Source organism: Podarcis raffonei, chromosome 7 (genome assembly GCF_027172205.1).
Source record: "Podarcis raffonei isolate rPodRaf1 chromosome 7, rPodRaf1.pri, whole genome shotgun sequence".
Classification (NCBI taxonomy): domain Eukaryota; kingdom Metazoa; phylum Chordata; class Lepidosauria; order Squamata; family Lacertidae; genus Podarcis; species Podarcis raffonei.
Window position 1 is genome coordinate 29,566,388 of NC_070608.1, and position 142,229 is coordinate 29,708,616.

The 142,229-nt window shown below is 41.6% G+C and overlaps 7 protein-coding genes and 1 long non-coding RNA gene across 13 annotated transcripts; 6 read left to right on the forward strand and 2 right to left on the reverse strand.

Annotated features, from left to right (window-relative positions):
* The first annotated feature begins 10,710 nt into the window (after nt 1-10,710).
* Nucleotides 10,711-32,824, forward strand: SNX16 (sorting nexin 16). 5 transcript variants are annotated; one of them, XM_053395756.1, is made up of 9 exons: nt 10,711-10,841; nt 14,843-15,295; nt 17,335-17,421; nt 18,500-18,648; nt 25,644-25,713; nt 28,843-28,979; nt 30,683-30,802; nt 31,358-31,436; nt 32,754-32,824. In XM_053395756.1, exons 2-9 carry the CDS (start codon nt 14,924-14,926, stop codon nt 32,805-32,807), a joined length of 1,068 nt encoding a protein of 355 aa, XP_053251731.1. In that variant the 5' UTR covers nt 10,711-10,841; nt 14,843-14,923; the 3' UTR covers nt 32,808-32,824. The 5 variants fall into 5 exon arrangements, with proteins under 5 accessions (XP_053251731.1, XP_053251736.1, XP_053251734.1 ...); XM_053395759.1 differs by lacking the exon at nt 10,711-10,841 and adding an exon at nt 10,851-10,955; XM_053395758.1 differs by lacking the exon at nt 10,711-10,841 and adding an exon at nt 10,962-11,194.
* Nucleotides 32,825-42,386: 9,562 nt separating this feature from the next.
* On the reverse strand, nt 42,387-67,271 carry CHMP4C (charged multivesicular body protein 4C). 2 transcript variants are annotated; one of them, XR_008331431.1, is made up of 6 exons: nt 66,703-67,271; nt 54,635-54,812; nt 46,205-46,313; nt 44,968-45,076; nt 43,373-44,562; nt 42,387-43,145 (listed from the first exon to the last, which is right to left on the reverse strand). XR_008331431.1 is itself a non-coding variant. In XM_053395762.1 (5 exons), the coding sequence occupies exons 1-5, from the start codon at nt 66,896-66,898 to the stop codon at nt 44,498-44,500; spliced, it is 657 nt and encodes a 218-aa protein (XP_053251737.1). In that variant the 5' UTR covers nt 66,899-66,967; the 3' UTR covers nt 43,302-44,497. The 2 variants fall into 2 exon arrangements, 1 of the variants encoding a protein (XP_053251737.1); XM_053395762.1 differs by lacking the exon at nt 42,387-43,145 and having other exon boundaries at nt 43,302-44,562; nt 66,703-66,967.
* Nucleotides 67,272-68,823: 1,552 nt separating this feature from the next.
* On the forward strand, nt 68,824-75,461 carry ZFAND1 (zinc finger AN1-type containing 1). Its single transcript, XM_053395763.1, has 8 exons — nt 68,824-68,954; nt 70,177-70,219; nt 71,172-71,211; nt 72,115-72,242; nt 72,336-72,427; nt 73,345-73,466; nt 74,910-75,065; nt 75,177-75,461. The coding sequence occupies exons 1-8, from the start codon at nt 68,900-68,902 to the stop codon at nt 75,345-75,347; spliced, it is 807 nt and encodes a 268-aa protein (XP_053251738.1). The 5' UTR covers nt 68,824-68,899; the 3' UTR covers nt 75,348-75,461.
* Nucleotides 75,462-77,367: 1,906 nt separating this feature from the next.
* Nucleotides 77,368-86,761, forward strand: IMPA1 (inositol monophosphatase 1). The gene is made up of 9 exons (XM_053395764.1): nt 77,368-77,585; nt 79,032-79,100; nt 79,974-80,107; nt 81,729-81,833; nt 82,414-82,459; nt 82,587-82,695; nt 84,063-84,171; nt 85,851-86,002; nt 86,458-86,761. Exons 2-9 carry the CDS (start codon nt 79,038-79,040, stop codon nt 86,574-86,576), a joined length of 837 nt encoding a protein of 278 aa, XP_053251739.1. The 5' UTR covers nt 77,368-77,585; nt 79,032-79,037; the 3' UTR covers nt 86,577-86,761.
* Nucleotides 86,762-86,765: 4 nt separating this feature from the next.
* Nucleotides 86,766-89,359, forward strand: LOC128417311 (uncharacterized). Its single transcript, XR_008331432.1, has 2 exons — nt 86,766-86,911; nt 87,083-89,359. It is a non-coding gene; the product is annotated as an uncharacterized LOC128417311 (long non-coding RNA).
* A 5,729-nt stretch (nt 89,360-95,088) lies between these two features.
* LOC128417316 (myelin P2 protein-like) lies at nt 95,089-97,282 on the reverse strand. Its single transcript, XM_053395778.1, has 4 exons — nt 97,162-97,282; nt 96,411-96,583; nt 96,121-96,222; nt 95,089-95,256 (listed from the first exon to the last, which is right to left on the reverse strand). The coding sequence occupies exons 1-4, from the start codon at nt 97,232-97,234 to the stop codon at nt 95,206-95,208; spliced, it is 399 nt and encodes a 132-aa protein (XP_053251753.1). The 5' UTR covers nt 97,235-97,282; the 3' UTR covers nt 95,089-95,205.
* A 6,474-nt stretch (nt 97,283-103,756) lies between these two features.
* On the forward strand, nt 103,757-111,700 carry LOC128417315 (fatty acid-binding protein, adipocyte-like). Its single transcript, XM_053395777.1, has 4 exons — nt 103,757-104,588; nt 106,824-106,996; nt 107,596-107,697; nt 111,457-111,700. The coding sequence occupies exons 1-4, from the start codon at nt 104,516-104,518 to the stop codon at nt 111,505-111,507; spliced, it is 399 nt and encodes a 132-aa protein (XP_053251752.1). The 5' UTR covers nt 103,757-104,515; the 3' UTR covers nt 111,508-111,700.
* Nucleotides 111,701-117,390: 5,690 nt separating this feature from the next.
* Nucleotides 117,391-122,227, forward strand: LOC128417313 (myelin P2 protein-like). The gene is made up of 4 exons (XM_053395774.1): nt 117,391-117,561; nt 119,012-119,184; nt 120,809-120,910; nt 121,971-122,227. Exons 1-4 carry the CDS (start codon nt 117,393-117,395, stop codon nt 122,019-122,021), a joined length of 495 nt encoding a protein of 164 aa, XP_053251749.1. The 5' UTR covers nt 117,391-117,392; the 3' UTR covers nt 122,022-122,227.
* The last annotated feature ends 20,002 nt before the right edge of the window (nt 122,228-142,229 follow it).

The following is a 142,229-nucleotide window of genomic DNA, read 5'->3' on the forward strand; positions in this document are numbered from 1 at the left end:
AATAAATTGATAAATGTTGAACTAAGAATTAAATAAATAGCAACTGATAAATTTTGAACTAAGAAATACACGATCTTAATATATACATGCTCTTATAAGGATAATTGTAAAAGTTGATGCATCGATTAAATGATAGTAGAAGCTGAATTTAGAATTTGTTAAGTTAAATTTAGGAATTCACTTTTATATAGAAGAAATGGTGTCTCCTTGTTTATGTCTTTTAGGACTGTTTGGGGATAAAAAAATGAGTAAGTAGCTGCAAGTCTCCTTTATGTTTACATCTCAAAAACCAATGGAACAGTTGAATTAATCTTTATGTAACAGAATTCTCCAAAATGGTATAAAAGCCATGAGTTTGAAAATAGCAGCATCCTAGAACTCTCTTGCTTGTTTGTCTCCTCTTTGGCACTATCATATACAGGGGAATCCCCACTTATGTGAGGGCTCTGTTCCTAGCACATCACTGGGATGATACATGTGTCAGTGGGCACATGTGTGCTAATCATGAACAAGTGCGGAAATGCCTGTACAAGCACTTTTGAGACCTGGACTTATAAAATGATGGATTTCGTTACAAAAGAATAACAACCACCACCACCACTACTATAGAGTATGTATGTTTTATATTTGGATATTTATGTGATACCAGAATGATATGTTTATTAATAAAAATAGAAAATGTACTCAAAGATTCTCCTCTCCTTTATGTATATGCTTTGCTGAAGTGTATTAATTAGCTATTGGTGGTAAATTCCAAAAGGGATTCCTAAAGACTGGCACTGTAAACTGATAACATTAGCAAAGTCTAAATTCATAAGATGTTTTTGCATATTGTCTCTCCTTCCGCTAGCTGACAAATGGCTAGATTTTGATTAATTTTACTAATCAGTCCATTCCAGAGGAACTAATCTAAACAGGGGAAAATATTCTTATCTTACAATATTTTATAGTGTCACATTTTCTATGCCTCACATAATTAGATGCCACCTAAAAACAACCTAGAATAGGCAATATTGACCTTAAGACAACAGTGAAATTGGAATTTTACAGATAAGCAAATAAAATATTATTATTCTAGACTTGGATAGTGTAAGACAGTATGGAATGCTTACAATGACGCATATTTTCGTGCCCATCGAGACACATCCCATTTCCCATGTTGTTCCAATCTTATTTGGACATTGCAAAAGAACAGATATCTGTCGTACAATGGCCAGCTCCCACCAGTCCAGTTTGCTATCCTTCATTGGACCTAAGCATAATGGAATATTTCCAGTCAAATAAATCCGGAATTACACTTCAAATGGTTACAGTCTGACTTCAGTGCACAATAAATGTTTGAGAGAAGCAGCATAAATAATTCCTTCCCTTTTCCTTCTGACACGGAGCTCATCAAATCCCATCCATGCTCCATGCTGAATAATGAAGGTTTTCTTGTCTTTGAAAGCTCTGATCATGCAACAAATTATTACACATCAAAGGAATGAGTTCTGCCTCAAAAGTGATGCTAAAGGTTATGCGTTAGAAAAGAATGAGGGGGGAAATCACACCTTAAAAACATCTGCAGAAATAAGTCAACGGGGATTTTTCACCCATTCCTTTCAAATTACTGAAACAGTCCAATGAGAAATAAAGAAATGTTATACAAATTGCAGGGTTCCATGGCTAGGGCACAAGTTTTGTATAAAAGGTATGGTAGAAAATTAACTGGAAATGAGGTAGCACCACTAGCGGGCAAAACAAGGGAAGGAACTCCAGGTGCTACAAACTTATGTTTACCGTGAGCTGAACACAACTTGAGAGAAAACTTTATTACAGCACATTTTTTGCAACAATTCTGACCCAACAGGAATCCTATAGGAGTTAGATTACCTTAAAAAAACCAGCGTGGTCAAATCAAAACCTGGACTTGCTCTGAGTAATTTTTGCAAAACAAAATATGGTCTACAAGTATAGTATATGAGAAGGGTAGAAATGATGAAATGAGAAAGAAGCAGTTTATCAAACAAAAAATTAGACCCGTTTTGAGGAGGAAGGAAGTCTATTAGAATAGAATAAGAATCGGAAATAGAAAATAGAAAATAGGGTAACATAAGTCCGTGTGTAAGAGCTTTCGGGTTATGGCTATATGCTTGTCATGTGTTTTGTGTTTTCTTTTTAGTTTGTTTCTTAAGTGTCATGTGTTTATGTGTTGTAATAAAAAGTTAATAAAAATCATTATTTAAAAAGGAGTTAGTCCAGTTTTCTCTAGCCTAGAACATTAAAAAAATAATAATCTTGAAAATTAAATGGTCTATCCTTTCCTTTATACTCCTTCACAGTACACCCCCCGCCCCCAGCACACACAAAATTGTTCTCTGTCGCAGGATAACATAGCATGCAGACAGGTAAGGTGGGAAAAGGCCCACCACTTTGTCACCAAGGCAACAGGGCAACCTCCACGGATCTGAGGGCAATGAAACAATCGTTGAGACGGCTAGAGCGCCGGTGGCGGATAACTCATTCCGAATCTGACCGGACACAGGTTAGAGCTCAACGTCGAGCCTACCAAGTGGCAATAGCGACGGCGAAGAAGAATTTCTTCACCGCCTCTATTGCATCTGCAGAAAATAGCAGCAGGAGACTTTTTCAGGTGGTTCACAATTTAGCGGAACCACCTGCAACATCGGGGCCCAGTATGGGCCACATGTTCTCCCGCAATGATTTTGCAAAGTTTTTTGCAGATAAAATCGCTCAGATTCGGGAAGAAGTAGACTCCACCGTGGGAGCAGGGCCGGGGCGGGAGAGTGCTAGAGTTCTGTCTAGTCAAGTTGAGTGGGATCAATTCCAATCTGTTACCTCCGAGGATGTGGACAGGCTGCTTGGACGAGTGAGACCAACCACCTGTCTCCTGGATCCTTGCCCATCCTGGCTTATAAAAGCTAGCCGGGAAGGACTGGGCGATGGGCTTCGTGGGGTGGTGAATGCTTCCCTCCGTGAGGGAGCCTTCCCAGACCCGCTGAAAGAGGCGGTTATTAAACCGCTTCTTAAAAAACCATCTTTAGATGCGGCCACGATGGCCAACTATCGCCCAGTCTCAAATCTTCCATTCTTGGGCAAGGTGATTGAGCGAGCGGTTGCCGAACAACTCCAGGCACGCCTGGAAGAAGCGGACCATTTGGATCCCTTCCAGTCGGGATTCAGGCCTCATCATGGGACTGAAACTGCCTTGGTCGCACTGGTTGATGATCTCCGGCGGGCTAGAGACAAAGGTGAGAGCTGTTTCCTAGTTCTGCTGGATCTCTCAGCGGCGTTTGATACCATCGACCATAACATCCTTCTGGACCGTCTTGAGGGGCTGGGAGCTGGGGGCACTGTCATACAGTGGTTCCGCTCCTTCCTCCTGGGCCGTGTTCAGAAAGTGGTGGTGGGGGATGAGTGTTCAGACCCCTGGGCTCTCACTTGTGGGGTGCCTCAGGGTTCTGTCCTCTCCCCCATGCTTTTCAACATTTACATGCAGCCGCTGGGAGAGATCATCAGGAGGTTTGGGCTGGGTGTTCATCAGTATGCGGATGATACCCAGCTCTACCTCTCTTTTAAATCAGAACCAGTGAGGGCGGTGAAGGTCCTGTGTGAGTGTCTGGAGGCGGTTGGAGGATGGATGGCGGCTAACAGATTGAGGCTGAATCCTGACAAGACAGAAGTACTGTTTTTGGGGGACAGGAGGCGGGCAGGTGTGGAGGATTCCCTGGTCCTGAATGGGGTAACTGTGCCCCTGAAGGACCAGGTGCGCAGCCTGGGAGTCATTTTGGACTCACAGCTGTCCATGGAGGCACAGGTCAAATCTGTGTCCAGGGCAGCTGTTTACCAGCTCCATCTGGTACGTAGGCTGAGACCCTATCTGCCTGCGGACTGTCTCGCCAGAGTGGTGCATGCTCTGGTTATCTCCCGCTTGGATTACTGCAATGCGCTCTACGTGGGGCTACCTTTGAAGGTGACTCGGAAACTACAACTAATCCAGAATGCAGCAGCTAGACTGGTGACTGGGGGCGGCCGCCGAGACCATATAACACCGGTCTTGAAAGACCTACATTGGCTCCCAGTACGTTTCCGAGCACAATTCAAAGTGTTGGTGCTGACCTTTAAAGCCCTAAACGGCCTCGGTCCAGTATACCTGAAGGAGCGTCTCCACCCCCATCATTCTGCCCGGACGCTGAGGTCTAGCGCCGAGGGCCTTCTGGCGGTTCCCTCATTGCGAGAAGCAAAGCTACAGGGAACCAGGCAGAGGGCCTTCTCGGTAGTGGCGCCCGCCCTGTGGAATGCCCTTCCAGCAGATGTCAAAGAGATAAACAACTACCTGACATTCAGAAGACATCTTAAGGCAGCCCTGTTCAGGGAAGTTTTTAACGTGTGATATTTTACTGTATTTTTGGTTTTTATGGAAGCCGCCCAGAGTGGCTGGGGAGGCCCAGCCAGATGGGCGGGGTATAAATAATAAATTATTATTATTATTATTACTCTTTGGACATGTAAATGACATTGCTTAACTGACCAGCCAAAGCTATTATCTTAACAAAGGAACTGGTATGATGGGTTCAGCAGGTTTCCTCCCATACAGTATTACCTCACAGATACAGGATCATAGGCCTGGAAGGAAGCCACAGATATCACCCACATGGACCCTCCCCCAAACCTATAATCATATCATGTCCAGGAAAGAGGTGGATTTGCCCTGCCAGACTTCAAACTCTACTATGAATCAGCAGCATTTTGCTGGTTGAAAGACTGGCTGCTTCTTGAGAACACAGACATTTTGGATCTTGAAGGTTTTAACAATGTATTTGGGTGGCATGCATATTTGTGGTACGACAAGGTGAAAGCACACAAAGCTTTTAAAAATCATATTGTCAGGAGAGCACTGTTTAATGTTTGGACTAGATATAAAGATCTATTGGAAAATAAAACTCCAAGGTGGTTGTCACCAATGGAGGCTAAGGCTCAGAGAAAACTTAACATGGAGGCCAAATGGCCAAAATACTGGGAAATTTTGGAACAAGAAGGAGACAGACTGAAATTGCAGAGTTTTGAGAAACTGAAAGATAAAGTGCGAGATTGGCTTCATTATTACCAGATAATGGAGGTTTACAATTTGGACAAGAAAGTTGGTTTCCAGGTGGAAAAATCTAAATTGGAAACAGAATTGCTAGAATCCAAAACTAAGACTTTGTCAAAAATGTATAACTTGCTGCTGAAATGGAATACTCAGGATGAGACTGTTAAATCTGTAATGATTAAATGGGCACAAGACGTTGGACATAATATCATGTTTGCTGACTGGGAACAGTTGTGGACCACCGGGATTAAATTTACGGCATGTAATGCCTTAAGAGAGAATATTATGAAAATGATATACAGGTGGTACATGACCCCAGTCAAGCTTGCAAAAATCTATCATTTGCCCGACAACAAATGTTGGAAATGTAAGGAAAATGAAGGTACATTCTTTCACCTTTGGTGGACGTGCCCCAGGATTAAGGCTTTCTGGGAAATGATATATAATGAATTGAAAAAGGTATTTAAATATACCTTCTTGAAGAAACCAGAGGCCTTTCTCTTGGGCATGGCTGGCCAAGTGGTGCCAAAGAAGGACAGAACTTTTTTTATGTATGCTACAACAGCAGCAAGAATACTCATCGCAAAGTATTGGAAGACGCAAGATCTACCCACTCTGGAAGAATGGCAGATGAAACTGATTGACTGTATGGGATTGGCAGAAATGACGAGCAGAATCCGTGACCAGGGAGAAGAGTCGGCTGAAGAAGATTGGGAGAAATTTAAGGACTATTTACAGAAATATTGCAAAATTAAGGAAAGTTAAATGGTGTTGGATTGAAATTGAGTGGTTTCTAGCTGTAATGATATAAAGGAATATAGATGGGAAAAAAGTGTTTGAAAAACAAGGTAATATTATAAGCTGTAATGCTTTAAGTGAAGGATTTGCTGAACAAATAATTTTAATTGGGATACGAGGAGGAGAAGTACGAGGAGGTCTGAGAAATTTGTTATTGGAAAGTATGATTTATGAACTGCATGTCTTTTTTAATGTTTTTGTTTGTTCTGTTTTTGTTTGTTTGTTTAAAAAATGGAAAACTTAATAAATATTCTTTAAAAATATATATATAATCATATCATATCCAGGGCCAGCTCACCCATGAGGCATGGTGAAGTGACTGCCTCAGGCAGCAAGATCCATAGAGGCAGCAGATCTTTCTTCCCCCACTTGTTCCTGATCCTCTGTAATCCCTTCTTCCCTGGCAGGGAGGGAGGTGCCATTTTGGGGTCTGCCTCAGGTGCCAAAATGTCTTGAGCTGGCCCTTATCATGCCTTGCTTTTGAGTGTTCCAGAGGTGTCTGGCTTGCTGCTCCCTTTACTTCAGCACCTTCTTTCCCATAGTGGCTAAATGAATGTCTCGAGAAAGCTCAGAGCTTCTAATTAGGCATCATGCCTAGAAACTATGGATATACCTATCCTCTGAGAGTTCATCTTATTTAATCCAGGGATGGGGAGCCTGTGGTCTTCCAGATGTGGTTAGAGAGGACTCCAACTCTCATCAGCCCCAAGAAGCATGACCAATGGTCAGGGAAGAAGGGAGTTATGGTCCAAACACAACTGGTTTAATCCTTTGTTGAGGCTCAATAAAAGTGAGTGTCAGTGAATTCCACATAAATCACGTGCTTTGCAAAGAAGTACTTTTCTTGTTAATACGGAGGTTGCAGTTATCTGCCTCTCACAGATAAGTTCCCACACTACAATCACTGAGCAAACGGTAAGTTATTTACGCTAACCAGGGTGTGTAAAATTGACTCATAAAGACAATTTACCAGCTTGGGGGTACTTTTTTAAATTCACAGTTCCAGAAGTATTGTACTGGAACTAAATTGAATCAATATGAGTGAGAAGATTTTCTTAAGAATTGTTTCACTTTAAAAAAAATCAAAGCAACAGATTACACAACATAAAAAGCAAAACAAATACACAACACAATTCCAGAAAGAGCCAGTCAGATTGTTTAAAGGAACAAGCCTTAAATCCAGTGCCTTACATATAGTGACAGATGTAAAGCAGCTGTCTCAGAGAAGAGGCACAGTTTTAGATTTTTCATTTGAATCCCACATTCTCTGAACTGAAAATTATTTTTCTCAAATTAAAAAAAAAAGATTATTAAGGATTTTACCTGGACAGCATTCCAATAGGACCAATGGATTATTGCATTTTCAGTTTGTAGTCTAATAAAAATATTTGCTTCCTCTGCTTTGCAATTCAGTGTCTCTTGTTTTAATTTACGGTGAATCTCTTCAAACTGTGGAGGTGTTTCTTTTTGCTGTGCACTGTTAATTACCGGCAACTTGATTTCTGCTGACTTCCTTCTTATCTATGCTATTGTCATTTCTATCTCACAATGCAGTCTTAAGTGGAAGAAGAAGAAGAAGAAGAAGAAGAAGAAGAAGAAGACGAAGAAGAGGAGGAGTTTGGATTTGATATCCCGCTTTATCACTACCCGAAGGAGTCTCAAAGCGGCTAACATTCTTCTTTCCCTTCCTCCCCCACAACAAACACTCTGTGAGTTGAGTGGGGCTGAGAGACTTCAAAGAAGTGTGACTAGCCCAAGGTCACCCAGCAGCTGCATGTGGAAGAGAGGAGACGCGAACCCGGTTCCCCAGATTACGAGTCTATCGCTCTTAACCACTACACCACACTGAGGGCATGAAGAAACAGATCGACTGCAAGGTCTAAATCCTGATGGTTCATGCCAGCCAGGTCAAGGACTAGGAGGGGGCAAATTTCATCCTCACCCCCATTATCTGTTTTTAAGCCACAGTGCAGTGGCAGGAATTAACTACTCCAGCTCCAGGCACAGAGCAGGCCTTCCATCAAGGGGCATCTCTTAAGAACATAAGGCTCTTGACCTAATCGGGTGCTGCCATTTTGGTATTCCTGGATGGACAATTATCTACCATAGCATTTGTTGTTGCTTCTTTTTTCTATTGATGCAGAGCATGGGCAGAATGCAAGGTAGCATAGCAAGGATAGCCAACATGATGCCGTCTAGATATTTTCGACTACAACTCCCATAACCTCCAGCCAGCATGGCCAATAGTCAGCTGTGATGGGAGTTGTAGTATAACAATATCTGGAGGGCACTATCTGGGCTACCCTTGTTGTACAGGAACACCAACATTTTTATTTGTGGACAAAGGAATTGAAAAGCTGGAGGTGTTAACAATATACTGACTGTGTTTTGGAAGATGAACAGTAGAGCAATGAAATGCAGAACAAAGAAACAAATTGAACCGAATCAGATTTTGGTAGCTAAGATCATCTGATGAATGTTACCGGGATGGAACCCTGCAAAATCAGATGACAGCTCAAGCATTGCTCATAATAATTGCTAAATGAATGTCATCACCACAAGGTGGCTCCATCTTGCTTTCCAAGAAAAAGCAAGCTCTACTTTAATTTTCCATTTGTCCTTCTGTGTTTACGTTAACAGCTCTAGCAAAACATTTTCACAGCGCAACTCAGCTGTGAATGAAGCTGCTTTCACAGAAAGCCTGCCATAAATAAAAATCAATGAAGACCAAAAGCAGAACAGGAAAAGATATAGCTTTATGAGTTGTGCCAGCTTGACTGCTGGGAATGAGTACCAATGCCCTAACAAAAGAATACTAAGAGTTAGGTTTCTTACAGTGCAACCCTTACATGCCTGGTTGGAAGTATACTTAGGGGTTACCAACCTTTTGGAGCCTGTGGGCATGTGTGCAAACCAGAGAAACACTTGTGGGCATGACACACACACCACAATCTATTCTATTGGCTACAACACAATGCTTCTTGAAGCCAAATTTCAGTGGGTGGAGCAGCAAAAAGACATTATGGATGCCAGGGAAGGCCTTTGAAGGACCCCAAGGATGTGTATAAAGAACTGCAGGCACAAACTGCAGCTCCCTGAATAGGCAATTAGGAAATTCAGTTTCCTAATTCCTGAAGGAGCATCTCCACCCCCATCATCCAGCCTGGACACTGAGGTCCAGCGCCGAGGGCCTTCTGGTGGTTCCCTCACTGCGAGAAGTGAGGTTACAGGGAACCAGGTAGAGGGCCTTCTCAGTAGTGGCGCCTGCCCTGTGGAATGCCCTCCCAACAGATGTCAAGGCAATAAACAACTATTTTACTTTTAAAAGACAACTGAAGGCGGCCCTGTTTAGGGAAGTTTTTAATGTCTGACGCTGTATTGTTTTTAATATTCGGTTGGAAGCTGCCCAGAGTGGCTGGGGGGAAAAAAGCCAGATGGGCGGGGTATAAATAACAAATTATTATTATTATTAGTTCAAGTGTAAGTTATGAAATCACTTGTCAGGGACGGAGAAGTGGCAGGAGAGAGGAAAGAATAAAGTAAGGCAGTCTCACTTTTGGAGACACCAAAGACTTAGACAGCACTGTGAGTTGTCTGAAGGCTAAGTATCTTAGGGTGGAGTGGCTCCCTCCTTGGCAGGTATGAGGAACCTTTGGTCCTCCAGAAGTTGCTGAAGTACATCTCCCAGGAATCCCAGCTGGCATGGCCAACAGCCTAGGATGAAGCACCAAAGCTTCTGATTTATGGGAACCTGCTGCATATATTATTTAAATATATTATTTACCAGGCAGAGGGCCTTCTCAGTAGTGGCACCCGCCCTGTGGAACACCCTCCCATCAGATGTCAAGGAAATAAACAACTGACTTTTAGAAGACATCTGAAGGCAACCCTGTTTAGGGAAGTTTTTAAAGTTAAATGTTTAGTGTGTTTTTAATATTCTGTTCAGAGCTGCCCAGAGTGGCTGGGGAAACCCAGCCAAATGGGCTGGGTATAAATAGTAAATTATTATTATTAAACTTAATACAGAAAATACTACAAAAGCACCGACACCTTCAGTACTCTGCTCTCTCATCGAAATGAAGCTCAGGCTGCAAAGGGAATTTTCAGTTTTTGCAGAAGTTATGAGCGGGCACCACTATTAAACAAATCCATTTGTTTTCTAGCTTCTTGGTTTATTTATTTTTTAAAGGGGTGGGCTTAAAACGAACCTAGGTAGTTAAAAAAACAAAAAAAAAAACAAAAAAAGAACCAAGCATGACAGTGCAATCCTGTACTTGCCTACGCAGAACTAAGCCCCATTGGGGATCAATGGAACTCGCGCCCAGGTAAGTGCATTCATTTAGGATTGCAGTCGGGAAACTTTAAGTAAATATCACGAGGATTGGCTTGTTTGTTTGCTTTTTGCGGGGGCGGCAGTTGATTGGCAGGCAGGAAAACATGGAGACGCGACACTTTTCCTGACATTCCCCAGCGGACAAGTGAATTTAGGGTACAGCCGCCAGCCGCGCGAACTTTAAAGCCGGATCTGCTTCCCTTGGTTAAACACACCGCATTAGGCCAGTCTGAGCTGCGCAGCGAGTCTTTTCTCGCCACCTGTTCCTGAAGTAGCACAACACCTCTCTCTCCCCCCCCACAGAACTACAAATCCCAGCAGGCTATGCGGGAACAGGTGGCGGAAGGAAGGTGGAATGTTTTCAGCCAGCTTTTCCAGAATACGCCGATTCACGGGTCGCGCGCTTGGCCGCGCTGCTTGTCGGGACTTGAAGTTTTTTTACCCTCTTTCAAGCGGCGGTGTTTTGTCCGCGGAGGGGGCAGAGCAGGTCTGGCCGCGGTGCACGCCGGGAACTGTAGTCGGAGACGGGCTGAGGAACCGTGGCGGCGGCTTGTGGCGGCTCGTGCGTCTTGGGACTCCGCAGGGGCGGCCGGCGAGGGTGCCTCCGGCGCGCAACAGGTAGTCTTTGCCGCGAGCGCGTCCTTGTAGCGCCTTGGCCTCGCCTGGCCAAGCGGAGTGCGGGGGAAGGAGGACCAGGGGCCGGGGCGGCCGGCGAAGGGCAGGAGGCGTCGCGTAAGTAAGATCCAGACCCAGACCGAAGATCGTCGAGTGGGAAGGGGTCGCGAGGGTCATCTTGTCCAGCCCCTTGCGGGGCAGGGATCTGCCGCTCAACGCGGGACTCGAACCCGCGACCCTGAGAACGCGAGTCTCCTTCTCCACCGGCTGAGCTGTGGAGCGGAGGGGACGGTGGTCCCGAGCCCCTGGTGGAGGGTGAGGGGCTCACACGTCGACTGCACCCCGAGGAAACGAAGGTGGGCCTGGGAGAATGTTGCTCACAAATCTTCCTTCGTAAATCTTCCTTCCTTCGCTCGCTGATAGTTTGCAGGCTGCTGCTCCCTGCGGTTCGAGGAATCGGCTTCAGCGCCCCAGTAATAACTAATGGCCAGAGCCAAAGTAAGAGGGGGAGCGAGAGAGTTTTGTGGCGCCTCGAAAGGGCTTTATTGTGGTCTACAGTTTTGTGGTCTTTGGAGCCTCGTCAGATGCACGGGACTGGCAACTGAATATGCAAAAACTGGTAAACATCTCGAGTAATGATTTGGCTTATTTGCTTGTTAGGGTTGCACCCTGCCCATCACCACGTTGAAGAGCGGGATATAAATCTAACAAACAGACGGTCTCTTGATTTTCATTGGCTTTTTGCCCTATGTAGGGTTTTTCTTTTCTTTATAGTTATGTATTTATCTTTGCCAGTCTAGGTTAATACTTCATGGATCAAATGAAATGGATTTTTGTCCAGGAAAGCTTATGTCACTACTTATGCTTCATTCATTTATAACCACAACTGAAACACAAGAGTTAATAATACTTTGAAATATTACTAAATAGCCAATGAAATACTACCCTAAACTTTCCACAAAAGCTGTGGCAAAAAGGTATGCTTTAGGCAGTGCCAAAATACAGGGATGGTGTTTGCCTTATCTCAAGGGGGATGGAATTCCATAACTGAGGGGCCACCATGGACAAGGCTCTGTCATGCCCCACTGCAGGACTCCTGTAGTGACAGAACCACAAGAAGGATTTCACCTGCAGATTTTAGTAACCATTGCTGTTGATCTGGGTGCATCAGGACTGGTAGCCTAGTGCTAGAATTACTGTTGGACAGGCTGCTAGCATTGTGTTTTTAAAAACAATTTCTACTGTACAGCAGTAGAAATACTGTTGTCAGATGTAAACCACACAGAGTATAACTCTTTTCTTTTCTTCTGGGCAGGAATAGTTGAGCTAAGTATCCTCATCCATAATACTCCCTCCCTCACAGCAAGGAATTTGTACTGTGGGATAGTCTTTACATGCCTTTCCAGAATGTGAACAAATCAAAGAGGAACTGCAATACCTCCTTCTGCCCTGTTCTTTCCTATGGCTGTTTCAATAGGGAGTAAAGTACTTTGCTGCAGAAATTAGTGTGGGAGTAAATGGCTGTAGGTGGAACTCAGTATTTGCCAAAGGGAAGCACTGTGCACATGACATCCCTGTAGTGGAGTCAGGGAAGGAGGAGGCAAGTTGACAGGGGCATCAACATTGTGAAAGTGCACTGGTGGAGCCGCTCTGATGCTCCTGCTAATGTGCCCCACAGTGCCAACATCCCCTCTCCCTGCCAGTAAGGAGCAGCAACTACACAGCAGTCAGTTGTCAGGTGCAGAGCGCACCTTTTCCTGCTTGCTGCTACTGAGTTGAATCTACAGTTACAACAGCGAATTGCTTCCATATTAATCTTTGCACTAAAATGGTGGTGAAAAGAGAAATCATAGCTGAGAGAGAATGGGTTAAAAATAGATAACTAGGTTGAAATACAGTGATACCTCCGCAAACGTCCACGGCAAACCCGGAAATACCAGAATGGGTTACTCCTGGGTTTGCCGCTCGCGCATGTGCAGAAGTGCTAAATCGCGCTATGCACAGAAGCGCAAACTGCTCTGCTCGCATGCGCAGACACAGCGCTTTACCCTGCGTCCTTTTTGGCTAGCAGCTGGGGCTCCGGAATGGATCCCGGCCGCAAAATGAGGTACGACTGTAGTAAAGAAAATATTGCCTGCTCTTGATGGTGTTACACTTCCTGTGAAGGAGCAGGTATATAACTTGGGGATACTTCTGAATCTATTGCTATTGTTTGAGGCTGAGGTTGTCTCAATGGCGTGGAGTGCCTTCCATCAGCTTCAGCTGGTGGCTCAGCTATGCTCCTATCTGGACAAGGATAGCCAGACTTCTGCTGTCTATGCTCTGGTAGCCTTTAGGTTAGATTACTGCAATGCATCATACTGGGGACTGCTTTTGAAGATGGTTCAGAAACTTCAGCTGGTGCAAAATTCAGTGGTCAGGTTGCTCACTGGGGCAAAACCGTTTGAACATATAATACCAATCCTGACCTGAGTGCACTGACTGCCAATTAGTTTCCAGACCCAATTCAAAGTGCTGGTTTTGACCTATAAAGCCTTATGTGGCACAGGACCTCAATGCCATAAGGACCACCTCTCCCCATATGAACCAATCCAAACCCTGCAATCATCATCTGAGGCCCTTCTTCATGTGGCAACACAAGAACAGGCCTTTTCAGTGGTGGCTCCCCGTTTATGGAATGCTCTCCCTAAGGAGGCTTACCTGGTGCCATCAATATAGATTTTTAGGCGCCAGGCAAAAACGTTCCTCTTTAACCAGTCCTTTGACCTCTGACTGGCCTTTTGTAGGTGTTTGAAATGTATTTTAATGTATTATTTTAAAGTTGATTTGGTTTGGTTTAAATGTATCTATTGGAGTTTTGTTTGTTTGCTCATTTGCCCATAAGTTACTTTGAATTGCCTTTGGCAAGAAAAAGCAACTAATTAATGTAATAAAAAATAATATAAAGAAGGTTACTTCCTGCAGTTAAGTCAATACAGTCCTTGAGTTGGGAAAACTATAAAAGTGAACCTTCAAATTATTTGACTTTTTAGTCCATGTAGTAGTTGGATTACAGGTGTTTCCAGTTTTAAGTGGGAATTTTGGTTGATATAATTTATGCTGTTGAATATCATTTGATGATTCAGAGATCCTGGAATCCAGTCTCTGTAGTATCATTGTGAGGAGATCATCACTTTGGAGAAGAACATCAGTGTGGCTGCTTATTCTTCTTTACGTTTGCTAATCATACTGTTTAATTATATAACTTCTGCTTTCCCCAAAAAGCATGAAACTAAAAGTGTGGATAAAATTAAAATGTTAAACTATCCTTCAGAAACTCAGGTTCATTTGTTTTCTGTTTTCACTGGATGGAAAGAGTCTTGCAGTGAAATGTAGTAGAACTATATTAAATAATACATCAGATAGCCAGCTCATTTAAAATGAACATACTTCCGCTTTACTCAGCATCTTATCAAAATATCTACGCTGGATGATTTTGCTTTCTGCATATGCTAGTCAGTGTTCAAAGCTCCCATTGTTCTAGGTGCATTTTGTGACAGGGAATTTTGTTAGTGCATCTAAAATTTCAGATTCAAACTGCAGAGTGCCTCCCCACTTCCAGCTACTCTCTGAAGACTGCAGAAGAGACCCTCTCAAGAATATTAGGGGGTGGACAGGGGAAGGACTAGACCATGTGAAAAATGAGGACAGTAGCAGGAATTTAAAATAATTTGAATTGGATGAAGCAGAAGATGACCTCATAGTTAAGAAGGATGTACCAGGCAGGATTAGGGTGTGAGAATTTACTGAAGCATTTTGTAAGACTTTGTGACATCTAGCAACCCTAAGTTACGTTCTGATTGTGTGAAATTATTTTCCAGTTTTCGTTTCTTTATAAAGCCATTCATACTGTGTTGTTGCTTAATACAGACATTGAGGGGAATCTCCATGTTTTAAATAAGGTTATGAGAATGCCTCTATAAACAGTTTTGTTTGTTTGAAAACCTACTTTCTCTTATTTCCAGATAGCGGACGGGAACGTGAATGAGAGTTCCATAAATTCTACAGTCAAGAAGTATAAGCTTTCTTACGGTTGCTAATGAAGGATGGCTACTCCATATGTTCCTGTTCCAATACCTATAGGAAGTTCTACTAGTTTTACCACGAATAGAAACCAAAGAAGATCATCTCTTGGGAGCATTTCAACATGTTCCGATTCTTCAAAAGCACAGCTAGAGGAATCTTCTATCAGTAGTTTTAAAAAGAGGAGTGTCCCTGATGCAATTGGTGCCACTTCATCTCCTTGCAATAGTCCGCTTGTTAGGACTAAATTTATAGGTACGAACACATCTATGGAATATTGCACTCAAGCATCGGAAGATAGTGAGCAAAACATAAACTCTGGGAGCTGGGAAGATCGGCCTGCTACGCCTACGATACTAGGTTATGAGGTGATGGAAGAGAGGGCAAAATTCACTGTAAGTTGTGCTTTTTTCTTCAGAAATTTTGACTAGTAGCACATCATTTAAAGATTCACAGAATCCTTAAAAAATACTAATCACGCTGCACAGTAAGTACTGTGAACGGAACTCTTCGCTGGCTTTCTGAAATGGCTCTTGAATTGCCTGCTAGATGCCATTTCCATGCTATGTGATTCCTCACCCCCATTCCTATCTTGTTTTTGACACATATTCTGGACAATGACTGCCACATAGTATCCGGCTACCAGTGCTGTGGTCTGGCCTTTGTGTATATACTTGGGATTACTGAGATCCGCAGTTGTGGAGTGTGTGAGTGTGGGTGAATGTGTGCAGGTGTAGTAGATGGATTGAGGTACAGATGTGTGAGCAGACATAGAAGTTGAGCGGGTGCAAGTGTATTGAGTGAGTGGAATTCTGTGTCATAGGGTTTGCTGTTTTATATATTGTATAATTTATGGGCTCTGATAATTTCCATACAGTATTTCTATTGTTTTACCATTATTGTTGGTTGGTTGTTTATAAGCCGCTAAACTGCTTTGTCATCTTTTCTATTGAAAAGTGGAATATAAATACTTGAAATTAATTAATTAATTAATTAAGCCATCTGTACTTGTATAAAACTTGCTGATTCCAGCACTGTTGAGCTACTAAAAACAAAAAATGCTTTCAGTTCTACAAATTTTAACCTTGCTCAGCTTTATACACATGGGTAGCTTCAGCATGGCTGGAATTACATAAAGCGGTGTTAATTACTTTTTGCAGTCTGAGCTGGATTCAGCAATTGAGGATAACCAAGGCTGTGTTTTTGAGGTGGTTGTTCTGTGTAAACAACACTTTTTTAAAAAAAACAACAACACAGAAAAGGAATTTTATGGTAATTTGGGCTGCAGTCCTATATACTTCCTTATTTGGAAGTAAGACCCATTGAACTCAGTGGGACACTTCTGGATGGACATGTACAGTGGTACCTCGGGTTACATACGCTTCAGGTTACATACACTTCAGGTTACAGACTCCGCTAACCCAGAAATCGTGCTTCAGGTTAAGAACTTTGCTTCAGGATGAGAACAGAAATCGTGCTCCGGCGGCATGGCGGCAGCAGGAGACCCCATTAGCTAAAGTAGTGCTTCAGGTTAAGAACAGTTTTAGGTTAAGAACGGACCTCCAGAACGAATTAAGTACTTAACCTGAGGTACCACTGTATAGGACTGCACTGAAATCACAGAAGGAGAACATGACGTATGCAGGCACCAGTGGTTTAGATACCAAATAGTTGGGTATAGTCCAACAAGTTCTCCCTTTCATCTGAGTCATCATAAATTATTATTACAGATTATTGCAATGTACCATAATGTTTCAGTAGAAATTACGTTCATTGGTTATACTTTGAATATGCATTAGATTTTTAATCCTAACCTTAATTTACTGGGAAGCAATACTGTATTCAGATCTTTGAGACTTGATTCTGATTAACAGTGCAAGCCAAACTATAGGAACCCAGCATAAATTAGGGTGGCAGAAATTACCCCATTCCAAACTCAATCCAGGAGCAGAGCCAGCCCAAGCCTGACAGAGGAAAAACAATATTTTATAACTGTATGACTTGCACTACCCTTTCGGCCAGTCTAACTTCCACTCGATTGGTAGGTCATGTGATTGAGGCAACTGGAATTTGGAACAGAGGCAAGTCACCCCCTTACCTAGTTCCGCCTGAGCTGGGATGAGTGACTAAATGTAGGTAGGATCAGGGTATGTTGTTGAAATACACTATGTTTGTGAAAATAGTTTAAAATAGAAAATCTAAATTCCATGAATTGGTTCCTCCTGGGAACAGTAAAACAATACCAGTTCTATATTTGCATGAGATACTTGTTCATTTTTTATACGTTAATATATATGCGTTAGCAAACTTTGATAACTATTTTTTCAGAAAGGAAGCAAGCGTTATGTCAGCTTCCTAGTAATTATAGTGTAATATAAGTAAACTGCTCACACAACTTATTGAAACTGCTTTAATAGTTTTTTTTATTTAACAGGTTTACAAAATCCTTGTAAAGAAAAATCCAGAGGAAAACTGGGTAGTTTTTAGAAGGTATACGGACTTCTCCAGGCTTAATGACAAGGTATATAATTCTTGATCTCCAACTAATAATGTACCAGATTAACATTTTAGCTTCCAACTTTGAAAAGTTAGAATGAGAAAAACAAGCAATTGCTTTGCCATAGAACTAGTAAGTTCACTGAGAAGCACTACTTTTAAATGGTATTTGGAAAGCCATTCCAGAGCCATATTTATTTACATTTTTTTATTGAATTGTTATACCACACTTGATCTGAAGATCACAGGGTGATTTGCATATTTGACACCTGAAAATAATACCTGCAAGCCCTTTAACATTTTCTGGTTACCTTCTTCCTCTCCACCCCCCCCCCCGGTTTGGTCTGCAAAATCTTAGGTGGCACTCAACTAAGTTTTACTCAGAGTACACCCATTAAAAATGAATGGGCCTAACTTCCATGTTCATTAATGTTGAATGCTACCCCTTGCTTAATCAAGAGAAGGCTAATTTGCTAAGATTCATATATCTCTGCCTATTGTTGTAAAGATAGATAGATATCGTTTATTACGGCCATAGGCCCATACAAGTAAAAACAACACCAAGCTTGCTCCACCAAGCTTCCATTTGTATAATCTCCGGCTTCTGGAGAAAATCAGAATCTTGGACTTAGCATGGTTGATGGTTAATTGATTGAGTTGACAATACGTGGCAAAGATCTTCAGAGCTCTGTTGTAAACCTTCTTCTAACAAGATGCATTCCCATAATGTGTTTCTTGACTAGCCATTTGTTTGTACCACAGAAGCCAGAGGAATAGTGCAGTGGCATGGCTCAAATTTTCACAATTTTTTGCTTTTTTGAAAAAGCACCAAATTTTCACTATATGTGAATTAATAGATAGTGGTTGTTTCCAGGTATTGGGGCACTGGTATTGCATTTGATATGTTGTTGCTACTCTTCAAATCAGCTTGACCTGCTTCCCTTTGCTGAGAAAATCTCAGCAAAAGAACCTATTGCACATTAATCTAAGGCAAAGGGAGAGAAATAGATAAAAAGCAAAGGAAAAAATGAACACCTTAGTGATATATTAACTATACGCAGAAAGTGTAATTCCTTACTATCTACTTGGTTTGCTTTTTTCAGCTCAAAGATATGTTTCCTGGTTTCCGATTGGCACTACCACCAAAGCGCTGGTTCAAGGATAATTACAACCCTGATTTTCTGGAAGATAGACAGCTGGGACTCCAAGCATTCTTACAGAATTTAGTAGCTCACAAAGACATTGCTAACTGGTATGTGATTCTCTCCTTCTTCTACCAATTGGATTATCTTAACAGGGTAACAAAAGAATAAGACCCTCTTTAGCTGTTGCTCTTTTTTGGTATCATAGATTCCGGCGTATAAGACGACTTTTTAACCCCGGAAAAGAGATTTTGGTTGTCTTACATGCCGGGTATGGGTGGCGGGCTCTGCTCCGCGCCGGGTGGCTTTCTCCCGGCGCGGAGCTGCCCAGCGTATTAGGCGACTGGGCTTAAAAGACGAACCCCCAAATTGGTGGGAATGCCAACCTATTAAACAATTTTGGAATGAAATATATGAAGAAATTAAAAAGATGTTTAAAATATCTGTCAGTAAAAAAACGGAGGCATTGCTTTTAGGTATAATCACAAACGATTTTCCCGACAATCAAAGGAAAGTATTCCTTTATGCATCAACAGCTGCCAGGATGCTTATAGCAAAAAATTGGAAAGGGAGAAAAATTCCATCAATGAAAGAATGGCAAATTAAATTTTGTGAATATATAAATCTGGCAAGACTCACAGCATTCATAAGGGGACAATCGGACCAGAAATTATTAAAAGAATGGGGATGTGCTAAAGAGTATATGAAAAAACATTGTTCTGGAGTAAGCATATCGGTATGTAATGAATGATGCTTTACAGGGTTAAAGAAAAAGAAAAATGGTGTAAAAAAGTACAAAGATTGAAGTAATTTACATTAGACACAACAATTTAGTAAGAGTAAAAATTTTGAGGTCTTAGAACAAAGGAAGGAAGTCAATATGTATATATGTATGTAATGACTAGATTAGAATGACGGTATGGTTTTATTTGTAGATGTGTGCTTTTTTGGTTTTTTGTCTTTGTTTTTTGTTGTTTTCTTTGTTGTGTTCTGTTTTTCTTTCTTGTTTGTATAGTATTATTTTGGATTTAATGTTTGTAATTTTTATTATGATTTTGCATTGAAAATAATTTTTTTAAAAAAGATGAACCCCGCCCCCAAAATTGCAGCTGCCAATTTGGGGGGTCGTCTAATACGCCAAGTCGCCTAAAATATTTCAGACTATAACAATCTAGTCGCTAGCAGGGTGGCAATCTGTCTAAATTACAGGATTTGCCACAATTGGGATGCAGATAAAGAGCCAAAGGAAGTCAGGAATGTATTTGTGTAGATTAGAAGATACCCTAAATCTGGGGTCAGCAAACTTTTTCAGCAGGGGGCTGGTCCTCTGTCCCTCAGACCTTGGGGGGGGTGGACTATATTTTGAAAAGAAAAAAATATGAACAAGTTCCTATGCCCCACAAATAACCCAGAGATGCATTTTAAATAAAAGCACACATTCTACTCATGTAAAAACACCAGGCAGGCCCCACAAATAACCCAGAGATGCATTTTAAGAAGGCGATTGGGCCGGATCCAGCCCCTGGGCCTTAGTTTCCCTAACCATGCCCTAAATGGTGTGAATCAAAGTTATTTAAAGGACTGCCTGCACCTGTATGAGACAGCTCAAGCTTTGAGACCAAATTCTGAGACCCAGATCTCTGGGTGGTCAATAAGATGGACAGATATCAGAGACAAGGCCTTATGAGTAGCGGCTCCACATTTGTGGAATTGCCTCACCCAAGAAGTACATAACTCTTAAGGTAACTTTTGAGATGCTTTTATTTCATTTCATTTCATTTTTGATTAGTCTGCTGTGCTTTAATTGTTGATGCGTACTTTAACTGTGTTTAAATTTTCTAGTTTTATGTAGTATTATGTTCTATTTATTATCCTTATACATCACACTGTGAGAGCAATGTATTTGGAAGGTGGTTGTTAAAGTCTTTAAATATACAAAAAATCTGCTGTTGGCTGTTTGGCATTGTGTATTCAGCATGTGGAGTTACAATATGGGGGTTATCTGTTAATTTTATTTTTCAGTTTCTAAAAATACATATAAGAAGAAGGTTTTTTAAAAACCCTCTAAAATGCAGATTTGAATGGAATGCCTTTGATTCTGCCTGTATTTGTTATATGCTTTCTAAGATGGGTGATTTTGAAGATACTCTTTTATGAATGCTTTAGAGCTTGGCATTGCAATTGAAACCATGTGTTGTTGTTTTTAATTATAGAATCTCCAGTTTTATGCAATCTTGAACCACGTATGTTATGAGCAGTGTGCTATTTGGCAGTACATTGAATTCTAAATGCCAACCTTGAAACTGAAATGTTCCATTTCAGTGTGTTTGTGTTAATGGTGGCTGGTTTTGGATGAGTAATTATAGCACAATCCTGAATGGTTGGGTGGGCTAGACTGCAAGTCGTGACAATTTCTCAATGGATCAGAAATTGGTCGGGGGGGGGGTATTTGTCTTTTTCACTATTGTTGAACATTTCATACAGGAGTGGCTAAGCAGTTGTTCTCCTGTTGTTGCCAATGGTTAGTGCTGGGCATAATCTTAAGAGCACAGGTTAGCTCAGGGGTCTGCAACCCGTGGCTCCGGAGCCGCATGTAGCTCTTTTACACCTTTGCCGCGGCTCCGGGGCAGATACTAGCGAGGGGAGGAGGCGCATTGTGCGCCCCGACACTCCCCACTGTGGCGGGCGCTGTACTGGCTGTGACGTCACATGGGGCGGTGCGTGCGTTAGTCACGCACCGTCCTGACGTCACCTTCCCGCCCGCCTGCTCGCTACATTGTAAGGGGCATGTACGCTAGTCACTGCATTGAAAGGGGGCATGTACACTGGTCACTGTTTTGAAGGGGAGTGAAGAACACACACAAAAAAAGGTAACTTGTTAATTTAACATTTATTTCTATGAGGAGGAGTAATACTGAGGGGTCAAACAAAGAAATAATTTTAAAAAGTGACAAAAAAGTTATTTTTATAATGATGAGTTTTGGGGCTCCCAGTTTTTTTTTCTTCGGAAACGGGTCCAAGTGGCTCTTTTTGTCTTAAAGGTTGCAGACCCCTGGGTTAGCTACTTCTGCTTCAATATAACAGCTGAAAAGTAGTGACAGAAGTGCCTCTTAGCAGGAAGTGCCTCCTATCAACTCTGTTATATATGAACTTCTTGAACTTTTGTCCTTTAGAGGGTTTGTGCCATCTGATAGCATGTTGGGAGTCTCTCACAGAAATTGTAGCCTTCTGTGCTGCAGCTGTGACAGGAACAACCATATAGAACTCCTCCACAATAGGTTGTAGACCTAGTGTTCAGCTAAGAGCTTGTACTGCATAGTGTTGATGCAATTATGTTTGTGTGTGATTTTATTTTTATATAAAAAAATGCAACCTAAAACATACTGAGATGCAACAAATAAACTCATATTTTTCTGTCGCTTCTAACTTCTGCACTGCAGTGCTAATAGACTAGTATGTAGAGTTTTCCAAATTCTTTCAAGATGTCTTGAGCTTCTTAGGCAAGAATAAATGTTCTCATTAATGGTTTCTTCCTGACATGCAAAGCAGCGACACTCGTTCAAGACTCTGTGAACCAGTTCTCTTGCCCCAATATTAAACAGGATTTTGTTAGTGAGATCCTTAATTATATAACGCCATGAATAAGAGTACAGTAAAACTGCATCCTAAAGTAACATCCTCATTGGAATGATTTTTAATAGGGATATAAGTTCACAATGAATATCAGAAATACACATTGTGCAAGCTGTGTTTTCCCTTTTATTTGCTCATGAGTATTTCTTTTTGCATATTGTGGAAACTGGAGAAAGGTGTTAAACCTGTAAAACAGATGCTTGGATTACTTATTCTTCTGACAGGCTGGGCCGGAGTCATTTGTGGCTCCACCCTGTCCTGGAGGAGAATCTAAAAAGGGATTTAGTTCTCTGCTGTTCATAAAGGGCAAGTGTGCATGTGCGTTTTCTGCTCTCTCGTTGCAGCTTTCTGTGGAAGAAGCATACTTTCTGCTATCAGTATTGCCCATCTTAGTGCAATAGAGCTAAAATAGTAATGCTTAGTTGAGTCTGTGTAAACAGCTTTGCTCAATCAAAAACTGTAAGTTAAAGATGGAATTCCCTTCCCCACATGCACCGCATTATGGTTTGGAAAGAGGAGAGGAAAACCAATATTGCTGTTGCTTCCATTAAAGTTCTAAATGCATTTGAATGAACTTTTGCATCACAATCCTCATCATATAAATATCACATAGGAGCATAAGAAATGACTTGCTCCAGCCTGCATCTAACAGATAACCAGCATTCTGTTTCCAACAGCTGCCAATCAACTGGTTCTAATAAACTCTCAAGTATTGCACGAAGGCAGCACTCTTCTGTTTTGTACTGCATTTTGTCTCCAACATCTGGTATTCAGAAAGGTGTACTGCCTCTGGCCACAGATCAATGTATATTTTTAGGTTATTACAACCTCAGTTGAGAATATACTTAACAAAACCCTACACTTGAATCTCCCCCTTTTCCACTAGTGCACAAAGAACTTTGTTTCTTAACTGCAACCACATATAGTACTTGTCTATTAGAGCTGCCAAAGGCATCATAGCAAAAAAAGGCTACCCAAGGCTACCCAAAACCAACTGATATTTATCTTATTAAGTGCTTGGATTCAGTGGTTATATGTTTTTTATCATCATTCTTCCACGTAAAAGCTTTATGCCATTAGTCACAAGATACCCATTTTGTAGTATTTTTCACATTTTGTAGCTTAATATTGCCAAAATTGTCCTTAAACTCAATAACGGGGTCTACAAGAGGTACAGAACAAGTGAAATCAAGGCTGGAGAAGGCAACAATGCTTTCATATAATAAGCTGTTCTGAGGATGGCCATTTGCGATCTCATTCCACATCTTTTCAAAACAGCAGTTCAACCATGAAGAGAAGCTCTGCTGTAAATAAAACTGTTTGGAAAGGGTGTGATATAACTGTCAAATGAAGCAAAGAAGCATTGTTCCTGTTTTTTCTAGACAGTTCATTTAATAGATGTTATGGGAGGAAAAGACACATTCTCACTCGCTTACAAACTCACTGACGAACCTGGAAATTCTACAGATGTGATGTTAGAACAGTTTTCCACAAGCTTTCTTCATGTTTTATAATATCAAGCTTCTTTAGGCCCAACCCGTGTGGACTGCTGCTCCAGAATTTCCAGCAGCTCAATGTCCTTCGTTGTTGATTTCTTCAAAACAAACAAACAAACTTTGCATATGTAAACTGGCAAATCTGTGAGAGGAATTCCTTCATAAAAATGATTTGCAATGTGAAGTGTTCTCTATATTTATGGTATTTAAAGCAGCAGGCACATTGGTTTGCATGTTTGGTTGAAGCCTTAATTTAATCTTCTCAAAAGAGATGCTTCCACACAATTGACACATACAACTTAGTTTGTCTTTGTGTTGTTATATGTTTTGTGTTCTCATTTTGTATTTTTATGTTGTGACCCGCCCTGTGATCCTCAAATGAAGGGCAGTATACAAATTTAATAAACAAACAAACTTCTGCTAGTCAAAAGTACGCTGGAAAAGAGACAGTTTAGGAGTACAGTGGTACCCCGCAAGACGAATGCCTCGCTAAATGAAAAACGCGCAAGACGAAAGGGTTTTCTGATTTTTTAGCCGCTTCGCAAGACAAATTTTCCTATGGGCCTTTCTCGCAAAACGAATTTTTTTTTGAGTTTTTCCCCACAGGCTCCCTCTAAACTTCAGCGGAGCGGGGCAGGCTGGGAGAGAATCCCTTGGACCCCCACTGGACTTCCCGCAGCTCTTTTGAAGTCCGGCGGGGGTCCAAGGGATTCCCTCACCGCCGCCCGCCTTTAGAAGCGCTTGGGGAAAGCAGCGCGCTTCGCTGCTTTCCCCAGAGTGCTTTTAAACACGGGCGGCGGTGAGGGAATCCCTTGGACCCCCGCCGGACTTCCCGCAGCTCTTTTGAAGTCCAGTGGGGGGAGAAGGGCTTTTCTTCCCACCGCCAGTCTTCAGAACAGCCTTCTGAAGGCTGGAGGTGGGAAGAAAAGCCGTTCTCCCCCCGCCTGCCTACAGAAGAGGTTCAAGGAAAGAGGCGAAGGAGCGCTGCCCTTTCACCTCTGTCCCCGGAGCTTGCCGTTCTCCCCCGGCCTGCCTTCAGAAGAGGTCCGGGGACAGACTGTCCCCGGACCTGGTCTGAAGGCGGTCTCCATAGGAACGCATTAATTGATTTTCAGTGCATTCCTATGGGAAACCGTGCTTCGCAAGACAAAAAACTCGCAAGAAAAAAAACTCGTGGAACGAATTAATTTCGTCTTGCGGGGCACCACTGTAGTTACATGGGCTACACATGGCTTGAGAAAAAATCGAAGCCATCTTCCAGAATACAGCAGTGCAAGTCATTCTTGCTCGGTTTATACAAGCCTCTCTATCGTCTCCCCTTTGAACAGTCTTTATTGACCCCAAACAAGTAGGCAGACAGTTATGTCTAGTGTACAGATAAGACGATAATCCTGGGTGAAGGCTTATTGACAATCTTTATTAATCTTCAGTTTGAGTGTGGGAGACATCCTATTTTGTATGCATAAAGCAACTATTATTTTCTTACATTTGTTTTGAAAAGCAAGGTTTTCATGTTTCAAAAGCAATTTAGTAGTACAGTATAGAGAAATCTGCTATTTGAGAAATGCAAATTCTAAGCCTTCACTGGGACATGGGATTAGTTAGCGGTTCCCTTACTCCTGGCTGTTGTCATTCTGTATTTTAATTCAGATTTATTTATTTATTTACTTTTTACTGGGGAGTTAATCGGATTTTAAAATCCAGGATAAATTAAACTTAAAAAAAAATCCTCACCCTGAATGTCTTTCGTTTTAAATAATTTCATTTTATACTAGACAGGCATCCATTGCTGGGGAGGGTGAAAATGGTATGGAAAACATTTATTTATACCTGCTAACTGAAACATTACACGTTGGTTATAATAAAAACAAACTTGCTCATTTTCGGAGAAATACTGTGTTTTGTGTTGTTTCTCACTGACTTTAGGCTGTTCTGTTTGGAGACCAACTTCTTTCTTTCTTTTCATTATTTCAAAGTCTTGCAGTGAGGGAGTTCCTTTGCTTGGATGATCCACCAGGACCATTTGATAGCCTTGAAGAGAGTAGGGTAAGTGTAAAGTAGTTATTTGGTTGTTAGACTAAAACACTCTTAACTGGCCTGTTGCATATGATGTTTGTCATGTGGTACCTTTATAACAAGAGAAGCATGTGTTCTCTTTGAGGTGGATATAAAATATATATGTCTGCCACATAGAAAAAGGCATGGAATGAATAATCTATGGACTGTATGTTTACACAACAAGCAGCCCAAAGGCAGAAAGACAGGGCAGCTATGGAGCAGAGATCACGAAAGCCTGGGGAGGTGAGGGTGGGAAAAGAATGCAGGTAAGGTAAAGGTAAAGGGACCCCTGACCATTAGGTCCAGTTGTGGTCAACTCTGGGGTTGCAGCGCTCATCTCGCTTTATTGGTTGAGGGAGCTTCCGGGTCATGTGGCCAGCATGACTAAGCCACTTCTGGCGATCCAGAGCAGTGCACGGAAACGCCATTTACCTTCCCGCCACAGCGGTACCTATTTATCTACTTGCACTTTGACATGCTTTCAAAATGCTAAGTGGGCAGGAACAGGGACCAAGCAACGGGAGCTCACCCCGTCGCAGGGATTCGAACCGCCAACCTTCTGATCGGCAAGTCCTAGGCTCTGTGGTTTAACCCACAGCACCGCCCACATCCCTAAAGAATGCAGAAGTTGTAGGAAATAATTTCAAAGTTTCTTTTGAACATATTCTTCCTGCGGTTTTTCTCAATCTCCGACTGCTGAATATTGTTTTATTCTGCTGCCTGGTATATAATTATTGATGACTCATGTTTGATGCATTGTTTTAAATCTACCTCTGCGATCTGATCCTTTTGCTTTATCAGTTGTGCATGTATCATACTTTAGGGTTTTCCTTCGCTGGTTTAATTATATTTAGCTTAAAGTACTTTCTCACATATTTTTAATATGTGTGTCTTTATGATTTATCAGTTACACTGCTCAGTCTCACTGCTATTTCCTCCTACCTGAAATAGGATATTTTATTCGGATTGTATGTCATTCTTTTTATTTGTTTTCCTTGGGCATCTGATTTTTCAGATATTGCAGAGCCCATCCAAAAGTCTTTCTGAATAAGAATAATACCATTTGCTGAATGCATGCAGAAGAACAAAGAGACTTTTTTGGCTCACATCTAGCAGATATGAACCAGCTTAACACATTATGTTAATATGTCCAGTTCAAATACTTGGTAAAAGTACTTTTAAGTTAAGACATTTGGAATGTTGTTAGCATTCCAAAATATATACGGATGCTCTGTGTGTGTGTGTGTGTGTGTGTGTGTGTTTTGAATTTGGCTTTTTAGAGGACAACTTTAACTATTTTAACTTGGTTTCAGTCAAAGTATAATGCCATTGATGTATTTTAATTCCTGTTGATTTTGGCTCTAGTAAATGGCTGGTCCCTTCAGAACTGCCCCATAGTTTAAGGGATTGGCATCATTATATCTGTACCAGCCCCTGGTGGATGCCTGGTTAACTGAATGTGCTACACAACCAAATGAGGATCACTGCCAAATTACATAATAGGCTGTTTTGCTAGTGAAGTTAGCGACAAATTATGAAATGCAAACTTCTTAATGTTAATTGCAGGCTTTCTCTCAAAGAGAAAGAATTGTAAGCCCTCAGTCCATGCTTTGTGATTTTCTGCATCAAATGGTTTTGTTGGTAAAGGAGAGCTCACAGCTACAGAACATCTTATATCTATCAAAAATATAGAGGAAGTCAAGAAGAAAAATATATCCACTGCTTATAGAGACAGTCTCAATAGCATGTGCAATGTACCCAAGCACTGAATCAAATATTATTTCCTCTAGCAAGCTATTAGCATTTCACCCCAAAAATGTTAAAATGTGGCGTGTATATTGGTTTAATTTTTCCATTACCCTGTTTTAAACACACACACTTTTAGAGATTAGAGAAGTGGTTCCATTTAAATAAAGGGAAGTAACTTTGAATGACACCTTGTGACATCAGTCAGGGTTCTACAAAATATCAATTAACAATTTTGCAGGATGTTTGCTTTTCAGGTACCATAACTATTAACCTTAGAAACTTGGCAAGGTATCATTGGGTCTGTGTGGCACCTTGGAGATGAACTAGCTTAGTGGCTCATGAGCTTTTGAAGACAACTTCCTCTTTCATTGGACTCATGTCTACAAAAGCTCCTACCTCAAAAACCCAATTGGGCTTAATCCTAAACATACTTACTGAGACATAAATCCCATTAAAATCAGTGGAATTTACTTCCAAGTAAGTGTATTTAGGAGTGGGTGTTGTTACTGCAACCGTACTGATCTCTTTGCTGCAGTTGAGTCTTGGGATATTAAGCTCTGCAATAAAATCTTTTAACATCAGATAACGTATTTGAGGGGGAGGGGGCTCCACAATAGTTGCAATGTTTATTTATGTCACAAGGGACTGGGGGGAAAATCTCTAGTTGACCTTCTGAGCCCCATGAGGGGATTTGTAGAATTATGTGGCGTGGCAACAAGACAGCATCATGGTGTGCCAAGATGTAATCTCAAGTAATTACAGTGAGCTTCACCTATGCTTTTTTATCTAGCTTTAGCAGAAAATGTCAACTTTTGGTGGACTTTCTCAGTAGCCACATTCAAACCAATATGTGTTATTTGTGTTTCATCATGATTATGCTGTTACTATAAGATTCTGCAATAGATGCAATGCTTTTCTGTTATGACATAGTAGTTCCCTTATATTTTCCTTGTTCTGTTTTAATGTCCCAGTGCTATGAATAGTAAAGTTGCTACAGGATGCATGTCTGCAGAGCTGTGGTGGCTGGTCATGCAGTTATTCTCAGCTGCATGTGTAGGTCACAGCTTGTCATTCTGAAAATATTTTGAAATGTGGGTTAGGACAGTCCCTTTGTGAGCCATTGTCAACTACCATGAGGTTAGTTTTTGTTTTGTTTTTTGCTTACATAAAAAATGACAGATTGATACAGTTTGACCTCATTACTGCCACATAAAAATGTTCAGTGCAATGAAATAAAATTGAGGTTGTGTGCTTTTATGCATACTAAAAATTAAAACTATTGCAGTAGGGGAACATCATCAGTCTCAAGTCTTTGCATTTCTCACACAAAACTATTGCCTTCAAAAAATCGTTTAATTTTTCTTCTAGGCTTTCTGCGAGACCCTAGAAGAAACAAACTACCGTCTGCAAAAGGAACTTGCTGAAAAGCAAAAAGAGGTGGAAGCTCTGAAAAAAATGCTAAACGAAAAAGAAGTGTACATAGATGCCATAGAGAAACAATTGGGGTAAGTGGACAGAAAATTCTTGAAACCAGACTGCAATTTAAAAATTAATCCCAAAACATTGAGCACTTATTCATGCATTTCTGAAAACTTCTTTTGTTGCAACCATACTGCACTGGCTCCCAGTGGAGTACAGGGTCAGGTTTAAATGCTGGTTTTGACCTTTAAAGCCCTATGCAGCCTAGGACCCACGTACCTACAGGACCGCCTCTCCTGGTATGCCCCGCGGAGGACCTTAAGGTCCACAAATGACATCACTTAGTGGAACGCTCTGTCACAAGAGACTAGGGCCCTGCGGGACTTGACATCTTTCTGCAGGTCCTGCAAGACAGAGCTGTTCCACCTGGCCTTTGGTTTGGACTCAGTCTGACCCTTATGCTTCCCTCCCCTTATGGTTTAGATCTATGGGCTACTATAAAAATGAGGCTGCATTTTAAATTGTATTTTAACCCGTATTTTAAATTGGTCTCCTCCCCCCTCCCTCATTATGTTTTTATTGTAATTTTACTGGTGTTAGCCGTCCTGAGCCCAGCTCTGGCCGGGGAGGGCGGGGTATAAATAAAAATTTCTTTCTTTGTTTGTTTGTTGTTGTTATACCCTCAATTCTCTCCTGAAAGACAGGAGATAACCCCCAGAGTAACTCTTGCATAATTTTAAGCTTCAATTTAAAAAGGAAATAAAAAGTCTTGTGTGAATTAAAACACTTTAATGTGAGCCTTTCTGACACAATTGGGGTTGGTGCAGGCCACATATAGCAAGCCAGTTTAACTACGTATTTCTTTGGATAGGAATGAGGGAAGGGAGAGCAGTTTCCAAGTAGCAATCTCACAAAGAGGAAATCCTTAGTAAAGTATCCTGAGGATGAGGACTTCTATTTTACTGTCAGTATGAACCTGAAATCTGGTGAAATAAATGATGCTGCTAATTTTATAGTTATTGCTTACTAGCGGCCTTGTACCTGACATTGCCCAGGAATTCTAAGGAGGGTGGGAATGAATGCAGAGTTAAAATTGGTGCCATTTTGAAAGGTTCAGTGCAGTTTTGAAAGGCTTGCCATCTTGAGTCAAAGGACCGTCCAATCTTACCCAAACAGAGAGAAAAAGCTGCTCCTTCATCTCAAGAACCACTATGCAATCTGATTATGAAACCTTAAGAGCTGTCCAAATGCATAGCAAAGAAAATACTGTACTTTCCAAAATACTTTGTAGATGAGCATCCTATTTTGTATTCTAGTATCTAAAATACTTACTTTTTCAACATCTAATATAATTATATTTTCAGTGCATAATGGATAAACAGTATGCTGAAGCATCAATACAAAATAGATACAATTTGAAATGAAAGTTATTTGCTAATTAGTATCAGTGTCATTTCAATATTATGTCTTAAACCTAATAAAGGAATGAAAATATAATTATGTGTAGAAAAGTCTTCTAAAAGAAGTTCTGCTCAGGTGCTTTTTCATTATTTCCTAGCTTAACTATATTGAATTGGACCTAAACTAACATTTAGCAGGAGCTACAATTACATTTGAAGAAGCAGCAGGGGCAATTTTCACCAATTCCTCCTTTTCCTCTTATCCTCCTAGAAAACACTGGGGGGGGGACACTTGTGTATTCTCTTCTTTCTATAAATAGAAAGTCTCCTTACATTTGTGAGAGTGATATTCTGGATCCAATCAGCTGTATCTTGAATTCATTACACAGGGATTTAAATTTAGGAAAAGTGAAGTCTCGTAAGTTGTCAGGACAAGAGAGTGAGTGCAGTGGAGAAGTGGAATCCTCTGCAATAGAGGCAGATCAAGGAGCCCTGGAAGAAAACAACAGGTACAATCTAAAATTTTCTATGTTTTATTTAAGGTTATTTTCTGAAAAGCCTTTCACTTCTACAGTCACCTGCGATATGCTGTTGTAGAAGTGCCATTCACATTCCAAATGCAATTCACACATATTAAATATATTTATGTTACTTGTGGTTTCCTGCCTTTTTCTCCCCTTCAAAAAGTCCTTGCCCCAAACGGAGGTTAAAAGGATAATACTTGAGGGTTGTACCTCTTCAGTAGGAGATATGCTGAAGAAGCTGCACGTGGATAATGCTGGTTGAACATGAAATGATCTGATAGGCATGCATCTGTGATCCACCTTAACCCAGAGGTCTAGGTATCCATGACTAATAATGTAAACAATGGAAAAAAAACGGCATAAAACACAAAACCTGCAACCTGGCTTAGCATATTTTGTGGGGCAAGGGTCTACCTCTATAAACTCTTAGTAAAAGAGATTAGTTTTCCAAGTGTGCTGATCAGAACCGTGAGATAGACGTGAAATGATCCCCCCCCCAAAAAAAAAAAGTGTGTCAAACATATTGATCTTTCTCTACAGTTCTGAGAAAGAGAATCGGGCAACATCTTGGAGCGGTTCATTGGCTGAAAATCACGTGCCAGAAATCGAAGTTGCTGAGGTAGCGTATACCACCGATGAAGACATGTAAATGCTACCAGCTGCCTTTACAGTAGTGTAAAAAAGTCAATGTCTGGATTGCATTGAACAGAAGTATATAGTAGCTGTCAAGCAGAGGTTGAGATGGCAGAAGCTTGAATGTTTACATAAACCAATCTAGAGAAACTTATGGCATAGGAAGGATATAAGTGCTGCTTTGTCTCAGCCATTATCTAGCCTTATGGGAGATATATATTAATATATAAAAAAGCTCTGGTTAAAGGGAGGTCAAGTTGGAATCCTAAGTGATGTACCCATATATAAAGGATAAATGCCACACATGTAGATATACCAATCATGTAGCATGTTGTATATCACATGCTTGCTATTAATATTTCACATTTTGTATGGACAGCTTTTTGGTATTTGGATTTTCAGATTCTTTATATAGGCATGTAACTTCTGCTCTGGGAAATATAATTCTGCCATCTGGACTTGGAAAATGTATATGATTTATTGTGGTTTTTAAAGTCATAAATGTAAATAAGTGATATGTAAATTATAATGCAATGATCTAGGAAAGCTTGCAGTACCAAAATTAAACCTTTCAGTAATGGGAATGTTATTTGTTTTCATAATGCGGAAAGAAATATCACACTGTGGGCATTCATCTGCACTTGAAAACAATATAAAAGCTGTCTTTTAACTGTATCTCTTTAAATCTCCTTACACTTTTGCCACTCAGCCACATAATCACCGAATCAACAAATTTGCCTTATATAAAGAACACTACCTCTTTCTTTTGTTGCTAATGCATAATTGCTCTGTTTAAAGTATGCATATTATAAACAGATATTTGAGTCATTAAAGCCATACTTCTGCACAGTTAAATAACTAAATCTAATTGCAGTTTATGTTTGTGTGTGTTTATAAAATATTGTACACCCAGGAACACACTATAAGCTTCACTCTCGTTTAAAATTTGTGTTGAACCTAATAATGCACTTTATAACAAAGAAAATATTGTGCCAAGTTCATTGGCTCTGTGTTTTTTGTGCTTTTTGTTCGACCTTTGGACTGAGGGAAGGTGCAATTGGTTTGTACAGGAGTGCCTTTTTGTATTTTGCTTGTTAGAGATGTTATAATAGTGTGTCAGCTTTATGGAATCTTCAGAAACATTCTGCTCAGCAGTTATTTGCTGGAAGTGCCTTGTTTTGTCTGCTCTTTCAGTAGGAAGAATGCTTCTTTTGTTCTTCTCTGTGCCACCTACTTCTTTGTTTAATGCTGTTAACACACAGTCTCATGTGCCGGAATTTTCAATGGTCGCTTTGTGTTTTAGGGTGTGAGGACAAAGATCTCTGCAGGACTGTATGAAACCATCTGGGGCAAATAAACCTTTGGACATGACAACATCCTTTTTTGGTCGTCTGTTGAAAAATAATGCTGGGTTTAAAAGAGTCCGGAGCTTAGCTAACTTGCTCCTTGGCTTTTTGAAATCTACATTCCATGTTTTGTCACGATGCGTGAAATTTCAATGTTGGCTTGGAATGCATTTTCTCTGCATTTTATTGCAGGAGATTTTTGTATATTAGCACCATTCTGGAGGTCACTCTGCTACTTCTACCTTCAACTGTGTACAAACACTCTTACTAGTCATGGATGCCTTGTTCCATCTTCATTGTCAGAGGCAGTAGCTCCCTGGATGCCAGTTTCTGGGAGTTGCAGATGGGCAGAGGGGTGTTTGCATTCTTCCCATAGGCATCTGGGTTCACCACTGTGAGAGCAGGATGCTGGACCGTTGGCCTGATCCAGCAGGCACTTCTTATGCTCTTATATAATAATAATTTATTATTTATACCCCGCCCATCTGGCTAGGTTTGCCCAGCCACTCTGGGTGGCTTCCAACAGAATATTAAAATACAGTAATCTATTAAACATTAAAAGCTCCCCTAAACAGGGCTGCCTTCCGATGTCTTCTAAAAGTCTGGTAGTTGTTTTTCTCTTTGACATCTGGTGGGTGGGCGTTCCAAAGGGCGGGTGCCACTACTGAGAAGGCCCTCTGCCTGGTTCCCTGTAACTTGACTTCTTGCAGTGAGGGAACCTCCAGAAGGCCCTCGGCGCTGGACCTCAGTGTCCGGGCAGAACGATGGGGGTGGAGACGCTCCTTCAGGTATACTGGACCAAGGCCGTTTAGGGCTTTAAAGGTCAGCACCAACACTTTGAATTGTGCTCGGAAACGTACTGGGAGTCAATGTAGGTCTTTCAAGACCGGTGTTATATGGTCTCGGCGGCCGCTCCCAGTCACCAGTCTAGCTGCCGCATTCTGGATTAGTTGTAGTTTCCGGGTCACCTTCAAAGGTAGCCCCACATAGAGTGCATTGCAGAAGTCCAAGTGAGAGATAACCAGAGCTTGTACCACTCTGGCGAGACAGTCTGCGGCCAGGTAGGGTCTCAGCCTGCGTACCAGATGGAGCTGATAAACAGCTGCCCTGGACACAGAATTGACCTGCGCCTCCATGGACAGCTGTGAGTCCAGAATGACTCCCAGGCTGCGCACCTGGTCCTTCAGGTTCACAGTTATCCCATTCAGGGCCAGGAAGTCATTCACAATGACAGGTCTCCGTAGCCCGATGGGTCAGTGCATCTGGCTATTAACCAGAAGGCTGGTGGTTCGAGCCCACCCACAGACAGCTGTGGGCAAGATTCCTGCATTGCAGGGAGGTGGACTAAATGACTCTCGGGGCCACTTCCAACTCTACAATTCTATGATTCTATGAAAACAGGTTAGGTAGGTTGGAAGGTAACTGTTATTCTCACCTTGCCTCTCTCTGGTTGCTCTGTGGGTCTTAAAAAGCCCCATGCATTGTGGCCTACCTTCTTAATGTGAGAAGTCTTTCTTGAAACCCCACCACAGGGCCTTTGTCTCAACATCTTTGCACTATCGCTGTTCCTGCCCATTTACATGGGACCTAATATTGTACTAACAATGGATCAGGACTACTAGGAGTCTAGTGCTTGTTGTAAAATGGAGGTGTGGGGGGAGAAGTTGAAACAACTGGAAAAGCAACCTGCCTACTAGCTGGGGTGTGGATTTGCGTTACTTAGTAGGTATGAAAGCATTAATTGTTGCACATACTTCAGATTAAATATGATTATTTAAGCGTCCCTTATTAGGTACATACCTAGATTTCACTATAATAATTTATGGTTTAATCCTTCACTAATTAAATATGAAGGTAAGTTTCTTTGGACTAAACTACGCATACTCAGAATATGATTTGTACTGAAATACCTCATTATGTTTGAAATTTTGCATAATTCTCAGTCACTGAAGTTTTTGTTTTGTGCATCTGTTTAGAAAAGCTTTGTATGAGAATTTCTCTCAGCTTTCTAATAATAATAATTTTATTCATGCCCTGCCCATCTGGCTGGGTTTCCCCAGCCACTATGGGCAGCTTCCAACATATATAGCTGTGGCGGGAAGGTAAACGGCATTTCCATTCTGGCTTTGGTTTCCATCACGGTGTTCTGTTGTGCCAGAAGCGGTTTAGTCATGCTGGCCACATGACCCGGAAAGTTGTCTGTGGACAAATGCCAGCTCCATCGGCCTGAAAAGTGAGATGAGTGCTACAACCGCATAGTCGCCTTTGACTGGACTTAACTGTCCAGGGCTCTTTTACCTTTTCCCCTTTACCTTACAGCATATATAAAACATACCAGTGTAATGCTGGCATCCTTCCATACCCAGTTTAGTTCTGGATGGCCTCTTTAACAGCTGCAGTCAAGTTTATTAACAGATCAATTCTAAACTATTCCTCCCCCTGCCCCCGGGCTTTTGGTTTGCTGACAGGTTTAAATTGACTCAAAAAAATATTAAATATAATTCTATTCTGATGAACCACTACCAGACTGTGGTCACATTCGCAACTTGCATTTAAAGCTCTACAACACCACTTTAAACAGTCATCTTCAATTCCATGAGAAAGGTCTTGGATGAGTTGGCTGCCTTATTTCCCAGAACAACCCTGTTCTGGTCCTCTCTCTTGAAGAGAAAGGTTTGGCGCGGTGCGCATAACATTATGGCCTTTGAGAAATCCAGGAAACTCTTGAATCGCGCAAAGTGCGTTTTATGAATGGCCTAGTTATATCTCATGATGATATCTAGATTGGCGACCAGACCCTATTCCGGGATGACAGTGTTCATCTTTCAGATCGCGGAAACAACATATGGCTGGCTAACATATCCAATAGTCTTAGGGATTGGTTGCAGCTGTGAGGGTATTGGCGGCGAGCCTTTTGACTCAGGTGGCGGTTAGGCATTGGAATGTGTTGTTGGTGTTTCGGGGGGCAAGGTGTGGCCATCGCCTTCCCCGACAATTTTGGGTATTCCGCTAAAGGAATCCGGCGGTCGTGGATCCTGTCCGATGCCCGTGTGGCGGGGGGCCATGGCACGACCCTCGGTGACATCAGGAAGAGTGCCTATAGTTGGATTAGCATCAACAGGCTTCCCCTACTGGTGGTTAACCCCTCTTCAGACTCACCCCTCTACGAGTGGGTGGAGTCTAATGTTCCGTGGTCCAATGCCTAAGCCAATACCTTCTCACATGCTGTAATCAATAAAGTTGTGGCCTTTACCTTACCCATTAACCTTACATTCTGTGTCCATGTGTCTTTATTCCCCAAGCGGGGATCGGGTCCTCGAATCACAACTATTCTGATGAACCACTGCCAGACTGTGGTCACATTCGCAACTTGCATTTAAAGCTCTACAACACCACTTTAAACAGTCATCTTCAATTCCCCCAAATAATTCTGGGAGCTAATTTGTTACAGAGCTATGATTCCAAGAGAAAGGCGTTTGATGGTTAAATCACTCTGGGAATTGGTCTATAGGAGAGGAATAGGAGTCTAATGACTCTTTGGAGAAAGTTTCGACGAATGGGGATGTATTCAACTAATGTTTGCTCAGAGGCCCATAGAAATTAAGGGACCTAAGTTAGCCGCGGCTGTTAATTTCAACGAATCTGCTCTGTGTAAAAGTTAGTTGAATGCAATCTGTGTTTATGAGAGAGAGAGAGAGAGAGAGAGAGAGAGAGAGAGAGAGAGAGAGATGTCAGTAAACTGTCTCCTAGCTCCCACTCTAAAATAGTCATGTATTTCAAGTTCTGACCAGAGTGTAAGATCCTGCCAGAAACTGTGGAAGACCTGTGATGCTTTGTTGCATGGCTCAGCAAGCTTCTCCCCTCCTACTGAAAACTAGATGCAGACCTTGAAAATGGACGGGAGGAAAGTATGAAGTGGGAGCAGTGTATGACTGAACCTGGTGGGAAGTGTTTTGGTGGTGCTATTTCAGATTGACTTGAATAGGAACATGAAATGGAATTTAATTTCTGGTAATCAGGGGTTGCTTTGAAGAAGCTGTGGAGAAGAAAAGGGGGGGGGAAACCCCTAAAGGAATCAACTAGTCAAGAGAACAAGGGAATCGGTTGTGTGTTAACCTTGGCAAACATGCATTAAATAGTTCCTTTATTTGTTTTCCAGAACAATCATCCATGGAAGGAAATGTTTTGATCAAAACACTGCTGCTTTGTTGGATATTATTTTATATACTGCTTTTATACTATTGTCAATGCTTTTTAAGTAGGGAGTTTTCTTTGCGCACTGTTATTCAGGATAATTAAGGGCTGACATTCAAGGCTAAAAACATCTGCAGATTGTGTGTGACCATAAGCAGGTCATTTAACTTTTTCCTAATTCTGAATTGGATCTAAAAGTGTAGCTACTGTATAAATCTCCTTCTGTTATTTTTGTTTTTTGAATAGCTTATTCAATACCGTTTTATGCCATTTACAACAAAGAGTTGCGTCGTACCTGGAAGACATAACACATTTATTATGGCACAAGCTTTAGTGGCAAAGATTAGACTTTATCAGATGCAATGAAATTTACTTGCTGCTTAACATTCATGGTGTTAAAAGGACACGCTTGGTTTGGAACAAGTGAGCACTAGTAGGCCTGCACTCATTAAAGTGAGTTAAGGAAGTTTGGAAACATGTTCTTTTTTTAATCTACATGCAACTTGGGGGAGAACTGTAGCTTATGTGCTTATTGTGCAGTTTACAACTCTTGACTGCCTTTCAGTTTAAAGCCCAAAATAGTAATTGATTGAATTCTGTTTTTTTAATGTTATTCAAAGTTAAATATAAATTCCATAATGAAAATACATATTGAAAAACTTAGTTTAAAAGGGGGGAAGCTAATATTTCTATATACATGCTTTAACATGCACTTTGCTTCATAATGAATTATTAATAAATATTCCTTATACACAAATCCACTGTTATAAAATATTAAAGTTTTAAATTATTAAGTTTCAACCATTAGAACTAGGAGGACAGGCTCATGTTATTTTTTTTTACTCTAAAATACAAATCTATTCCGCTCCCCAAAGTTCCTAATTCTGGTTTTATTTAGTGGGTTATGACATTGCAACTCTCTGTAACTTCCCTATGTTTCTCTTGATCTTAAATCATAATCACTGTATTCAGTTGTTCCCAAAACTTCCCTAAATGATTGGTTGAAATCTGATATATATAAGGATGATAGGGCATGCCCATTCCACCAGTCTCACTCTGTTAGTAATACTTCCACTAATATTTTGGACAGAACAGTCCTTGGGGTTGAAGAAATGAGGCTAAGGAGCCTGTAGGTCCTCAGTCACCCCCCAAGAATGGGCCTCTGTAGCCCCACAGCTGATGTAGCCCCACTGGCAGAACACCTGTGTCCACTGAGAGTGCACTAGGTGCACTGATGCCATTTCACTGGCTGGGTGGCACAATCCCTCTTTCTATAGCCCATCTGCATGAATGCTGTTTGTAGGATTGAAGCCTAGGTCCCTTCTGTAAACAACAAATCAGGATCAGCTAGCAGGTGCTGGGAAATATCTAGCCTGGTATAAGACCATTTCAAATGCCTGATAAAACACAGTAAGTTGTGTTGTAACTCTTAATGAAAATGCTTCCATGCATGAAACATAATTTAGAACTTGGCGTTTAAATAAGTCCCATTTATTGCAAAACCTGGGCAAGGTGTTCCATGACTCATTGTTTCCACATCTCCAGTGGTGTCTGATTTTGTTGCTGTTAATGCAGAAACCGGCTAAACCTTTAGCTGCAGCCAAGTTTGGGAAAAGCTGCTAGTTTGCTCAAAGACAATATCTAACGTTTATTCACTGCCAACAGTATAGGAGCTACTGGGCAAAGATGGCTGGCGTTCTTCAGCATGGGACAGAGGTCACCAATCTTTTGGGAAGTGTCCTGGAAGTCAAGTCCAAGTAGGAGCAAGCATGTAATGAATAGGAACACGAGGAGAGAGCTCTGCTGAAGTAGGCCAAAGGTGTGTCTAATTCAGCACCCTGCTTTCACAGTGGCAAACTCAATGCCTGTACAAAGCTCACAAGCAGGGCACAGTGCCATATGGTTTTATTTATGTCTACCTTGCATTTCCTTCAAAGAGTTCAAGGTTTGTGCCCTCCCTCATCTTAACTTCACGAAAAAATTGTTAGGTAGGCTTCTTATCCCACTCCAGCTGTTATTCCCCAACGACAGAGATACAGTGGTACCTCGGGTTACATACGCTTCAGGTTACAGACTCTGCTAATCCAGAAATATTACCTCGGGTTAAGAACTTTGCTTCAGGATGAGAACAGAAATCGTGCTCCGGCGGAGCAGCAGCAGCAAGAGGCCCCATTAGCTAAAGTGGTGCTTCAGGTTAAGAACAGTTTCAGGTGAAGAGTGGACCTCCAGAACGAATTAAGTTCTTAACCTGAGGTACTAGCGGACTTGCGTTCGACTGAGCGACTCTTCCGGTCGAGTCCGACGTGATTAACGACCTGAGCCTTTGATGAGGCTCCAAGCACGTTCCCCCATTACACAGAGTATCCAGCACGCAGGGAAGGAGCCAAGATAGTATGAGCTACATTGCAAAGAGCGTTTTATTTCTAACTATGCAGACAGAAAAGAAATATACATGCTCTCTCTGTGAAAGCAGAGAATAACTGAACAACAAAGGAACAGGAAACCAGTAACATCACATCCATCTCCTGTCTTCCGTGAGACTTCCAAAAGCCTGGAATCTCTGGAATGCAAAACAGAGTCTTGTGACTCCAAGCACTGCACAGTGGCACAAACAGAAACTAACAGGTACCACTGTACACTATTTTGGAATGGTTTTGCCTTTTGTCTGCTGTAGCGGGAAGCTAGTGGAAGCAAAGATATGGAGACAAGCAGTATGAGCTGGACTCTACTGGAACATGTTCAGGCCTTCCACAAACCACAGCTGCCTGGGGTGTGTGGGTTGGCCATTTATCTGTGACTGAGAGGGTGATGTAAAGATGAGAATCGTCTCTACCATACATTTGCTGGAGCACTTGTTTCCTAACTTATAAAAAGCAGTTTATTACTTTTGAATAAAAGTGAACCAAAAACAATGCAGCATAGTAGTTTGGGGAACTAAAGAGATCCGAATTCAAATCCCCACTAAGCCATTCATCTCAACGGGTGGCATTGGACCAGTCAGCCTAACTAGGTTCTCAGTCATGTTTTAAGGATAAAGGAAGGGCAAGTGTGCATGGTGGCTGGAAGAGAGGGGTAATAATAAAAACTGAGCCATGTCCATCCATCTTGACAAAGTATCTTAATATATTGGCACTAGTCTGACACAAGCTATTCTCATAACCTGTGGCCTATAGACATTAACAAATAAGGGGTAGAAATGTAGCCTTCGTTCCCCTGAACTAAATCCAGCACTATATGTCTTCTTGCATTTCTGCAGCAGATTAAAAAAAGGCTATCCCTCTGGACCGATCCATTTCTGTGTATAAAATGAAGCAATATTTACATAGCCCCAAAAAGAGGTTATGCCGATTTCCTCATGTAAGGGAGCCTAGCATGAGCAGATCTTCAAGCAAAAGCGGTCAAGCAAGTTTAACATTTGTTATTGAATTCAGAGTGCCACCTACAGGCCAGCAAAATACCTCCCATCCTCTTTAAAAAAACCAAAAACCTTTCACATGCATCTCTCTCATACATATTAACTTGGTCCAAAGGCCGCTACCTTGATGCAGGTGAGTGGTTCTAGAAGTTATTATAACAATTGCTTCAATCTAGCATTATTATTGGGACACGGGTGGCGCTGTGGTATAAACCACTGAGCCTTGGGCTTGCTGATCAGAAGGTCGGTGGTTCAAATCCCCACGACGGGGTGAGCTCCCGTTGCTCGGTTCCTGCTCCTGCCAATCTAGCAGTTCAAAAGCACGTCAAAGTGCAAGTAGATAAATAGGTACCTCTCCGGCGGGAAGGTAAACAGCATTTCCATGCATTGCTCTGGTTTTGGTGTTCTGTTGCACCAGAAGCAGCTTAGTCATGCTGGCCACAAGACCTTAGAAAACTGTCTGTGGACAAACGTTGGCTCCCGTGGCCAGTAAAGCGAGATGAGCGCCGCAACCCCAGAGTCGTTCCCAACCGGACTTAACTGTCGAGGGTCCTTTACCTTTAGCATTATTATTATTTTGCAGAGATTCTAGTATTTAATTAAAATGAGGAGGGCAGCTTCAGTTGCACTTTGGAGTACAACGCAGAAAGGCTCTGTGTCTTTAAGATGGATTTCTAGAGTGTGATTTCCACCAATCTTACAAGATCTGTCCAGCAGTTCTGTAGAGCACATGTATCTAATGCATCTATACTTAGAAATACTTAAAAGAAAGTCCCACTGAGTTTACACCCAAGTAGGACTGTATACTTTGACTCTACCTATAGAAAAGCAACACCTGATCCACTATGATGCAATTCCTAGTTAATAAGACTTCAGCCTCAACTTGCTTTGTTTGCACCTATCAGGAGAAACAACATTACCAAGCAACTTTTAGCTAGTTTTGGGGTTGTTGTTTTTTTAAAAAAATTAAAATAAAGAAGAAATTGGAGACAGAGAGAGAACATGCCAAAATGTGCCATGACTCTATATATAAACTGCAGAAAAATAATTTGCACCAATAGCATTTTAACTTGCAATGATTTTAAAAATCATTTTATCGAAGGAGTTCAACAGCTCATGCTTTCTATATCCAAAATCTATATAAATATACTTGTCATAGTGGATGCTGGTCAGGATTCAAACAGTTGTACACACAAAAGCTTTTTTAGGCTCTCCTGAATGCAGCCCCCTCTCTCTACATATACACACACACACACACACAAACACACACAGCCAAAGGATCATTTACAGCAGAGGGAGCAGGTTTTCGAACTACACAATCTGCTTGTATTTGAACCTGGACATGCACCACCTAGAGCCAGGTACTAAAAATACATATTTACAATAATTTACAGTGGCTCTGAGCTGCTGCTGAGCACAGGGATTTGTTTTGAGTACTGTACCAGAATAGACCTCAATTCACAATTCTTATCCAAGATGTTTTCACTTAAGCAGTCAAATTTGCTATTACTGAACAACTTAAAACCAGAAATCTGTGCCATATCTGTTGCAAATCACCCAGAGATCTACCTACCTCCTGATCCATGTAAGAATTATTACTTGATGTTGGTATGAGTGTCACATTTTCCAGGGTATTACATGATTAAGCATCAGTCATGAGGGCGAAGAAAATATGTATAACTCATCCCCAATAACGATGAACCAAAGCATAAATGTATTAAGCCAGATCAATATCGCATCCTTTAAAAATAATTTGTGGTACCATTGGCCAAGCTGGTTGGGACTGAGTGGCACCCTCCCATCAGATGTCAAAGAAATAAACAATTATCTTACTTTCAAAAGACATCTGAAGGCAGCCCTGTTTAGAGAAGCTTTTAATATTTGATGAATTGTTGTATTTTAATATTTTGCTGGAAGCCGCCCAGAGTGGCTGAGGAAACCCAGCCAGATGGGTGGGGTATATATTATTATTATTATTATTATTATTATTATTATTATTATTATTATTCAAACAATATTTGAAGGGACTAAAGGTTTCCCACCCCTGCTTTACAGCAAGATAGGAAAAACACTTACCAAGTCAAACACAAATATTTTCAGACAATATATTTATTTGCATCTTCATTATCCAATCATCTGAAACCTAGCTCTGTTTCTACCAGGTCAAAAAAAATGACCCTGTTTGAAATTTGGTACTTCAAGTTATATAAATTATTCCAATGTAAAGTGTTTCATTCAGGCAAAAAGGAAAAAAGAAAGAAACTGAACAAGTGTAAGGAGGACATTTCAAAAGTCACAACCTTAAAAACCTATTAAGATTCTCCATTGGATAATAGGCATGGCAATATGAAAGGTTCAGTGTTAAAAGAAAGCTAAGTGGGAAAAGGGAACAGAAGATTCTCGGCCATTCTCTGCCCACTATTCTCCAGCATGAAGTCAGCCCTTTGATTTAGTGGACTGCAACCTCCATGCTAAAACGGTCTGATAAAATCAGTTTGAAGTCGGCTGGTCACAAAACCAAACACCCATTATAAACTGGTTTCTCAGCCCGCCTGCCCCCCCCCATCAAACGTGCTCCACTCAACTACCTTTGTTGGCTAAAATTAACTCCATTTTAGCAATCAAACACACAAAAACTCAGTGGAATTTAGCCACTTATAGCAAGCCAAACTGCATCCAGCATTTTAGACTGCAGAGCTCTTCATGTGTTATGTGCCTATACAAGACCCAAGTTGTCTTTCTATACAGTGGTACCTCGGGTTACGTACTTAATTCGTTCCGGAGGTGTGTTCTTAACCTGAAACTGTTCTTAACTTGAAGCACCACTTTTAGCTAATGGGGCCTCCTGCTGCCGCTGCGCCACTGCTACACAATTTCTGTTCTCATCCTGAAGGAAAGTTCTTAACCCGAGGTACTATTTCTGGTTTAGCAGAGTCTGTAACCTGAAGCATATGAAACTCGAGGTACCACTGTATACACTTGACAAAGATAGTGTGCTAGTCTTTAAGGTGCCACATCAGTCTTTGGCTCTTCCATATAGGACCCCGAGTGAACAAGTAGCTACATGGAAGGAAACTCCCATAGAAAGCAAAGAAATCCAACAGCACAAAACTCTGGCAGGACTTAGACAAATATTTTCACGACACCCTGTAGGGGTAGATGAATCTGCCAATTTTGGTGTCTCCCAGTTGTTGGTATGTTAGATTTTAAAATAGGTTCATCATATTTCCAAATCAGTTTGCGAGGTTCTTCTGTTATACATATTTGTGAAGGCAATTTCTCCTAATGTAACACATTTTAATGCAAACTCTCTTAACAGACACATTTTTACACCTTTTGGTTGGAAAACTGCATTGCAAAATTCAGAAAAGTGCAAATATTGAAGGATAAGCGCATTTTGTGGCTTGTGTGTTGTTTGGGGAGGTGTGCATTAAAACGAAATCAAATTTCTCCTTCATCTCTACCTAGTGGGACCAAATGGACCACATATTCCAACAACTCCAAACTTGTTTGAAACTCTACAGAGGATGTTGCTCTATATTAGAAACATGCCTGCTCATACCATCCTCTGCAGCAAACAGGGTTTCAACCTGTACAAGCAAAAGTCAGTACGTACAAAAGAGGAAAAGCAACAGCCTGGGAGAGCTGCATATATCGGCTCTCAGCTTTGAATGTTTCTATGGAACAGAACCAATTAATTCAGGTAATAAGCATGAATGCCTGTACCTATACACAGAGCTTTCAGAGTCAAAGGATAATACTGTGTAGTAGTAATAGACTACCCCAGTCAATTTTCACCGGTAATATAAAAAAATAATCAGATTTCTTCTGTATGAAAAAAGAAATTCATATGAGGCTGCATCTGAAGAAGAAGGCACACTTCAAGTACAGGTCTTAAGTAATCCTGGCTCTCTTAAAAATACAGACACACACACATATACATACATGTGTACATATACACATACATACAGACATAAAATCCCACCAGGGACCAATGCCGGACTGTATCAAACACAGCCATGCTCTGTGTAAAACAAAACACTGTTCCATAAACTTCTTCCATGGCGTTTCCCGTAACCCTGTAGATTGCTGTTAAGAAGCCCATGCCGCAAGCTGCTGCATATCATCTTCATCTTCCACCCTCTTCCTTGAAGATGCTGTAACAAAGAGATGTGCAAGAACTGTTAGAATATAAAAACAAGGTACAAACATGATGACTCAATGGGAAGTCTTGGCCATGGCCATCCTGCACCCAATCCAAATTCTAATTATATCACTTGAAATACAAGACTCATCACCATCATCATGGAGGGTGTCAATAGAAGGTACACACTAGAACTGCTCACAGAGTGCCAGGTAAGACTCAGGTCTTTGGGTCTTGAACCTCAGTACTAAAAAAACCCCTGTTCTTCACTTAGTGTATTCTGTCTCGATACTTCCCGCTTATCCAATCAGAAATCTTGAAAGTTTCAGGATATATATACTAAAATTTATTTCACCTGAATCATTCTATATCATATATGATTAGCAGACAGCTCAACATAAGAAAAAAAAAAGTTTACCAGGATGGGAAGGCAGCGGCGTAGCTGGTACACTTGGTAGTCGAACATTTGCCATTTTATTATTGAGTTCTTCTTGCTCCAGTTCTTCCAGTTCTGCCAACAGTTCATCCTGAAAGTTTTTTTTTTTAAAAAAATGGAAGGTTATGTTTTGAGAAACAAGGTCCACTATCTCAAGAGACTAATAATGGCAGCCATGTAAACAGCCACTCACCTAGTTGCCAGTAGCAAGTAAGTATCTGCTCCAGGCAATCAGACAGGGAAGCTTTATTAAACTGGAAACTGGGTTGTTGTCATGTCATGATTGGCATAGGTCAGAGGTGGGGAAACTCTGCGCCAGGGGCCAAATCTGGTCTGACAATTATTTGGCTCACAGGGCCACTGTCTCCATATCTCGTCCACCTGCTGCACACCTGATGTCATATGTGATAGCAGGTGTGGGGCAGGTGGAAATGCAACTGGATCAGCTGCTCGTGCAATTGATCCAAGCAGGAAGCATGATTTATGGCCCCATATGTCAGCTGATATACAGTGGTGCCTTGGTTCTCAAACGTAATCCATTCTGGAAGTCCGTTCAACTTCCAAAACGTTCAAAAACCAAGGCACAGCTTCCTATTGGTGCAGGCGCCCCAGAAACAATAGCTGACAACCGCATCGGACATTTGGCTTCCAAAAACCGTTTGAAAACCGGAACACTTACTTCCGGCTTTTCGGCGTTTGGGAGCCGAAATGTTTGAGTACCAAGGTGTTCAAGAACCAAGGTTCCATTATATGTGGGAAATGGACTAGTATTATAGTATTATTTTTGACTGTAGACTTATCTTCAGGACTCTACAATCAATTACAAATCAATGCACCACACCAATACGCACGTACATAACCTTTTTTTGTAATAGAAGCTTTCCTTTAGTTGAGATTCCTGTGTTGCAGGGGATTGGACTAAATGACTCTCAGGGTCCCATTCCAACACTACAATTCTATGATTCAAAGACCATTAAACTTCACTGGGTGTATGCCTTAACATGTCTCGCATATAGTTCTGAAAATTTTCTTCAGGGAGGTACTGAGTCCAATTTCCCACCATTTAAACTGTTATCTCCTCAGTCAACTGAGAACTGAAGTGCACTTAAAGACAGGTGTTAAGTGCTTGGCAACCAGCCTGACAAGATTTTATCGAGCATAAAATTAAGCAGTAATATTTAGTCTGCATCTAGTTTATGTCCTTAATTTCATTACCAACCTCATCAAAGTCATCACCAACTTTTCTGGTAAGAGCTTCTGTGATTTCCTGAGCGATATCTTGCTGTTCAGTGATATCTTGCATCATGTCGTCAATTTTGTCCAAGTCCCTGAAGAGACAAAGGTTGATTTAATGAACCTGTATACCACGCATGAACATTTTATAAAGTTACCAGGGTGGGACAGAAAACAGACAAAAACCACAGAAGTATCATGAAGCACCAAAGAACAGCAGAATAAAGAGCAGCAATAAAAACAAGCAGAAAATCTATAGAATTATAGAACTGTGGAGTTGAGAGGGACTCGAAAGATCATCTAGACCAGGCATAGGTAAACTCGGCCCTCCAGATGTTTTCAGACTACAACTCCCATCATCTCTATCTAACAGGACCAGTGGTCAGGGATGATGGGAGTTGTAGTACCAAAACATCTGGGGGGATGAGTTTGCCTATGCCTGATCTAGACCAACTCCCTGCAATGCAGCAATAGATGTTAAAAAGCCCAGGAAAATAACAGGTTCAGCTGGTGCCTAAGAGACTTTGGGTTGGAGTCAGACTTAGCACATCAGAGTTCTATTCACTATGAAGGAAGGGGCAAGATGATTTTTGCCTTTACTCTTTCCCCCTGCAGTGCCTGATTCCCTCACCACCTCCACACACAAAAATCTCTTCTGAGCTGCTGGAGGACCATCCTGTTCAGCATCAAAGACGGCACTGGATCTCAGTCCCTTTAACTAGCAAAAGGGACACTGTGGATGCAGCCTTCCAGCTTAAGTGTAAGGCAAGCCTCCCTGGTGAGAAAATGCTATAAGGGCTGCCACAACATTGGACCCTCACCCTAGTCACCATGACGAATTTCAGAACACAGGCAGGTTGTGTTGGGATACTGCCAGGGAGATAAAATCCATCTGAGCCCAAGCTCGGTGCCGGACGATCCATCGACCTCCCTTAGTCACGCAGTATCTAGCAATTGTAGCGACACGAAGCCTCAAGAAAAGATAGCCACATTCTTGGACTTGTGCACACTCTATCAGCAGAATTCACACAACAGAAGTTGCACAGCATGAGAGCAGAACATGCATATTTACAGTTTATTAGGCGTTGGTCAGAACAAAGAAAAGCATGACCGTCTGCTCCGACTGCTCAGGCAAAACAGCCAAAAACGAAACGAACTTACAACATAAACATCCTGTGAGACAGGAACTTACGCAGGCTGTTATACAAACATCCTGCTCCCTTTTAAGGTGGAACGGAAATATCCTAACATCCTCCCCCTTTCCGTGTAACCTGTAGTACCTGTGGTTCAACCCAATTGCAACCTTTGTGCGTAAACCTTCAGTTGTTCTCTGTTAACAACCTTAGACAACAGATCAGCAGGAATTTCATTTCCTGGCATGTAGGACACCTGAATGAGTCCTTTCTGAATACACTCTCTTGCACGATGTAGCTTAATCTGCAAGTACTTGGTTCTTTGCTTGCAACTCTCTGAGTTCAGCAAAGCCAAACAAGATCTATTGTCTTGATACACTTGTATAGGACATTTCACAGAAACCCCAATGTCCTTAAACAGTTGCATCAACCATTCACAATCCATGAGTGAAAATGACAGAGCATTGAGTTCTGCTTCACAGGAACTTAGGCTAACTGTCGTCTGCTTTTTGCACAACCAGTCAAACAGGCAGTGGTTGTACATGTAGCATACTCCAGAAGTGCTTGTACCATCCGTGGTGTCACTTCCAAAACTTGCATCTGCAAAGATTTCAAGACCTCCAGTCTTCTGACTGGTGAACCTCAGCCTGTAGTGCATAGTCCCTTTCAAATACCGGGCTATGCGCTTCAGAGCTTTCCAATCCTGAACAGTAGGATTGTTAGCATGTCTGCTAAGCAGGTTAGTGCTTACAGCAATGTCAGGTCTTGAACATCTAGCAATGAAATTCAACTTGCCTAGAATGCATCTGTACAGCGTTGTGTCAGAAAACGCTTCAGCAGTACTATCTACCTGGTAACCTGTCACCATCGGTGTGTCTGCTGGGTTTGCATCAACCAAATTCAACCTGGTTAATACATCAGCAATTTTCTGTGTTTGGTGTACCAGAAAATTACCTGCTTGGTCCCTCTCCACCTGCAGAGAAAGATAGTTGGATACCTCACCAAGATCCTTCATGTCAAAGTGCTCCTTCAGTTGAGCTAGGGTGCTTTGGTAAAAAGCCTGATTCTTCCAAAACATCAGAAGATCATCAACAAAACATAAACAATACAGTTTGTTTTGCCCCTCCTCTTTGACAAACACACACGGATCAGCTTTGCCCTGGTGAAAACCTAGAGAAAGCAACGTTTCAGTGAGTTTTGTGTTCCAACACCTGGCACTCTGCTTGAGACCATATAAGGATTTCCGCAGTTTACAGACCATTCCCTTCTGTATCTGCATCCCGTCAGGTGGAAGCATGTACAGCTCCTCCCCCAAAATCCCGTACAAAAAAGCTGTATTAATGTCATGATGGGAAACATGCAGTTTCTCCTCCGCAGCGATCTTGAGCATCAGCCGAATGCTCTCATATTTGACCGTGGGTGAGTAGGTCTCGTGGTAATCCTGCCCTGGTACCTGTGAAAAACCTCTGGCAACCAATCTGGCTTTGTGTCTGACAACCTTGCCATTCTGGTCTGTCTTGGCCTTGAAGACCCATTTGCTGCCAACCAGTCTCATCCCTGGGACTACCGGTACCAGTTCCCAAGTCTGGTTCCTGTTTAAGGAATCAACTTCAGCCTTCATGGCATTAAGCCAAGGCTCAGCATCTTTAGAGGTTAACTCCTGGACCTCTTTGAAGCTTGAAGGTTCCCACACCTTCTCTGAGCTACTAAGAACAGCAGTTGCCGTCTTAGCAAACTCATCAGCAAATCTCTTTGGAGGTTTGCCTTTGGTCGCCCTTTCAGACCTGCGAACCAGACGCAAGTCTTCTGGACTCATCTCCTCCTTCTTAGGAGAAAAACGACCAATGGTGAACAGTGGTTCTTCCAGTTCATTGTCAGACTCATCAGATGGTCTGACTGAGGCCTTTGCGCTCTTGTAGTCTGCTGTGTCATCACTGTCACTGACAGCAGCAGCAGCGCCGCCCACTGAACTGGAATCCGAACTCTGATCATCATCATCATCATCATCCTCAGTTTCCTCAGCTTTCTCAGCATGATCTGCTTTCTTCACATCACCTTCTTCTTCCTCTGGGTAACTCTGGAAAATTCCCACATTTTCCCCCCACTTAGGATTGTACTCAACACTCCTTGTGAACTTTATGGATTTAGAGTTAGTCATCCATACCCTGTATGCACCTTTTTCGTACCCCATGAACAAACCATGTGCCCCACGCTTCCCAAGCTTGTTGCTTTGTGGGGTGTGCACCCACATGTCAGAACCAAAGATTCTCAAGTGCTTGGTGTTAGGTTTCTTACCAAACATTTTCTCATAGGGAGTGCAGCCAATAGGTGATGACAGTCTGCGATTAAAAGTGTAAACCAAATTCGAGAGAGCCTCCCCCCAAAACTTCTCAGGGAGGTTGGCATCATGCAACAAGGTTTTTATCCCTTGCAGCAACGTTTGATTTGCTCTCTCCGCAAGCCCATTCATCCATGGCGATCTAGGCGTTGACATGTCATGCTGGATTCCCTGCTCAGTCAGGAAAGCTTCAAACTGCTGAGAAGTGAATTCCCCGCCTCGATCAGTAAACAGACACCCAATACGTTTACCGTGAGCATTCTCCAACCAAGCACAGAATGCCTTGAACTTAGGAAATGCTTGCGATTTCTGCTCGAGCATAAACACATGAATGTACCTGGAAAAAGAATCAATTAGAACCATGAAGTACCTTGCTCCTCCCAAAGAGGGCGCTAGAGGACCTACCAGGTCTGCATGAACTAGCTGGTAGGGTTTGGAAGCCTGCCTGCTAGACTCCTTGCCTTTTGGAGCAATCTTCACCTTGTTCTCTGCACAAGATACACATTTCATGTGAAACTTACAAGGTTTGATGTCCAAACCTTCAACCAACTCAGGCATCTTGGCTAGCGCTTGCCAAGAGAGGTGACAAAATCTGCGATGTGCATCGTGAATGCACCCTGCATGAAGAACCTTGTTAGTTTGTGCAACACAACAAGAATCAGCATTAGACATAGCAACACCATTGTCATCATAAGTTAGACAGAACAAACCATCCATCAACTTTGCATGCAAAATGTCCTCTTTGCCTTTTCTGATGACACAGACAGTCCTCTTGAAGGTAATTTCAAAACCACGCCGATTTAGCTGTGGGACACTAAGCAAATTGTCCGCAGCTCCTGGAACAAAAAGTACATCTTTGATGGTAAGATGCAGACTTGCAAGTTTCACAGTCCCAACTCCTGCAGCTTGCAAAGTCCTTCCATCAGCCAGGTGGATCTCTCCATCTTGAGGTGTGAAGGAGATGAACAGATGGCGGTCTTTGGTGATATGGCGCGTGCAGCCTGAATCCACAATAAACCTGGCTTTGGCCTTGTTTCCCACCGGCGTGGGCTTTTGCAGCTTGCCTTTAGCCTTTGGTGAAGTTGTGCCAGCTAACATAGCCTTGTTTTCCACTGGCGAGGGCTTTTGCAACTTGCCCCCCTGCTCCTGGCCATCAGAAGTGCCTTTAGCCTTTGGTGGAGCTGTGCCAGCAAACATAGCCTTGTTTTCCACTGGCGTGGGCTGTTGCAACTTCCCCCCCCCGCTCCTGGCCACCTGCAAGCATCTTGCTCTGTTTACATCTGGTCTTCCGGCCTCTGCAAAGGCTCTGACCTTGGTTCTCACGAGAAACAGAGCTCTCAGCTGCCGACTCCTTGGCTCCCCCTGGAGGCTGGAATGCTGCCTGGGATGACGTGGCAGTCTTCTCCCCCTGCAGCTTGCAATCGGTGCCCTCAGCATCCCTGCATTCACTAGCTTTCTGGGAAACAGCCAGGACCTCCGATGCATTCAAACACTGAGCTGGGATTATTGGCTGGTGGGCCTTTTTCAAAGCATCCCACATGTCACGTGCCGTGAGATTTCCAGCAAGCGTCTTTATTTCCTCCAGAGAGACGGATAAGACTATTACGTCAATGGCCTTCGAATTCTGGCCCTGCCATTTCTCTGTCCGAGGAACTGGAGTGGCTTCAGAGACAGTATGCCAGACTCCAAACTGACGCAGCAAACTCTCACACCATTTTGCCCAGGTCTGATAATTGTGGCCATTTAGCTTTAGTGGACACGGAGCAGCCTCAGAGGATTGTAAAAGATCCATCTCAGCTATTTGCTTCAGCCGTGAGCCTTTTAAGACTTCTTATCTCGGCAGCTCATTAATCACGATGCCTCTGGCTCGGCTCCCAGGCCAATTAATTGTGCCGGACATCAAATAGGCTGCCGCGGCAACAAAAAAGCCTCTGCTTTCGCTTTTCCCACACATACCTCAGCAGTCTGTCGCAGTCTTACTCTTCTGCAAGTGCCGTGAATCTGGGCCCATAACCTGTTGTTGGGATACTGCCAGGGAGATAAAATCCATCTGAGCCCAAGCTCGGTGCCGGACGATCCATCGACCTCCCTTAGTCACGCAGTATCTAGCAATTGTAGCGACACGAAGCCTCAAGAAAAGATAGCCACATTCTTGGACTTGTGCACACTCTATCAGCAGAATTCACACAACAGAAGTTGCACAGCATGAGAGCAGAACATGCATATTTACAGTTTATTAGGCGTTGGTCAGAACAAAGAAAAGCATGACCGTCTGCTCCGACTGCTCAGGCAAAACAGCCAAAAACGAAACGAACTTACAACATAAACATCCTGTGAGACAGGAACTTACGCAGGCTGTTATACAAACATCCTGCTCCCTTTTAAGGTGGAACGGAAATATCCTAACAGGTTGATGCGAGGGAAGAGGTTCCTTCTATTTTTTAAAAAAAATAATATTTATTACTTTTAAACACTACAAAGAAGGAAAGAAAAAAGAAAGAAAGAAAGAAAACAATACAATACAATATAAAAACATTACACATCACTAATACAATAAACAAAACAAAACAAAACAAGACAAAAACAGTTTAAGACACATCATACACACATCATACAATTTCAAAATCTTTTCTTTCATTCACTTATTTCAACGACCTCCTCACACCTCCCTTTTTGTATTCCACTTCTATTAATTGTTTCAGCAATTCCCTTCCATCTTCCTCTGTTTTCTGTCGTATAATTATCTTAACATATTTTAACCTTATTTTCCCTTTAATACTCTAATAATCTATTTGTACTTAATTCCTTATAACATTTCTACTAAAGCCATATAACTTCATTCCAACATTTTTCTAACACTCATTAATTTTACAATATTTCTATAAATAGTCTTTGAACTTTTTCCAGTCTTCTTCCACCGTCTCTTCTCCCTGGTCTCAGATTCTGCCAGTCATTTCCGCCAGTTACCTATAGTCCATCAACCTGGTGATCTTCTGTCCGATGCTCTTAGCTCTTTTCCAAGTCCCTTCTGCAGGTCTTCTTCATATTTATATAAAAACTTTAGTTTGTCTTCTGCTGATCTTATTTTTATTTTCCTTTCTTTAAGACTAAAGAGTAGACCTTGGGGAAACTCCCACCTAAAGATGATTTTATTCCTTCTCACCAGGACAACCAGATCTCCATAGTTGGACCTAAGATCCAAAAGGTATTTCGGGACGTCTTTAAAAATTTCCACTCTTAACTGTTGTTCTTCTAGGTTCTTCTGGTAGTGCCAACAGTCTCTTACTCTGTTCTTCTCTTTTTTCCCTCCTCTTCCAAGTCTGAAGGCCCTCACAATTTTAATCTCTTCTTGACCCAAGTCCAAGTCCCAAAAATCAGCAAATTCCTGTGTGAGGAAATGTATCAAACTTTCCTTCTCCAGTTCAGGTAGGGCTCTGATCCACAAATTCATCTGATTTTCTTTAAATTCAGTCATAACAGACATCAACTTATGGTCAACAAGTTGCATCTGTAAGGCTGGGACTCTCTCTCTCTCCAATTGTGTTACTTTACATTCAGCAGCAACAACTTTCTCCCTAGCTTCCTCCACAGTCTGCCATGTCGAAGTAGATTCCTGTATCAATTTCTGGATGGTTTCTGTATTGATGTTCACCTTTTGTCCCAAATTATTTATACTTTCTGTATTTAAATCAATTTTAGTAGTTGCCACATCCACCTTCTTGTTAAGCTGTTCCAGTGAATCATTTATCTTACTTAATGCATCCACTAAGACTTCTTCTGTCGACATTTCTCTTGATTTTGTGTATGCTGATACTTTTGCCATAACACTTAACCGATTCAAGGTCAGTCCCAGAGTCTCACAACTTTTTATCTTGCAGCTGGAAATTCCCCCAGCCCAACTCTTATAACAGTTTCAAAGGCTTCCTCTAGAGGGAAACAGTTTCTGTTTATATTAGTAAGTAATGTCCTTTTTTAGACACAGCTCAAACAATGAAGTTAGTTTCAATTTTCGGTTACTTTTGCTCCTTTTTGAAAGCAGAAGGAGACAGTAGAAACAATGTATTTCTCTTATTAGCTAGCTGTCAACGAACGTTCTAATCGCTGTCAGTGAACATTCCCAAAAAAAAAAACCGTCAGTCCTGCTAGCAGCCTGTTCCCAGGGTCTGAGCGGCGGTTTCCCCGAGAGTAGGGGAGGCGCAAAAGGTGCCCGTCGAATCCCACGTTCACAGGCTTCACCCGCCTGTGATTTTTAACGGGTCTCCGCCTTCGCCGTGACGGCCAGACCCAAATTCCCATGGGGCAAATTCCTCCCGATCAGAGGAATTCCGCCATTACCGGAGGCGCCAACCCGGAAGTCTCGGAAGAGGTTCCTTCTAGAACCCACATCCCAAGCCATGTAGGGCTAAGCACCAGCACTCTGAAGTGTGCTCTGAAACAGATGGTAGCTACTGGAGCTTCTTAAGCACAACTGAGATGTGTTTGCAATGACCAGTTAGTATCCTCGCCGCTGTAGCTGGGCAGTTTCCAAAGGCAGCCCCACATACATTACACTGTAGTAGTCTAATACCACCAGAACATGAACTTGCTCGCTTGTTTTGTTTTAGAGTCATCCTTCCCCACACACAAAGAAATTGGCCATAACCTAAAATGGAAAGGAAGGACACCCTTGTAGCTCATCAGTTCAGCACATGCTTTGCACACCAGAATCTCAGCGCAGCAAGGACTACAGTGAGCAGGTAATCATGTTAATCTGGACTGCCACGGGGCCTGCAAAAACACCACAGGAGCCAAAAATACCACACTCAGCCCCTAATGTCTACCCATAAAATCTTGCCACACCTGAGGATCTAACGAAAACAACAGCACAAACCAAAATAAACCCAATGGTAACCTTAACATTGAAGGGCATTTCCAATGGACAGTTGACAGTCTGTTTTCCACTTACATGTTTTCATGCACCTTTTTCATCGCTTGGGCTGCATAGCCCATGTTCTTGAACACTTCTGTGTTAGTGTAGGAATTTTCAAGGGCTTCGCGTTGGAATTCAATGGTGGAAAGGGTCCCATCGATTTGGGTCAACTGTTTCTCGTATCTCTTTTTCCTCTTCAGTGCCTGCAGTGCAGCTGTTGGTGTAACAAGGAGAGGTTAGCAGGAGAGCTTTTCGTGATGCAGCTGCGGGGAACCTGTGGTCCTCCAGAGGCAGCTGGACTGCAACTCCCAGCACCCCCCTGACCAGTCAGACCCCTGACTGATGGGAGCTGGAGTCCAGCAATGTGTGAGAGGCCACAGGTTCCCCACCCCTGCCCTCCCACCAGATGTCAAAGAGAACAACAACTACCAGACTTTTAGAAGACATCTGAAGGCAGCCCTGTTTAGGGAAGCTTTTAATGATTGATGTATTATAGTATTTTAATATTTTTTTGGAAGCTGCCCAGAGTGGCTGGGTGGGGTATAAATAATAAATTATTATTATTATTATTATTATTATTATTATTATTATTATTTCCTAATGCAGTTCAAATGGAGCTGCTTCACACCAAATAAGGCAGAGTAGCAGATAAAAATAAAGAAAGGAAGGGGGCTTAGGAATCCATCAGGCCACAAGAAAACCCAGGGTCCCTCCATAGCTTTCAAGAGGCAACACAATCTATATGAGGAAAATGAGGCAACAACATTCTAAGGGATAAAATATTGTCAAGATAAAAGCAAGATGTTGATATTTTGGAGATAAGATACAGAAAGCACACACCTGGGATACTTTCTCCTCTACTGCAGAGGCACATTCCAGAGAAAAAAACCACTAATTCCACATTACCAGTAGGGCTTTCTGGCATTCACATCTTAAAATCTGTCTCAATAGAAATTTGTTACAAAGCGAAGGAGGAGGAGGGTAGAAATAAATGGTGTTCAGTTGGGAAAAGTGGATGAATGCAAGACTTGTGAATTTTGGCTATTTGTTTTCTTTTCTGCTTTGTGAATGTTTCCGCCCCAAAGCTTTACTTAGATCAGGTATTAGGGTCTCTACAAAAGGGCACAATTTAAGGATTCCAGAGATCATGCAGTTCCTTCCACTGTATTTCTTGGAAAAGGTCTCCTGCCCTAAATGGCCCATCCTTTTATGAAGGATGCAACAGCCACATCAAAACACAAGCAGAGTGGTAGGAATTGGTTCATCAGCTTTGGCAAAGCTAGGTATCAGTAGCCCTATTAAGTCATTGTATGAACACTAGGACGGTGTGCCCGGAATCTGCTTTAACCAGAATCTCCCACAGATGTTGCAAATTCTGTATTTCTAGCATTGATTCCAGAATGGAACTTGCCAGGACAAATCCACGGAAGTATGATCAAAATAATTCCAGGGAATAAAACTAATTAGAAATTCTTTAAAATTGGTCCCAGCCCTGCTGCCCCCAATTTGTTATCTGCAAAATTACACATTTGGAAAATCAGCAGGGAGACTGAAAGAGGCTACAGCCTAAAAAAAAAAAAAACTGATGGGGGAAGGGGAGCAAATATTTTAGACTGCTTTTTTTCTTTAAAAATGTCTAGGGGTACTCTCATTTCGACTCGAGAAAATCACCATTTTATAGTTCAAATTGGGGAAAATAAACACAGTAAATGGACAAAAGTACAAAAATTCACAAAATGTTTAGGGTCTGAGTATCCCCCCCAAAAAGTACTGATTTTAGAACACCCTGTGTATCCACTGATCTGTTCTCTGAAACAAAGTGAAACTCTGAGCAGTATTGTACTTTGAACTTAGTGCCACTCAGGAAACTGGGAGTGTCTCACAGAATAATACAGCTCTGCTGCTGTATTTGTGAAGGAGGCTGGTGAGGAAAAAGATCAGCCTTAATTCATTTCCTTAATGGGATCCAATGACAATGAAATGCTTAGAGATTTCACTGGAATGTGAAGTCAGTGGTGGGGGAGAAAAATAACTGCTGCATTCAACCCAAACGAAGTTGTTGAGCAGCAGGTGTGCATAAACAGAACTGGGATTTCTTTGATTCATTGTGGCCAAAATAAGAGGATTCCATGCTTCAAGGACGACCCAGTTCAACCAGTCCAACAACTGCAGCATGGAATGAGTTCATGCCAGGAAACTCCATAAGAATCTGAACAGCTAGTGCCTTTATAATACGAATTTTTAGGAAAACAGAATCCATTCCCTTTAGTTTTATCATATGTACAGTCATTTTTAGAAATGGGTAAAGGTAAAGGTAAAGGTAAAGGGACCCCTGACCATTAGGTCCAGTCATGACCGACTCTGGGGTTGTGGCGCTCATCTCACTTTACTGGCCAAGGGAGCCGGCGTACAGCTTCCAGGTCATGTGGCCAGCATGACTAAGCCGCATCTGGCAAACCAGAGCAGTGCACGGAAACGCCATTTACCTTCCCGCCGGAGGGGTACCTATTTATCTACTTGCACTTTGACGTGCTTTCGAACTGCTAGGTTGGCAGGAGCAGGGGCGAGCAACAGGAGCTCACCCCATTGCGGGGATTTGAACTGCCTACCTTCTGATCAGCAAGTAAAAGACTCTGTGGTTTAACCCACAGCGCCACCCGCGTCCCTCTACAAATGGGTAGATTTATCCAAATAAAAACATATAGTCATAGATATATGTCTTTGGATCATACGAATTCCCTTAAGCCAGTGGGGAACCTGTGGCCCTCCAGACTACAACTCTCATCATTCTTGACCAACAGGCATGCTGGCTGAGCCTGATAGCAGTTGGAGTCCAACAAGGACTGGACAGCTATAGGTTCCTCATTCCTGCCTCCACAGGCATTTTAAAAACTCATGAAATTCGAAATCCAAAACATCCTAAAACAGAGGCCGCTCCCTTCAGCTTGACCCTGAATTGTATACAGATAAATATATGAAACCATTATGCTGTTATACCAAAAAAAAAAAATCTTCTCAGCCTTCTAAAGACTGTATGGCCCCATCCAGTCAGAAATCTAGACAGTTTCAGAATATATATGCAATATATAAGGTAACCCCCCAAATAATAATAATAAATACATTATATTGTATTTATAACTGGTTGTCAGAATGCCCCTGGTGAATTAAAGGAAAATAAAAAGTAGACATAGGACTGCCAATTGCAGAGGTGTGAAAGACTGACAGACACCCTGGAAAGCCAGAGTCCGAGCCTCTGTCTTGTCTGTTTCACAACAGTGGATAAGACAGGCTCAAGAATCTGGCTTATCAGTACAACCATTTATTTATTAATTGGCAAATGCACATTTGTTGTTTACTGTACAGTCAATATAACCTAACCTGATGGTTTCACAATATTGGAGAGTAACTTACTTCACAGACAAGATATTCTGAAAGACCGGAAAAGAAGGTTCCCATTCCAAAGATTTCAGAAACAGAAGAAAGCCAGAGAAGAAAAAGAGAGTAATCTGAGGAAATAAACATAACATCACAGGTCGCAAGACTATATAGATTTATCTTTAGTTATTTATTTTTTACTTTAAGAGTGCGGCGATTTTAAAGAGTGACAATTTCAAAATTGCAGTAGGAAGAGAAATATCAAGGGTAGAGTTTGATATTGGATACTTCTCTAATTACAGAAGTATTCATTTGGTACAACAGTTGTATTCAAAAAATAAAAGGAAAACTTCCTTTAGAGAAAGAAAATACAGCAAGCATACAGTCTAGTAAGGCAGAGGCTACAGTTGCAGACACAAAACTGTACCCTTCAAACTAAAATGTAGAAGCAAATGGAAACACAATGAATTCTCCACCAATCATTAAACCACAATTATTTCCACAAAACTCAATGATCATGGCGTAACAACAGGCAGGATTCCAAAAAGTTCTGTTCCCCAGCAGCTATTTGTCAATTTTTTACTAGCTACAGCACACACACACACACACACACACACACACACACACACACACCAGAGGTTCCCCAATCTACTGGAGCAGGAATGAGGGGGTTTATTGGTGTGGAGAGGGTAAAGAACAAAAGCAACTACAGAAAGAAAAAGTTATTTCACATGAATAGGGCTCTACTCATGATTTGTTGGGATTTACTTTAATACATTTACAGTGGTACCTCTGGTTACGAACTTAATTCGTTCTGGAGGTCCGTTCTTAACCTGAGGTACCACTTTAGCTAATGGGGCCTCCCGCTGATGCCACACCGCCACCACACGATTTCTGTTCTCATCCTGGGGCAAAGTTCTTAACCTGAGGTACTACTTCCGGGTTAGCAGAGTCTGTAACCCAAAGTATTTGTAACCTGAGGTGTTTAAATTTCTATTAACACCCTTCTCATCTGACGATCACAGGTCCATTTACAACATAAAAACACAGTAAAAAAGATAAGAAAAAGAGACTGTATAAATTTAAACTAAGTTTAATTTTTGTGAATCCAAAGAAGAGTATTAGTACATGGTTGTTTTCATTTTTGTCAAATTAAGAGTGTGTATATTATGTACGTTATTTATGAATTTCAATAAAGTTATGTTAAAATAAAAAACAACAACATAAAAACACAAAAATACATGACATAGTAACAAACAAAAACAATACCCCCTCCCACAAAATATCAACAGGCTTAGATCACATTCCTTTTCTTTCTTTCTTTCTTTAAAGCAACAGGTAAAAATAGTCTGTCAATTCAGTTTACACTCACATGTTGGCAAGGGCTACTTATGAGTGGAGGAAAAACTGATAACTTGGTGTTAGAGCATGTGCTTTGCATCTGGTTCAGTCTCCAGCATCTCCAAGCAGGGCAGGGAAAGACCCTTTGCCTGACATCTTAGAGAGCAGTTGCCAGTCAGTGAAGACAATACTGAGCTGGATGGACTAAGGCAGCTTCCTATGTCTACTTCTGATACAGCCCATCTCATATGAGACAAAATGAAGCAATGCCAGCATGTTCAGTATAAACTTAGGGGAGAAAGTTAACCAATGAAATGAGAAGGTTTCCACCCTCTATAAAGATAATATGTTTTTAAGCAAATCTCACAGAGCTTCCTTTACCACAGTTCCAATAAACTCAATATTTACATTTAAAAGAAGTAGATCAGCTCCATTGCACACCATTTGACAAATATTTATCCTTAGGGCTCTTAACTCGTGTGTCAGGACTAGGAGGTGCCGACTTTGTACACCTCATGTGGACTGCCGCTAGATCAGTTCTGGAGTTGATTAATGGCTTAAAGACATTCATACTAAGGGAGAACTGATTATGGCTCTGAGTTGTGACTTAAGGACAACTCTAAGGAACTAAGCCCTGTTTTCTCTTGGCATGAGATTAGAAATTCAGACAAAGTTTCCTAGCTGAAGTTATTACACAGGGTAACCTACTGTGTTACAAGAATAGCAGGAGCAGATCTGAGCCACTCCTGTTCTGAAGAAGGTGCTTTTTTCTTATAAAATTCTCTGGAAGTTATAAAACAATTCTCTCAGTGGGTGAATCCGTCCATTATGGTTTTTCATTTTTCCAATCTTAAGTTCAGTTCTTCACATTTCCAACTCAGTTTTCAATTAAAAAGAAAAAAAAATCCTCATGAAAATCCATCAACATTTTAGTACAATTTCCCCCCAATAAGCACATTTTTGTATGCATGTCTGCCTTTTTTACACATTTTTGTAAAGTATTTTCGCTAATGTAATGGTATTTTCACTAATACAGTCATACCTCGGAAATAAAAAAGAATCCGTTCCAGAAGTCCGTTCGACTTCCAAAACGTTCAGCTTCCAAAAACGTGGCTCCTGATTGGCTGCAGGAAGCTCCTGCAGCCAATCAGAAGCTGCGGAAGCCCAGTTGGACGTCTGGCTTCCAAAAGAATGTTCAAAAACTGGAACACTCACTTCCAGTTTTCGATCATTCGGGAGCCAAAACATTCGACTCCCAAGGTGTTCAGGAGCTGAGGTATGACTGTATATGCTTTTTAGATAAACTTTCCCCTAATACGCACATTTACGTATGCATTACTTGTCTGGAGAAACTGGAGGAAAGTGTGAATTTTGAAGGATGGTTGCATTTGGCTTTGCACATTGTTTCAGAAAGCGTGGATTCGGCAGGTTCACTCTTAAATGACAACCAAATTGAATTTCTGGTCCAGAGCAAGACATGCACTGGGCAGGAAGGTAGAGACTGCAGCAGGATTATGGTGCTGGAGGAATGGAGTCAAACTCTTCTCTTCGTATCATTTTCCCAGCTATAATCTCACCCTTCCAAAGAAACAACAAAAAATCAGGTACCCATTCAATACGTCGGTATTTTGCCTGACAAAACAAATGAAGCAGCATTTTAATCAAGAAACCAATCAAGAAGAAAGGCTTAATTCCCTTCCCCCAGGACCATGATGGTCTCACTCTTAAGTCCCCCTCCCCACCAGTGGGCTGCTAATTTGACTTTTAAAGACTACAGCAAATCCTGGTGATGGATCTCCTGCTTCAAATCGAATGTGGTTCTTATGCACCAATGCATCAAATCTTGGGGAGAACCAATTGTGCATTTTATAATAAGAAATTCGTAAGCTATTGCCTCTTTTTATATTTTGTAGTTTGAAAATGAAGCTTAAGAAGCAACTTCCTAGAAAACTGGAACAAAGCGGTATTTGGGATACTTATGGGTGCACGTCAGCCTCGCTATGGTGTTCTTAATAACATGTTGCTAGGCTTGTTCTACAGTAACATGAAACATTTGCATCATTGCCTGACTCTTGCATTGCCCAACCTCAAGTAACAACCGTCAAGACAGCTAAGTCAAACACATGGAATGCGGATCACCATCATGAGACATGCAAAACACCACCAGCAGTACATACATTTTAATTATCTATTACCAGCCCCCCTAGGCTTGTTTTTTTAATCGCATATTTCAACTTTACCAACAACTTGCTATGCATCTTCCAGACAAGAGTGTTGCTACATTTTCTGAGCAAATATCAACTAATAATATTTGGTGGAATGAAAAATAAATTGTTGGAAAATATCCCCATTGCAAATGTGATTATTTTCTAACAACCTAAAGGACTTCAAATATCTAAAGGGCTGTCACATGGAAGATGGGGCAAGCTTGTTTTCTCCTGCTCTGGAAGCTAGGACCCAAACCAATGGATTCAAGTAACAAGAAAGGAGATTCGAACTTAAACAACAGAAAGACCTTTCTGATAGTAAGAGATGTTCGGCAGTGGAACGGACTCCCATGAGAAGTGGTGGACTCTCCTTCCTTGCCTTGGAGGTTGTTAAGCAGAGATTGGATGGCCATCTGTCATGGATGCTTTAGTTGAGGTTCCTGCATTGCATGAGGTTGGACCAGTTGACCCTCGGGATCCCATGCAACTCTACAATTCCATGATTCTATGATCTGGTTGTCATGGACATCTACCGCATATAGGTTGATATAATTAGTGACAACAATCCTTCTAAGCCTGTGCCACTCTATTAAAATTTATTTTTCTGGATTACTTTATTTACTTATTTAGTAAATAGCCTCAAAAGGCTATCCAAGTTTGGGCTTTGTAGCCTCAAGAGGCTATTCAAGTGGCTTACAAAAGATTTACACAATGCAATTATATTCAAAGGGTGAGGACCACTTGTGCTGAATTGCTTATGCAATTGATTTCTGCCTGTACAGAAATCCCCTTGAGCACTTGAGAAGCCTCTGCAGCAGGCTGAGGACAAGCAGGGACTGCAGAGGGAAGGAATGGGGAGAGTGGGGTTATTGGTTTGTGGCAGTTTTGTTGTTGTTGTTCTTATGTATTTTGTGTTTTTACCTTATATTTTAATGTTGTTAACTGCCCTGAGGTCTATGGATGAAGAGCAGTAAACAAACAAACAAACACATGGAAACCACAATGTCCCCATGATTGCCACAATCCCTGAATCCAACAACAATCAAGACACAGAGCTGGAGGCTGCAGAGGCATCAGCTAAGGAGCCAGATCACATTCAGAGCTCTGAGCTAACTGCTGGAGATCCAGGGAACTCTGTAATTGAGGGGGGCAGATAGAACTAGCAGGACCAAACCCTGGACCTTCATGGGTGCATTCCCAGAGGATCCAGATGCCTCCCATTACACCAGTCCAGCGACTAGCCCCGTGAAGAGCTTGTCTGAGGTCCAGGGCCAGAGTCTTGTTCTTGGCATGACAGCGTAAGCCTGACAGGCCCCTGGCTGGGGCCCCCAAACAGCTTAGCCCTCCAAGGCATGGGGCAAGTGTACCCAGCTGCTCCACCACTCTGCACAAGCTTCCCAGAGACGCAAGGAGGACATCAGTAGGGAGGCTAGGGAATAGAGGAGGAATGGCCGCCTCCAGGCCCTTTAAGCCTCTGAAGTTCTCCATGAGACGGCGGAGCCTAGAGGAAGTAGTCTGTTTTCTCAGAGTTATTTATGGTTCTGCAACTTTTGAGGATAGGGAGGGAGAGGGTGTGTGTGTGGAATCTAGCCTATTGTACAAGGGTAAAATTCACAGTTGCTGCTCTGCCCCACGTTTCCCTCTGGCCCTGCCCTCTGTTGACATTTGGCTCCCATAAAGGTTTCTCAGAAGGATATGTGGTCCTAGGTTTCCCACCCCAGCCCTATAGCTAACATTTCAACTCAAAGGGTTTTTTTATCTGCAATGTATTTTTAAGCAGTTTCTCATCACAAAATTATTATCCACATGTTCCTCTTTCTATTACACATGGAAGCATATTGTGCTTGTGGAAGCATCACACAAAGCCTAATGTGTCAAGGTTTGATAGATTATGTGGAAAGCTGTAGAAAAACCAGTGTTTATATATTATTGAGTTCTGGAAGACGACTATGTCTGCATAACTTTAAAGGCTGTTCCAACAACAAAACTGCAGTTGCCAACTTTGCCTTTGTTCCCTGGCTCCCTTTCTGTAAGTACAACAAAAGTTTTCTTATCTATAGCTCACACATCAGGGTAAATTTCCTTGACCCACTTCCTAGCTAAAAGCCTTTGTGGAATCTCTGCATTTTTATATTCTTGTTTCACAAAACAACGGTACAGTCAAACATTGCTTTGATATCAGTCTAAATTAAAGAACTATTGGTCAAGAGAAGGCAGCGTATTGGGCGATTGTTATTGTTACTTTTCTTTTACATAATCAAGAATAAATATTAGGTTTTCAGTGTTGCTTGTATGCTGTCTGAATCCATTCAACTGTCCTTGCCTTTCCCATGATCTACCAAGCATGCCCACAACATGGTCTTCAAACAATTCTATTGTCACCAGACTATTGCATCACCACAAGCTGATCTCATTTCATTGATGTTGCAGTACTATACCCATTTACCCATTGTACTAATAGTTTTGAGTAGAAGTGTATAGGATTGCACTGTAAGACTGTGGTCAAAAGAGATATTTGAGAATCAAGGCTTTCTGATAGAATTCACCAGTCACAAACATCTACAGGCTAACAGTTTCACCCAGGTAACCATAACCAATAGAAGCACATAGCTTTTGTGGTTAGGTTGGAAGATCAGCCTATCTGTGCATTCGCTGACGTGAGTGGCAGCTTTGCAACTGCCCTTCATCCTCATCCTCTCCCTCCCTTCTGCCACTGTTGACCTCTAACTCCACGTTGGGCAAAAGATTCCTGCATTGCAAGAGGTTGCACTAGACAACCCTTGTGGTCCCTTCCAACTCTACAATTCTATGATTCTATGACAACAAACCTAGACAGCATCTTAAAAAGCAGAGACCTTGCCAACAAAGGTCCGTATAGTTAAAGCTATGGTTTTCCCAGTAGTGATGTATGGAAGTGAGAGCTGGACCACAAAGAAGGCTGATCGCCAAAGAATTGATGCTTTTGAATTATGCTGCTGGAGGAGACTCTTGAGAGTCCCATGGACTGCAAGAAGATCAAACCTATCCATTCTTAAGGAAATCAACCCTGAGTGCTCACTGGAAGGACAGATCCTGAAGCTGAGACTCCAATACTTTGGCCACCTCATGAGAAGAGAAGACTCCCTGGAAAAGACCCTGATGTTGGGAAAGATGGAGGGCACAAGGAGAAGGGGACGACAGAGGACGAGATGGCTGGATAGTGTTCTCGAAGCTACCAGCATGAGTTTGACCAAACTGCGGGAGGCAGTGCTCTGGTCCATGGGGTCACGAAGAGTCGGACACGACTAAACGACTAATCAACAACAATGACAACAAATGTTCAGATTGCCTCATGCCAGTTTCTGATGTAGCAATCTTATTCAGAAGTAAAACCCCACAGAGTTCAATGAGGTTAACTCCAAAGAAACTACAGTATTTAGTGCCTTGTCCAAGTTCCCTTTATACTGAAGGTTGAAAGGGGAGCACTCTCACAAACCAGAAAGCCTTTCTTCCAAAGTACTGTTATATAAATCTCAAACACACCTACATGACTTCATCCAGCTATTTATATTGGCTAGCTAGGGTGGGTCTACGGGTGCAGGCAAAAGAAACACTGAAATTACTGTGTACAGTTCTAATTCTAACTTAGATTCTGGCCAAACAATGAAGACCAACAACAAATCTAAGAATATACTTCACTTCAGCACAGACCACACAATCATCTTCCGTTTATTTTTGTAACACTTTATGCAGCAACTAAAAAAAACCCTAGTTGCGCAATACCGTAGAATTATGGTAGATACAATAAAAAAGTCACTAATATGCAATATTTCGTATATCTAGAACTACTCATAGTGATGGAATATTTTAGAAACTTAAAACAATTATATATGATAGTCGCAAATGAGCTCTAGAGCCACTGCAATCTTAGCCTTCAGCCCATTTGTATAGGGTGATATGCAATTCAAAGGATGTTTACTCAGAAGGAAGTCCTGCTACATATAATGAAATTTACTCTCTGGAAAGTGTGTTCAGGATTACAGCCCAAATACAGGACTAACAACCCAAAATCTAGAAGTGGTGTGGTCCCTTATAATACATATTGCAAGGTATCATTTTTTGGATACGAAAGTATCTTTAAAACAATCTGCTTCTGCAGACCTTTGAAAACTAATTTTAATGATTGTTCTTGTTGTATATTTACTTATTAAACTAACAAAGATCAAAGTAACAAACTTTCTAGTGGGTATAAAGTTCACATTGTGATGCAGTGTGATTGGGAAATAAGAGGCTGTATACAAAGATAGTATCATATAGACACACTTTAGGGGGGTCATTATTGTGGAAATGAGTTCTCTATCTAGGAAATGGGTGTGAGAGCAGCATAGGTAGAATTTCTAGGGAGCAAGCATCCTAGCTTGCCAACAGGAAAGGACATCACTTTTGTATAGGAAATAATATATGTGTACATCCTGCACTCAGTTGTCACGTGGTATGATTGCAAAGAAGAATGGGAAGGAGCTTGTACTGGATACAATCACAGGGAGCAACAGCCAATTATGCCTTCTGAGTCAAAACCCATTTAATTTAGTTACTAAGATGCATACTCTACCTTTCAAGGCAAAACAACTCCTCTCCAAGACCGCTTACAAAAACAAAATAAAATGAAGATTTAAATTGCAACATTCCAAAAACCAAGTAATAGGCAGCAGCAGCATATATCAACATAAACAGAAAAATGTAAAAGGCAGATACAAGTGCAAAATTATTTAGCACATACTAATTTAGAGAGCTGTTTTGGATGACAACTCCCATGGGATCCAGGCAGCATGGAAATGGTCAGGAATGACAGGATGTGTAATCCAGAACTTCAAGAGGGAACCAGGTTGAGGAAGGTTCCTTTTAAAGAAATGCAATACATTCCAGTAACCAAGCTGAAACTGCCTCTGGTGCAATACACTTTATGACACAGCTGCCTTCTTCGGTCTCTCCACTCCACACACAACAGAGTCGACAATTACATTCCTAAAGAGTGGGAAGCGAGAGAGCCGCAACCGGCAAAGCGACAATGTTTGGGGCGAAAGCGTTTGCACTCTGCACGTGTTCAGAGGCACCGCTTCCTAAAAGCGCCTCCCCCACAAAGTTTGACCAACTTGACCCTGAAATCGTGCCTTTTAAGGCCTGAGCCGGGCCAAAGCTCACCTCGCTTGTCTCGGGTGCCGTGTTTCTTGGCCAGCGCCAGCTCCTTTTGGATCCTCGCCTCCAGATACTCCTGCTTCTTGGTCAGCATCTCCTCGGTCTCCCGCAGCCGGGCTAAAGCCTCCTGCGGGCTCGGGCCCCCTTTGCCTTTCCCCTTGGCGCCTCCTCCGCCCTTGAAAAACTTGTGGATCTTGCTCATCTTCGCCCCGCCGAGGACCAGCCGCCTTTGCCAGGGATACGATCGCGCCTCCTCGACGCCCCTAACTCCCTAGAGCTCTTCCCTAGAAAACAAGCTCAGAGACGCGCCAGAGAAGCGCCAGGAGGGGAAGGAAGTGGCTGCTGTTGCGGCGGCTCCCGAGGCCGACGGCCGAGCCACGTGACCCACACGTACCTGCGACAGGTGTTGCCACCTGGGGAACGTGCGGCGCCAGCGGAGAGGCTCTTCTCAAACGGGAGCCCCAGCAGGAAGAACCAGCCAAGCCGTGGGACAGCCGCTGCACTCTGCACATGCTCGCCAGCGCCCTCGTTCTCCTTCCTTCCCTACATTCCTGGGTTGAGCAGTGATTCGTTTGGGGCTTTATCAGGTTGTCAAAGAAATAAACTATCTGACGTTTAGAAGACATCTGATAGCAGGCCTGTTTAGGGAAGTTTTTAATGAATGATGTTTTTATGTATTTTTAATCTTTTGTTGGAAGCCGCCCAGAGTGGCTGGGGAAACCCAACCAGATGGGCAGGATATAAATAACAACAACAACTTCTTCTTCTTCTTCTTCTTCCTACTACTACTGCTACTACTACTACTACAGTATTATTATATCAGAGCCAGATTGAAAACTTGGGAAACCTTAAGAGCCTCGTGGTACCTAAATGCAAATAAGACTATTATTATTATTATTATTATTATTATTATTATTATTATTAGCCTGGATAGTTGGTTAGAGTGTGGTACTGATAATGACAAGGTTGTAGGTTCAATCCCCATATGGGACAACTGCATATTCCTGCACTGCAAGGGGTTGGACTAGATGATCCTCAGGGTTCCTCCCAACTCTATAATTCTATGATTAGCTTTCATGGGCTGCTGTCCATCAGAATCGAGGCTGGTCAACGTTATTCGCATTTTACGGATTTTTAGGGTTTGACCCCACCCAACCCCCAAATTGTTGCATTAGGAAGAATCTGGATTCGGGAACCCGAGGTGGAAATCCAGCAGGATGGTTTAATATTGCTTTATACGGAATACCTAATTTACGCGATTCTTGCTTCGTTGAGGGGTACAATGAATCCAGCGTTATGTTAGAAAAAACTGAAAAATAAACGTAAATATCCAGCAATATTAAGGATACCAAGACACAAGACACAAGATACCATGACGTCTTGCTTTAGTCATAAAGCTTACAATAGGCATGACTACCAAACAGCGTGCCTTGATTAATCCTTCGCTTTACATGTATAGATTCAAAAACCAAAGAGATCCCTCGGTAATTAATGTGTCATTTTAAATTGCAATGGCAAGGAAGATTCCTACTGATCAACGGTGGTCATGAGAGCAGTTATGTCATGAACCCCACATGAGTCACCGCGTGTACCTGCAATGATTGACAGCACAGTGCAAAGTATGCTTGCTCAGAAGGAAAACCCTCACATCTAGTGGGGTTTAAGGTAGACTCTAAGTTATAGTTACTTAACTGGAAGCAACCCTCACTGAAATAATTGGGCTCTTACTAATAATAATGCAAAACTAGACATACCTACTCAGAGGTAAAGCCCATTAAGTTTACTCCTGGGTAAGTGATATAGTAGTAATTTATACTGGAAGGTCTCTGGAAGTTTTGAAGAACTTTAAAACAAAATAAAAAGTAGAATATAAAACCATTTTTTAAAATTGCGGTTGCAAATCTACGCACGTTTACCTGGGAGTAAGTCCCATGGAAACGGGCAAGACTTGAATAAGAGTAAATGCGCTGCGCGCGCGCGCACACACCAAAAAAATTACATCAGAAAGGGGGCAGACGTCACGTGACAGCGGGTAGGCGCGGCTCCTACACAGAGCCCGGCCCACCTATCTCTCAAGCTCCGCCTCTTCGATGACGCCCAATGGGCGGTCTTTGGGATACCACGGCTCGGTAGGAGGGGCCGAATTTATCCTTTTAGAGCCGCCGGAACATGGTGGCGGGGCGCGCATGCGCCGTGCACCAACATGGCGGAACTGGAGATTGGACAGCACTGTGAAGTGGAGGACTGCGGGCAGCTTGGTAAGGAGCCCTTGAGCGGCAGGGCAGACCATGGGACTCTCCGTGGCGGGGGAGGGGGAAGTGCATCTTCATGGTGCCACTTCTGAGTCTCAGGTTTAAGCTCTGAGGGGCGAGTTGGAATTGGACGAAGAAGCACCACCATGGAGATTCGAGGGTAGAGCGGCTTCATGCTCCTACCCTTCCGGAAGTGTAGACTAATGTACTGTTCTGGACCTTTTTGCTTCTATGGGTGTGGAAGGCAAAGAGGAGGAGATAGTTGACAGTAACCAAATTAAGGGGCGTGGCTCTTTCCAGAAGTGGGCGTGGACTGTTGCTTGGTAGCCAGTGGAGTTTAGCAAGGACTCTGGTTATCACTGAAGGCAAAAAGGTGTTTATCCTGTGGCCGATTTGCTTAGATAGAAAAGGACATGCGCTAGAGCTCACGTCTGCCAGGAGAGTAGTTATCTTTTATTTAAGTTTTATTTTATGGTCTTATCACAAAATGTAGCTTGCACTCAATATAAAACCCTTTAATCAAGAACGGCCAGTCCTAGTGCTTTATTAAAGGAAGTTGGAGACTTACAGCAAATCAGTCCGCCAGTTCTTCTGGCCTTTGCAGATGCAGGACGGACTTCGCAGCAAGGAGATGGCTAGCCCGCGCCCAAGCAAAAGTGTCTACGTTCTTTATACACAAAGCAGCATGTGTCATTTCACTTGACCCAAACCTTACAAATGGCTCCCCTTTCTGGGCTCAGAGCCCAGCACTCCAAGCCCACAGATAAGGATAACAGCAAAGCCAGCCAATTAACTTATATAAAAGCAAGTGAATGTAAACATATATGAGCTCATTGCTACGACAACTTCCAGTTAACTCTGGGGTTATCGTGACTACCAAGATGGCATTAGCAAAGCTTCCAGAACAGTTCAGCTTTGGTTCAGCACAGGTGCTGATTGACATATGAGATTATCTGTCTTATTTTTGTCACTGTCTTATTATTGCACCTGTAATATATATATAGATATGAATTCATTTAAATCACTTCTACAATGCTTTACATTTCCAAAAACAGCTCTCTACAACCTCTCTTAAAAGATCAAATGAAATATTACAAAATACCCACACACAAAAATTACAAATGAAAGTGAGATACAATAAAGATTTGCGTTTAAAACAACACGAGTAACCTAAACAGAAAAGTAAAAATATCAAAAATTCATTTGAGTGTTATCTTTTTCATTTTAGATTTTCTCCCTTTTGTCTGTGATGGCTGCTCAGGAGTCTTCTGGTAAGAAAGAATTTATGCTACAATCCTGACTCCCCAGATATACAACATCCTAATCTCTCCCTGCAGGAATATTCTTCCCTGCACTTTAAACTGACATAGATGACTTGACCCAGGCATATTTATTTATGGGTGCTGAGGGATAGCCCTGCTGGCTTAAGTCAAAACAGCAAAAGCAATGTCAGAGTAAATGCCCCAAAGGGCATGTCAAGGGTGAGAATGGGAGTGGTGTGAGAAGAATAGACAAAGTTGCACTGCATTCTAACTCACTTTGTTCACTGGTCCTGCCCACAAAGCTAAGTATAACATATCAAAAAAATGCAGGTGTAACTAAATTCACCCCATGGGAGACAACGGAAGGTCAGAAAATGAAAGCTTACACTGTCAGCCACAATCTGGTCTTGATCCACTGGCCAGGAGCAGTTAGGATGCAGGAGATGCACTGACTTAACTGCCTTCTGGAATATCTGTCTGTTTAGGATTGCTCTGCTCTTCTTATTTGTATAGCACCATTGTGGCACTTAAAAGAAACAAAAGAACAGTAATATATATGAAATAGTCCCAACCCTGAGGAAGTTAAAATCTGTAGTTGAATCAGAGATGGAGAACCTGTCACCCTTGAGATGCTGTTAGATTCTCAGCTCCCATCAGCCCAGCCAAAATGACCTCTGGTCAGGGCTGGTAGAAGTTATAATCTAGTTATATCTGGAAGGCTACAAGTTCACCATCCCTGAATCAGACATTTGGATGGATGGGCTGCAAAACAACATGGCTAACAAATAAACAGAGAGAAGAGAGGAATTGCAAAAATATGCTTTGTTCAATTGAAGCTGTAGCGTTCTTGATTAGTTTTGCTGAGATAACTTTTCAGAAAAAATGTGCCAAGTCTTTTTTTGTTCTCCTGTTAATTCACAAACTAATGATATGTTGGTCTTTATTTATTTGTAATTTTAAGTCTTCAGCACAGAAGTCGGGCTGCTCATGGTTGTTCTGAGGTAAGTTGATAATTTTTATCATCTGTAGCATTCAACACCTCTGGAATATTTTAATTAACAGTGAAGTTCCCTTAAGCTCATTCTGAATAATTTTGCAAGCAATTCTTTGTAAGTTTTCGTTCAGCAATTCATATGATCTTTTTGCCAAATTATGTTTTAATTGTATGCTTGTAGATCACCTTGAGACTTAGGTAAATGGATTGGCTTAGCACATGATCCAAACCAGAGTTCATGGTTTAGCTCTCCCAGATAAACCACAAGCCATAATGCACAAGACAAACATTGGTTACAACTTGTGGTTCATCTGAAAACAGCTAAACCGCAAACCTGGGTTCAGATGGCATGCTAAGGCAAACATGGCTTAGCTAAGTGCAGGGCAGCACCAAAATAACTGTGTTGGAACAAAGCAGCTGTAATCTCTTCCAGAGTCTGCAAGCTCTCATGTTCACCTTGACTCATAATATGTCTTAGCATGTCATGCAAACCAGACCATTCTCTGCCTTTTCCCCCTAGGTTGCTTAGAGAGTATTTATTATTTACCTTAATTTGTGAATTGGTTGCTTTTAGTTGCTGTTATTCTTTTATGGTGTCCTTTTTCCTGCTTATAAGTTACTGATAAATCATAGGCATATAGTGAGCATGAGCACTTACGTATTTTAGATTAATGGCTTCTATTAGTTTATTAGGAGTAACTTCCTGGACATGTTTTATTCTACTCAGTCTCTTTCCACCTGGCATTTAGCAAAAGTGGTCTTATATTAAGAACATAATATCTTCTCTCTTTATTAAGAGAGAGCTACTAAATAGCTGTGATGAATGATGGAGAAAATGCCCAGTTATGTTTCAATAGAATTCAGGATGTGTATTTGTAAGTAACATGAATTTCCTTTGAAATTGTCTTAGGCAAATCTAAAAAGTGGGGAGGTGAAACCAGATCACCACAAATCTTTCTTGTGCACATATAAAGGTTGTGATGGAAAAGAACTTGTACCTGTGTTGTGCCCTTCCTGTGGAAAGCAGTTTTGCTTTCGGTGAGCAAATTAATTAATCTAAGCAACCTCACTCCTCGTTTTTCATTAGCTTGTAGACTAACTACTGAGAGTTTCTTCATCTCTTGTTTTCAGTCACCGCCATGAACTGGACCATGAATGTGAAAAATTGGAAATCCCTAAACCTCGCATGGCTGTTACCCAGCAGCTTGTTAAAGATATTGTAGGTAGGTACAGTAAGACTTGCTAAAAATACAGTTTTCTGCTGCAGAATGTATGTGACTGTATGTAGACTCCTCCTTTCCTGGTGTGGGGACATATTGAAGAAACAGGGTAGCATTGGAGCCAGTAGATAAAGCACCCCTGGAATGCCCCATTTTACTTTTATTGCTATTGGAACACTGACAGCACAGGTTTCTACACCCACGGTGGTAAGACTTCTTAGGGCAGGCTTCCTTTGCTCACGGACCTCCCTCTCCATGGCCGAGGTCCCTAGGATGTCTTTTCAGGGGCCATAGGATTGTGGCCTTAATAAGGTTTCTGATACAGAAAGAGAATAAGAGAGGCTAAGTTTTTCATATTTCATATTGTGTCCTGAAAGTAAGGCTGGGTCCTGCAACTTCCATCTACTTGCTACAATTCCTAAAAGTAATTGACTTGTCCTGTTTTTCTGTGTTCTTGAGCTATGTCTGGGTCTACATCCTATGAGAGTTAAGTGGAAATCCTATGCAGGAATAAGTCGTTCTGTGCTAGCAAGATATAATGAAGGAGTGGAACCACTTTCATTCCCACAAGTTCTCAACTGTAATTGAGCAGTAATTTTTTTATTGCGTGAAACCATCCCTGAGACAGACCTGTGGGATCAAGTTGGTTCCTTCATATCTGAACTCCCCTGAACATCTTCAGTTCTATATATTGGTGTGGCCCATTCTCAATGACACATGTTGATTACTGGCAAGCATATAGTACTCAGAGGTCGGAGAAAAGGTTCCATCCTATGTACACAAACAAGAGAAGGCTGCACGTTGTTCCAGTGCACCCGTTCTGAAGAAGCTTTAACATTCATGCTGGTGCATATTTCATTTTTAGCAAAATGAGAGGGACTGGTGATAGCTACTAAAATGAGTCCATGCATAAATCTCAGATTCTAAGAAAGAAGCCACAGTGAGTAAAAGAGGCAGAGGAGCAAAGAACAGCGAAACAGCAGCAAAGGTGGCCCTAATGAAACTGAAAATGCATGCATCTGGGGATAAGTCCTTGGTGCAGGTAAGTCACGTTCATTTGTCTCTAAACACCATACCTATTTGTAGTTACTCCCATATTTAGTGAAGCAAAAGTGATCTCTGTACTTCTGCTATTGTGTTTGTTCAGGGTTTTCTAAAGTGGAATGCAAGTGTAGGAGAGTGTTGTCTACTACACTGTCCTTGTAGAGCAATTTAAATAACTGCAGGACCTGAAGGAAAGAGCAATGAAGCCCCATTAGTAAAATCTTCTTTCCACAGGGACTGTACATGCAGCAGCATTGTATATTAAACTCTGTACAAATGTAAAATATGGTATAGGATGGAAACACCTGGAATTGTGGGGAGAGTGAGGTAAGTAGATTCTAGATTGCTGCTGGATAGTTTTAGTGAATTTGTATCCTTGTCAACTGAGGTCCTCAAAACTCTCAATGATATTTAACTAATATTTGTATTTTATTTTTATTTATTAAATTTGCAAACCGCTCCACCCCTACCTTTTTTTTTAGTTTCAATCTTTATTGAAAGTTCAAAAGGTACATAACCATACATGTACCAACATGGTGAGACACAAAGAGAGAGAGAGAGAGAGAGAGAGAGAGAGAGAGAGAGAGAGAGAGAGAACCCGTGCATAAGGGAAAACAAAAGGGGGTGGGGACCCAAAACTGTATATTTTACAAGTTTGTTATTGTACTTCACCAGATCTTAACCTATTACAGTATTTGTAAGAATGGATTCCGAATATCATTGAACTTGTCCATGGCAAGTCTCCGTTTATATGCAAGTTGTTCATGTGTTGCAAGTTTGTGTAAGTCTTCGATCCAATTGTAGAAGGGAGCCACATTTTTATTTTTCCAATTCATTAGTATCAGTCTTTTTGCTATGGTAAGGGCACGGAGAGTCCATTTGTATTGTCCTTTGGTGAGGTTCCATGTGCTGGGTTCAAGAGGATATTTTGCTCTGTAAATGTAAGGTCGTTCCGTACAGTTCTGTTGATGGTTAGTTACCTTCTGCCAAAAGTCTTTCCATATCGGACAATGAAAAAAACACATGTTTTAGAGAAGCATTATCCCTATTAACGCACCCCTATACCTGTAGATCTCAGGGTGGTTCACAACATAAAATCACAATATAAAAAAACAGAAAATACATAATAAAAACAAAAACATCCCAATAACCCCCTCTTTCTACAACACATTTTTAAAGCTAATAAAAATGAAATGAAACCATCCCAGCTAGAGCAAGAGTAGGGACCTGATGTTTTCTTTGCCTGCCTGTCTCATGAACAGCTGGTGGTAGTGGCATTGGGGAGGGTGCATTCTGTGTATGTTGTTTTTTACAATTGGAGGATATGTTGTTGTTTTTTTACCTTTTCTCTCTGGTTTACCTGGCCCTGATTCTTTGTAGAGTTCCTTTCTGAGGAGTATGTTCCTTTCTAAAGGCACATCAATGCCATTTTCTATTGCAGACAGAGAGAATCTACTTCCAAGTGTTTTTACCTAAAGAAAGTAAGGAGAAAAGCAAACCCATGTTCTTTAGTAGTAACTGGAGCATTGGTAAAGTGATAGATTTTGCCGCTACCTTAGCAAACCTTAAGAATGAGAACAACAAAACCACAGCTAAGGTAAATCAACTACAGCAACTATTTTTTATCGTTCAAATATTTTTAATTTCCTTAGAGAGCTGCAAAATAACAACAGGGTATTCCCCCCCCCCCTTTTCTCTGGATTTTCAGAAATTACGACTCTGCCACCCGGCATCTGGAGAAGCTTTGCCTTTGGACCAGACACTAGCATCTTGGATAAGCAGCAGAGAATCCCCACTAAATAATGGTGGAAATGTGATCTTGGAATATCTTGATAATGAAGTCCATTTTCTAGAAAATGCAACTTCATATATAGAGTAGTCGTGAAAAACACTCTGCATGTGATTGTCAGGCCTAACAAAAGTCTGTTTATAGTTTCATCATGTGTTATTTTTATCACCTACATGAAGAAATTTAATAAATTCTGATTTATGTCCATTTCAAAGTAGTCCAAGGAATTACTCATAAATGCACACTCCTCAGTTGATGCGTTTTAGGGCAATGGGAGAAGTAGAGCTTGTGCAAGCCCCGCCCCCAATCGAATTATAATACTGAAATGATCGTTGCTTGTCAAAAGAATCCTTTAATTACAGCTGTTATGTCACTGGCAGCACATTTGGATTTCAAGATTCTCGCTAAAAGCAAAGAGAATGTGATAAGAGTCAAGTTTTCACACCAGTGCCACAAACGGCTACACACACACCCTCCCCCACACAATCGCCTTTGGCTGCACTCCAGATGCAGCTGATATTTGTCCATAGCTGTCAACCTTCCCTTTTTTGGCGAGAAATCCCCTTATTCCAGCTGCTATCCTGGATTGTTAGATATCCCGTTGACTGTCCCCGGGACAGGTGAGGCTGCTGATCCCTTATTCTTGAGGCTGCTGATCCCTTATTTTCAAATTTGATCCCTTATTTTCGAGGCTGCTGATCCCTTATTTTCAAATCTGAAAGTTGACAGCTATGTGTTTGTCCCGCTTTCCCTCCCAGCTGGCGTCTAAACACGTACTCTATAAGCTCCCGCCCCCAAGAAACATCAGAACGCGCAAGGGCCAATAGGATGCCTCGGCTTGTATGGCACTAGCCAGCTTGTTATTAACTCCGGCACAAGCACCGTGATGGGACCAATGGGCTTGCTTCCTTGCTTGCTGCGTGATTCTCATTCCCTGTCCCCCCACTCTCTGTGTGTTAACTCCTTCCTTTCCTTCCTTGCTCCATGATTCTTCTTCCCTGCTTCTTTCTCTCTCCCCCCCCCCCCCCGCCTCCCTCAGGCAGCATCCCATTCCACCCTACTGCCAGCGCTGAGTGCAGCAGAGGCGGCAGGGCAGCATCTCCCTCACATCCCCCCAGGAGCGCAGCGATCGACCTGCGATCGACCATAATCAGTCTCAGGTTCCCCCAGTCATCGCGATCGACGTATATATGCAGCGTTGGGGTTACACAACAAAGCGGTTGCTGAAGTGAGCTGCAAACGTGCCATCAGTAATAACTTTAAAAGGCAGAATAAAACTTAACCAGCTAAGCATCACATAGCCTTCTAGAACCTGGTGTGCCATATCTGCCTGCCCTCCCATTAAAGAGAATAATAAACACCAGACACCTCACGAAAAGAACCCGCCCCGCCCCAAACATGTCAAGAAAGCCTTGCAAGACAAAAGGGAATTAAAGCGGGAAGCTCCCTTTGAAGGGAACCCGCCCGTAGCAAGCCGCTGTCGCGCGTGTGTCCCCGTCCCCTTCCAATGCCGCTGAACCTCAACTCCCATAAGCCTTAGCGAGCCCGGAGCATGTTGGGAGTTGTAGTCCACCATCATCTGAACCCGGGCTACCTCCAACAGCGGTTCTCAACCTGTGGGTCTCCAGATGATGTTGGACTACAACTCCCATAATCCCTGAGCTCTGGCCTTGCTAGCTAGGGGTGATGGGAGTTGTAGTTCAACAACATCTGGGGACCCACAGCTTGAGAAAGGCTGCTCCAGAACAACCATAGTGTCTTTCTACCACTCTCATCTTTATTAAAAAAAAAAACCCGTCGTCGGACTGCAATGCTCTCTGCACATGCTCAGGGGCATTTGCCAACGATAACTGTGTATCTATCTGACGGGAACTGTGTATCTATCTGAAGGGAAAGGTCGCCACTGCTTTAGAAGAGGCCTCCCTTTTTCATAAGTGCGAGTCGGGCAAGCAGCCAACCATCTGAGTCCCCAAGGCGTCTGCCGCCCGAGCCAGGAGGCTGCCCGGTGCTTGCCTGCCTGCCTGCCTGCCTGCCTTTCCGCCCTTAGGGAAAGGAGAGCCATCCGCCCCTGCGCCTCTCCAGAGGCATCCCAGTGTTGCCAGGACGACCGTGGGATGCCGGCGAGCCCCTTCCTTCCGCTTTTAGCCGCGCCCCTTGGAAAAAAAAAAATACCGGCGGCTGCCTGAGAAAGAAAGAGGCGAGGAAGGAAGCACATAACGGAGAGAGGTGCAAAGGTCATCATTTTCCTCCCACGGAGGTTTTCGCCCGCCGGCTTTGTAGATTTCCGTTTGAGGAGTTTGATCTGAGCAGTGCTTCGATTTGCTGACGGTAAGCCCGGGCCTGGTGGGGCTTCTCTTCAATGCATTTCCATGAGTTCCGGGGCAGCCATTGTTTACTTTTAGCCCCCAGTTATTTCTGCTGCCTTCCTCCCCTACTTCGCGATGAGAATCTGCTCTGCAAGCACTCATGGGGTCTGCACCCCACCCACCCACAACTAAATACATAGCGGGGCTGGGCCGTAGCTAAGATTAAGCCCCAGGATCAGCATCTAAACTGAAAAACCGGGTGTTGTTGTGTTGTTTTTTTGTTTAGGGGGCAGCTAAATACAACTCCTCTCCTTCCTTGTCAGGCATTCCTGTTAAAGCATGCAAAACTCAGAGGAAGCCATGTTTTGTGAAATTTAGACCCCCAACAATATGCAGCCTTTTTATATAGCACTGAAATAACAGATAAATGAAAAGTGTAGCCCTCCAAATGCTATTGGATTAACTTCTCCATCATCCCTGGCTATTGGCCACGTTTGACTGGAGCTGATGAAAGAGGTGTTATGTGGGAGCACTGAGGTTTTATTTTTATTGCTATAATAATTTAATGCAGGGTTGATGTGAAATGTGTTGCTTATTATGTTAGAACTGTGTTGCTTATTACATTAGAAATTATTATTCATTGGGCATCCTTGATGGTCACGGCTTTCTTCCACACAATGCTCAGTATTGTTATGGGAACGCTTAGTTGAATGGAGAAAGTCACATTTCCCTAGAAGCAAAACTCCTGTTTCAAGTGCTAGGAAAGTGCAACATCTACACAATACATTTGCTGGATCTTTCACAACAGCTAAATGTTAACAGCAACCTTGTAGCATATTATGAACAGTTTGTCTGGAAGACTGAAAGATTTGGAAAACATTGCAGAGATGCTATTGTTGGTCATCATGAGTAACAACTTTTCATACATTTGGTCTCTGTTGGTTGATCAACTTTTATATGTGCAGAAACATGCTAAGGGAGCCTACAGTCTGAAATTGCTAATAAGCTATAAGTGATCTTCCCACTGCAAGTTTTCGCATACTGCACTTACTTATATTTATACACAGCACTCTTATCAGCTTTTATAATCTCTGCAATTGTGTGAACACAATACTTCTACTGCAAATCACTGCCAGTTCTAGTCATCTGTAGCAAAGGCATGTCTCTTGCTTCATTTATGCAGGAGCACAAATTTGCTCAGCATCTGCCTGACATTATGCAGGTTGGCAACATACAGGAAATTGTGTAGTTGCTGTGTAGCCCATATTACAAAATAATGCATTGCTCCAGACTGAAGAGAAGTTTATTTCCCAGTATTGTGCAGTGTTGCAGCTTTGATACAAAATAATAGTATTGTTTATGTTGAAATAGTTTGAACCTGCAGATTTAGCATTTTAACACATCTTCAGTGTTGTGATGTTTGCTCTTTTGATTAGTATAATTTGGTGGTGTATGTTCTGTTTCCTAGAGAAAGATGGCTGATCCTTGGCAAGAATGCATGGATTTTGCAGTTATTTTAGCAAGAAAAGCTGGAGAGGTATGTTTAAGGAAATTTTTTAATGTTTGATGTTTTATCATGTTTTTAATATTCTGTTGGGAGCCACCCAGAGTGGGGAAATCCAGCCAGATGGGTGGGGTATAAATAATTTTTTGTTGTTGTTGTTGTTGTTGTTGTTGTTGTTGTTGTTGTTGTTATTTATTATATGCTTTGAATTTTTGTAAGCACGTAATTATTCTGGAAAATGTATACGTCTTGCTTGTACTTCTGTTTAGTACTTCAGCAGTATAAAACGATGGGGTATTTGCAGAACAAATAAGGAGACCAACTCCATTTTAAAATATAAAAACAAAGGGAAGGTTTAGAAAAGCATGATCAGCTTTGTAAGGAAGTCCAAAAATATAGCAGTCAACAACATGCTCTAATTCCCTTTTGCTAGACATTTTTGGAGAGGAGACAATGATCACAAATGGCTGTCTTCAAGCCTGAGCATGATAGCTGCTTTCAGATGAGCTATTTACTGTGAAATTGCCATTCCCATCGACTCACCTTGAGAAGTCATCCATATGATACTGCCATGCATTTGTAATCTTCCCATTGCCCTTGGTGGTTTCTGGCTTTTTTCTTTTTCTTTTTTTTTGTACCAGAAAGAATCTGATATGTTCTGAAAAGGCTGGAATAGTAGCACTTCGGTGGGGATCGTTCATAACACCATTAAGTAGTCTTTGGAGAGCGCTTTGGATGTGTTAAGTGACATTGATGGGGCAGAGAGAGCATGGCACCTCTTCTCATTTCTGGTGCATAAGTCCCTGAGCTTCTGCCTGTTCCACAAGGGAGGAAATGTTTTTGTGCAGCTGACTGAGTGCATTAATTTGTTTTCAAAAAGTGTCATGCAAATAATTTTCTTTGCAGGTAGTTCGGGAAGCACTAACAAAGGACATAGCTATCATGATTAAAAGCTCTCCAGCAGATCTAGTGACTGTCACTGATCAAAAAGTAGAAAATATGCTTATTTCTTCTATAAAGGAAAAATACCCATCTCACAGGTACAGAATATTTTAGAACTTGATTTTTTATTATCACTGGGGAGAGGAAGGATGTGTCTGAAGTACAGGTATGAAGCCTTTGGTCCTAGTGGCTCAAAATAAGCACAGGGAACCTAACAAACTAATAACATAGTTTTTTCTACATTTTAAATTGTGCTTGTCTTGCATAACCTCCATGTATCACACTTCAATTCTAGTTAGGTAAGGATGGGAAAAGGGAGAATAATGGAACCTCCAATACCTGTAGGCAGTAACTAAGGAAGCTTCTTTCAGTTATGGCAAAATGGCAGGATGAAGCAAGGGTGTGGTAGAAGCCAAGAGAAATGAATGACAGGCTATGCAAATATGAAGAGGTGGATCAGAGAGTCAGCATGGTGTTATGGTTGCTGCTTAGGTAGGGGTAGCCCATTTGCCCGGGATGCAGGCAAGCCACGATCATTTGCGGGTGAGCATACAAGTGATTTCAGTTACTGCAGGTCAGCAAGAGTCTTAATTGTAAGATGGTACGCCATGCTGTTAGGCCTATGTGGGAAGATTATGTTTTATTCAAAGTGTTGTGCATGTAGAACGGGTGAGAGGTTGCCTGCTGTCTATAGAGACAGAGTTTGCAGATCCTAAAAAAAGTGGGAAGGTCAGATAATATCTAGCTAGGTATGGTTGTGACAGCTTCATAGATCTGGAACATGGATTATAGGTCAGACACGTTTTATCAGTGTGGTACAACATGAGAAGTGGGCTGCTCCTGTTGGGAGAGATGAAATCACTGTCATGTGGGGAATAGCCAGGCGATGTGAAGGTGAGGCAAGTCTGGCAGAGAACAGCAATATGCACATGGGCATCTTGTTTCTCAAGACAGAAGAGCAAGCCTGATCCAAGAGATCAGGACTTCCCAACTGACCTGCTGTGACAAATCTAGCCCTCTTCTTTGGCCAGTGCTTAGGGGAGATACACAGGATAAATCTATTAACTGACACATCCCAGTTCTAGGACTGATTTTAGGTTCAAAGTCTCACATAGGTGCAAAGGAAGGATGCAAAATACCAGTGGTGGCAGAAGGGGCTCTCTCTACTTTAGCAAGTTCTGCTGGGTTATATGGGGAGATCCAATATAGTGGAGCTTTCCAGTGCAACCTCATTGCTTACCAAGCATATATAACAGATATATAGCAGAAAGCGCTGTATCATACAACACATAACTACTGTGGAATTCACTCCCACAAGATATTGTAATGATCTCTGGTTTATGTGACATGAAAAGGAGATCACAAAAATACATGAAAGATGGAGTTTTAGAGACACACCAGGACAGAGGCAGTAGTGGGGAAGGTTGTTGCATTCCTGTCCTCTTTGTGGGCTGTCCAGAGTCATCAACAGATCACTGTGGGCTGCCAGGACTACATCCGGCCTAATCTAGGAAGCTGAAATAAATCCGACAAGGCTTCTTATGGCTATCTATTTCCTGTGCATAATATGAATCTGTACCATGGAGAATGGGATGTTCCATAAATGATTTGTTGGATGAATTATCATTTTTGAAGTTGTGACATTTTAAGCTCTATATGTGACAGGTGTAAATCCTGTATTTGTTTGTTTGTTTGTTTTTTAAAAAAACATCCCTTTAGTTTTATTGGAGAAGAATCTGTTGCTGCTGGTGCAAAAAGTACCTTGACAGATAATCCCACTTGGATTATTGACCCTATTGATGGAACGACTAACTTTGTTCACAGGTATGTTTTTTGCATCTTTCTCTTAGAGTCACGGTGGGCGTGTTTAGGTGTCACATTAAATCACAGATCGATCATACCCACTTCACTCTTCCCCACTAGCACTGGGAAGAATCAAACTATGATCCCATTCTCAGCTTTACATCAACCAGGGATTACAGTTGGGTTTGCTCCAAACAAACCACCATATCTAAGCAATGTTTCTTCTTGGCTTATTGATCATAGTTGTTGTTGTTGTTGTTGTTGTTTTTAAGTCAACTACCGGTAAATTGCAGTCTTTGATTTGGACATCACATTAAGCCATGGTTTGTTTCTCCCCTGTGAAAATAGTGAAGTGAGCATGATTGACTTGTGCAATATACCTCTCTGCTTTCTCCCCTGTGGAATCAGAGTAAGATCTTTGTGTTGTGCTGTGGGATGGTCATGTTAGACTTTGCTTTCCAGTTTGTATTTGATTAGGAGTAGCTAGTTAAAAGTTTGCCTTATTCCTCTAATTTACAGTTGAACACATGCTGCCTGTCAATCATTAACACTATGCCTCTGAGCTTACAAGTGCAATATGCTTATCTCTTTTGTTTTCAAGGTTTCCCTTTGTGGCTGTTTCAATTGGCTTTGTTGTAAAGAAACAGGTAACTTATAATTTCTTTTTAACCTACAGTAAAAAAGTAAAATACTACCATTGCAGCCTACACACAAAATGTAAATTTTTTTTGAAAGCGTAACCCCCCCCATGATATTTCATTTGTTTGGTTGCAGATGGAATTTGGAATTGTATACAGCTGTGTAGAAGACAAAATGTACACCGGCAGGAAAGGAAAAGGAGCATTTTGCAACGGGCAAAAGCTCCAAGTATCAAAACAACAAGGTACGGCTTTTGCATTAATATAGCAGTATGACTATACAAAATTGGGAAAGTGATGAGTCAGATTCAACTAACCTGGTGCCCTAGCAGAATGACTTCCACTAGCACAACAGGGCTTCTCCACCTCTCACTGTGCCTCCCCCAGATCCTACTGTAAAGGGTAAAGTGAACCCCCAGGATAGTGCTCACAGGAAGGAGAGGAGAGATAGTTATTTCCAGCAAGCAGAAATGCTTATGCTGGCAGAATGGTCATCTTAGCACGATGTTGAATTTCACCCTGTGGATTGAGAATTGCAGAGACCCAATTGTTGACTTAAATTTATTTTAGATGTACTGTGGTACCTTGGTTTACGAACTTAATCCATTCCGGAAGTCCGTTCTTAAACCAAAACCGTTCTTAAACCGAGGCGCACTTTCCCTGATGAGGCCTCCCACCGCCGGTGCCCTTCCACCGTTCGGATTCCGTTCTTAGAATGAGGTAAAGTTCTCAGACCAAGACACTATTTCCGGTTTTGCGGAGTTTGTAAACCAAATCGTTCTTAAACCAGACTGTTCTTAAACCGAGGTACCACTATATTAGAATAGAATTCATGATTTCACCCAGAGAACGCTATCCTGGAGACTAGATCATTCATGTGAACAAAATGTGATGAGTGTTTTTCCATACTAGCTTCACTGTTCATTTTACATATTATCTGTAGGAATAAACAAACAATTTTCAGCTCAGAAGACCATAAAGCAGGGTTTCCCAACCTTGGGTCTCCAGCTGTTTTTGGACTACAACTCCCATCATCCCTAGCTAGCAAGACCAGTGGCCAGGGATGATGGGAATTGTTGTCCAAAAACAGCTGGAGACCCAAGTTTGGGAAACCCTGCCATAGAGAACCTTTGGGTGCAGAGTGAAATCTGCTCCTTCAAGTAAGGTTGAGGCAGCAGGGTTGGCCCATGTATCAGTCTTGTGCTTATTTTTTGATCTTATTACAGACCATATGTTCACCAAAGGGCACTGTATAAATTCAGGTAAGTGCAGGAAGCAGAGGCCAAATCCTGACACCCCTAGTGTGTTACATGCAAATTTCTATTTATTTGCAGATTTATAAACCGCTTCACAACCAAAAGTTATTGAAGTGGTGTACAGTAAAGTGAGATAAAAGTACAAAAGATCATGAACTCTGTGAGCAAAAGGCAATAAAACCATTTGTATGGATATTGTATAATGGTTTAATGAGTTATATGCTGTGGGGGGAACATTGTGCGAGTATTTTTCTTAAACACTCACTGTTTTTCCTTTGAGCTACAACAGCCAAATCTGAATTAAAGTAATGGTCAGACTTGTCTACCTTTCCTCCCCCCCTCCCACCTCTCTACAGATATTACCAAAGCACTCTTAGTGTCAGAGTTGGGATCCAACCGTGATCCAGAGGTTATAAAAACTGTTCTTTCTAACATGCAAAGACTACTGAACATTCCTATTCATGGGTATGTCGTCGTCGTCGTCTTCTTGTTTATTTATTAAATTACTCTACTGTCCTGCATCCGAAGGTCACAAGGCAGTTTATGCATGCCATTACCAAAAAACAATAACCCTCCCACAAACAGTTTAAAAGGCCATAGGTAAAGGTAAAGGGACCCCTGACCGTTAGGTCCAGTTGCGGACGACTCTGGGGTTGTGGCACTCATCTCACTTTATTGGCCGAGGGATCCGGCGTATAGCTTCCGGGTCATGTGGCCAGCATGACTAAGCCGCTTCTGGCGAATCAGAGCAGCACACAGAAACGCCATTTACCTTCCCGCCGGAGCGGTACCTATTGATCTACTTGCACTTTGACGTGCTTTCACACTGTTAGGTTGTCAGGAGCTGGGACTGAGCAATGGGAGCTCACCCCATCGCGGGGTTTCGAACTGCTGACATTCTGATCGGCAAGCGCTAGATTGTTTAATTAGCCAAAGGCCTAGAAGAAGAGGAAAGTATTTGCCTACTGCCTAAAGAAATGTAATACGGGTGTCAGGCAAACCTCCCTGAGGAGAGCATTCCATAAGTGGGGAGCCACCACACATAGGCCCATTCCCATGTTACCGCCATCCAGGCATCTCACAGACAAGGCACACAAACAAGGTCCTCAGATGATGATAGGGTCTGCAATGGTTCATATGGAAAGAGGTGGTCCTTGAGGTATTGTGGTCCTCAGCCGTTTAAGGCTTTATTGGTAAAAACCAGCGCTTTGAATTGAAGCAGAAATTGATTGGCAGCTGGTACAGTCAGGCCAGGATTGGTGTTATATGCTCAAACTGTCTTGCCCCGGTAAGCAACCTGGCTGCTGAATTCTGCATCAGCTGAAGTTTCCGAACTGTCTTCAGAGGTAACCCCACGTATAACATGCTGCCGTAATCTAACCTGAAGGTCTATGCGCTGGCATAGATGACAGAAGTTAGGCTATCCCTGTCCAGATAGGGGCGCAGCTGGGCCACAAGCTGAAGCTGATGGAAGGCACTCTTGAGATCTACATGGCATCAAAGAGGCTTGTTTAGAATAAGGCACAACTTAGGTTTTTTAACAAATAGTCCTTAAAACTGTAGTGTTGGCTATCCTTTCTTTAAAAATATTTGCTTGTGTGTGTATAACAGCATATTTCAGTTGCAGGAAGGCGAGGGCAAGGCAGAGAACGTCAATGTTTGTAGCAGTTAAGTGAGCCTAATCTGGTGTTCTGTCGTGAATGTTCTGGCCAAAGGTTTCACAAGGGGGCACTATTAAGAGGCCAAAAAGTCAGCTATTCTAAAGTGCTTAAGAGGTCACACATTGTGGGGGGTTATATATAATTTAGGACATAATGGATAAATGATACAATGCAGCAGTGTGTGCCTATTAAAAACAATATGCAGCTATTGAGTTAGATCCAGACTGAGGCTGCATTCCTATACTCACATACTTGGGAATAAGCGCTATTCATCCCAATAGGATTTACTTCTGAGAAGACACGATTTCACAGAGACCTAAGTTAAGTCACGACTAACTTATCTCACTGAAAGAGACCCAGGTCAAATGATTTGGTTTGCATCTGCTTCTTTTGCATTTCGAATGACTGGTGATTACTGTGAATATTTCAATGTGAAACTGCAGGGTTTGAATTTGTTGCAATAATATACTTTCTCTGCTTTAGGATTAGAGCAGTTGGGACTGCAGCCGTAAACATGTGCCTGGTGGCAACAGGAGGAGCAGATGCCTACTACGAGATGGGCATTCACTGCTGGGATATGGCAGGGGCTGGGATTATCATTATGGAAGCGGGCGGAGTGCTGCTCGATGTCTCAGGTAAAATATGTTGGGAATGTAACAAGACCAGTTAATTTCTGCTTTCTTAACTGAGGGATGTGCATTTGTGATGTGCAATTCTGATTGTGTTCTATGTCTTTAACGGTTGTCAGTTTAATAAACAGTGGGTGGGGCTTTAGAATTTGAGTGTATTCCATCCAGTGGGTTGTCAGGGTCTCAAGTTTTTGCAGGATTTAACCCACTACTTTTGTCCTGGAAAACACACCAGATTAGTATGACTAGCAGACGGGGGTTGCCTGTACTGTAAACCACTATGCAATCTTCAGATGAAAGGTGGTATATTATTATTATTATTATTAGGTTACTTTGGAGTGGTCCTTAATAAATTTTCACATGACTTATCCAGAGTATTTCGATAATTATAGCTAAAACCCTGCTTCATAATATTAGTTCATAAATAACACAGTTGTGTTTGTTGTTTTTTTCGTCCCCAGGGGCACCATTTGATTTGATGTCAAGAAGAATAATTGCTGCAAATAGCCAAGTACTAGCAGAGCGGATAGCAAAAGAGATTCAGATCATTCCCTACCAAAGGGATGACGAAACAAATTAAATGTTATAATTGCACCATCTCTGTTATGGACAATTCCTATCAGCTGGTCTGTATACTTAAAAAGAGCTTTTAATGTGAAATGCACCCTTTGTGCTAGGGCACGTGATATAGATCTGTTGCTGAATTCTGACATTTCAAAGCTTGATGCTTCAGTCCTTCCCAAAGTTCCTAGAAATGTGTTCTGTCTTTTTTTAATAATGTTTCATTACCTTGTTTATGTCTCTTACAGGAAAACATATGGGGTGTGGTGGTAGGATTTCTGCTTCAAACATCTTGGGCCCAGAGACTCATTCTGTAATCTGAGGACCAAACTAGATGTTACCTTTGCAAATACTGTATTTTTTGCACCATAACACTCACTTTTTTCCTCCTAAAAAGTAAGGGGAAATGTCTGTGCATGTTGTGGAGGGAATGCCTACGGGTGGCATGCCTACGGATTTTCCTCCTCTAAAAACTACGTGCGTGTTATGGTTGAGTGCGTGTTATAGAGCGAAAAATACGGTAAGTGGCCTCAAACTCATGTTTGTCAGTACAAGCATGGAGTGGGCGGTTGCAGGTGGTTGCAAGGACAGGTCAGCCAGCAGGTGGAGCAGATGCATAACTCCTGAACAGCCCACAGTTTCTCCTGCACAATTTCTGTGGACTCTCTCTTCAGCCAAACACATTTTCTGACACAAAGCTAGATGCGAGCAGAACTTGCTGGGGAGAATCAGCAAGCACATATCTGCCTGCCAAGTCTTCCCTGCAAAGTTAGCATTACGATGGAAAAACTGCCCTCTTGTTTCCCTCTCAGTGTCCAGTTTGGCCACAAAACTTCTTCATTTGCCAACTTCTGTTTTCTGTATTTTCCACCTCATATTGTATTTCATATCAACCTTGTTGATACTGGCCTGATCAGTATCATCTTTGATATGCAGAGCACAGGATGTCAGAGTTGAAGTCAGGATCCAGTTAACCATTTTGAAAACATTGTGTGTGACATGGTGGCATAAAAGCATATGCTTAAAGTCTCGTCAACTGAAATCTATGGTACTTTAAAATGTTTAGCTTTGGCTTTATTATTCTGCAGCTTTTCACAGAATTGTGGTTTTTCCTTTCTCCTTCACAATAACTGTTAAAAGGTGTATTAAAAGGGGAAATTATTACTTAGATTCCAAATGCAAAAATAAAATAAGACAGGCATGCCCTCTTTCAAATACCTAATTATTAAACTAGTGTAAAAATATTTGGCCAAAAATCATGGAACTGTTATTGTCAATATGAGAGTAAACATTTGGCTGAATTTTACACTGAAATTTCACAGGAAATTTTTTATAGCCTTATTTTGAGAAGTTTATTTCCAGTTCCAGATATTTATTTCTTGGTTTATTTTAGAAGTCAGTGTTTGATCAGCTGAAGTGGAGTAAGTAAGTAAACAATAGCTCTTTCAGGGGCAGCAGAAAGTCTTGTGGTGCGTTAAAGAGTGACTTATGAATCAATTAGGGCATAAGCTTGTGTAGGTTGTTTGCAGAAAGCAGGCTATGGCCCAGAAAAGCTTCTCCTTTAATATATTTGTTGGTCTTCTTTAAGATGACATAAGACTTTTCGTTACATTTTCTGATTAACACTCATTCAGGGATTTATCTGTTAAGCTGCATGTGTCAGTCTTACGTGCTATAAAATATCTGACGTTTGCCATCTGTTAGAAAGAAAAGTTTAACTGTAAAGAAGCATTGGGAGGTGTAAGGAAGGTAGCCTTGTGGTGTCTAGAAATATTGACTTGAATCATACATTAAAGCTTGTACCTGCACAGCTGGAACTTTGACAGCCAAAATGCTTTCAGTGTAAAATACAGGTCTCCTGATAGAACCATAGCTCTGTTACTAGCAGTTTTCTGTGATGATTCACTTGGTGGTGCTATTTTGGATGTACAGACGACCTGTTTGCAACCGTGGAGAAGTGCCACCAATGTAATATTTGTAGGCACGTGGTTAATGGTCCTCTGGTCTTCCGTAATTAGAGCTTTCATTATGCTAGATCTTCTAGTTCAGCCATAACCAACAGGGCTTATGGCCTAGTCACATGAACCTCCGCCATTGTCCTGAAACATTAGGTTGCTAATCTGGCACCCATGGGTGCGCATATGGCCAGAGAAGAGCTTCCTAGCACCCACAGGGTCCTGTCTCAATTCTTCCCCCTGCTGAAATTAGGCTGGAAATAAGCCTAAACCTAATGGGATAATGAAAGTCTAACTTTTGCAAGGAGGTGCTCTTCCCAGAGATTGCTGGGGAAGGAAGGTTAGCCCTAGCTTCTCTCTCCAGGAAAATTGCCACCACCATTAGATTTTGGAGGTTGGGAGCAAAAACAATTCCATCAAATATAATTGCTGGCGAGGAGGGAGGGTGTTAGTGACTGCGCATATTCATACACGGTTGTGGTACCCACACAACACAGTTTCTCCATTTTGTACTTTTGCCCATAGACCTAAAAATGGTTGGCAACCCCTTCACCTAGTGTATAGGATTTATCACCAGTGTTTAGATTTTAGCAGTGCATGGACTATAGCACCAATGCAAGGGGACAACTCAAGTGTAAGCTCTAGAAACATTTCCTGTACTTCAACCGTCTTCAGAATGATTCTTTAGCATAGCAGGCCAGATAAATTCTGAGCTTTTGTATAAAATCTAAGGGCGGGGAATGCTAATATTAAGAAGCTTTACTTTGTAAAGTTGAGAATTGCTTTGAAAAGTGTTGTAGTAATATATTTAAAATAAAGTCCAGCTTTATTTTTGGCTTTAAAACGACCGTGACTATTCTTGCCCTTTATTTTCAGAAATTTGCATGCTCCAGAGCCGCCTTCACTGAGCAGTAATTAAAACATGTATTTCAGTGATAGTTGTTTTCTTAAAAACTAGTCTAAAATTGTATATCCAGCACCTGTGATCGAATGTCCTGTTGCAACATAATTGATGGGAGTAGCCTTGGCATTGTCCCATACGCATTGTTGCCTTTAACAAATAACCAAGGAAGAGATGTACTTGAGAAGAGGCATTTGGAAACAATAAGAGGAAAAGGTGTGTAAAATAGTAAGGGTGTGCCTGTGCTGTGCAAGGGAAGGGCTGGCTACGCTTGAGTTCATCGTTTTGAAAAAAGAACTAATACGTATTCCTTTGCAGGAGTTGCATCACTATTAAATCAGGCATGGCTGAAAATGAAGTGTCCTGTATAGTTGTTAGCCAGCCAGTAGAGGGACTCATTTCCCCAAGTTAAAATGATGTACATTGCTTCTTCGTACTAATATACTCTCACTTATGCTAATACACCAATATGGTATGTTCACATTTCTAAAACAAACAGGCAAACACATTGTCTCTTTGGCGGTACATCAGTTTGTTGCTGTTGACATCCCTCAAGTAATAAAAGCCAGATAGCTTTACTAGGGATTGGTTCCAGAGAATAAGATCCCATATTTGGGTGGTTTAGGATTCCGCTGTTGCCTGGCTAAATTCAGTATTTTCCAAGTCTCACACAGAGTAAAGGTCTGATATTGCCCTATGATGATGGCCTTTGGGTTTTTTCTCAGGGGGTAGCTCAGCTATCTTTGCTCTCTATTTCACATACTTTTCCAAGTGTGCTGTCTTGTAGACATTCACATATAGAAGTGTACAGTCTTGCATTTCAAACTAGACATTCCTCCACAGATTTCACAATAACGTAATCTTCACGTACATTAAAAAGCAACATGTTAATGTCTGCAAAATGAAGGGAAGCTTTAGTTAAAATGTTATATAAACTTTACTCAGATTGTTATCAGCACAATAAAAGTGGGTGATGTTTATGGCTAAGAGAGATAATGGGCTGAAAAATACTAACTGATAAGCATGGTATTTTTTCCAGCTGTGCTCTGCACTAGCTGGTACCACTTCCCTCCCCCATCCTGGAAAAATTGTTTGGGGTAAAGGACTTAGCGAAGAGATTAGAGTTGCAACGGCCTTATAGGCAACTCTACATGAAACCTGATGCTCTCATCTGTGCAATTAACCATTTCTTTTTCAACAAGAAACATCAGCTCACAATAACACAATGACAACCAATACAGCCATCTCATTTTAAACATGCGAGTCAATATAGGTTATCGAAATACCCTGATACATATCCAAAGGAAATTAGCATTTATAAGAAATGTGTTCAAACGTAGCAAGGGCAGTAAAGTCCCCGGATCTTTGCATAATAGATGGTGGGTGTTCTGTGTCATTTCAGGCTTGAAGTATAAGCCTCTTGGCAGCCATAAGGGCTTGCAAAATCCATCTTTGTCCTACTATTAGTCCTCACAGGAATATAATTTAAAAGTAGATGAACATCTGCAAACGAAAAGCATTTGTGCAATACAAAATGAATGCAGACAATAACTACAGACCAAAAAATATATATCACTGGACATGCTCACATCATATGCCTCAATGTCACATTGAAATTAATGATTTCCATTTGGCAAGAGAGAGTAACCTATATCTACATATAGGATTAGATCCAAACAGTGTTTGGGTTGTTGTTGTTTTTTAACCATCTTACTTATTTTGCTTATAGAACATAACACAACGCAAAGCAAATAAGAAAGACAACCTCAGAAAATAGCAAATGTATGCCTCTGCAAAATTTTGTTTTAAAAAAATCAGAAAATGTTCCACCAAATATATCTGTGGCTTATGGATGGATTTAATTGTGTGTGCGTTTCTTTTCATATATTCAATAGAGCTTTAAATATTTCGTCGAATATTTCATTACTACTGGGTTCCAGTTTTGTTAGAACCCAGAATCTTATGTCTATTTATTTATTTATAACAATATTTATATACTTATATTTTATATACATAAAAAATGTAAGTGGTTTACAAAAAGTATATATAAAACTATACAGTTAAAAAGTTTAAAACAGAAATCAGATAATTACTGTGGAAAGAGCAGTTGAAATAAAAAATTGTCCAGTAGCACCTTCTAGATACCAACTAAGTTTGTTCTGAGTATAAGCTTTCATGTGCATGCACACTTCTTCAGATACTTCAGGTACAGCGTAGAGCTGGTTGGACTAATACTATGAGACAACTTCCTGTGTTCTTTAGCAGGCACCAGAAAGTTGACTCCAGCTTTCTTCAACCAGTGTCACGAACTGGCAGGACCATGGAGAGGGGAAAGAGGATCCAGGTGAGGGGTGTAGCCGTGACTGATACATACCGAGGCAAGCTGGGGGTGGAGAAGGAGAGGTCGGGGGCATAGAAAGTATGGCTTTTTGGCAAATGAAATCCTGAATATTTTTTTCAGCTCCTTATATACCTCGTTCCAAAATTTCCCTACAATTTTACATCCCCACCATGTGTGATAAAAGGTTCCCACCTCCCTCTTACATCTCCAGCATAAGTTTGACTGCTTTTTGTAAATCTTAGCCAGTATTTCCAGAGTGAGGTACTAGCAGTAAAACATTTTCATCATGTTCTCTTTTATCGTATAACAGGTTGTGAAATTGATATCCACCTTCCACAACCTTTCCCAATTTCCCAATTGGATTGTATGACCAAAATCCTTTGCCCACTTTATCATTACTTCTTTGGTTGTTTCGTCCTTCAGTTCCCACTCTAACAGCAAATTGTAGATTTTAGAGATGGTCTTCTTTTTAGGTTGTATTAATTCACTTCGTAATTTTGACACTTTTTGATCAAAGCCCTTCTTTTTATCCTGATTAACTCTCTGAACCACTTGGTGGTATTGTACCAGCTATTGTAATTTTTCTTTTTTCGGTTTTGGAAATAAAAAATTTAAAAAAGAAGAAAGAAAGTACTCATGGGGTGACAGCGGACAGCAAGGGGGTTGGTGTTGGTGCAAAGGACCAAAGCAGGGCCCATTGCCAGAGCCTGAGCTCCCCATCTCCACGAACATGGCGGGCTCTGAGGCATAGGGAGCAGTGGAAGGTGTGCTCTAGGAGGCCGAAGCCAGCAATGGCCCACAGCCCAGCTCATGAGCTGATCAGATGGAGCTCACCAGCTCTGGAAGAAGGTTGTGATACCTCAGCTGGAGTGGGCTTGGAAGAGGTGAGGGTCACATGCCTCATCTAGCCTAGAAGCTGCAATCAGCATGCAAGGGATAAATGGGAAGCAGAGGTGAGGTTCTGTGTCTGGTGGACTTCCCATGAGGATGGGCCTTGGCTTGGATATTCCAGAAGCAATTCAGGAATGTACTTTTTGGGACTGCATACACCAGTGGGGACTTGCCACCAGGTACGCTGGGGGTTGAGGACAACCAGGTGCCTGCCAGATGTTTTGAACTTCAATCTCTATCGGCCCCAGCTAGCACAACCAATGGTGAAGAATGATGAGCAACATCTGATGGGACGAGGTTGGGGGAGGCTGGTCTACCCGCTGGCAAGCATACGGATTATCAGTTTTCCACCCACTCAGACTGTGGCAGAATAACGCAATACTTAAATAAGAGATTCTTCAAAAATTTGACCCAGCTACGGTGGGAAATGGAGCTACAAGGTCAAGAGAAGCTGGAAGGCTGCAATTGCCCATATCCCCAAGATAGCTTATGTAACAGAAGGGAGGAAATACTTTTCTAATCCCCTATTCCTGTAAATTAAATTGTAATTGTTTTTAATTGCTGGATTTTAAATTGTGGTAACTCACCTTAGGACCAGCTGGCAAAGAACAGATAACAATATCCAAATAATGTAGCCTGTGGGTCTAATGGTAGTTAATAATCCTGTTTTAATTTCTATTTATTAGTTTTGTTGAGGCGAGTTTGGTAACCCTCTCAAGGTGAGAGGGTGTGTGGACTAACCAATCCTGGCAAGATTTCTTACTCTATGGGTTTAACTCCTTAATGCATTAAATTGAGGTAAGCATGTTGGTTATACGAGATTGGATTTATCCCACAGGTTTTACTTCAGTATCTTAATCGCTAGAACTGTAGGCCATCAAAGCAGTGGATGGAGGAGGCAGTGTGCCTCTGAATACCCGTTGCTGGGAGTCACAATTGGGGAGAATACTTCGCACTCAAGTCCTGCTTGCAAGCATCCTGTAGACATCTGGTTCACCACTGCAAGAATGATACATTAGATGGAACTTTGGCTTGCGCCTGCAGGACTCTTAGGTTTTTATGCATTAGTTCTGTGCATTATGCGTACAGCCAGATACCATAGCAGCAGAAGGAGCAGGTGGTGCCGTAGTCTAGACCACTGAGCTTCTTAGACTTGCTGATCAGAAGGTCAGCGGTTCGAATCCGCACGACAGGGTGAGCTCCCATTGCTTTAGCCCAGCTTCTGCCAACCTAGCAGTTCAAAAGCATACCAGTGTAAGTAGATAAATAGGTACTGCTATGGCGGGAAGGTAAATGGCCTTTCTGTGCGCTCCGTCACGGTGTTCCATTGTGCCAAAGCGGTTTAGTCATGCTGGCCACATGACCCGGAAAGCTGTCTGTGGACAAACACCGGTTCCCTCGGCCTGAAAGCGAGATGAGCGCCACATCCCATAGTCGCCTTTGACTGGACTTAACCGTCCAGGGGTCCTTTACCTTTTACCTTTGTAGCAGCAAGTACCCCATTATTATCTCTACAATGGTACCTCTGGTTGCGAACAGAATCCGTACCGGAGGTCTGGCCTCATCCCGAGGAATTTGCAACTGGAGGACTGATTCTGGGCATGCGTGCAGCACGGTTTAGCGCTTCTGTGCATGCGCGCGGCACGTAGAGCGTTTCTGCGCATGCGCACAGGACAAAACACCGAAAAATACTTAGGAGTTTGCCACGTCCGCATCCCAAAGATTACGTATCCAGATAGAAATGTAAGCAGAGGTACAACTGTACTACTTTAAATTTAGCATAGGGACTTGTATGTACAGAGGAGAGAAAAGCACTCTGTACTTGGAAAACTGATATTGGCCTAGGTGCCTCCCTAATGTGCTAGCTTTTTTCATGCATCAAGCTTTGTGGGATTTATGTATGTTCAGAGTTGGGGAAGTACTTGATTGTCTGCTGTTTGGAATATATGGATTGCCTCTTATTTAAATTCTCCCTAGCGTGTCTTTCATCCCAAAATGTAAACTGCAAACTCCACTGGACTTAACCTCAAGTTAGCCTTTATTGGATACCCTAAGTATATTATCATAACCCTTTAATCAACAGCTGCAGTTCACAGCCAGATTTGGGTAAGTAGCTTATTATACAGCCCAACTTCAAAGGGACTTCTTGCTCAATAACACATTCCATCCGAATCTGGTAAGCTACAGCCACTGCCCCCTACACTGATTTGCATTCTGGTGCAAATATTCCTGGAAACTGGTGTGTCCGAAAGGAAAATGCTGAAATGCAAAATAAACCTTTGCAATTAAGAATGTTCTTACATGCATGAAACTGTAACAAACTTAGTTTGCGAAAAGGAATTGTGATCAATTTTGCAAAGTAAGCTTGTTCAAAGGGCATGTGTTTGTGTGTGCGGGTGACTGAGTATGAGTGATATGAAAGGCTGTCACTGGAGCAGCTTCCTTTAAGCCAATTCCTTGAAATTATTTATTTCAGTTCCACATAAGCACTGTGCTCATTTTTGTAACGCTAAACTAATATGCCGTAGGAAAAACAAGCTGAAATGGAAAGATAATGTCTTCACACTCTTCCATAGACTCTGGTACAAATGATGTCATTCATGATATATTCCTAGCAAATGAAAAAAAAAATCATCTTTATAGTAATGCTGGTGTCTTCTCAGTTGCTTCTATGTGTGGGGTTGTACTTGTGATGCTGTTGCCAGTAACACTGGCCCAGTTTGCATGTTACATTAAACCATAGCTTATGACCAAGCAGCAGACCTGCACATGCTGTTGAAATCATGGACACACGACTCCTACCCTTCCTCATATACTTTGGGGGCTGTCCACTCACTCCTTCTGTAACTGCCTCACAGAAAGGACATGAGGGTAGAAGAGCAATTTGTTAACTTCAGAAGGGTGGTTGTCATAATACAATGCAGCTATCAAGGCTGTAGTGTCAAGAGCCAAGGAGAATGCTATTCTTCCCTATTTCTTCTTGTTTTTTTCCACTCTCTCCTTCCATGCTCCAGTCTGATGGGCAGGGAAGGTATACTATGTCCTAGTACTGGTGAAAACAACTTGATTGGGAAGAATAGCATTCTCCTTGGCTCTTGACACTACAGCCTCGATCGCTGCAACTTTAAGCAAACAACAACAGAACTGACTGCCTTAAAACCCTGGGGTGAAACGTAGAGAGCTGCCCTGCAGAATTAGACCATTAGTCCATCTGGTTCAGTACTGTCTCGCACTGACTGGCAGGGACTTTCAGACAGAGGACCTTAGCAGCCCTAGCTGGCGATACTCAGGATTGAACCTGGAACTGTTTGAATGTTCCGTAGGGTTGCTATATTCCCCCCAAACGTCAATTCTGCCTTTGAAATCCCTGTAGTGTCCAACAGAATCCGGACATATGGCAGCCCTATCTTTCGCCACTGGACTATGGTCCTTCCCCTGGCCACATGGTTGTATGAATGAAATGGAAAAAGCTTACCAACACCATAGTTCCATTTGCTATTTTTCGTTTGATGATAGTCTCATTGCCATTCCACTTCTGCACTTGAATCAAAGTACCATTCTCTCTTGTTATAACGCTCTTAAAAATAAATATAAAAGTAAGAGTTATAAGGAGATGAATTTTTGGTTTTACCTGCTATCTTTCTTCCCCCCCACCAACAGGAATATATTTATCTAACTGAAGTTCTGATTATTAGCAGACTCGCCTGTCAAGATACTGCACTTCCCACCATGGGAACCATTCCTAGGGGAAACAATAATATTCACCTTGGCACGCCTGTTATCCATTGTTATTTCCTCAAACTCTTGGTCTAGCTTGAAGGAAATCTCAGCAACTTTAAAGACCGTCTCTGTTCTGATGGTGGCTACATCTTTGTCTGTGGTGATGGTCATGGTGGGTTTGGCTAGGCTGCCCAGTTTCCTTTGGGCAAAACCTACTCCTGCAGAAGAGAAGGAAAACAGAATTTCACCTTGGGAGACTGACATTACCCTGTCTCTCACCTAGGGCCACTCTCAACCATCTACCAACCCCACGAGTACATAATCCCTGGACCTTAACAAAGACCCCAAAAATATGACCCAAAAGAAGAAGAAGAAAGCAAAGAACAAAGAAAGGGGAAAGAAACAAGAAGATGGGAGAGAGAGAGAGAATAGAAAAAGAAAAAAGGAAAGGGAAAAAAGGAAAACATTAGAGAAAAATAAAAAGGACTTCCGATTCTCCATCTGTCAGTTACATAAAAACAGTGGGAGGAGATTATTTAAGATATTCAATCCATGATAACATCTATCTTCTCTCCTTTCTGTTAAACGGTATTTTTTTTTTAAGCCAAAGTGCCTCAGACTCATTCTGAACAGTTTTCTTGTTGCCCCACTCCTTTCCCAGGGAAAACCTATTCTTTAGTGCTAAATCGGAGCAAACGTCAATCCAGAGAAAATCTGCTGTTTCCTTGGATTGAATGCTAAAGAGCCATTTCCCCCAGGGGATAAGCCCTTAGTTTGTGACAAAATGTCTGCTTACCCAGTTCTTTCATATATTCATCAAAATTTTCACTAGAGATGAGTTTCCAGGTTCCTGAGAACTGCTCAACCATGACGTAAGAGTGATGGGGGGAAATCCTTGTGAGTACTGCTGTATGGAAAAACATAATTTTTTGTAGGAAAAAGATAGCTTTTGGCGGGCCATCTCCAGATTTTTTTATGTCCTTGGCATGCTCAGACAGGGAGTTAGTTGCTACAGAATGTCATCTCCTGTGCTGCCACCTGCCAAACATATAAGGGTGGTGGGACTACCTAGAAGGTCCATCTGATGATCTGAGAGGGTCTCTCAAATATTTGGAGCCTCAGGCCTTTAAACAGTTGGGTTGCCTAGGGGTTCACTACTATCTCTCATCAACTGATGACATATCCTACAACATTTCTCCCAGTCCATAGTGATAATTTTACTATTTATACCCCACACATCCTACTGGCTTGCCCCATCCACTCTGGGCAGCTTCCAACATACATAAGAACACAATAAAACAGTAAACATTTTTTAAAAACTTCCCTATACATGATTGCCTTCAGACGGCTTGGGGGTTGGATAACTCCATACCCTCCAGCATTTCTCCAATGAAAATAGGGACATCCTAAGGAAAAGTGGGACATTCCAGGATCAAATCAGAAACCAGGACGGCTTTTCTAAATCAGGGACGTCCCTGGAAAAAAGGGACACTTGGAGGGTCTGTGATGATGCTTCTCCTCTCTGCCAGCACTTTCTCCTCCTCCTGCCGCCTCTTACTCTTCAGGCCCAATGTTCAATGAGGAGGAGGAAAACAGGAAACAGCACTGATGCTGTTCACTCATCTATTCACTCACACTTTCCCTCTGGGCCTGATGGACTATGCATGCAACTTGCATGCTTCAGCCCGGCAGAAGCTAGCTGCAAATTATAGCACTGACATTCTGTGTGGTCTGTCCTCCTCCGCTCCTCACTCCCCATTAACCTCCCTCTCCAGGGCCTGTCCTCGTGACATCACCAGGGGCATCCTGTCATAACATGGCCAGGGCCTATCCCTAGGTCTCAGGTTTGGGCCCTGAAATCTCAGGGTCTGGGATGCCCTTGACCTGGCAACCCTAGTGGCCTGCGGGCCTCTTCCAGGTCCTTCCTTTCTGTTAATAGTTCTTTATCTTTAAACTGGAATTGGACCAGAGATTTTCATACTGAGGGTTCCTTCAAAGAGAGGACAATGCCTCTAAAAATCAGGACACACACGGCCTAAATCATAGCAAATGATCCATATTTTTTTTTTACTGGGCCTTCTCTCCCTTTAGCAGCTGTATAGCAGGCAGTAATTCAACTGGTGAGGATCCCCCCTATCAGTTGAATGCATATGCTGGAGGAAAGTAGCATTTGTTGGGTTTCTGCCTGTTACGTAGCTTGAGTAGAAAAGTTGTTCTGGGGTAGAGGTGCAGGAAGGTGGTGGGCCCATCCTGAAAGCATGGAAAAGTGCTTGCAAATAAGTAGATAGATAGAAGCGATTTCAATCAAAGCAAATCATGTACTTGAAAAGGTCAGTGTTTCCCCAGAAACCTTTTTTAAAAGTTCACAGCTTACCTATACAGATATATTATCCTTAATACTGAGATCGCCAACACAGTGCTACAGCCTTATGGCTTCAAAACCTCAAATATTTCCAGGTTCAAAAGGGGCCCAAGGACTTTTTCTTTCTGGGTAGGTGACATTTTAGAAAGGTGAAGGATAGAAACTTTGTGTTAGTAGTACAGAGTGTTGGCAGGTTAAATGCCTGTAAGCTAATGAGAGTATCCTCATGTGTGTCTTAAATCTCACCCTGAAGTGAAATTTCAGTCCGGTTATTAAATATCTCTCTTTCCTTCTCCCCACCCACCCCAAACAGCCATGACACTTGGTACAGTCCTCTAATAGACTGAAAAGTGCAGCTAGATAAAAAAAATGTCCGATACAAAACGCAGCAGGGAAGCAAAGCTAAAGTTGCTTTCTGGCCCCTGAGTGTCAGTGCACTTCAGATAATACGTGCATTAGCAAAGAAAGTTGTTCTGGAAGTTTTGAAGGTTAATAAGAAAGCTGTGTGAGATAAAATGGTCATTACTGCTCCTTACCAGCAGGGAAAGACCATTGCATTTTCATAGAAGGAAACTACTATGATTACACTTAGGTCAAAGCAGAATAAATGAAAGAGAAAATAACTTCCACTGTGCAGTTCGATGCAAAATTTAGAGCTGGAAAAATGTGCCGTTAGAAAGCAACTGGCAATTGGAAAAATGGGCAGTGGGTGGGGATTATGACCCAATGTCAGGGACCACATGTACATAAATATAGGGCAGAATGCTTAAAAACAAACTGCCTAAACTATGCTAAAACGCCATCATCTTTTGGGCCAGAACCTTCTCTTCTTCACCTACATCTTTAGGCAGGTAGCACTTTTCACATCTTTGTAAATAGTCTCAAAGTCCAGCTTTTTGTGCCTGTTAGTTAATGAACTAAGGCAGAATCATAAATGAATCTTCACTGTATAGTAAATAAGCACTGACTGTTATGGAGAAATTGCCACAGATACAGAGTGTAAGCAAGGAGGAGAACACACTTTATGTTGGTTCAGCTTCTTCTTCTTATTAGTGTGGAGTTTCTGATGGGGAATTTGAGCAGCTGGAAAACTTGCTTTACTAAAAACAATCCTGCATTCAGTTAAGAAGTGGGTCAAGTTTGGATGCACAACTGATGCAATGTTGATGTAAAAAGCTATCGATTTGACACAAAACAGTCCAAACAAACCTTTTTAACACCAGCAATGACTTAGCTATTACAGTGTCCCTTGTGGCTGTTACCTTTCTCCATGCTGTGGGAATATTTCATGCCACTGTTGAATTTCTGCCTACTACTGTGTATAAAGTTGAAAAAAGGAGAGGGTCAGTTAGAACAAGAAAACTTCAACTCCTTTTATCACCCATTTGTTTGCATCTGATATTTGCAATATTTGCCACATTGTAAGATGATACCAATGAAAGTCGCATACTGTATTTGGTAGTTTGATCTCCTGTGGTGTCTCTGTGCCTCTGTACTATAAAGTTTCTGTCAACTTTAAGCTAGACTGGCAACCATCTTGCAGTAGCAAAGGCAATCTAACTCATTTACTGAACTGTTCAAGAGGAAGCCTACAACAATGTTGCCCTTCCTAATTACTTGTAATTAAAAGCAGGAACATCAAATACAAAGCAGCTGTAGGATAGAAATCCTGATGGCCAGGAAAAAGGAAACACCTGAGTTTGTGTTGTAATGTATCTCCAGTCTAAGCAGAAAATGTCTTGTTTACGTCTCCAGTGTATTCCTGCTGTTTATCAATTTTTCCAAGATGAAGGTCAAACTTTGTGAAGTTCCTTTTTCTTAGCTGTAGGCGGTTTAATGTCAGTTCTTACAGAACGATTAGTTATATTTTTTAGAATAATATTCAACAGGACATTGACTAGCAGGGTTTTTAGAACTCTTAAAGATCTTTGTCATTGTATTAGCAAAGCTTAGCTGCAAATCATGCCTGAAATCAGCCTCAGTTCAGATTAAGTCCAAGAAAACCATCAGTCCTGAAACAACAGAACAACAACAAGAGTTGCTACAGAGCTTCAAGATGAGTATGACTCCAGCCTACCATTTTAAGGAGCAAGCAGGAGCCAGGTTTGCCCAACGGACTTGTTTTCCAGGAAGCAATCTTTGCAACACCTGTTTAGCTGTCTGGAACATTGTGGCATGACTTTGCCACCTACTCCCAGTCCATGCCAAGCTTGGTTTATGTACCTGCATAAAGCACTGAGTTCAACTTTTGACTCATAAATTACTTTCCTGTGGATTAGTAGCTGGGTTGTGAATCATGTTGCGCAGTGGTAGATTCTGGAAGGCAGAAAGGACAAGACCTTTCCAACAGCTGCCCTATATGAAATACCATAAACTGAAGTCCTTGAGCTTCAGTCACCACTGCCTGAATGTCAGGAAAGCATAGAAGAGGCAGAATTTGTATGTTCTGCCCATTACAATTGGGGGAGTTTAGAGGAACCCCTTCATATATTCAAATAATGATGGGAGAGGGCTGTGTGGGCTAGCCCTCTGTTGCCACCATGCCTACACTGGCAATACATGTGGCAGTCATGTGCCCACCATCTGCACACTTGGCACACATTGTCTGCCAAAATACATGTGTGGAGCTCCTGGATAGCTCAGCTGATGGAGCATGGTGCTGATAACGTCAAGGTTTCAGATTTGATCCTTTTATGTGACAGCTGCATATTCCTGTATTGCAGGGGTCGAAATAGATCTATTATTATTATTATTATTATTATTATTATTATTATTAATACCCCGCCCAACGGGCTGGGTTTCCCCAGTCACTCTGGGCGGCTCCCAACAGAATAATAATAATAATAATAATAATAATAATAATAAAGCGATAAAACATCAAACATTTAAAACTTCCCTAAACAGGGCTGCCTTCAGATGTCTTCTAAAAGTCAGATAGTTGCTTATTTCCTTGACATCTGATGGGAGGGCGTTCCACAGGGCAGACGCCACTACTGAGAAGGCCCTCTGCCTGGTTCCCTGTAGCTTCACTTCTCGCAGTAAGGGAACTGCCAGAAGGCCCTAGGAGCTGAACCTCAGTGTCTGGGCTGAATGATGAAGGTGGAGACATGCCTTCAGGTATACTGGGCTGAGGCTTTAAAAGTCCGCACTAACACTTTAAATTGTGACCCTCAGGGTCCTTTCCAACTCTAGAAGTCTATTATTTTATGATCTGCTTACATGGAGGAGCTGTATGTGCACACATAGAACACTTATCACATGAAGAAAATGTGCAACTTGTGACCTCATGTGTGAAGTGTTTATCTGACCATCCTGATTGTGCTTTCTGGGAACTGCAGTTTCTTTACCCTCACAGAGCTACACTTCCCAGAACTCTTAACAAACTAAAGTTCCCAGGATTCTTTTTTTGGAGGGGGGTGCTTTAAAATGTGTAGTTTGTACACAGCCTTCATGATGAGAAAAGCTTTCTTCCTGTCATGAAGCTGATAAATTCACTGGAGTCCTGCCAAGAAAAAAGAAAAACCAGAACCCTACTCCTGTAAGGCTCTCCCAAGGGCCACGTAAACAAGAGCTGCTTGTCACAAAGAATAATAGAATAATTTCCCTCTATAAAAGCCCAGCTGTATAACTGAAAACTCATTTCCCCTCTTAAATGGGTAAAGAAGCAAGAGTCAAAGCTAGGAGCCAGCGAGAGGGAGGAAATGAAGGAACAAAGTTCAAAAAAAGACTGATTCCTTTCAAAAATGAGTGAAAGGTTGATTAATATTGTTAGGCGGCCTCAAAGGTCTCTCACCATCTAGCTTAAAGCAACACCAGTGCTATACACTAAAAGCACTGTGAAACTATTTCAACAAGCGTGAATTTCCCTAAAGAATCCAAGGTACTGTGCTTTGTTAAGGGTGCTGCTAAGACAAAAGCAAGGACTGCTTCAATCAGCACATCGTCAGACTCTGGAACTGGCTTCTCCAAGATTCTGTTCACATATAAAGGAGAAGATACCTAACTTGCATGTTCCAAAACAATGTGCAACCCAAAACACAGAAATCCTTTGAAATTTGCACATTTTTGCAGTGCAGTTTTTCAGCCCAGTATTGTACCAAAAAAAAAAATCATATACTATAAAAATGCATTTATTAGGGGAAATACCGTAACAAAAATCTATATTAGGGGAAACTGCATGCCAAAGCATGCATATTTGGCAAAATCACATAGGTTTGGAAAAATGAGAAATTGAGAGAAACCAAATTACAGTTTTGCCCATCCCTAGCAAGAACAATTCTTCCTTTTCTTTTCTATTTGCATTTGTCCATAACAGCATAAATCAGGCATAGGCAAACTCGGCCCTCCAGATGTTTTGAGACTACAAGTCCCATCATCCCTGACCACTGGTCCTGTTAGCAAGGGATGTTGGGAGTTGTAGTCCCAAAACATCTGGAGGGCCGAGTTTGCCTATGCCTGGCATAAATCCTGATCAGTGACATGTTTGATTTGTCCATTGATTTCACCAGATCTGTTCTGAGTGTGAACTGAGTGTGAATTAAAGGAGACAAGCCAGTTTAAGCTTCCAGTTCTATGCACACACTTACTATGGAGTAAGTAAGGTAAAGATAAAGGGACCCCTGACCATTAGGTCCGGTCGTGGCCGACTCTGGGGTTGCGGCGCTCATCTCGCTTTATTGGCCAAGGGAGCCGTTGTACAGCTTCCGGGTCATGTGGCCAGCATGACTAAGCTGCTCCTGGCAAACCAGAGCAGCACACGGAAACGCCGTTTACCTTCCCGCCGGAGCGGTACCTACTTATCTGCTTGCACTTTGACGTGCTTTCGAACTGCTAGGTTGGCAGGAATGGAGTAAGTACCATGCTAAAATTTCAGTGGGACAAAGTTTAGAGTAAGAATGCACAGGGTCTAGCTGTATGAGTGCACTTCTGAAACTACTCACCCATGAATGGGCCTATGAACTTTAGTAGGCTAAGGCTGCAATCCTGTGCACATTTAGTAAGGAGTACTGTAAATCCCTCTGAACTGAATTTGGTCTTACCTTTGAATAGACATGCACAGGACTGTAATGTGAATCAGCGTGACATGAGAGTTGATTGCATTCATTTTCTCATAGCCACTCTGATTCAAAAATCACTCCCATAACATTTACATGATATTGTAATAAGAATCTTTTGATTATCCAAGCTGCCACATCTGAGCAGCTTTGAAGATCACAGTCTTTGATCCACCTACCCTAGAGCAACTAAAGCAGCTCTTCTACCACCATGCATTTAAAGTTTTGGCATGCACCATTTAAGACAACTCAAGTATTTCTATGCTGCTGAGTCATGGAAGAAGATAGCACTGTGGGCCTCACTATCTTCTGAATGAACCATGCACAGGATTCCTCTATTAGTAATTGTGAGTGTGTAATCATGTGGTGGCGAGGAGTCATTACTAAATCAATGCAGAATAAAGGTTACAATATTTCCTCCCCAACCAGGAAAATTAATTAGGATGCAACAGCAGAAATTGCCATAGACACTCAAGCACAATAATTAAGTGCTGACAATACAGTGATTTATATTGCAGTGACTAATAGTACTATGACCCACTGAGAAAGGAAGAAACTCTGGTAATTGGAGTCCTTGAGAGTCTCTGTTACCATTGGCTAATCTTTTGAGGGTCACATGCTCAGGGTTTCTTTTTAAAGTCATCATCTGGCTGTATAGTAGAGGTGCTGTGCTCTTTGTGGTGCTTAGTTAAACTTGTAAGAAGTTCCTCAGGAGACTTAGTTAATCCTACACCATGTGTGAACAATTTTTGGGAACCTGGAAGCTTGTTTCCACTGAAAAATTTGATGACTATATGAAAGAACTTGGTAAGTAGGAAGCAATATTTTTGGTGGGTTTGGTTATGATGCTGAGTTTTTTGCTTCAGTTTTTTTATGTGTGAAAATACTTTTTCCCCAGCCACATTGATAACTAAAAAACAAATTATCAGCTGCTGTTCTGTAAGTATATAGTTCTGAATTTAATATTAAGTTGCTGAGTTTACTGGATTTAGACTTCTTTAATAAAGTGAGAGTCAGGATGGAATGCTGTAACTCGAATCAAGTTGTTGTTGCATAATCCTATGCATGCTTATTAAGCAGGTGCCACATTGTTATTTTGAATGATTTCCAAATAAATTGCATGGTAATCCTAAAGAAGCTTATTTAGTAGTAAGACCTATTGTAAGCTCAGCCCATTTTCCACACAAAGGCTACAAGGGTACCATTTTTATCTGTTAATTTTTCTGTTTTTTAACTAGTACTAGAAAAAAGTCTGTAACACGGGACTATTCAAAATATCTACTTAAAGTGTTTATAGTGCTAGGTCATTTATAAAAAAACTTAATGAAATCCTTTTTACTCATTACCATTTAATCATGTTGCTGAACTGATAGCTACCTGAATAGTGTTGCCACTATTTTAGCAGCGGGATATTTAGAAAGAAAACCCATAAGTGCTGCTTGCCAACAAAATATTTCAGTGTGGAGTGCTTCTTTTCATGAACCAGCTAATCTGTGGTGTTTCCCCTCCATTCCGCTTGCTTTTAAACGGTGCCCGCTGGACATGCTCAGCCCCCATGGTCTGGGGGGTGGTTCTTCATGGGTAGGGGGATATTAAAGTACTGGTAGCCAGTTTAGCTACATCGCTCTTTGATTTCTCTGTCCATTTTGGGGTTCATTTGAAAGTAACTTCTCAGAAATGATATATCCATCCAATGAGGTGGTTTTCCTCTATCCTATGTACCCAGATGTGATTTTCATCCTGTTCTCCATCAGTTCTATTCTCCCCCGCCCCTGTTCAGTCTTCAGTCCCCCCCCCCCATTTCTGAGCTCAACTGGTATTTTATGAGCAATAAACACGTTCAGTCCTCACTGAGCTGGGTTTTTATGGGGGTGGACCCCCTAAGTCCCCCCCTAAAAATACTTTGTGTTTCTGCAACCATTAGGAAAGTTACCATGAGTTTGCTGATACTCTCCTCTTATTCATGGGCAGTGTGGTTTTGACAACAGAAAGGCCAGCATACTGGAAATGGATAAATGGATAGTGGCAAGCACCGTAAAGCAGGGAGCATGGTTTATGTAGTACATAAATGAAACTCTGTAATTGGCTACCATCTTTTTGTTTTTTATTGCATTTATATCTCCAAGGAACTCAAAAGTGGTAAACAAGTTTTCCCCTGAGATGTGTCAGTGGCCACCAGTACAGGACTTACCCATGCTTGCCTTTCCTCTGCTCTTTCTAGAAGCGGCCCACACTTTAAAGCTTCATGTCCAGGCACTTTTTTTTTTTTGCTCTGGAGCTTTCTCCGTGAAGACCCACTCTCTAAAGCTGAATTGGAGCAAACTGCATTCCACGGAAAACCTGAATTGTCATTTGTTGCCCTTCAGCTTTAAAGAGAGGGTTTTTGCAGGGAAAGCTCTGGAAGCAAAAGAAAAGAAGAGTGCTCGGACACTGAGCTTTAAAGTGCAGGATAAAAGGGGATTAGACACATTCATGGAGGAGAAGGTTATCAATTGCTACAAGTCATGATGGCAATATGTTACCACTTCAGAAGGTCACAATGGTCATCTGAATATGTCACTGGGAAACACAAGCAGGAAATTGCTATTGTGCACAGATCCAGCTTGGGACTCTTGGAGGCGCATGACTACTGTAGAACATGGCGTCCTGGTCTGGATAGATGTTTGTCCTGCACTATCTCAATACCACAGCATGGGAATGCATAACACTTCATTCTCCATTTTGCCACCAATGCTCTTCTCCTGAAATAGTTTTTCTCTAGCTGTTTCTTCCGGTTATGCTCTGCCCTGAGGTAGACCCCGGTGTGTGTGTGTGTGTGTGTGTGTGTGTGTGTGTGTGAATAGTTGCAGAGAAGGGAAGCTTGAGCAGGACAAATGTTTGGTTGCCCACGCTGTGCTTTTAAATCTTCCCCACTCTTCCCTTAAAGTTATCCTGCAGGACCTAGCTTGGGATGTCCCACTGCCCTGACTAGTTAACTGTCTTGATCTTCAGACACCCAGCAGCTTACGCTGAGAGCTTAACAGTGTTTCATTTGGCTTCTAGGCGTGGGCTTTCCCACCAGGAAGTTGGCTGGTGTTGCCAAGCCCAATGTGATCATCAGTTGCAATGGAGATGTTATAACCATCAAAACAGAGAGCAGTTTAAAGAACACTGAGATTTCCTTCAAACTGGGGGAACCGTTTGATGAGACCACAGCAGATGACAGGAAAGTAAAGGTATGTCCTGCTGTTTTCTTAATTTATTTGATCCAAGTCTTGGTGGTGCAGGATGGATATCACTTGAAGTGTGGTGTGGGAGGTGGAGTGGATCTGAAAGATCAGATTTGGATGGACTGATTTTTCCACCTGAATGTGGAGGAAGAGTTTGCCCAAGGTATCAAGCAGTAGTTAATGGTCATGGGAACCTTTGGTATGCACTTCCAAGGCCATGGATGGGGAACATTTCTTATCCTGAGGGCCACATTCTCTTGTCAACGACTGTTTGGGGGCCATGTTCTAGGGGTTGGCAGGGGCCAATGGAAGAGTGGGCAGAGCATTGGAGGTGGTGCTGATTTTTGTCTAGTGGGCTACATTCCAACCACATACTCTCTCTCCCCTTATTTACATATCTCTACTTTCTATCCAGCCAAGCAAAAAGCTTTATCTGGAGGGTACCACCTTGGCTACCCCTGGTTTAGCTTCTGGAAATGTGTGCTTTGGCAATCACTCCATGGTTTGCCAGTTCATGCATTGGGCGAAACCATAAATAAGCTTCTTAACCACAGTTTAACATGATTTTGGATCCACTAACCAGATATCCACTCTTTTCTTGGCAGAGTATTGTAACATTAGACAATGGGTCACTCAATCAGTCGCAGAAATGGGATGGCAAAGAGACCACAATAAAAAGAAAAATAGAAGATGGAAAGCTGGTTGTGGTGAGTTCTTTTTCTCTTGTATCTATATTGCAATGTGACAGTAGAAATGGCAAAATTATGCGCTACCGCTAATGAAAGGGAGAGATAAAAATGGAAGCAACGATGCAATCTATACTAAATGCCATGCATGGTGACAGAAGAGCTTAATAGGTACAGAAATTACTTTTAAGGGGGCATGGAATGCAATTGCTCAAACAATTTTTTACATCAAAACAGCACACTTTGATGGCTGCTCCTTGCAGGCATTTGTATTTGGACAATATATCTGTAAACATGGTGTTTCTCATTTTATGAGAGCCATGGTACATAATCTGATCCAGCATTTCCTTGCATTTGAACCTAAGGAAACAGGAACGGGAAACAGCTAAAATTCACTCGGGACAAACTTTAAATCGTACAATATGCTGCTATGGTTTAAGGCAGCTGCAAATGTTTGGATTGCAACTCACACCAGCCCCAGTCAGCATGGCCGTGATAACTGGGGCTGATGGGAACAGTAGTCCAAGACATCGGGTGGGGGAAAGCTGGTTCAAGGGCATCACTCAATCCCATTTTAAAGTGCTATTGACTCAGTGATATTGTTAAGAATACATGTTAATTGGAATCAGTGGGCTTAAATGGTCTTTGATGATGAAGGTAATGTTCTGAATACCATTTTTGCAAGTGTATAGACATAGGGTCAGATGGAAAAGGTAGGTATGCAGGTTTTTGGAAGGCACTGGAAATTGAGGGAGTTCCTGTTGCCAGCTACAGCGTAACTTCCAGATTGGATTACTGCAATGTGCTCTAGGTGGGGCTGCCCTTGAAGACAACACAGAAACTTCAAATGGTCCGAAATGCAGCAGCCAGATTACTGGCTGGGGTCTACTTGGAATTTGCAAAAAAGAAACAAACCATTTTGAAACAGTTTCATTAGTGGCCAGTTGTATTCTGGGCCCAATCCAAGGCACTCACAATACTATTTAAAGCCCATAACTACTTATGCTCAAAATATCTGAGAGGCTGCATCCTTCCCTACACACCATCTTGGATATTAAGATAAGCAGAGGGAGCCCTCTTGGTAGTTCCACCCCCTTCATAAGCCTGGGATGTGTGGTAGGCCCTGAGTTGTGAAATTCCCACCTCACAGAGAGGTGCATCTGGCACCTTCGCTACACAGCTTTCATCAGATGCTGATGATGCACCTATTTAGCCTGGCTTTTGAAATGTGAGATGTGTGCTTTCAGGACCCACCCTGTCCAAATGACTGTAATTTGTTTTAATTGTTTTTAATACTGAATTTTATAGTGCTGTAACCTGCCTTGGGACCTACTGGAGAAGGACGGGCAATAAATTTGGCACTAATTGATGGGCTTATAAAATCCATCCTGTTGAGTAAAGGGACATATTCCATGGCCAGTACCTACAGGGTTTCAAACCATCTCTGCAATTGGCAGAACACAGGTTTTATAAACAAACTGATGATAGTTTTTAATACTGGGGTTTAATTGTTGTAACCTGCCCTGGGACCTTAGGGTGAAAGGTGTGTTGTTCTTCCTAATAATGGTTTACAATGAGTAGACAAATAGCTCCCTGCTTGCCACCCCAATGTGTAGGATCTCAGGGGCGGGGGACATCAAGTATTAATGGCAGCTACTTCAAAGATGCTACAAGGGTGCTGTCTAAGACTTTCTGCAAGAGGAATCCCACAGACACATAAGCGGGTTGACCAGCTTGCAGGCGTGAACTTACCTCCAAGTTTCTTTGGCTGTTGTGCCAGTTGTCAGATCTAGCCAAACTTACTGAACTCTGCACATGTCCATGCATGTAGACTACCAGCCGTAGGCATAGTTCACAGATTAAGGGAGACGCCAGGTAATTGGATGAAACAGTGGTTGATACTGCCAGTCAGCATTAAGGTACAGGGAAATCTGGGCACCTCTCTGCCTAGCTTCTCTTCTGTCAGGGTGTATCTCTTTTTTGCACCGAAAAAGAATCAAAATTATCTTCCAGGACACACGCTCTTATCTCCAAAACTCTATCAGAGGTTGGGAAGCTGTGGGTCCTCCAGATGTTGTTTGACTACAGTTCCCACAATCTCACACTGTTGCTGAAATCAGAAGGGCCACAAGTTCCCCATCAACACTGTTCTCTATATTTTGCCTTTTATTAGGAACATACTCAAAAGCACTAGTGATAACAAACGTAGAATACCAGGACCCAGACCTCCAAAGCTTTACAGCTCTAAAACTGTGCTTTGAATTGAGTCCCAAAATATGTTGGGAGAGGTGTGTTGTCAATAATCTATTGGGCAACAAATTAGTGGCTGCACTTTTGAGGCTGCTGGAATTTTCTAGACTGCATTTTGGGAAGTCTGACAGAGAGTACCTATATTAAACTAGTGCAGCTTAGACGTCATTGAGGCATAAAAACAATTTACTGTGGCTTATTCTGCCTCTGCATGACAATCAGTTATACATCATTCTTCTTCAGGGTTTGAGGTTATTGGGGGATGGAGAATCTAATTTTGGGGGCCCATGGAAATCTGTTGGTGAGAAGCAAGCTACTGGGGCTCAGGAAAAGCTTTGGATTTTCTGGGGTTCTGGCCTGACCCCATGCTTAAGGTTTAGAACAAGCACTTTAAATCCAGAACGATCTCTTAGTGAGTACTGACTTCCCACCCGCATTTGGAATGTTAAGTTGGTGCCCCACAAAATCACTTGTTGTGTTCAGCATTTGACATTCACCAGAACAAGGCTCCCTTTATATGTGGGGGCATGGAAGCTGCTGCCATGTATACAAATATGTGCACAGCTGTAAGATGCTTGTGAATGATGTAACAGTGGTCACCAGTGAGGTTGCCGGTTGGTGGTGTGAACGATCATGTGATTTGGGCCAGGCCCATTTTGCTGTGTCATTTTGTCAACAACTCTGACTTGTGACCTGCAGAAGCATCTCTCGTACTACTGTGGCTGCATCTGAATGGGGGCTTGTTCTCTAGTAATCTAGTTCTGGTCCTCCTGCATTTACAAACACCATAAGGGATGTGAACAGGAGATGCTCCATACTCTGATAACCCCCAGATTAGACCATTGCAAGCTGATTTATGTGGGATTCCCCTTAAAAGCTGTAAGTGCTGCAGAACTTGCAGTGAAGCATCTGTAGTGGTTGCCTATTCTCCAAGCCTACTTCAAGATGTTTGTGTTAGTGTTTAAAGCCCTGAAACTTTGGCCTCAAATGTCTGAAAGAGCAGCAACAGATTAAGATAAGCAGAGAAAGCCCTCCTGGAGTTTTTGCTACTGTCAAAGGTTTAGGGGGTGACAAGCTGTGAGAGAGTCCTCTTGGCAATGGCCCTCAAAATGTGGAACTCCTTCATCACAGAGATGCATTTGGCACAATCTTTTAACAACGAATGTTGGTTGCTGAAGATGAACCTCTTTACCTGTGCCATTAAGAACTGAGTTTGGTATTCTACCTGTAATGTGTGTTATGGATTATGATTTTAAGGTTATGGGTTTGGGGTTTCTTACTGTGGTTTTTTAATGCTGACACTTGTTCTGGGATCTTTTGGTGAAGGGCAAGTAATAAAACAATAATACTGCTGTCTTAGCTAAAGTCAGACTGCTTACTCAACTGTTGGCATTCTTGTAAATCTTGAAACTTTTCACCTCAACAAATACTTATTTGAACAACTGAACACTTGAGCAACTTGTTTGAAGTTGCTTGTATGAAAAGAATGGATTTTGTGATGTACTGATTCTCCTGTCTTTTACCTCCTAGGAGTGTGAAATGAACAACGTTGTCTGCACCAGAGTGTATGAGAAAGCATGAAGATAGACTCCTTCCCCTGTGTGGTTAGTGGGACACAGAAGCAGAAGAGTTAGCTGGTTCGGGATGCAGAGCCCCACAAGGCAGTTGCTTTCTCCAAAGAACTGATATGTTATTGATAGAACCGTTCCCAAAGAACCTGTATACAGTATTCAACCTAAAAGTATGGTGACTATTCAATAAAATGCTTAATGATAAAGAAACAATGTTGCTGTTTCCTTGCGGTCAGATTCTGTATGGAAGCCGAATAAGGAATAAGTCCAAAGTGAGATTTCAGAATTCTTCCTGTGGGATCTGCCAAGCTTCACTAATCCCCTCTTAAAATAGTAGCAAAAACCTGGCATCTAGAACAGCCATTTCTTCTCTACAGCAGAGGTACCTGGTAACCTGACCTTCCTTGGTGTGGGACCTGCCTAGATGCTCAGCCAGCTGTCATAGGAAGTCAGAACATTGGTCTATCTAGCTGGATATTGTCTATACAAGGGTTTCCTAAACTTGGGTCTCCAGCTGTTTTTGGACTACAACTCCCATCATCCCTAGCTAGCAGGACCAGTGGTCAGGGATGATGGAAATTGCAGTCCAGAAACAGCTGGAGACCCAAGTTTGGGAAACCCTGATCTATACCAAGTGACAGTGTTTCTGCAGGGTTTCTGGCAGGATTCTGTCCCAGCCCTACTGGAATATGCCAGGGATTGAATTCAGGACCATCTGCATACAAAGCAGATCTTCAGCCACTGAGCTCCACTCTACTGATGGACATTTGGCAGCAGTGTGCATGGGCAATATATACTTCATGCACAAACATGCAGGCATCTATCACACACACTTCTTGGCACAGTAAGGAATCTTACCAAGTCATCCAGCACTGGGTTGGGGAGGAAATGTTGCAATTAACTCCATTTTGTTTGCTTTCCCCATTGTCGTTCGTGCATGGAACTTTTCCGTCGCATCCGCACTACATTGTCCTCATCAAAATGCTCTCCCACACATTTAATTGGAGAAGCTCATCTAGAAGGGTGGGGCTTTAGCTCAGGGGCTGAGCAGACACTGAGGAGTTGCAGGGTTGATCCCTGGCATCTCCCCAGTTAAAAGGATGTTGGGAATGGATGGGAAGGACTTGTGCCTGAAACTTGATGTGACTCAGAGTACGCAACTGGCTTCAAGGGTTCAGTAGTCTGACATGAGCCAGCCTCATGTGTACACAGGCAGAAGAAGCATAGTTTGCTTAACTCTCAAAGATGATGGTTCAAGCAACCCAGATGAAGAATTATGTGTGAAGGCTGCATTCAGTGCCATATCATATCAGATACACAACTGCTCCCCAAACACTAGGCAGTGAAGTCTCCTAGTCCATGCATGAAGCTGTAGGCCTGTGCCTGCTTACCTGGAAGTAAGTCCTGTGGAATTCAATGAGGTTTACTTTTAAGTAGACACAGCATTGGATTGTGCTGTTAAGGAATCTTTAGTGGATTGGAGGATCAGTATAGTCTGCCCAGTCAGTTATTATTAGAGCTTTTTCCCACTAAAGAAGACTTCAGATTGGATGGTAGATAGTTGCACAAGGTTGTAATCCACCCTGGCTGCATTTTCCGTGGCAGAACTTACACAGAAGCAGACCTACTTCTCATTTATTGGTTCCTCTGCAGTAGGAAACACTGTTCCTAAATTTCAGTGACTTACCATTTACAAAAACAAAAAGTACCTGAGGCAAAACGCATCCCAAGAAAACCCACTGAATCTTACAAATGAGCTGGTTTGGTGGGGAGGTTTTGTGGGTATGGTGCTTCACACAAAGTTTACATGCTGAGCAAAAAGATGTTCTAAGCAATTAAGACACCCCCCATTTATTTATTTAATCCGTTACTAACATTTATTACAAAAAAACCCATACACACAAATATGTATATATGAAAAAAAATAACATGAGTTCACATTTTCCTATCTTTAAACCAAAGCCAATAATGAATATAGTCTACAGATTGTACCCACCTTTCCTTTTCCAACTGGCTCATTTATTATAATTTTCATTTTTGACAACTTCCAAAGGCTCCATACTTTCTTTTTAAAGAATGTATGGGTTGCCTTATCTGAAAATACTTAAACCTTTGAGGAACAAAAGGTAACAGTCTCTCTCTTAGTTGTTCAAATGAAATGATCTCATTATTAACATGCAAAAAGTCTTGCAGAGTTTAGAAACCTTACATTTCCCATTCTCTCATATCTCCCAGGATCTCATTTCGTCTTCATTTGATTCTTATATTACATGATGCACAAGGAGAGAATTCTGGGGAAGCTTTACCTTTAGGTCTTAGCCATACATTACAAAATGATTGTGGCACATGGATTTTGTATTTCTTATTGTGTTTATAGCCCATCTTTTCCTCCAAGGAGGTCAGTGTGGCATACATGCTTCTCCCCCTCCTCACTGAATCCCCACAACAACCCTGTGAGGTAAATTAGGCTGAGAGGCAGTGACTGACTCAAGGGCACGCAATGAGCTTCATGACCATGTGAGGATTTGAACACTGGTCTTGGATAATTGATTCCCTTCCCCTGCACCACCCCAAATTAAGTTGTTCAACCTCAGATATGAATTAATATTTTCAGATTGTTCAATTTTATCAGATTTCATCTACCCCATGCCATTTTTCAAGAAAGAGAAGCAGATAAGGCCCTTTTCCTGACACATTACACGTGATTTATTCTGGAATAATTTAGCAAGCTGAGGCACCTTGAATTCAGTTTGGGGCAGAAAAACACCCCCTAAGACTATCTGTGTTGGTTTCTTAGCTTCCATTTTAAAACCAAGTGAAGCAGATTAAAGTGTTCTTCTCCTGATGCTTTCGTTTGGGACATTCTCATGTCTCAAGATACATTGGACGTCAGCTTAGGGTCAAAAACTGCCCCATAAAATTTTCTGTGTCTTGCTTTTAGTATTCCTGAATGATGGTGAGCCAGAGAGGCAACCAACTTTTCACATGCAAGTAGCAAGACCATGTCTATCAGCATATTTCGAAAGATTTGCCCTGCTGAATCACTTGACCTACATGTGAGGTCAAGAGGCTCCAGATTATCTTGACAGGCTTATTGCTTTCATAAACTCAGGCTATGTGGTAATAATAATCTGCTTGTCCTTTCCCCTACATTACTCATCGCAACAGATGACTCTGTGGTGCGCCAGATCTTGCTTTCATTTGAGTTCTGCTACTTATAGTCTACAAAGAAATTGCATGAAGTTTTGCCTATTTGTCACTCTTTTTCTTAAGCTATCACTCTGCACCACAAGAACAATAATTGAAAATCGAGTAACTTTGGGTCACAATGAGGCTGTAGACACTTTCCTTACTATTAAACAACCATTCCTTTCACCTTTGTAGTCAGGAATATTCTCCACACCTTGATTGTCTTTGTGATTCAATACAAAGATTATTGGAGCTGCTTGAAACAAAGGTGTTCACCTACACTGCAGTTTTTGTGGGGCAGTCACCCTGGCAGCCCCTGCCATGGCCAAGTATGGGTGCAAAACAATAAAGACCAAGAGATATGTATGGATGAAAACTTGGCCACAACTTTATTGACTGACAGACATGGGTGGGGCTGGCATTGGGTTAGGATCTGTAGGCTAAAGGACTTCCAACCTGATGTGCTGCCATCATATCACATGCCTGTCAGGGCATCCACTGGTCATTAATTGGCATCAGTGACCCAGCATGGCAGATAACTATGCAACTTGGACCACTGGTATCTTGAGATAGCTACTGGACAGCCTGACCCACCCAAGCTAGGGGCAGGGGCTGTTCACCTTTCATGACCCCTTCAGGGTTCCCCCACCTTTAAACTTCTACCCTTCCCAATGGAGATGAGATGCCTAACAGTTGCTACCTACTGAATGAAAGGTGAAAACCCCTTAACCTAATACTAGCTGTGGTTGGGAGTAAAATGCCTTTCTGGCCCTGTTAACCAGTAGCTACTGCACTCCTCAGAGTCTCTAAACTAGGAATGGAAGGGCTAGAAAAGTTTCCCCTCTTTCACTTAAGGAGGAAGGAGGTTGGGCAAGATGGCAACCTGTGTTTTAAAAATAGGTACAGTGGTACCTCGGGTTAAGTACTTAATTCGTTCCGGAGGTCTGTTCTTAACCTGAAACTGTTCTTAACCTGAAGCACCACTTTAGCTAATGGGGCCTCCTGCTGCTGCCGCACCCCCGGAGCACGATTTCTGTTCTTATCTTGAAGCAAAGTTCTTAACCTGAAGCACTATTTCTGGGTTAGCGAAGTCTGTAACCTGAAGCGTATGCAACCCGAAGTACCACTGTACTACCCTACCCCGAGATTTCACAGGTCTACACTGAGATCTCACATGAAAATTGCCCTTCTTCCTCAACCATGGTGGCTGCTACCTCACTCCACAAATTGGCTACCACCATCAACAGAGTCACTGGGCTGTGAGTTCCACACTCTTTCTGGAGTATCTGATCAAAGCTCCTGGTTGTCAGTAGCACGAATATTTGATGACATCCTGCCCTGCTTCTCTACCTTAATTTTTTCTCCTTCCATCACATCCTGTATCTCCTGGTATCGCTATCTAGATGCTTCTAGGGCAGGTGTAGGGAACTACAATTTCCATCACCCCTGGCCACTGGCTATGTTTGCTGGGGATGATGGATGTTGTCATTCAGCAACATCTGGAGGGCCAAAGGTTCCCTACACCTGCTCTAAAGGTGGGAACCCGCCCTCACATTTTTAGTAAAGAACCACATACATGGATTAAGCAATAATAATAATAATGGCTATGAAAAAAAAGTTAATTTACTATCCTTTTTCAAACTCCTCTCCATTTTTGATACTTGTGAACAGATGTATCTTAAGAGAATAGCATTCCTAGTCTCCTACCATATTTTGTGTGTGTGTGTGTGTGTGTGTGTGTGTGTAATTGTATGGAGAAATATAGTTGGGTGTTAACAATAAGTACACTGAAGACACCTTGCTCTAAATCTCACCCAACACCTTGATGCTAAGCTACATCAGGAACAAGATTGGAACTATCAGACCCCATAGCATATTTTCCAGGGGGCTGGTAGACATTGACATTCCCTGCAATGCTACTCTCTGGTCAGGTATCATGCAAGTACGAATAGAACCATTGAATAACTGTGCCCCCAACTCCCATCCCAATGAGATGGTCCAGGATGATACCAGGTTAATGAAAGGGTAATAGGGTCACTCACATATCCTTTATCTCTTGATAAAGGTCATCCAACAGGGTGAATAAGGCTGAGTCAGTCTCCAAGGCAGGTTGGAACTCAACAGTAATAGATGCAATCAGGATCCTCCAAGTCCTGTTACAGTTGGACTACTATTACCCTTCCAATCACCTTGCTCAAAAAGGGCGTGTTAGCATGTGGATGGGAGTTGTCTAAAACCATGTCGTTTGAAATGAGTTTTTCAGAAGTAGTAAAACTACTGCCTCCTCAAGGATGATAGGCCCGACTCCCCTGTGTAAAGAACATTTCAGACTCCCAATTATTTCTTGTGGCCAGCACAAAACTCTCTACAGCTTGAACAAAAGGCCTCTGCTCTGCTCTTGAAAACACACAAACTGCTAGTCATACCCATAACACCCTCCTGAAAACCAAATATTGTTCTCCACAGTGGCTTTGTGCCGGATCTTCCTTCCAGCATAATAACAGCAAGATCACGTTCTAGTCCTAACTATTCTGCTTTATGACAATAGTGGAGGAGTTGGTGGCAGGCGCAATGTTGCTAGTCTTGGGACCAGCATGAATTGCTTGGAACAAAATGCCCATTGTTTGGCCTCTGACGTTGTCGCTTTGCATTGGGTGGCCTTGAACGCTACACATCCTGGGACTCTCTTAAAAAGATGCCATTGAGATGCGTGTGGCTCACACAATCTTTCTGCCTCCTACTGAGAACTCTTCCTGTCACTTCCATTCTTCTGAGGAAACACTGTCTTGCAAGCCCTGCATAATGTGCAACAAGTTTGTGGGAAGCTGGAAACTTGTCTCTAGTGAAAACTTTGATGACTACATGAAAGAACTGGGTGAGATTTGATTAGGATATTGGTATACTGCTGCCATCGCTGTACACTTCAGTGATGTCTTCTTTTGGTACCTATTGCTTTTCACTCAGATCATTAAACTTTTTTCTTAAGCATCTTGAAAAGGAAGCTGAACGAGAGAAATTATTCATTTCTTCTGTCTTACTAACCATGCTCAGATTCTGTCCTTTCCTTTCATTGTTGTCTTGCATATTGTGAAATTGCATCTGTTAGTGATGGCCTGGTGTTTTTCAGAGCCCAGTTTTGTATCATGAATTATGTTTTCCTTCCGCAGAAATATTGGGTATCATATTCATACCATATTCTTTTAGGGTTTGTTTCTTTTAATTACAGATGGGGAAGAAATTCTGTTTCATTTGCATTCAAAGGTGAACCTACCTAATTTGCACTTTCCGAAACAATATGAAAACAAAAACACAGCTATCTTTCAGAATTCACATTTAACTGAATTTTGTAATGCAAGTACGTAGCCGTGTTCTGCATACAAAGATGTGTATGCTTGATCAATGTGTCTATAAACTTATTAGTGAAAAAAGCATACAAAATGCATCATTTGCAAAAAATAAATAAATGTGTATAGTAGTGTATAAAGAGAGAATTGCCCTAAAATGCTAATATAGTTTCAAGAATGCTGACTTGATATATTGTAGGATCAGTACATTTGTTAGGCAGTACACTACCAGGTTGCAGCTCAAACAGTTAAAATACACAATGAAAATTTCATTTCTTAAATGGAGATTTTTTGGGGGAGGGCTGATTAATACATATGTATGTATTCATCAAGAAATGCCTGCAGCACTAACAGTGAAATCTTAAACACATCTACTTAGAAGTTCAATGAGTTCAGTAAGACTTATCCCCTGGTAAGTGAATGCAAGATTGCAGCATTAAGGGATAATTTGTATCTGTGAATGAACTATTACAGACCCCCCAAAAAGCACTACACAGAGATCACTTGATATCACCTCAAATGCATTATTTATCAATGGAGTTAGTCCACATATTCAGATGTGAGTCTTCAGATACTGAGTACTCAAAAGAGAAACCAAGTCTTGTATATTTATGCCTGAATTGCTTCTGTGTATAGGGGATATGTGATATAAGGTAGTCCTGTCTTCACTGGTCTTCTATTCAATCCAGTATTGCATTTTGTGTCATATTGACTTTTGCATTTAAACACACCAGTGTGGTTGACAGATGTTCCCCTTTGTCTTTAAGATAATTTGCTAATCCCTAATAATCTTCCCATTCAAATATAGTTTGGGGAGAACATGGGCAATCAATAATTGTACCACTCTCCACTAATACTGTAATTCTCTCCAGCTGACATTCCTTTTTTTCACTTAAAGTTTTCAGATGTATTTTGGAGGCCGGGGAATGTGTAACGTATGCAATGCCCAATGGGGTATAATGTTCTTTATCTGGTTTGTAGGGGTGGGGTTGGCCACCAGAAAACTTGGCAGCTTGGCCAAACCCAAAGTCATCATCAGCATGAAGGGTGATGAAGTAACAATCAGAACTGAAAGCACCTTCAAAAATACACAGATCACTTTCAAGTTGGGGCAGGAATTTCAAGAAACCACTGCAGATGACAGGAAAACAAAGGTGAGAGATAGCTTCCCCCTCAACTTTCTTCCTTTTAACAGCGCTGTAACAGCTTCAGTTCAGTTTTGACAGAAACCAAGATAACTTGATATGTGGGATACAGATAGCGCAGGACTTGTTAACATTACACTTGTTCCAAGTCTTCAAGTGTTGAGAAGTTCCTTCCAGGAGAACAGCACTTACCCAGGTTTCCTTCTCTGTCAGATATCACTGGAGGCTTCTTTTTTTCCTAATATCTTCTGCCAACTTACATATATACAGGTCAAGCACCAGTGGAGAAACACAAACACTCCAACAGACAACCAGATATTGCAGGAGACAGCCCACACCCCAAAACACTGTTAGCTTACAAAGTCCAACACTCAGTTCTCTCAGAGTAAACTCAGCTTGGCATTTCTTCTTTCTAGAACATTTTTTTAAAATAAAAAGAGTTGTTGTCGTCATTATAGACCAAAGTCAGTTATGTTCATTCGTTTTAGTGCATCTACTCTAAGTGTGACTAAGTATTTAATATAACTTGATTAAAGGTAAAGGTAAAGGTACCCCTGCCCGTACGGGCCAGTCTTGACAGACTCTAGGGTTGTGCACCCATCTCACTTAAGAGGCCGTTATTAAGAGTTATTACGATAACTTGATTACTAACATTTAAATAGGAATTCAGTGCACTCATTGTAGTGGGGGTGTATGGGGTGCTAGGAGACAGGTAGTATCTCTAGTGGGGGACACACACATTATTCTCCTTTTGAGGTACTTTGTCCACCTTTGATCCCCACCTTGCACTCAGCTCTCTCCTGTGGCTTCTAGAAGCTGTTACTATGAGACAGCAGCCACACCCCAGGAAATGACTTTGACTGGCCAAGGCCAATGGGTCTCAAATCTTCAGTGAGTTAGGGACTTCCCCCTGTATGTGAAGATAGGCTCAGGCAGATTGAGCGGATGAGACCAATAGTGCATCCAATGGTCAAGATGACAGTTTCTATATGTGCTATAGATAGAAATGATGAGGACTTCTGTACACACTGCCCAGGCTTGCACCCCAAGGAAGTCACTTTGATGCTGCTAATGCAGTGATCTGACTTCACTCCCAGAGACGTACTCCGTTGTCTCTTGAGACAACAAGTGACACCAGGTGAGCTGTGCACCCACTCAGTCTGCTCTTGCGGTACTAACTGTTGATCAGCAACTTCTTTCCTTTGTTCCTTTCTTCTGGTTCTTATCTTGAAAGTGAACTTGGACCAGACAGTCCTTCAAATCGGAGATGCCTTCAACCTCCCCTGTTCCTGTCCTGGCTCCACCTATGTAACTTATGCTTCAGCTTTGCTGAAGCTAAACAGGTGTCAGTCCAATAAGTTGCTTGGACAGAGATCACCAGGAGCCTCATTTACAAGAAGGATATAATAAACTACTACTACTACTACTACTACTACTACTACTACTACTACTACTATGATGATTATTAGAAAGAAATACAAGTGCTCTTGAGATATAATCATATGCTACTTGAATAACAAGGATGTATATGACTGCCCCTGCCTCCGTAAATGGCATCCCGACTTTGACTTGATATTTGCAGAAATAATAAACAAGTAGTGACATTTTTATTCCCCCCCTTTTGTTTCTCCAGACTGTTGTAACCTTAGAAAAAGGTGCATTGGTTCAAATGCAGAAGTGGAATGGCAAAGAATCAACAATAAGGAGGAAACTAGTTGATGGGAAAATGGTGGTGGTAAGTTACTGTTTTAAATTACATAATACGGGACCCATTCTAGGCAGTTTTCAATCACATTGATTTCAGTGAGAAATCTATAACCATGTTATTAGCTTTCTCGTTGTAATAGTGGGATTTGAAGGATTGTGCCCAACGTTTTTGAAGGGCATTTTTGCCAGTTTTGAATGGCAAGCCTCCAATCACTGTTATAATTTCTAGAAAGGGCAGACTTCAAGGGCCTGTTTAAAACAGATTACACAGTTTTAAAACTACTTTGTAGCTAAGGGGAAAGTACACTTGAATTAGATTTAGCAATGGTTCAAGAATGGCTGGATTTCATCTTGTTTTTCTCCACTTGTATGCCCAGTTTAATGCAAATGCCAACCTTGATGAAGGTTAGGGGTTTCAAGGCTGTGCATGTGGCTTTGGCTTAAACATAATCAGGTTTAAGGTTTTCAAGTAGTTGCCACCACATAACCATCTGCCATTGCTCAGGGATCAGGAGCCAAGCAAGAACCAAATTGTTCCCCATCTGCCATACACATTATGGATTAAAAGTATTTCATGACTGCATGTAATGTATTTACAACAGCATTTTTTAAATGACTGCATGCAAGGCTGGGATGTGTGTTTCAATTTGAGGTGTGTGCAAGCCCCACAAGTAACTGCTAGGGATGAAAGGTCGGTGCAAAGCCAATTGTGGGATAGAGAAGTATGCACAAGCAAAAACTGGATACTAGCCACACCACATAGTGCAAGTTATAATTAGTCAAGATGTTTCGATAGTGTTAAAATAAAGATGCATTTCCCAGGTGGACTGTTTTCCTTCCCATGTGTAATTATCTTCAAGCATTGGTTGATAGTGTAATGCAAGGGTGGGAAACTTGTGGCCCTCCAGATGTTTCTGAACTCCATCTACCATGTTCCCTGGCCACTGAGCATGCTTGCTGGGGCTGATGGGAGTTGTAGTTCAGCAATATCTAGAAGACCATAGGTTCTCCGCTCCTGATGTAATGTCATTTCACTAGGCTTTACACAAGCGTAACCTACATGTCCAATGTTATTTTTGATTTTTCAGGAATGCACCATGAAAGGTGTCACCTGTACAAGAGTCTATGAGAAGATGTGAGGAATCTCCAAGCCCCTACTCAACTGAATCTAGTTTGTCCAATCCACATTATTTCTGTGGGGAAGCGGTGGAGCTAAACATCATGCCATTTCCCCCCTCAATTCATTTTACTATAGAGCAACTAAGCTGTAAACATAGATTTAGAAACGGCTATGTAAGCAAATGTGGAAGTATTTGTGATTCAATAAATGCTTACCGCTATCCGACCCATGAATGTATTATTTTACTGCATAGAATGTGCTAGACAGAAGTGAGTCTCCCTGTGTGAAAAGAAATCAATTCTCTTAGGCCAGAGGGCAGATAAATGAAAGAAAATCTCATACATAGGGTGAATTCTGGAGAAAAAACACCTGGCTAATAAATGAAAGCTTATTCAGTTACTCAGGCTGCAACTGGGGCTAGAAAATAAATTGTAGAATACAGATAGCTTCTAGAACTATTTTTTCACCTCCACCCAGAAATATCACTTCATTCTGTTGAATGCCAGGCACATTAATTTAAGCATACCTGAACTGCATAACATATTATTTAATTTAAAAAAAATCCTTCCAGCAGCACCTTAGAGACCAACTAAGTTTGTTATTTGTATGAGCTTTTGTGTGCATGCACACTTCTTCAGATACATGCACACGAAAGCTCATACCAATAACAAACTTAGTTGGTCTCAAAGGTGCTACTGGAAGGATTTTTCAAATTTTGTTTTGACTACGGCAGACCAACACGGCTACCTACCTGTAACTAAGACTATGTTATTTAATGAAAATGTAGTTTGGTTTGTTACTTTGCCACCGAATTTGAATCAATAAATGAAGGCAGCACATCACAGTGCGGAGAAAAACACTGACAATGTCCTCAAGAGAGCCAGCACCAAACATTGTACCAACTGCCAGAGCAATTCCCATTCTCCTCAGAATCTGACCATCCCTGCTATGACACCTCCATGGGACTCATGACACACGAAACACATGTCTTGAAGAATCTTGAGTTACAGAATGTCATTAAAACTGGGGGGTTGTGCCAAAGGATTAACAGAAAAGATGGGTTTTGAGGAGGGATTGGAAGTAAGTAAGAGAAGTAGTATCACATGGGTGTTCTGGGAGTTAGTACCAATAGGGCAGCAGGGGAGAAAGGACAGAGTCTTTTGAGGCAGCTTGTTTGAAAAATATTTACTTATTATAAAGTGTCATATCCAAAGGTGTTGCTCAGCTGATGCAAAGTCTTCTGTTAGTGGAAAGGGAAAGGAAGCAATTACTTGCAAATTCCTCCCTGTACCCCGTGTCCACTAAAACTGTTCCAGGGAAATGGGGGAACCTCCTGAGGAGATGCAGTGGAGCTTGGTAGGATTGCTGGAAAGGGCCCACCTCACTGTTCCACTGACAAAAAGACTTTAACATCAGCTGAGAGCCAGTGTGGTGTAGTGGTTAAGAGCAGTGGACTCGTAATCTGGGGAACCGTAATCAATTCCCCACTCCTTCACGTGCAGCTGCTGGGTGACCTTGGACTAGTCACACTTCTCTGAAGTCTCTCAGCCTCACTCACCTCACAGAGTGTTTGTTGTGGGGGAGGAAGGGAAAGGAGATTGTTAGCCGCTTTGAGACTCCTTAGGGTAGTAATAAAGCGGGATATCAAATCCAAATTCTTCTTCTTCTTCTTCTTCTTCTTCTTCTTCTTCTTCTTCTTCATGCCATTCAATACAACCCAGCTTTTGTTGTTTCTCTGTGAAATATACTAAAACACATAAAGATTTAAGGTTCGAAGATAAAGCCACTATTTAAAACAGAGGCAACAGAATAGCCATTTAAAATCAAACTCAACCAAGTTCTTGAAACCTTTGCCCAAGTTCTTCAAAAGCCTTCAGGTATGAACACATTTTAATGTCCTAGTGAAAAAAGAGTACAAGGGGAGGGAGTCTGCTGGACTTCTCAAGCCAGCAAATTTCACAAGGAGGGTACCACACCTGTTTTAATTGCAAGTTTCGGAACTATTTAAAACTGCATTTTAAATTATTATAGCCTGTCCTGGTACCTTAGGGTGAAGGGTGTATAATTTAAATGATGACTGACGATGATGACTGGTGGTAGTAACCCTAGTTCATAGTTCTAATGCCAGCAAATGAGAACTACCAGTTTAGGTAGGCCACAGTTGCCGATTTGAGGAGGCAGAGATAGGAAACAGGAAGAGGGTATGCAGGGCCCAGGTAGCCAGGACTCAAAAAGCAACAACCAGAACTGCTGTAGGTTGAGTTGTTCTGTCTAGTGTTTGCAGCTGAGAAAAAAATACATAGCCAAATGACAACTCTAGCAGAGACACATCCAGGGATGGGGGAGAAATTCAATTCAATTCACATTTATATGTGAGCCTATATGTAATTATCACTTTCCAAAACAATAAGTGAACTGAAACACTGGCATCCTTTGAAATCTGCACTTCTACAAAGTTTGCAGTGCAGTTCTCTGGCCCACTAATGTGTACAAAAATGCATATACCAGGGCAAAGTGTGCATTAAAATAAAAATCGTGTATTTGTGAAAATAACATACAAGAATGTGTCATAGTAGGAGGAATTGCTTTGTAAAAATGTGCATATCAGGAAAATTGCATATTTGCATAAATTTGCACTAAAATGTTGATGAATTTTCAGGATTACTTCTAAAAATATCACAGACTTGATGTGGAAGGTGTGGAGATTATAAGATTGGAAAAATGAGAAATGGGATAACTGGAAATTGTTGGATTCACTGTCCCTGGACACTGAAAGTAGAACTGCAAGTCTTGAAACAAATAATACAGCCCTGGCATGGGCTGAATTTTGCATAGATCCACCCAACGCACATAATCACAATATAATAATATGTGCTGCAATTCTATGCACACTTTCCAGACAGTAAACAGAGATCAATTTATTAATAACAATAGCAATAATAAAGCTTTCCAAACAGTTAAAGTTAGCTACTTTATATACCACGGCTCCCTTCTAGAAATATGCTTATAGCAGAAAGACTGTCAGTCACTTAGTTTGACAAATGGCATTTCCTAAGTGGGTGATCATTTAAAAAGAGTATTCGACTACAGCATTTAGAACTCCCTCAGAACTCATGGAAAAAATTAGGCTGTTTATCAAGAAGGAAATTCCTGCATATCTTGCTATTTCAGTGCAAAGCAGTGCATTGGGCGACAGGTCATTGTGCTTCATATGGGAAACTAGTTGCCTGAAATTAATGATAACATAATTTGGAGTAAAGGGCAAAACATCATTAAAAAGCAATATAGTCCCAAAGGCAAGTATGGGTGGAGCTTGTCACAAAGTAGTTTGTATCATTGTGTTACACTAGAATTTTGGATGGAACATCAGCTTCTCAGCATGCTTTCCCAGAGGCAATTTACTTTCAACAATATATAATGTTATTTAAGGAAAGGGAGAGCTCATGGGATTTTGAACAGAATAGCCAAGGTTGATTTGATAGGTCAACAACTTGGCTTGGAGTCAAGCACTTTGATCCCAAAACTTGCTACCATATGTGGACAAATGTTATATAGGCTGTTTTAGATTTTTATTTTATTTTTAAAAAGAGGATCCAGTCTATTACTCAAAGAATGAAAAATATGTTAACTCAGTCCTTTAGTTTTCTACATGAAAAATTATCTCAGTATCAAGGAAAATACACGGCGGGACTAGAAGGTTGGCTATTTGTTCTGGGCCTCATCTTCATTATTCTAGTTACTGAAGAAGTGTGCATGCACACGAAAGCTCATACCAAGAACTAACTTAGTTGGTCTTTAAGGTGCTACTGGAAAGAAATTTGTTTGTTTGTTTGTTTCTTCATTATTCTAGTTTGGGGATTCAGTTTAAAACCCAAAACACAGGTTGGGTATCAGAACCAGTGCTTACTGATTTTAGAAGGATCTCCAAGGTGGCTTATGTAAAATAATGGTTTTTAACAAAACTGGATACCGCTATTCCTTCCAGCATATGACATTATTCTGGTAAAAGATACCCTCTCTTTCCAACAGGGTCACAGGTCTTTTCACTGTGAAACGGAGGAGTCAAGAGCAGCAACTGGGGCTGATGGGCTGAGCAATGGCAGATCTTTTATTTCCTGTGTGTAGTCTACGCCTAAGAGATGGTTCAAAAATTTGACTCTTCCACACCCCGTTGGAAAATGCCCTGTGTGTGACACAGGACCAAGGAAGGTGGATACTTGGCCAGGGCCTCAGATTTTAGCAATTGGTAAGTTTTGCAGCTTGCTTATATGTGCATCACAGCAGAATATGACTCACTTTCTCAGCTTAGTACTGCAAATGTAATCAAATAAGAGGTAAAAGATCTTTTTGGTTAATTAAAATAGAGTTTGTCCTATTAAAGAGTTTAAAATATTCATAAATATGAGTTAAAAATGATAGCATAATATTAGACCACGATGAACGTCTTCTTTCAGCTCAACTGATGATATAAACAAGCCAGTATTAGTGGCTGGTGCTGGGTCAAGTGTATGTGTTTAAAGGCAAAGAAAATGTTGCATTTTTGTGTCTTTGGTGACTTATTTTGTTTCCATGTGAGGTAATTTTTTAAAATTTTAAATATGGTTGGAGGACCTCAAAAGCTGGAAGTAGCCTGGGTTTTTCCTGGACCTCTGAAAGGGCCTGCACACATCTTGACCAGATATGACTGCAGGATCCGTGTTTGCTCCCCAGATGTCCTTTTTGCAACAAAAGGGGTGCATGCCTAAAGTCTCCCACCTCCTGCACTTTCTCTCTTTGTGCCCCATTGCCGCAGGCACTTCATCCTGGAGGCACAATAGCCAGTTCTTATTTAGAAGGTGAGAGTTCAATTTCTGGTGCAGGAAATTACTCTGTGCTCTTCAGAATACTCCCATTTGGGACCTTGTGCACAAATTGCTTTTTCAGCATCTGGGGAAAGGGTCAGAACACAAAAGGGATTTGAGATTCAGAAACAATGTGCTAAAGGGCATGTTTTAGTCTGTGGGTGTTTACTGAAACCTGGGTCTGGCAACAATCTAAGACTCTGATATGTTTTATAGAGGCCACACCAACAGAAATATTGAAGCAGCGATATAGGCTAGAACCTGAATGAATTTTGATGCAAGCAGCTTGATTGTAAGAAAAACACACACCCTCAAATCAGTGTACTAAAAGCACTTTGGTATTGTATTATATATTTTCTTGATTTTCTTATTTCTTTTTCTTTTTGTAAACTTTGCTTTTTGTAAGCTGCGGTGCATACAATTTATGAAGTAAATAAATAAACGAGCTATCTGGAAGTGACCTGAACATTAGATCTACATACACATTGACCTCTGACCAAGGCTTTTTAAAAAGAGGGCAGACAGACCCCAAATGGACCATTGTAGGGTGGGAAATGAGCAGTTCAAAAACAACATTTGGGCAGTTCCACACTTCAAGTCAGGCAAGACAGGGCTGGTGGCCAAATCCAGTCACCCCCCGTCTCCATGCCTGGGCAACTGCAGGACATGGGCAAAACATGAGCAGAGTCCAACTCTGTGCAGAGACCAGAGAAACACACACACACAGAGGCAGCAGCAGGATTCTTCATTAAGAGTTTTACTGAGGCTTAAAGCATACAGGAACTTACTGGATCTCCAGTAAGGCAAAATCTTCGCTCGAAAGTGCAACATCCAGTTGCAGAAGCAAAAACACAGAAAGAGAGAAAGGAGGATAAGGAAGGATAAGGAACTGCACTCAGCGCCAGGTTTATATCACTCTGTCTCTGAGCACTGACTTTGAATTCCCACATGACTCACAGGAAAACACCAGCTGTGGGCACTCTTTGTCAAGAAAGTACAGTACCAGAATGTTCTAGGAAATTAAGGAAGCTTCTGCACCCATAAAACGTCCATCCCTGGCAAAGTAGTATTATGTTTTCTGTGATGCAGAAAGTAACTGATAAGGATGTGAAAAGTAACTTCAGTAGTCCAGGCTTTGCTAGAACCTGAGACTCTGGCCAAACATACGCATTTCCCCTCTCGCTGCCAAAGACACTTTCCGCAGACTCCACTGCTACCTTCCACAGAGCGCTCACCAACATTTCTAATACAACATGTTATTGGACGAATGCCTGTGTACTAAGAAGGGTGTGAACTGGGTCCTGCAGGCCTGCTCTATGGTATTTGTGCTTCTGTGCTTTTTCCTGTTATTCTTCCTCTTTTAATATCCCTCATTCCAAACAAAGCTTTGCTTTCATTCATGATGCCTCTTGTGGGAAGCTTGACTATGATACTCTTTGGCATTAGGGCTGTCAAATCCCCAGTTCTGATGATTTTCTCCCACTCTGTGTAGGCTTCATGGAATGTGACGCTAAGCAAGAAAGCATGTATGCACACCTGAGGAAAATGCACAGGTGCACTGTAGCAGCTGTGAATTATAATCACAGACCACTGGGCAGCTGTACCTTTTCCTTTACAAAACCCTGCATCTTGACCTTAGCATCACAGCCTCTATTGTCAATAATAGAATCCCCACTGGTTTTCTTGGATTTCGAAAGCAGCCCTGCAGCCAGCTGTTTGCATTTCAAAACTTTAGAAACAGCAGCTGGTGGGAACTCGAGTTAAGGGAAGAGTGACTATTCCTTTCCTTGAAACAGCAACAGCAGGAGTGGCAGCCATGAACAATCTTTGCAGGGGAAAGGATAACTGGTTGGTGTTCCGCTGGTAAAAGCTGCCACTTTGGGGCGGCAGAGTGGGCAATAGTGATCTATCAGGATATCTGTCTATTGCAATGGGTCTACATATTTTGCACAAATACTTAATCAGGTTAGCACTTGTTACAGCAGCTTAAGCAAACAAAAAAGGGGGTGTTGTTATTTAGAATCACCCTCTAATTTCATTAGGGACAATGGAGAAATTCATTTTTATTTTTGGCATTTTAATGAGAAACTGTCCAATTCGCATGTCTCAAACCAATACATGAAACGAAACACAGTTTTAAATCATCCGAATTTTGCGATGATGTTTGCGATGATGTTTTGTGGAAATTGCTAGCAAAAATGTGTATATTAGCCAAAACTGCATGCAAAATATGTTTAGTGTGATAAATGTGCACTAAATTGCTGGTTAAGTTTTATGCATTTAAAAAAAAATCATGAATTGCTGTGGAAATGTGAACTGAATCTTTGGAAAGATGAAAAAGTGGGAGAAACTGAGATTGGCAGATTCACTGTATAAGGTAGTTTCTAATGTCTGACATTTTATTATGTTTTTATATGTACTGGAAGGACATAAATATAATAATAATAATAATAATAATAATAATAATAATAATAATGCCTAAATTTCATAGCCACTTGAGAGGTAATTTGGGTATTTCTTTAAATAGTCCTTGAACTTTTTCCATTCTTCTTCCGCCGCTTCTCTTCCCTGGTTTCGGATTCTGCTCGTCATTTCTGCCAAACTCATGTAGTCCATCACCTTCATCTGCCATTCTTCCAGTGTGGGTAGATCCTGTGTCTTCCAGTACTTTGCAATGAGTATTCTAGCTGCTGTTGTAGCATACATAAAAAAAGTTGTATCTGTCTTTAGCACCCCCTGGCCGACAATACCCAAGAGAAAGGCCTCTGGTTTCTTAGGGAAAGTATATTTAAATACCTTTTTCAGTTCATTATAGATCATTTCCCAGAATGCCTTAATCTTCGGGCACGTCCACCAGAGATGAAAGAATGTACCTTCCTTTTCTTTACATTTCCAACATTTATTATCAGGCAAATGGTAGATCTTTGCAAGCTTGACTGGGGTTATGTACCACCTATAAATCATTTTCATTATATTTTCTCTTAAGGCGTTACACGTCGTAAACTTCAACCCGGTGGTCCACAACTTTTCCCAATCAGCAAACATAATGTTATGACCAATGTCCTGAGCCCATTTAATCATACTTGATTTTACCATTTCATCTTGTGTATTCCATTTCAGCAGCAGATTATACATTTTTGACAAATTCTTAGTACTGGATTCTAACAGTTCAGTCTCTAATTTTGATTTTTCCACCTGGAAGCCTATTTTACTGTCTAATTTAAACACTTCATTTATTTGATGATAATGTAGCCAATCTCTCACCTTCCCTTTTAATTTTTCAAAACTCTGCAGTCTCAGTTTGTCCCCCTCCTTTTCCAAAATTTCCCAATATCTTGGCCATTTCGACTCCATATTTAGCTTTTTAACTGCCTTAGCTTCCATTGGTGATAACCATCTTGGAGTCTTATTTTCCAGCAAGTCCTTATATCTAACCCAGACATTTAATAGTGCTTTCCTGACAATATGATTTTTGAAACTTTTATGCGCTTTAACCTTGTCATACCACAAATATGCATGCCACCCAAAAATATTATTAAATCCTTCCAAATCCAAAATGTCTGTGTTTTCAAGAAGCAGCCATTCTTTTAGCCAGCAGAAAGCTGCCGCTTCATAGTACAATTTAAAGTCTGGCAGGGCAAACCCCCCTCTTTCCTTTGAATCTGTTAATATCTTAAATTTTATTCTGGGCTTCTTGCCCTGCCAGACAAATTTAGATATATCTTTCTGCCACTTCTTGAAACAATCCATTTTGTCCATTATTTGTAATGCTTGGAACAAAAACAACATTCTTGGCAAGGACTATTTAAAGAAATACTACAAAATTAATGACAGTTAGAATGATGTTGGATTAAAATAAATGGTTACTATTAGTAATGGTTATGACAAAGAGAATAAGGATGACTAGCACAAATTTATAGTAAAATAAGGTAAGATTCGCTGAATAATTGTAAGAATTTGGAATACAGAAACGGGAAGCAAGAGGAAGTCGAGGAAGTAAGGTTTAGAAATTGGGTCATGAAATGGTACTTGTTTTTTGTTCTATTATTGTTTGTTGTTTGTTTATGTACGTCTTGTTTCTGTTAATATAAAAAATTGTTTAATAAAAATATTATAAAAAAAAAAAAAGGAGAGGTAATTTGGGGCCCTTTGGAGGAACCACCAATTCTTTCTCCCAATTCCATAACTAAGGCCTGTATAGCCACAAAAAAGTTATCCCTTATTTCTCTGACCTACAGTAGCTTTTACGTTTGTTTCAAGGATTAAGACTTCCAACTTTCCCTGCCACTGTTGGTTATGCCATATTTAGCAGAGTGCCTTTGTGACTGAGATCATAACTCAGCCTGCTTTATTCCTTTTAGTTCTTTCATTTTATTCCTTCAAGTGATCTCAGCAGGGAACCAGTATATGCATTATTTATGTATCCACCTAAGGATTTTAAGTTCATGCCAGAGCATGTCTTAACATTTCACAAGAAATATTAAGAAATAGTTCTCCAATAAGCAGATTCTAGTTTGTTTTTTTAAGGCAGCCAAACTCTATTCATTTACATTGATCTAAATGTCTTTCTGCCCTGTTGTTATTGCCACATTGCAACAGTCTGGCGAAGATGGCATTGCTTAATATTGCAATCCTGACATCTCCAGATCACGAACCCAAAGCAATGCCATTTTTGGTTTAGAAGTGAGGCAGTGCTTCAGCTATCATTTTAAAAATTGCATTTAAATCACATCATATATGACTATGACCCAAATATTTTTTGTATCTTTACATACAAACAATAAGCCAAGACCTTTAGAAAGTGCTGGAAAGTGCGTGGTTATTAATTAAATGTATATCCCATCCTTTGTACCAAAGGAGCCCAAGGCGGCAAACAACAGATGATAAAACATTTTTTAAATGTCTTTTTAAAAAATCCAGTACATATGCAGAACGGGAAAGCAGCTCAGCTTAAAAGGCTTGTTGGAAAAGGAATGCTTTCAGGAGGCACTGAAAAGAGAACACACCTTTAACTCCCTTGTCATTCAATAGTCCAACTGCTTCCTCAGTCAGTTTCCTGCTTCTGATACATTTCTATCATTTTTTATTGCTGGTCTTAATGTTTTTAGAGGTAACCTCAAAATCTTCTCTTCCCCCCCCCAATCCCTTATTGGGTTTTTCAAGCCCACCTAACTTGTTCCTCTCTGTTGAAGGAGCACACACAGTGCCCGGATTTACGTATAAGCTATAGCTTAGGGCCCCACTCTTTTGGGGGCCCTCAAAAAAATTTAAAGGGAAAGAAAACTGGATGTACATTTCCAAAATATAAGATAAAAAACAAATAAAATAAAACCTACATACAGCAATAGTGTTTTGTGTTGTGTAGGCTCCTACAATGGGCCCTGCCTGCTAGCCTGCTCCCTAAAATATCACTGGTTTGCTCATTTTTATATACACTGGTACCTCGGGTTAAGTACTTAATTCGTTCCGGAGGCCCGTTCTTAACCTGAAACTGTTCTTAACTTGAAGTACCACTTTAGCTAATGGGGTCTCCTGCTGCCACTGCGCCGCCGGAGCATGACTTCTGTTCTTATCCTGAAGCAAAGTTCTTAACCTGAAGCACTATTTCTGAGTTAGCGGAGTCTGTAACCTGAAGTGTATGTAACCTGAAGCGTATGTAACCCGAGGTACCACTGTATAGAGTATCTACATTCTGCATGGACGGGTTGCATGGCAACATGTGCAAATGGCTTTAGATACCGATCAGGTAAATTACCATATAGTACATATGGTATATAATTATAGTATATATGGTATATAATTACCATATAGTATATATTCAACACAAAAAGCAGTGACAATTTGTTGTTGACAAAGGGCAGCTGGACATATAAAGGGCCCCATTGCCTTCTGTAGCTTAGGGCCTCATCAAACCTAAATCTGGACCTGACCACACACAGCCTAATTCATTAGTATTTGCAACTCATGAGAAAGATTTTCCCAGTCAGCTGACAAGCCTGCCAGGGGTTTGCACATTTCCTTCTCAGTGACCTAATCCTAATCATAGCAAGAGGACATGTCGCAGCATAAGAGCTCCACCCTCAAGACACAGAAAGTGTCATCACTTTTTAGCACCGAATTACACCACAGCAACAAGGTAGCAGGATTTAGGTAAGAGGGCAGATGTAGAGAAACATGCCTTGTTATAAGCTGCGGCCTGCCATTCTGACTGTTTGTTGCAATAATCCCCCTTTGATCTAACCCCAGCCCTCATTAGCCTCAAGTACCCCTTGCCCTTCTTGTTTTCTTAGGAGAGAGGTTATAGCTCAGTAGCAGAACACATGCTTTGCATGCAGAAGGTCACAGGTTCAATAGCTGGCATCTGCAAAAATCAGAAAACAGGGAGGATATTATCTGCCTAAGATTCTGCTGAGCCTCTGCCTGTCAAGAGTGGATCATACTGGGCAAGATGGAGAAGGAGACTGACCTGGTATAAAGAAACCAATTATTTTGATCTGTTAGTAACCCCAAATTTCATTCTTCTTGTTCATACACAGAGCCAGAGTCCTGCCAGTTGACAAGGGGACTGTCTGCAACCCTGACCCCTACACACTCTCTGAAAGCCTGTGTGATGGGCTGGTATTGCCACTCACAACTATTGTGTGAAAAAGTCTGTCTTTTATCTCTCCAATCCACCAGTTTTCCATTATGCTCACTCTTGAGATCCTTTCCGATTCTGCAATTCTATGCTAGTGGAATGTTTGTTTTTCACATAGAAAAGCATTTAAATGCAAAGTCTCCACCTGCAGTTTTTCAGCCTATGGGAGCTGCAGTTAATGGGGAAGAGAGAAACATTTTCTCTTATATATATTTATTAAATTTGCATCCCACCCTTCCTCTCAAATCACCCCTAACAAAATCAATATTCTCTTTTTCTTCTTCTTTTGTTTGGATTCCTATTCTGCAGTAAGGAATTAAAATAGATCAAAATTTTACAAAAATGCACATTAGCGCAGACTTCCAAGTCAGTGATGAAAACTGCTAACTGAACCCTTTCTATTCTTCTTTAAAAAACAAAACAAAGATTAAAAAACCCCAATGGTTGCAAGGACTGAATTACTACAACCATCCTATAATTTCCAGAGCTCTGTTGTGAAAAAATGGGAAGAGGAAATTACGTTTCCCAGGTATCATTATGCCATTGATGACTGCCATGTGGTGTACAAAGAAAGGAAAACCTTAGTGTTAAGTGCCAGGAATATATCTGTATATAGTACTAGTCTCACCTAAATGTGCTTGTTCCTTGTGCAGTTCTTACAGTGATCAAACAATGGGAAAGGGCAGCTAATCCACACTACGTTTCCTAATAGTAAGATTTCACATGCTGCACATTTTGGTGACTAAGGGAAATGCTGAACCCTTTCTAGCCTTCTGAGATCATTCCCTGAGGTTCACTTCTGCCTTAGTTTCACAGTGGCAGAAAGACTAACAATACTACTACTTAGGCCTTATTTAAATATTACCTTTCCTACATGGAAGCCTCTAGAAAGTCACACCATCTGGCCACATGCCCCACAGTATGCATGATATTTGTAAGCCCCTTAATATGAACATTGGCTCAGCTATGAATCTATGTTTAGGACTGTGTGTCTCTGCACCTAAATGGAGCAACTTTCTTCCTTCTGAGGTCCATCGGCCACCCTTGCAATCTGTTGCCCACCTAGTCTTGGGCTGGCCTTTCCCAGAGCTTGGAAATTTGAATATATATATATATATATATATGAATGAATTCTGGATGAATGAGTTCAACATGTCCAGCAAAGGAACTAGTTCAGGATCACGTCCATCCCTTTACAAAATGAATTAGCATCCCTCATACAAACCTGCCTAGGTTCTGATATCTTTGGGAGATAACCTTTTCTTGATCCCACCATCCACACAGACACAGGGACAAAGGGGCCTTCTTGGTGGCTGCCCCCAGACTTTGGAACTCCCTCCTTGGAGAAGTTAGAGTGGCTCCCTCCTTGTTGTCCTTCTGCTGGCAGGTGAAGACTTTCTTATTCCAACAGGCCTGAATCACAAATTAAAACTTGACCTCTGATTAATCAGATAACAAAGACTCCTGGAATCTTTAGCCACAAAAAGAAAATGTTTATTACCTCCCAGCACTGGGTTAGATTAAAAGAAACTTGATAATGTCTTTTGTTTCCCATTTGTATCCACAAATGTTCTAGATGAAACTGCTACAATTTTCCTTCTAGCAATAAAAGTCACAGGCAACTGAAGCTGAAACGAAAATTTACACTAATCACCTTTTAAAACTGCGTCTTTCACAATGCTGAACAAACTTAAAATAGTAATTAATTTCTCAGGTCCAGATTACATTTATTAAATGTTGCATATTGATTATTGGAAACTGATCAAAATACACATAGATTCACATTCTCTTTTCTGCTACTAGTGCCTTCACAGGTTAATTTCACACACATACAAACACACCCTCTTGTTTACCCTCAAGGAATCATTATGGCTGTATGTATAATTTCTGATGATATACACACCCCAACAAAACAATGCATGCCACAGCATAATGTGGTTTGGCATTATAGGGCAAGCTACAAATCTAAATGAGCTGAAATAAGATATATATACTCTCTGAGCCAGCACATCATATTGTTATGTCCTGTGGTCCTGATGCAATGAAGAAAATCTATCCAAAGTTAACCACATTCAAGTCAATGATTTAATGTGATGTCTTTGAAATCAAAGGAATTTACAGGTGCATAGTTTTGGCTGAACATGGTCCTAAAACTGTTTCCAACTTTTGTTTGTTGTATATGTTCTTACATGTGTGCAATCAGATCACATTAAAAGCAGTGCCAAACTGTCTTATGTGGCTTACATGTTTGAAAACGCAAACAGAAAATGTGTAGTTTTATATTTATATTTTTTTAAAGCATTTCATTAATTAAAAAAAAATAAACCAAAGATAATGAACATAAAGAAATACTATTACAGCAGACTGAAAACAGCATATGGTTGATGTCAGCGCTGCCCAAGGTCCCAGCTCACACAAGACCAACGCTGCTCCTTGCTCAAGTTTAAAAGTCTTTATTGAAGTTCAGTCTCATTTCTAGACGCGCAGCGCGCAACGCTACATCTATCCGTCAGACCGTAGAACTCCCATCTGAGTCTCCTCCCCCCTGACACCAGCTTAAGATTCTAGCCTTACTCCACCTCTTCCTCTGTTCCTTCTTTCTCTGGGTCTTTCTGCTAGTCGGAGTCTCAGCCCTCCGAGATTCTTCTGACGCTGATTCTCCCGACTCCCCCCCCCCTCTTTCGGGCTTTAGGACCTGGCTCCCAATCCGGGTTTTCTGCTGTCCCGCGCTCCTCCACATTTGAACTTGGCGCGCGCACGCAGCCTCCCACTTTCCTTCTGACCGTTACACTTGTGTCACTGCTCCCCCTTTCGGGGAGGCTAGCTGGACCTGGCCTTCCCTCCGTCTCCCCACTCCCTGATGGAGGAGAAGCTGGCCCTGACTCACGTGACTCTTCCCCCCCACTGTGCTCTGGTGGGGGAACTGGCCCTACTGCTCCGCTACTCCCTCGGGACTCCCCTCTGGTTCCTTGTTTATGGATCGTCCCCTCTGGGATTCGCCTCGCCCTTACCATAGGCGCCCCCTCCTGGGAATCTTCAGATTCGCTGGAGAAGCTCATGGAATCTCTCGGTCCACTGTCATATTCCCCTACGCTCCCTTCCGATTCCTCTCCTCCGCTCTCTATTTGCTCTCTCCCCTGCTCTTCTGCTCCTGAACCTCTGACAGTTGAACATTATCATTGAACTTTTTGTTCCAAAACATTACAAAAAAATACAAATTTTTCCATAAACTTGTTAGGCTGGTTTATATATATTCTTTTATAAAAAGTTAGCTTGATCATAGTTACTATGGACCAAATTTTCTCAATCCATTCAGTTACATTAAAAGATATGCTTCGCCCGCCCCCAAATTCTTAGCTATTATAATCTTAGTAGCAGTTATAAGGGTAAACACAATTTCTTGATCATTTTCTATAATAACACCTTTTAGTTAACCAAGCATAAATTTTTAAGTTCTAAGGGCATGTAATATCCCAACATAGCAGAGATATTAGCTTGAACAGATTTCCATAAATATTTCTGTTTGAGAACAATTCCAAAAGATGTGTATGTAATCTGCTTTCTTGAATCCATGTCTCTCAAACATATATCCCAACCTAATTTATGTATCAAGTTCTTTATTTTAATCCTGCATTGAAAACTGGATGGTTTTACCTGTTGAGTGAAGCATAGATGTGCCCTTCATGGGCACTTTATAATGGCAATGCTTCTTTAGCTAACTTTAAGTTCCATTTGTGTCCCTTGATGTATGCTTTCCCGTGATGTGGGAGAGCCATGCAGCAGACAATGAACAGTTGCAGGCTTTGTGACTTAGATTTTAAAAACTGCTTGGGACAGCAGTGTTGTGCCTGATTAGATCATGCTGCATAGGCAGGGCTGGTGTCTAGCTGGGAGGCTTTTGCTTCCATCAGCTCCCTTCTCTTTTCTATTGGTCAGCAACACAAATCTTTTAATACCACTGGGTGACAAGCAGCAAGCAGCATAGGCTTGATTGCCCTGGGACTTGGAATCCTCCATTCACAATCATAATCAACCATCACAGTAAAAGGTAAGGGACCCCTGGATGGTTAAGTCCAGTCAAAGGCGACTATGGGGTTATGGCGCTCATCTTGCTTTCAGGCCAAGGGACCCAGCGTTTGTCCACAGACACCTTTCCACGTCATGTGGCCAGCATGACTAAACTGCTTCAGGTGCAATGGAACAGCGTGGTGGAAACCAGAGGGCATGGAAATGACGTTTACTTTCCTGCCACAGCGGTACCTATTTATCTACTTGCACTGGCGTGCTTTCAAACTGCTAGGTTGGCAGGAGCTGGGACCGAGCAACGGGAGCTTACCCCGTTGCTGGGATTCGAACCGCCGACCTTCTGATCGGCAAGCCCAAGAGGCTCAGTCGTTTAGACCACAGTACTACATTCTTCTAGACAGTAAACGGCCTATTGCATGTATTTGTATGGACTTGCCTCAACACAAACACTACAGCAATGCATAAAGGCACTCTTCTACTTCAGACAAGTGCATTTAGATCAGGTCCTCTACCTTCAAGGATTATCTGAACTGTAGGGCAGAAGATCTAATTTATGAAAAATAAGCACCTGCATGAGGAAGGCTTGCAGCTGCACGGTACAGCTGCCTTGCATGTGGAAGGTCCCAGGTTAAATTCCTGGAGTCTCTAGGTAGGACATGGAAAGATTGCCTGAAATCCCAGAAGTTGCTGCCAACCAATACAGTGGTACCTTGATACTCGAACAGATTAGATGAACAAATCGGCTCCCGAACGCTGCAAACCCAGAAGTAAGTGTTCTGGTTTGTGAACGTTTTTCGGAAGCCGAACATCCGACGTGGCTTCTTTTTGAGTGCAGGAAGCTCCTGCAGCCAATCGGAAGCCGCGCCTTGGTTTTCGAACGGTTTCGGGAGTCAAACGGACTCCCAGAATGGATTAAGTTCAAGAACCAAGGTACCACTCTATAGACAATAGTTACATTGACCAATGGTCTGACCTCATATAAACCAGCTTTCTATGTTCCTAAACTAAATTAGTTTCAATATTATTTTTCTTTAGGGAAGAGCTGTGGACCCCTGGCTGAAACTCTGGTGTATAGATAATACAGAGATAGATGGGCCAGTGGCCCAAATCAATATAAAGAAGTTTCTTATGTTTCCATAATCTGAGAAAATACTAGTTCTCATCTTGTTATCACTGTGGAGACTCCAGATTCTATGGGAATGATAGGGAAGATTAGCTTAGTTCAAGATCTCATCCTTATTTCAAAAGAAAAAAGAGAAAGGCTTAAATGGTTCTCATGCTCCTCAAATCAATTAACCTCTGAGAGATGGTTAAGGACTACCTACATTGCAAAACAAATGCTAGTAATAAAACAAATCTAAATGAACAAGTGGGAAGGAAGGGCTTCTCTTTATAGTTGCCTCTTGCAAAGGAAAACTTGAAATGCTTAGTTAAAAGAAGGAAAAGGAGACAGGTTTGTAAATAATTGCTTTTGAACTGTAGAGTTTCTCAAACACACACCTTTCCTTCAGGCTGAAGGAATACTGGCAGCCCAAATGGTAGAAGTAATTCTCAAAGGATTATTTTTTTAAAAATCCTTTGAGAATTACCTCTACCATTTGGGCTGCCAGTATTCTGCCAGAGACATCATAGGAAAAAATTCTGTTTCTGTTGTGATAAAATCTAGCAGAAAAGTGGATTAACCTGAGTTTCGAATGAGATCACTCCTTCTGAAAGTGAACGCAGTAGCGAAATCATCGTGGTGACAGAGGCGGAGCCAAGATGAGGATGCTGAGAAGCAGGAGGGAGATATAAGCATTCCTGGGGAACGCAGTGGGGTTTGCAGGTATACAAAATGTATTTTTTAAATAAATAAAAAATCAAAGGACCACAAACTACTTCCAAAATAGCCTTCCCTGGCTCAGTCCTATTGAGCTAAGTATTAGGTGGGGAGGAAAATGGAAAAACGGGGGTGAGAGAAGTGGAACACCTTGTCTGATTTGTTGTTGTTTAGTCGTTTAGTCGTGTCCGACTCTTCGTGACCCCATGGACCAGAGCACGCCAGGCACTCCTGTCTTCCACTGCCTCCTGCAGTTTGGTCAAACTCATGCTGGTAGCTTCGAGAACACTGTCCAACCATCTCATCCTCTGTCGTCCCCTTCTCCTTGTGCCCTCAATCTTTCCCAACATCAGGGTCTTTTCCAGGGTGTGTTCTCTTCACCTTGTCTGATAGCTCCTGACAACTTAGTTTCTTTGTGGGGGACATGTTTGGAACCCTGAACAGGAGCAATCCTGTTAGGACATCTGTGGGCAGCCTTTGTCCCACCGGATGTTGCTGAACAATTCCCATCAGCCCTAGCAAGCATGGCCAATGGTGAGGGAAGATGGGGATTGTAGTTCAGCAACATCTGGAGGGACACAGGTTTCCCACACCTGTATTAGGAGATGGGGAGGACACACAGTAACGTTTTTGGTGGGGAACGGTGCTATAGTGCTTTAACTGAGTTTGTTCCACTCTTGGTGTTGTGCATAGCCCACACATTATTCCTCCTCATTGTGATTGTCCCATTATCTTTCAAACGGTGTGCCTGTTGTTGATTCAATTTCCAGAAAGCGGTTCCGTTCCATTTTCACATTGTGGTGTGGATTCCTCTTTGAAGAAAACTACAGATGGATATATACACCAACATACAGATGGATATATGCACCAAGAACAACCTTCCATTGTTAGTGTAATAAATAAGTTTTTTAATAATTTAACTGTTTAGCTTGCTCCTAGCAGGTACAGGCTAGCATGCAAGCACACACACACACACACACACACACACACACCAAACACAACTTCTAATTGTTAATGAATTTAATAATTCATGAACTACAACTGAATTTAACTATTTTGTTGTTTCTTTGAGGGCTTTAGTTTTCATTTTAGTTTTTTAAAAATTAATCATATTCTATGCTTAAATTTATCTTTGCATTATAACAGGGTTTTTTATTTCAGTCTTCGTAAAACTTTGATTCGCTTTGCATTTTACTGGTTTTAAATCTGTAATTCACTTCTCAGCTCTGGCCTGGAATTCATCATTGCTAAATATCTGTTGTGCCACTTCAGATGTTTCCAAGAGACAGAAAATCCCGCTGAGCTCTTCAGGATTATATTGGAGCAAAGATTTTAATGCTACACATTCCTCCGACCAGAGTCTTGATATCAGCGCATTGTGTAGCTCTTGAGATATGTGCTGTATAAACAATTAAATGGATAAGGGCTTTCTCTATATCAGTTTACTTTAGGACAGTTCTTCCAAGCTCTATCAAGTAAGTGTTTCTCTAAGAGAGATAAGATTTTCTGGATCAAAACAACTAAAAAACAATTATTGTTACCGTAAGTCCATAAGAGGAGCCTTGTTGGATCAGGCCAAAGGCACATCTAGTCTGACATTGTGGTCTCCCAGTAGCCAGCCAGATGCCTATGGGAAAGCTGTGAGCAGGACCTGAACATGAGTGCACTCTCCTTATTTTTGGGATACAGAGGCAAACTACCTCTGGCAGTGGAGGGAAAACTTAGTGCTCTTGGTTAGTATCCATTGGTAGTATTATTCTCCATGAATTTGTCCAGTCTTATTTTAAAGCCATCCAAGTTGGTGCCCATCACTACATTGAGTGGGAGCAAATTCCGTAGTTTAATGTGATGTGTGAAGAAGTCCTCTCTCTTGCTTTTGGTTTTATCGTGAAATAATGATAAGCCAAGTCAGATCTGTGAAGGACGAGGAGAAGCCCATTATAGCCAAGTCCAGACTTTCAACTGTAGCATCATCGCCATCATTTATATGGCATGTTCTAAGTGCTGGAAGTGTTTCATGTGCACTGTCTCCATAGTATTTCCTATATTTTGAATTGTAATATTCAAATAGGTTTACATAAATAGGTCCATATTTACTCATAACAAAAGTATATTTTTAAGCATTCCATAACATATATCCAACTCACCTACTTTCCAATTGACAGTTGTCCTTTATTAACCTAAATAAATGAACTTATTATCTCTAAATCCAACTAGCACATCATAAATATCTTAATGGCTTAATTACTCATTAATTTAATCTAATGCATTACACCTAAGAAAGCATTCTTACCACAGTACCTAAAAAAGAACCCAGAATTGTTCTTTCTAAACCATCTGCTTTCTTTCTATTTCTCATAATTAAAATCATGTTTCATTTTCCATTCCATTTCTTTTGGTACTCCTATGTTCCCTCCCCCAGTAAGGATTTACTAAAATATAGCTACCCTCAACAAATAATATACTCAATCATTCTCAGTTTCTGAATCTAGTTCTATCCATATTCCCCAATAGCATTTTAATGTGGTATAATGGGACTTCCATTTCTGTTAATTTCTCCAATCTTCCATAGTAGCATTTACCACAGCTCTACAAGGTAAGCCAAATATTGTTTTCCATAATGCTGATGGTGACTGAGGCTGGAAGAACCATGGCTGAGAGAAAAAATTGTCCAGTGGAGTCAGCGATTGTGAGACCTCCTGTGCAAATTACCCAGGGGGGTTGCTATCCTTGTGGTCTACCTCTGAGGGAAACCAACACTTTCATTTGCCTGGAGATCTCTGTTGGTTAGAGCATAGTGCTGATCATGCCAAGGTTGCAGGTTTTATCACCTTATGGCCAGCTGGATATTCCTGCATTACAGGGGGTTGGACCATATGATCCTCAGGGTCCCTTCCAACTCTG

What these genes read in the sequence shown, in the direction of transcription:
- IMPA1 (XM_053395764.1), top strand. Translation starts at nt 79,038, where the DNA reads ATGGCTGATCCTTGGCAAGAATGCATGGATTTTGCAGTTATTTTAGCA. An exon ending in GAAAAATACCCATCTCACAG is followed by an intron (nt 80,108 to 81,728) that starts GTACAGAATATT and finishes ACATCCCTTTAG; the next exon opens with TTTTATTGGAGAAGAATCTG. An exon ending in CTGAACATTCCTATTCATGG is followed by an intron (nt 84,172 to 85,850) that starts GTATGTCGTCGT and finishes TCTCTGCTTTAG; the next exon opens with GATTAGAGCAGTTGGGACTG.
- LOC128417315 (XM_053395777.1), top strand. Translation starts at nt 104,516, where the DNA reads ATGTGTGAACAATTTTTGGGAACCTGGAAGCTTGTTTCCACTGAAAAA. An exon ending in TGACTATATGAAAGAACTTG is followed by an intron (nt 104,589 to 106,823) that starts GTAAGTAGGAAG and finishes TTTGGCTTCTAG; the next exon opens with GCGTGGGCTTTCCCACCAGG. An exon ending in CAGATGACAGGAAAGTAAAG is followed by an intron (nt 106,997 to 107,595) that starts GTATGTCCTGCT and finishes TTTTCTTGGCAG; the next exon opens with AGTATTGTAACATTAGACAA.
- LOC128417316 (XM_053395778.1), bottom strand. Translation starts at nt 97,234, where the DNA reads ATGGTTGAGCAGTTCTCAGGAACCTGGAAACTCATCTCTAGTGAAAAT. An exon ending in TGGATAACAGGCGTGCCAAG is followed by an intron (nt 96,223 to 96,410) that starts GTGAATATTATT and finishes TTTATTTTTAAG; the next exon opens with AGCGTTATAACAAGAGAGAA. An exon ending in CAAATGGAACTATGGTGTTG is followed by an intron (nt 95,257 to 96,120) that starts GTAAGCTTTTTC and finishes TTCATTTGCTAG; the next exon opens with GAATATATCATGAATGACAT.
- ZFAND1 (XM_053395763.1), top strand. Translation starts at nt 68,900, where the DNA reads ATGGCGGAACTGGAGATTGGACAGCACTGTGAAGTGGAGGACTGCGGG. An exon ending in GGAGGACTGCGGGCAGCTTG is followed by an intron (nt 68,955 to 70,176) that starts GTAAGGAGCCCT and finishes TTTTCATTTTAG; the next exon opens with ATTTTCTCCCTTTTGTCTGT. An exon ending in CTGCTCATGGTTGTTCTGAG is followed by an intron (nt 71,212 to 72,114) that starts GTAAGTTGATAA and finishes AAATTGTCTTAG; the next exon opens with GCAAATCTAAAAAGTGGGGA.
- LOC128417313 (XM_053395774.1), top strand. Translation starts at nt 117,393, where the DNA reads ATGCGTGTGGCTCACACAATCTTTCTGCCTCCTACTGAGAACTCTTCC. An exon ending in TGACTACATGAAAGAACTGG is followed by an intron (nt 117,562 to 119,011) that starts GTGAGATTTGAT and finishes TCTGGTTTGTAG; the next exon opens with GGGTGGGGTTGGCCACCAGA. An exon ending in TTGATGGGAAAATGGTGGTG is followed by an intron (nt 120,911 to 121,970) that starts GTAAGTTACTGT and finishes TTGATTTTTCAG; the next exon opens with GAATGCACCATGAAAGGTGT.
- SNX16 (XM_053395756.1), top strand. Translation starts at nt 14,924, where the DNA reads ATGGCTACTCCATATGTTCCTGTTCCAATACCTATAGGAAGTTCTACT. An exon ending in CACAAAGACATTGCTAACTG is followed by an intron (nt 18,649 to 25,643) that starts GTATGTGATTCT and finishes ATTATTTCAAAG; the next exon opens with TCTTGCAGTGAGGGAGTTCC. An exon ending in ATAGCCTTGAAGAGAGTAGG is followed by an intron (nt 25,714 to 28,842) that starts GTAAGTGTAAAG and finishes TTTTTCTTCTAG; the next exon opens with GCTTTCTGCGAGACCCTAGA.
- CHMP4C (XM_053395762.1), bottom strand. Translation starts at nt 66,898, where the DNA reads ATGAGCAAGATCCACAAGTTTTTCAAGGGCGGAGGAGGCGCCAAGGGG. An exon ending in CGGCACCCGAGACAAGCGAG is followed by an intron (nt 54,813 to 66,702) that starts GTGAGCTTTGGC and finishes TTACACCAACAG; the next exon opens with CTGCACTGCAGGCACTGAAG. An exon ending in AAAAAGGTGCATGAAAACAT is followed by an intron (nt 46,314 to 54,634) that starts GTAAGTGGAAAA and finishes TTGTCTCTTCAG; the next exon opens with GGACTTGGACAAAATTGACG.